This window comes from Columba livia, chromosome 10, assembly GCF_036013475.1.
Source record: "Columba livia isolate bColLiv1 breed racing homer chromosome 10, bColLiv1.pat.W.v2, whole genome shotgun sequence".
NCBI classification, from domain to species: Eukaryota; Metazoa; Chordata; class Aves; order Columbiformes; family Columbidae; genus Columba; species Columba livia.
The window spans coordinates 2,804,264-2,926,159 of NC_088611.1; the positions used below are offsets into that span (position 1 = coordinate 2,804,264).

Genomic DNA, 121,896 nt, shown 5'->3' on the forward strand with positions numbered 1-121,896 from the left:
GTGTCAGGGTAGCCTAATGTATTTTTCTCTACTTGTGTGCAGCATCACGTAAACATAGCCATCCAAATATTTGTGCAAATGCTTTTGCATTTATGCATTTGTGCATTTGCTTTCCAGCCTGTCCACGTTTCCACCTGGCAGGGCAGCGAAAGGCTGATCCTTTCTCATAGGTTGCCCAGGCAATCGGTGCTTATGCAAAGAAATAAAACCAGTAGCATTTGTTTTTTGTTTTTTTTTCCTTGTATATTCGATCAGGACAGGACTAGAGCCTGCAGTGCCCTGTGGCTGTAAATAAATAGTGGTATTGACAGCAATTCCTTGTCATGAGCAGAAGGTGGAGAACAGAGTTTGTGGTTCTCTGCAGCCTTTCCACAGCAACCAAAATACTTGTTTAACATTCGGAGATTTTGAAAACTTACTCTTTAGCTCCTTGCGTACGACACACCACTGAAATGTAATATTCATTAAACAATCTTCACAAATTCTACTGACAAAAGCAGGATCTACAAATCCTGTATTCATAGCGGCTTATCACTACAGAGTGATTAGTCGACTTCGACACTTTCTATGTTGTATAAGAATAAATAGGCTGGGTTGGAGCTTAACCCCGATCCTGTATTTCCCTACAAGCTCACTTATTTCTTTTGAGGGCTAGATAATACCTTCCATTTTTTAACTTGTGTGCCTCTGTTGTTTTTCATTTATGGCTTGACATGATACTTGAGCAAAAACGGACTGCAAGAAAGCAATGAATTCAGATACACTGTGGCTTTATTGTGTGATTAAACAAGAAATGGAAAGCTCAACAGCATAAAAGGTTTGAATTCCCCCCGCCCCAATAAGTTAATACCAAAAAATACTCATTTTCAGTAATGCGGTCCGTCCTTCTCTGAGGGGCCACCCATGGCATTTTAGTTGTAAAATTACTTTCTTCTGATAACAAGAATATAGTTTAGAATTTTAAGGTGGGCAACTGATGCTTAAAGCAGAACTACTCCAACCACACTGCGGGGTATCGGGGATCAGGTTCGGCTCTGGAAACCTGGGGGGAAAGGACTCTGCGGCTTTTCTTAGGGCTGTGTGAAGGTGTCAGAGCGCACAACTATGTCACCGGCGTTTTCTGTCTTTTCAGACTTGTGTAACTTTTATTGCAGTCTTAAATCAGCGTAAACTGATTGCTGTTCTCATAAGTAATTCTGACGTACAATTTAATGTATGGATTGAGGCAGAGAACATAAAGAACAGGTGATAAAATATTACGCCAGCACTGAGAACATTAAAATGCTGACGTTTTGAACAGCTGGCTTAGCCCTTTTTTCTCAGCTGGAATAAGGAGTAATATTAAAGGATTAGCATAACCAACAGCAAGTGTTGAATGACTTGATTTCATTCAAGGCAGTAAGAATATTTAGGAACCAGAATTTTGAGCAGCAGAATTTAATTCTTCCAAATATAGTTTTAATAACATTGTCTAGATATGGATATTTTAATTAAGTTTACACAAATTTGATATTTAATTTGGAAACGTCTGGAATATGTATTCTCGAGGAATTTAAAATTAGTTTAGAATTGTTTTTGTGTGCTGTTATTACAAGACTATATCCTAGTGTTGGTTTATCATTATTAAATATTAATAGAAATGGCAGCATCAAGATCAGGCAAGGGGTAAAAATGGATCCAATCTTTTTAATACATATTTGATATCTCAAAATACATTTCAGAGGAGTGAAACTTAAGAAATCGGATGCACAAAATTAGAAAGTTTTGTGGTGGTGTTGTCCCTAAAATGAGAGAGATCACGGGGCAGCTGGAAAATACATTAAAGCCTGAATATCAATTATACGGTATTTGGTGTTATACTCACAAGCGTGTCAGTGCAGGCTTTTGGAGAGAGGATTTTCCTCACTGCTCCTTCTAGAACTTTCCAGAATGCAACTGGTGGAGGGGACCGGCCTTTGCCTCAAGGCTTTTCCTCGGATGTCCTGAAGCCAAGAGGAGAGAATGGGAAATTAAACTGATAACTCAGGGCTTTGACACATCCGAGTTTGATTTCTCACCAAAGTGAGGGTGCCTAGTGCAATTCTTGCCGTGTACAGTGTGTGTGATTGCAAATGTTTATAATGTTTTTCATTAATAAATCTCTGGATTTCAAGTAAGAGAATGAGGAATGCTGTTTGCCATTTTTTGGCAAATGGCACCATTTTTGTGATTTGATTTTCTTTCCTGAAGTGTTTCAGGAGTTGAATTTTGATGGCAGCTTAATTGTTAGGGTCCCTGAGTAAATCAGCCAGCCCGTTGATTTTTCCTTAATGACTCTCCAAAGCTCCATGAAGACATTCCAGTCATCAAACCATACTTGTGCTTTTTCTTTCTTTGAAGGTTTCAGCAGGGACCTTCCTGCAGTCAGACTCTGGTCTGTGTGTGTTCCCATGACACCAGTTCAGAACTTAGTAGGTTTGACAACCTCGCTCTGCAAACAGGTGGTGGCATCATGAGGTGACTCGATGCCCCAAGTTTAAATCCGTATGTGACACCATTTTCCTCCACCCCACAGGTACAGGGCAGCTGATCGACTGCGATATAGCAGTTGCGTATGGAAATGCGTGTTTGGAACATGGCACAAAAGCACTTGTCATCCTCCAGCTTCATCGCTGGGGAAGTGACTTTTGCCCAGTTCAGCAAACTAGGGCTGGTGTCTCTCCCACAGCCTTAGGTGTTTCAAACAATATGCTCACTCCATCTGCAGGTTTATTAAAAACAAATACATTGAAAATAACAGCTAAACTCAGAAAAGCAGGTCATTCCCTCTGAGGCAACTCCAGGTTATCTGTGGATGCAAAGATGCAGATAAATAAGATTGTTTGGCAAATAAATATTCAAAGTGGGAGGAAAAGTTCTGATTTAGTCATGGATGCTGCGACTACTTGGTCCATCTCCCAGGCAGCAGCGATGATGCAGATGCAGAGGTGATGGTGGAGTTGCTCAGGCATTCCGTTAAGTACCTGCATAATGTTTTGCTAGCTGGCAAGCAGAATGACAGACTCCAGTCTTATGACAGTGTTTTCAGCCTCTAGTTTTTCATTATTTCTGGGTTTTCACTTTATGAGGCAGAAATGATCTATAAAATATGTCAGCTCTCCTTCCCTAGGAAATAATCCATAGTAGCTTTTCTTGCACTGCTTTAGGTACATTCATAATATTATTAGTCCTGAACACTTCTTAAAACAGTTATATCACTGAGACATCAAATTGTTTCCTACACGTTTCTTTCAATGGCAGTTTACTTTCATTTTGAGGGCAACAGGCATGTTGTCCCATCATACCAATTTCTTTTATGATATCTTTAACATGGTACTCGATTTTTGTTTACCCCTCCCTTACCCAAAAGGCTGTTGTTACCCACAAAATTTGACAGTTTTTCAAACACTGAAATGAGTTTCAAAGCGAATTTGTTTCCTGGCAACAGACCTGTGTTCCACAACCCTCAGATGATGGTCATGATGGTCAATGCGTGACCTAAAGATCCCAGTTGCCAAATCTTGCTCCCATGAATGTTAGCTCTGTCACTTATCATCATAGTGGAAAACAGAAAAACTGTTACAGTGAATTAATAAAAAAGAAGAAATTGTGTGAAAATTTAACTCAATGCTTTGGTCACCATAATGACATGAAAGGTCAGATTGACAGGAAACTCCCAAAGGTTTACAGATTGCAGTTAGAAAACTGTATTGAATAGTAACAATTCACTGAAGCTCAGAACTCCGTGTTTAATCAGAGGTGTGCAAAATATTTTTTGATAAACACAAAACCTTCAAAATGCAAATATTTCTCTTACTTGTGCTTTTTATTCAGAATTTCAGGGGAAAACAAATCCTGTTTTGTGGGATATCTTGGTTGCTGCACATCTCTTTCAGCAAAAAATGAATTTATTTTCCTAAGGACTTTAAGTTTAAATTATAATTTCTCAGCATTTAGAAGCACTTGGAAAAAAATGTGGAATTTGAGAGAATGTGAAATCACTAATTAAAAAAGAGATAATGTTCACTTCATGAAAGATAAACCCATGAAGGTCACCGAGTGACACCTTCGTCACAGTCCTAGTGACCCGAGAGAGAAATTGCACTGGTTCGTGTATTGACTGTGTTTTATCACAGGTGTGGTGTCCCCAAGCAGCCCCAGGATAAGGGTATCATTGTTAAAATAATTTGGTTAAGTTAAAAGATGTTCCTCGTTAAAAACCAAAAACCCAAAACCCTCCAAAACCCCCCACAAACAACAACAAAACCCCCACAACGCTCACCGCCCATGAATTTTTATTGGAATTTCACTGTATCCCATTTTGTGAACATTTACCTTTACGCTATATAGTACAAAAGGGCAGAGAGTGTGTAGCTGTTGAGACATATGTCCCGTTTCCGTTAAGTGTAATGCCTTTATTGTTTGTGTGTCAAGATATAAAGACTTCTTGTTCACATAATGGATCCAGCTGGTTGGGTGGGGGCAGGGAAGTTCTTATAATAAAAAGGCATTTGATTGCTGCTGGGATCCTTGTCAGTAAAATACTCAAAGATGGTTAATTGGACATTAATGTGTCAGATTTTCAACAAAATAACAAGAAATTTGCCAAAAATAAAACCCGAAGGAAACATGCCTCCAAATTTTACAACAAAGCTTTGTTTAAAATAGGAGTTAAAGCAGCTAAGATTTATGACATGTTGACATAACTGATGGTAAAGGAGTTGGCTGAAGCTACGGGTGTGAAGGTCCAAATGAGAACATCTGCATTAAGAAGCTAATTCTCTTAAACATACTGATCAAAATATTAATGCTACGTGTAAACACAAGTGCTTTATCTGACAGTGATTTACATTTGGAACGACCTAATCCAGCTATGCACTGCATCTTTATTCATTACCAGCAGCCTTTACTTAACACTTCATGCCCGCTTGCACAGGTGGACAATCTACTCAGAGTGACTATTGTGTTTATGTTATTTTTTCATAAGCAGGGTTTGAAATTTGTCAAACTGCATCATTGTTTAACTATGTGCCAGTCAAAGGGAAATTGCCAGATGGAGCGGCTTTCCCCTAACCTTGCTCCAGGCAATGAAATTACACATAGGCCACAGTCTTATGTCAAGTCTTTAAAAAAAAAGAGTCAAGCCATGAATAGGTATGACTATGTGCATTCACAAAACCTGGCTTTCTTATGCCACTAATTTTATATGAAGGCTCATGCCAATGGTAAATAAAACTTCATGTCCGTCATGTCACTCATTAACTAGGTGCTCATAATTTATGTATTTAAGGCTTGCTTGTCCGCCAAGCAATCAAACAGTAAACCATGTTTTATAGGTGTTAGTGTTTATAGAAACTGTAAATAAATGTCAAACAAAAAAAATCAGGTTTCAGAAAAATGATCAGGGTTAAGTCATTTATCATTGTTCCAACTGGAAAAATCTGAGAACCTGCCAGTGCCAAAGCAAATGTTTCCCTGGCTTTTTCTAACATGCAGCTTAAACTACCAGATTGTAGAATTCTATTAGCAGGATTTGATGAAATGGAAAATTTGCGGATCGTGTGTTTTAGCTGAACCTCTCACTCGAAGGATGGGGCAAGCCGGCTCTTCTTTAGGTGGTGGCCTTTCCTTGTTGTGACTCTTTGCTTTTTTTCTCTTTGTGCTTAATACCAATGAACAGTTGAGGTGACTTGGGCAGAAGCTGCCCCAGACTGTGGGCAGAGGTTCTATGCAAGCGAAGGAACGCTGGTGTGAACCTCTGCTCCGTCAGCCAGCTGTGCTGGGCACCGCTGGTTTGCCGGGCCCAGTTTGGGACTGTTCCCTCCCATACTGGGTACACGAGGAGGGAAGGACACACAGACACCTACTGCTTGGTGTTGTCACATTGCTGCTCTCCATTCCAGTTCATTCTCACTTAAGACCCACGCTTATGGACCGCTGGGTAACAGCATATTAGAGCTGGTTGAACCTCTGTCTCTGGAGTTGCATATTGTATGTGTTAGCCATGTGTATTTTGGCTAGGAGGTTTGAAAATGAGGAGATTTTGGTATTCCGAGGCTTTTTCTGCTGTACATTTGTACTGCAGACCAGATGTTACTGTGATTGCCACTAGGTCCCGAGTCGAGTGCAGGACCCATTGTGCAACAGAGAAACACATTTTCAGTTTTCAGTGCAAACCATCTGTTTGGTGGTTCTAAAAAAATATATGTAATTCTAACCTTTTCTAGGTTGATTTGTCTATAGACTTGCACTTAGAAGGAGCTCCTTGACTACTTAGAAGTTCATGGAGAATCACCTCATAACATGGAGCAGGGATGCTGTTTCCCAGAGGAGGCAAAGTGAACAGCAACCATAAAAAGGGAGGAAATGAAGTTCAAAAATCAGTACAGTGCTGTATCCTACAGGAAAAAAGAGCCAAGTGATCAAAGTGTAAGTGAAGATAGTCATATACCTGTTTCCGTTTTAAAAAAATAGTTTAAAAATTAGTACAGAAATGCTGGTGACCATGAATGTGAGGGAGGTAATTTGTGCTTTGAGAGTGACTGTCAAACAGCCTACACACGGGCTTGTGTTGAGTGTTGCACAGATTTTTAAATTAACCTTACTATCACAGCCATATTTGCATCTCCACGGGTGGAGGCATTCACTGTGAAACTAAAATAATCAGTCAGATAAGTCCGTGCCTCTAGATCCCTGCTGAATAGCTCCTGATGTTTGTAAAGGGGTTCCTGGAGATGTGTGGGGCAGGTGACCCTGATCTGCTGTGGCTTGAGTTGGCAGCCGACCCTGGTGGCGCCCGGTGTCGGGGTTTCTGGAATATTGCACTGCTCACGGTCCTGTGCCTCATGTTCCCCCATTCCTTGTGTTAACTGGGAGGGAAAGAACTTCTTATCAAGTCTATCCATAGTGTAGAATTTCTATATTTTTAACAGCCAAGGAAATAAGATAATACATCTATACCTTTGTCCTGAGCCAGAAGATTCATGCTGTAAATTGTCTTGGCTCCATTGATGCTGGTGGGGTGGAATGTGTTGATGAAAACCAAAGGTACTGAGGAGCTGTTTGATGTATTAAAGGCTAAGAACTGCGCTACAAGGTGATGACTGTGAAAAGTATAAATAATCTGTGATTGTTAAATTGAATTCGAGACATTGGTTATGTTTATGCAGTCAGTCTGTCATATACTTGAGCTCAAACTAGCCTCTAGTTGCATACTATTGATAAATAACAATTGTATTTCATGTTATCCTTTCTAATTTTGTCTTCTCCCTGTATATTAAAATAAACTCATTCGGAGCCTAAATTATTTTTTTAAATTGTCACTTCAATTTTTGTTGGTTTTGCACAAGCTTTGGAAAACATTGACTGAGAAAACGTGCCTTGGCACATCCAGCACAGGCCCCTCGGCTGCATTTACGAGTCCTGTTTCAACAGCCACGGTGAAGGGCGTGTGACACACCAGCCTCAGTATTTCCTTTGTGTCGTTCTGCCTGCTACAGATTACTTTAGTTCCAAGTTATTTGAAAACTCATCCAAATTAAACAAATAGACTCTCAACTTTTTGAGCATGGTAATGTGTGGTATCCAATTTCATGGTATTTCTAGTGAATTTTTAAAGCTGTGTTATTTCCGCCTCTTTGGCCAACTTCCGAGGCCTTCACTGAGGGCTCCCTTGCAAACTTTCTGAGCCGTACTGTGCACCTGTATCAGAGACCAGCCCCGAGGTTTCCACTTCATTCTTACTCAGCAAAACTCCCATCAACTCTGCTTGGATTTGTGGCTCGTTAAAGCCTGCAGGGAAGGTCCCGTGGTTGGAAAGACTCCGGCGTGCTCTGCAGTTATTGTTCAGTGTGCATAAATGGGACAATTTGAATGTTATATTGTGGCTCAAATTAATTTACTGATTTATGAATGGCATTTTAAAATATATAGTAAGGTACATATAGCAATTGGACAACTTTCTCAGACACACGGTATGAACTGCAGGGTTGTCCTGTGCAGGAACAAGAGTTGGACTTGATGGTCCTTGTGGGTCCCTTCCAACTCAGGACATTCTCTGATATCTACTCCATGTTTTCTTGCTTTTTGAAGATAGTCTTTGATTCTATAGGTTTAAAAAAACATAGGCAACAAATATGTTCAAACAGCTCAGGACATAATTCATGCCTTGTAATGCATGTTTTGAAAAATCAGACCTTTTTCTGGCTCATTACCCAGCCTGTAGACTTGATTTTTTAATTAATGTAAGAACACTTTCTTTATGGCATGTTCGTGTTTACCCAAAAGTCACATCATTTTTCAAATTATACAAGGTGTCAGTGCCGAGGGTAATGATCTTTATTGCTCACATTCCAAAAGGACCACTGCTTCATTTACTTATTTATTTATTTTCCCTAAATCTGTCTAGGAAAAGGAAGAATCAGAAATGGTTTTCCCCTAGTAGCTTTTGTGTGTTAGAGAGCGCTAGACATAAAAGTCGCACAGAAAAGCCAATAGGTCTGCGTTTATGGTTGTTGGGAATAGTTGGGCTCCACCGAGTGACCCGCAGCCGATGCCCACGTGTTGTGGTTGGGACTCCGGCCCCATCCCGACGTGGTGGGATGTTTGTGTTTCTGGCGACAGCTCCTGCTGGATAAGTGGAATTCTTATTTGCTCATAGTGGAGCACATACAATGGACTAAAGACAGTCTAAGCATAAGCAGACACTGTTCCTGGTGACTTTCATGTGTCTGAAAACCTGGTTGCTTCCATTACGTATTCCTGATTTTTCGCTTTATTAGGTGAGATCATACTGTGGTGAAGAGTGGTGTACAGAACTAGTTAAGGGTTCATCGTGTTAATTTATTCTGATGATTACAAGAAACTCTGGAGTTTTGATAATCTTACAGAAGTCAGAAAAAAATGAATCTTTTTTTTTATTGCTGGAAGTAGGGATTGGGGCTGAGGTTGTGTTATGAATAAATGCTAACAGAGCGACCTGTGCTTCTGTGTAGGTGAGTTGCCTGATCCAGGACTGGGACACATCAGTGCTGCCCTAACAGAAACACAACAGGATTGCGAGAAGAAAATGTATTAATAAGTACTTTGCAGCAAGACTTTAGAAGAATCAGCTGCAATTTTTTCTTGAAAGCATCTGATTTTATTAACTCTGATTATTTTCAGAGTATGAAAGCTCTTGGATTAGAGATCCTGTTAACCTTTATTGTCCTAAACACCCAACAGCTTTCATACATTTGTAATTTTGGTTCAGCTTACATAATACTTGCTGTTACAGTCAAGTCTGAAAGTACGAACACTCCTCCTTGCACTGTTTTGCTAAGGCACACAGTTGTGAAAATCAAAAAGGAGGGCAGGGGAGTTGGGTGTCGCTTTGGCAATCTTTTATCAGTGCTTACTTAGGTCTGCCTTTGATGCTGTCAGTGTTTCCTAAGTCATCAGCATCAGCAACATGTATGTTTGTTGGTGAAGAACTCAGCCCATGGTTGTGTTTTGCAGCTGTCTTGGCACGAATCCTCACTTCTGTTTGTTCCTCCAGTGATGTTAAAGCTGCATTGAAATGGAAGCATTTGGCTCTCACCCCACCGCAGGATGATCCTTTGGTGATGTGGAGCTGATGTGGATTCTCCTGACAACACTTAACACCCGTGATAGTCCTGCCTGCCCTCCAGCCCTGTTCCTCAAGCCAAGGCAATGGGCCATGCTGCACCTCAGGAACGCTCCACTGTCATTAATTTAATTATCATCAGAACTTGGCAGCCCCAAGAATGGAGAAATGCAAGTGATTCTTGGCTCCTAAATAATATTTTTGCAGAGCAGGATCATTGCCCTTGTGTTTGATGAGGAATGCCTTTGTAGATTTTCTGTACTTGTGAAGGCTCAGTGAATTTCTAAGTTAAAACCTATTAATCAGCTGGTGAGGGGCTGGAGCACAAGTGTGATGGGAGCGGCTGAGGGATCTGGGGGGTTCAGCTGGAGAACAGGAGCTGAGGGGAGACCTTATCACTGTCTACAACTGCCTGAAAGGAGGTTGGAGTATGGAGGGTATTGATCTCTTCTCCCAATTAGGACAAGAGGAAATGGCCTCAAGTTGCGCCAGTGGAGGTTGAGGTTGGATCTGGGGAACAATTTCTTCCTCAAAGGGCTGTGGGGCATTGGAACAGGCTGCCCAGGGCAGTGCTGCAGTCACCAGCCCTGGAGGGGTTTAAAAGGCATTTAGACGAGGTTCCTAGGGTCATGGTTTAGTGCTAGAGTTGGGTTGTGGTTGGACTCGATGATCCTGAGGGTCTCTTCCAACCAAAATGATTCTTTGATTCTAATCTTGTTTCTTGATGATTTACTGACTCAGTTTCCTCCTCCAGCAGAGAACAGCTCTTTTACTGGTTTGAAAAAGTGGAATAAGACTGAGTTCCAGGTGTCCATGTTGTTGAAACAATACACAAGAGTCTTTCTTAACTGTAGGGGATGATTATTTTCAGTGCATCATCTGTAACTGGATTTAGATTCTGGATTATATGAGTAAATTTTTACTGGTTATTTTCAGTCACTTTCAGAGCTTGTGCAGACTTTTACATGTTTGTGTGTGCTTGGTATGGAAACAACCTTCATACCCCAACAGCAACCATGATCTTAGTGGACTGTTATGGAATGGTGAAGCCCATGCCACGGCCATGAATTAATGTCTAATTAAAATGTAAAAAAGCATCACCTTTTTAGCCAGAAAGTGTGATTCTCCATGTTTCTCTTGTTATGAAAACTGATGAGTAATCATACCCTGTCCAGCTTCTCTCTAGTCTCTCTAAAGTATGTCTCAATACTGAGGCACACAAAGTACTACCAAAGCTGAAGCTGGGATTCTATATTTCCACTTTCCTGTTTATTTCTTCTTGCTGAGAACTTTCTACCTTGTGGTGGAGCATCACCGTACTTATCAGCTTGTTCCTTTTAGCGTTGTTCGTTGTTGTGATTCTTTTAAAACTCCCATTAGGCATTTCGACTTGATCTGTGGAGTGTGACATTCATTTCAACAATGAGAGAACTTGATACTGATGAGGAAGTTTATAATCAGAGGGTACTGCTAATGGAACAAGAATTTCAGGTCTTTAGGATTGCTTGTGATTTTTTTTTCAGTGGAAATACTCTGAAATTCCTTCATCAAGCCCAGCTAATGTGGTTTCACTATGTTGGGACTGGAGGCTCAAGGTTTTGAGTGTTTTTGAAAAAAATAAGTGATTTTTTTGGTTGTTTTGCCAAACTTGTCTCTTAGCTTGCCGATGAACGATTTCACAGTGAACTATAAGAAATGCTGGAATTTTGTGGTGTGTAGGTGCTGTTTGCATGCAGTAAAGCAAGAACAGACAGAGGAACGGGGAGGGGACATATCCAAATCTCCTTCAGCATCCAATCTAGAGGTGGAGTCCTTGAGGTGACAAAGTTTCTTGTACATCAGTAGTGAAGAGACTGAGGAACATAATTACTGAGGCTAATTATTCTTCATGGATTGGGGATGTTGTAGCCACTGCTCAGCAGTTTCACCCTTAAAAGGCTGAAATAAAGCATCAAATAAAAATATGTCATGAGGCAACTTTATGGTCAGATATAAAAGTGTCTGCTTGAAAATGTTCTTGTTACTAAGCGGGGAAGAAATATCCAAAACTACTTCCTTTTGATAAAAATTGGTTCATCTGGGGGCTGGTTTGCCTTGCTTACCAGTTTTTCATCAGAGGGAGGGAAAACAGAGAATTATTTCTCACAATCCTGGTATTCAGAGATGTACGACTACTTTAAATTGCTGGCACGACTAATGATGCTTATTTTCAAGAACTGTGATTAACACATGAATTAAAATGTTTATTTTTATGCAGTCCTACATTATTATCAAGCTCTGTTTAAATAAACAAAAAACAAGCTTGCATTTAAGAACTTTTGTCAAATCTCAGAAGGTATTATTACTCCTAATGATATTTCTAAGATTCACATATTGTTTTCACTTAGAAACCTTCTCATGTGGAGTAATCAAATTCTTAGATATTTCTAATGAAAGTAGAAATACGTTTGCCCTCAGGAAGTATTTATATTCTAAGGTTGTTGTGTTTAAATAAGTTTTTCTTTTGAGTTATCTAACTCCAGTTTTCTAAAACACTGCACGTGGTTTAGGTTTCACAGAATTTGTCAGCTCTCTGTTCATTTGAAATCAAGTTGGAAACATGATATTCTTTCCCCTCCCAACTTATTTAGCTAAGCAGGGAGTGAGTTGGATCATCCTCTTCCCAGGATGGCCACGGTTTTGCTTGAAATCCCTTCTACTGTGTTTCTTGTGTAGTACAGCTCGAGGCAGCACCAGCAGCAGGGGCATCACTGGGGGACAGGACCCGCAAACAGGTGGAGAATTGACCTCTGTCTGTGGGAAGGAGATGAGGGAGGGGGAGCCAATGTCTTTACAGAACCCCAGCTGGTTGGGTTGCAGGACGTCTGTAGATCCCCAGTGCAACCCCTGCTCACGCAGGGTCACCGAGCAGATCACACAGGTGGGTCCAGGCGGTTTGAATGTCTCAGAGCAGGAGACTCCACACCCGCTCTGGGCAGCCTGGGCCAGGCTCTGGCACCTCCCAGAAAACAAGTTTCTGCTCATGTTCAGATGGAACCTCCTGCGTTTCAGTCTGTGCCCGTTGCCCCTCACCCTGGCGTTGGGCACCACTGAACAGAGTCTGGTCCATCCTCCGACACCCACCCTGAGATACTGATCATGTTGATCAGATCCCTCTCAGCTTCTCTTCTCCAGCTCAACAGCCCCAGCTCTCTCAGTCTCCTCATCACAAAGATGCTCCAGACCCCTCAGCATCTTTGTGTCCCTCCACTGGACTCCCTCCAGTAATTCCTTGTCCTTCTTAAACTGGGGAGCCCAGAACTGGTCCCAGTTCTGCAGATGTGGCCTCACCAGGGCCGGGCAGAGGGGAGGAACAACCTCCCTGATCTGATGGGGTTATTACTGATTCATGTGACAGCTTCTGAATTAAACTAATAGTGCATTGAATATTTTTATCATTGTCATGATGACCTTGATAGTAGTGCAAATTTTGGCAGATGGCATTAAATTTGTTAAGAAACTAGCCTTTTTTTTTTGCATTCTCCTCTCTCCAGAAAACACTGTGAATGGTATTTATAGCATGTATAGTTTGCTTTTTTTCTGTAGCTAATAGTTGCTTTTTGCATGTCACAGAGGCCAACTAAATAGCCATTTTATTTTTAGTTGTGCAAAGGATTGTATCCAAACATTAGCACGAGCTTGAACTGCTTAGAGCTTAAATTTTTAGTGACAGCTCTTTAGCACTGTTGACCTTGAGAGCATTCTGGTGTTTCGGGGGATAGAATGCCATTTTTCTCTTCACACGTAATGAGCAGTGAACTCCTTGATTGTTGTTGTCTGTTCCCTCTATTGAGAGACCACTGCAGCCAACAAATCCAGTGTTTCGGGCTGCAATCTAAACAGAGTGATGCATTGCAGGTGCTTTCCTCGTCTCCTCACACCTCTCAAAAACATTAGGAGGGATTTTCAACTTCCTATTCAACTTTTAAATGGAGAGTCAGGTCAGTCTTTGGATTAGAAAACTAATAAATCTTCTGACTTCGCTTATTGTACAAGTATCCAGCTAATATCTACTGTTATCGTGGTTTGCAGTCCTGTGCCACATTGACCTTGCTCCAGGCTGTTAGAATGATAGCTTAATGAATATGCCTAAAGACCCATCATAAATTGCAGGCAAAGAAAATGTCACTTCTCTGATGTTTGTGTATAAAAATTGGACCTTAAATTGCTTTCTCTCTTAATCATTCTTTGTTTGAGTTACCCTGTAGGTGGCCGTTTCCAAAGATGGGAGCTCCGGTGCTGTAAATAAAGTCCAGCAGGATGCAAGGTGCTGAAAAGAGTGACTTCACTAGCTCTGCTGCTCCACTGCTGCAGTGAAATGAATGATTGTTGATTTGTATTTAATGCTCAATTTCCTCTCCATTACTACAAACCATGCAAGGCAGACCTCGTTTCAGGCTATTCAGATGAGAGCTCAATCTATCCGGTTTCACATCTGCTAAAAGCCCCCATGTCATGCTAATTACAGTCTTTCCCTGGAAAGAATTCAGGTTTTAAGACCAAAGAAAGATATTCCTATTTATAGCTAATGCTCTGATCTGTACGATTTGTTTTTTTGTAAGCTAGAATAACATTTTTGCAGTTGTATATACATTCAAAATGCAGGAGGGATACAAAACCACAGAAAACAAGTGTAATGGTTTGGCCTTTTCTAAGCACTTTCCAGCGACAAGTGTCACGAAACCCACAGTGTCCCTGCTTTAATTTTTGTGCCATAGCAATTACTTCTCCTTGGCCCTTGGTCTGTGCTCCACCGTGGAGCACAAGGTAATGTCTGTGCTCCCTCTAAATCAAATAGGTCTGGACAAATAAGCCAGATTAGCAGCGTAAGTCTTGAAAGGATCTTCTACCTTGTTGTGCCCAATCCTATGTTTCTACAGGAAACTGTGACACGTGATCTCTTTTACAATCAACCTCAATCTTAAAGATAGTTTATTCCCCTCTTTCTACCAAAAGCTTATTCTAGTCGTTGCTCAAGGGTTTTGGGAATGTTTGTCTAAATTTTAAGCTAAAATTATTTTAATAATTTTTTATCCATGTGTTTTTCTGTGTCGTTATACTATAGCTTGTGCTTTTCTTCTTTGGCGTTTACTTTGAATGTAAATGCTCTGGAAGTGAATTGGATGGACTAGAGCTAGTAATTTAGCTGGGCAGAGGAACCAGGAGAGATTCCCCATGTCTTCCAGTCTCCACCCAGACAAGCTACATGGGAAGTTCTGGAGCACAGGTACAACAGGCCATCACTACTGGGATGCTACATTCAACTTTGCATTCTGTTTTTTAAGTGGTCAATAGCAGATTCTTAAGCTAGGCACAGCAACCTGTCAGGCATGAAATGATATTCCTGAATAGCAGCAGTCTGCAGTCCAGGGACTTTCTGAGTCAGAAGTGGTTTCTTGTTGCATAATAGCACTTGATGATTATTTGCTCCACGAGTTTGAAAAGCCACTTTTGAATCCAGGCAAGCTTTTGGCGGTCAGCATCACAGGGTCAGCTCTTCTGCAGCTTAACGCATGAAGACCTGCTGCCTTCTGTTTGTTTTGAACCTGCTTCTTATTAATTTCATATGATGCCTTGTACTTTTTCCTATTATGGGAGACAGGGAACAGTGGCTTACTACTCTCTGCCACAATTTGCTAAGTTTCTTTCCCTTCAGTTGTCTTTTGCAGTTTTCTTGCTGTTACTATAAAACATGAAGCTCTGCTATATTCCTCTGTCTTCAGTCTTTATCACGATCAGCTTTTGTTTATGTTGCGTTTTATTCTGCTTCCATCTACCTTCATAACTTGTCCTGGAATCAAGAATGCTGTCGCAGCCAGTGACACGTTGCTGTCCACTGAATAGCTGATATCACTTTCAATGCAAAAAAACCACCGAACAACTTAAAACCACTACTGTTGGCTGATGTTCCTTGAGACCTGATTGGGAACAGTTTGGTTCCCCTCAGCCTGAATTTTTTTTCAGGTTTATGGGGCTTATCCCCCATTTGGTGGAGTTCTCTTTCCCATAGCCTGATGCTGATTAAGCATCCTGCTTCATGTTCAACATCATTATCCTGATTGACAGCCGAGATAAACGTTCCTTCGTTCACCGTGTTTTCCCTGGATTGCCTACAGTACTTGCCTTCTGTCTGTTCTAAAGTGGCTTCGCTTTACCTTGTAACGCGTCTTGCACTTATGATAGAAATTGCAGCCCTTTGTCTCATTATCATTTGCAAGCTGATGCTCCTCATTTGCAAGTCTCATTGCCTTCCGACGCTTCTGGGTATCTTCGCTCTTGGGTCATTCATTCATCTCTTACATTTTATTTTCTTTTCTTGCTTGCAATAGGCTTTTGCAGTCAGACTTTGTCTCCCTAAAGCAGAAACCTTCTCTGGAATGTTTTGTTTATCCATGTTGTGCAAGTTAAGCACATCTGAGCAGTAAGAAGTTCCAAGTTTTCTCTGCATTCAGGACACAATTACAGCTGTTTTATGTTGTCCATATATTGTTTACCTCCACTACATTCACCAGGGTTTTGGGTTCCGCCAATTCATTAACTGGACCCTTTGTCACGATTCAAAACTATCAATGTTTTCCAGTACGGTTTTGGAAATTGAAAAGCCAGTCAGAATAGTAAGGGCGTAATGTTTTTTAGTATCCTAAACGACCTTTTTCCCCCTGACTCAATGTGGGGATTTACATGCTTGTTTAAAGTGTTGTTCTGTAATCTAGTAATGCTTTTCCTTTAAAAAAAATAATAAAAAAAAGAAAATTATCTGGCTTTCTGGCTTGTAAGTCAGAAGGATGAAGTCAAGGATTTGCTCCTTCAGGCTTTATTCTCACAATTAGAGCAACATAAAAACAGTGAATCTACCTTAATTGGTTCCGTGGGATATTAGAAATGAAAGTTCTTATATTAAACAAGACCTATAGATGAAGTGGAAGTTTCAGTTTTTCTGAGTGTGCACTTGAATGTTGAATAGATGACCAACTCTTCATGCTGTGAACATAATCAGTAATTTCCCACTTCTTTTTGGCTGGATTTGCCCTTGAAATGGGAAGAAAAGGCTGTCTTATTCTAACTCAGGAAACAAGACATGTCAGGAGCAGATTTTTTTTGTTTTATATTTAAAATAAATGTCAGAAAAATATTGCAGAAAATAACCAATTGCATTAAAAAAATGAGATTTTTCTATTGAAAATTGCCTGTTGGAATTTGGGAACTTTCAAAGGCACTTGTATTGCAGGTGTCTTAGGCCAGATTCTAAGTACCCAAAAGAATCCGATTTTAAATACCATATAATGTTACGTGATGCATCGTTTCTTTGTGCATGCTTCAACTACAGTAAATTATTAAATACATAAGAGCCTTTCTTCTTAAAAAAGAAAATTTACTCCCACATGGTCACTTGCCTGTGAAATACACATTAAGTTTAGTGCTTGTTTATATTACAGTGAAGTGACCCCTGTAGATGGTCCAACTAACAGCCTCATAATACCTGGGAAAAGAATAGAGAAATATTTAACTCCTTCACAAGCTGTAAATGGTGGAGGGCAACTTGTTGCTAATGGGAGAAGAGAAAACACAACAACAATAACGAAGAAAAATCAATGAGAGAGGAAGCCTAACAGAACCTAAATGGTATTCAGTCTTCTAGATGTGATGAATGGGATTATTTGTGTCTGATCGATTATGTCATTGTCATTTTGGTTGCCAGGTCATGCAGATTTTATGCTCTTGGAGAGGGTGTTTTTCATACTGTTGAGATATGTTTTCAGGATGATGTGCATTGCACACAAAGATGCTTCCACACCTTCTATGTGAAGTGTGGTTAAGCACTTTTTCTTTTTGCCTTCCCCCCGACCCAGGAAATCACAGTCTAGTCTGTAAAATACTACAGATTTACTCCTATCACACAGTTGTGACAGGAAACGATAACCTGAAGCTACCCAAGAAGTTTGAAACAAGCTGTTAAAACCAGTTTGCTCTGGTTTTGGCTTTTGGGGAAATGTAAAATACTGTTGGCAGAGAATATCCAATAAGAAAACATTTCTGTAATGTAATGTGGTCAGACACGGTCAACTTGGAGTGTTGTGGCTCATTATAAGAGAAAAACAAACGTATACACTTTAAATCAAAGCCTTTGTCCTTGAGACAATATGGGCAGTTCAGTATCATTCAAATTCAGTATTATAAATATTAATTAGCAGGCTAAGGAGAACCTGGCAGCGTCAGCTGAAGTTCCTGGCCAGGTGTCCTGGGTTCATCACTGATTTCCTTTTGTATAAGAATCGTGTTTGCTGTGATCAACACATTGCACCTAGATGTAAAGAAAGAACATCTTATATAGAGAGATACGAACACATTGTAAGTCACACGTCATCTACAACTTCTTGATACTAAGTGCTTATGGTTTGTGAGTCAGAGCTGTTGAAAAGCTTATTATGAAAAAAAGGATAACTTAGAAATGGCTGCAGAAGTATGAGCTTTGGTTTGTTATTATTTATTTTTAAAATACGACAGAGTTTTGATCCTCAAATTAATTGCATTCACTCAGTTACAGCAATTGTATGAACTCAGCAGGAAATACATGCATAGATATATGTTTCCTCTGATTTATATTTCTGTCCTTTTTACATACGTGCTTACACTGATGTGCATTACAAATGTTATTCCAAAGGCGTTTTATCCTACATGGAGTGAGATTTTATTCACTTTCCTGTATTTGCTCTTCAGTGCAGAGATCCAGTTTTAATATCAATCTCAGAGACTCTGAAGATTTGCCAATATTCTGTTGTTTGTTTGAAGTAAGCTCTTCACATGTATTAGCAGCTCTGTGCTTCACCTTTCAGTAACGCTTCATTACGTTAAGAACACCTGAATTCTGTGTGTTTGCAAAACCTTCAGTAAGAATCCGTAAAAACAGTTCAAATTTAATCATATAGCTAAAAGACTTTCATCTGAGCGAAGGAAGTCAATATTGCTGGCACTGCTTTGGATTTGGGTGGCTCTGTGTGGGAGGAGGACAGAGGTGGTGCTGGATGATGTGGTGTTGGCCACCGACCCTATACCATCAGTGATGTAAAGAAATATGGAATTGTTGAGGTCTAAGGATTTTCTTCTGAAGAGAAACAGGGGCTCCTTGTGTTCTGGAAACTGTTTAAATGTTGATGTCTGTCTGTCAGTCAAAATATGCCCTGGATTTCCTTTCCTGTTTCATTCCTTTATACCCACCTATCACTGGCATTTCTGCGATCCTCGTTTATCTAATATGCGTATACTTCACATTCTTTGATGTGTTTATCTTCTCATCAATCTGGGGAAGTATAAAAGCGTTACTATTCTCATTCCTTTTTCTGGATGGGAAATTTAAGCAAAGAAACGGTGTGGGGAGTTTTCTCATGCCTACGTAAGAGATCTGTGAGAAACTGCCCACTGGGAAGCGGATTCTCCTCTTGTGTTTCAATGCTGAACCATCCAGCTCTCTGAGAGCACATGATTAACTTGGTGTCCAGTGGTAAGATGGACATGTTTTCAAGAAATCTACAGGGCCTAAACTAGCTGTCTGAAAACAACAAAAAAAAGGCTTTGATAGAGGGGAAAAAGTGATCCCATATGTAATTTTGCAAAACCCACCATGTGCATATAAAGTCAGTTCTGTTCTTTAAAAATACTGGGAAAACTTGCCAAGGCTTTCTTGACCTCTCTACAGTCTTGTAAGGAGTAAATTCCTTCTTGTGAAAAAGATTTTGCTGTTTCAGAGAGGGGGTTCCTGTGACTCCACTTCCCCAAATGTGGCCTGCCTCAGCTCTGTGGTTTCTTCATAGGAAATAATTGTGGAATTGCAGTCTGAAATAAGTGACAGAGCTTTTCCTGTTCTTTCTTTCCCTCTAGATAAGAGGTTCCCACCATTCCCCTTGTACAGAAGCTCTGGTTTGGGTCCCAGCATGTGAGCAACATTTCCCACAAGAAACTTGTGGCTGGGGAGAAAAGCAGAGAAAACTGGTACTAGGGCTTAGCTGGTGAAGGGGTCAAACTTTATAGGAATGCTGGCGACAGCGAAAAATCTTGAGCTGTAGTGGGTTGTGGCCTTTGCAGCCGCCATAAGCAGCAAATGTTTGTGGCAACAGGACAGTTTTTATCAATGCACAGTATTTTATGATCTTAGGTTAGATACAGAGGCAGAGCTACAAAAAATAAAGCTGGAAATATTTCCTTCTCGTAAAAAGTCACCAATATACTTTATTTTGAGTGAATAGTCATGAGTGAGTTGTTTTTTTTTTCTTAAATCTCATGATTTCCCTTGGCTTGTCCTTAGACATGACTGCCCAGTGCTTTGTCTTGCACCAGATTATCCTGGTAATTTGTTGATGGTTTCTTTCATATTGAAGGTGTATAGGCTGTATGATCAAAAATAATAATTTTTTTTCCTCCCAGTCAGAGTTTAATCCCATCCATTCTAGAGCCTCCAAATACACCAGCAGGCAAGTAACTGTGCTATATATTTCAGAGCAATGATACACTGAATTTTACAGACTCCAAGGAGTAGCATCTGCGGTTTTGGATTTCAAGCTGTGGTTCAAGGCTGCTACCCTGTACTTAGTTTGCTTCTGCTTTCTGAAAATAGATTTTCTGACTTTCCTAAATTTGCTTGTTCTTGTGCTGAGTAAGATGTTTGTCATTTCATTGGAAAGCCACCTACTCTGATGGGACATGCCTGTGTGCGCAAATTAAATATAACAAGATTGTGTATGATAGCAGTAGTCAAGATAGAACAAGACTCATGCAAAAAGCTTAATGTAGTCTCACGCAAAATTGGGTTGCTGTGAGCAACCTTTGCAACTGTCCTGTGCAAGTACCATTCTGGAGCTTTTGTGTAGGGCATTGGCCTAGGAGTCTTGGGGATCCCAACTTGCTCCACTTTGTAATGAAACAATAGAGAACTCTTCCTAATCTGCTGAAGGTGTGGTTTATTTCTAGCACTGACAGAGCAAGAAGGACTAGAAGTTCCCTAAGGATCCCTCTCCTGAAAGGTAATGGCTGAATACGGGAGTTTGCAAATGACACCAGCTTGGGTGGCAGTGTTGATGTGCTGGAGGGTGGGAAGGCCATACAGAGGGATCTGGACTGGCTGGATCAATGGGCTGAGGCCAGTTGTCTGAGGGTCAACAAGGGCAAGTGACGGGTCCTGCACTTGGGTCACAACAACCCCATGAACGCTCCAGGCTTTCCTGATCAGAGGCTTTCAGAAAAGGAAACAATCTTCTTTCTTTATTTACCATCCCATGTGATGCTGTTTCAATGGACTTGCTGTAGTTCATTCCTTCTTGTGGTGGACAAAAGAAAAAGAAATGTTGAAACTGAAAACAGTCATGTTGTTTGCATCTGTGTTTTCTTGCTATAGCCAGCGAATGCCCAACAGGCGTTATAATGTATGGGTGTCGCTCTACAAAGAAGTCCTTGGTTGGCTTATGCTTTTAAATGTTTTAGCTTTCCATGGGACTTTGAGTCTGAAGTGATTTTCTGACTGTCCCACAAAAATGGAACAACTCTTGCATGGGAAATAGGTTCAGGTGGTCTTGGCAAGTGATCCAGAGTTTGTCCTATGATGCCGACATTTGCAACCTTCTTGTCTTCCAGACAATAAATAATTAAAATGTATGTTTTCTACAGTGTCACCTTTGTTGGCATTAATTTGTACTGAACACTGAAAACATGCTATTTTGAAGTATGTGTACTCATTGTATTTGACCTAGGCAGATAAGGGGAGTGGCTGTGTTCCCTAATGAGTTTTCTTCATACCACATTCTTTAGTGTGATACCTCCGTGGCAATTAAATGAAGAAACTTGCTTTGTAACTGCTGGTTTTTTTTTGTCATTGTAGCTCTGAGGATAGAGTAGGCATCAGGAGCTGCCTCTTTTCAAAAGGGTAAATTGAATTATGAACTTTTAGGCATAATTATTTCTCCTGTACCGAGCCTAAGCACCAATTCTTGCGTACTTATGGAGTTGGCTTAGCAAACCCTTTGACTCCCTCTATATGCTTCTGCATGACATACAATCACTTTGATTTTTATCCTCAGTCCGAATTTAATATTGGGCCATCCAGCTGTGGCAATGACCGTGTCTTGAGAGACCTTCTTCGGTCCTGGGGACTGGATAGCCCAGGCTATAGAAAGTCGCAGGAGCAAACCAACAGTGCTAAAAGAGATGATTATCTCATTCCCATGTTTGTTCCAGTGTAAAAGACCCTCCTACAGCCTCCTCATGGCCTCAGACACTACAAAACAGATATTGTTGGTAGGGATTATGAATTCCAGTGCTCTTTACTGTGTGTATCTACTTTTCTATCTGTATATGTTGAAATAAAACAACACGCACAAGGTTATAAAAATAGCCTGGAAGTGATTGACATGCTAATAATGCTCAATCAAGTCAATAATGCTCGTGTAACAAGCTCCTGAGAAAATAATATTTTTGGTCAATAATACACCTTTTAAAAATGAACTGTTTGTTTTTAATTAACCTCATATTAAGCCATTTAGTCATGCCATGTCCATCAAGCACAGTGGAGAAAAACACGTGCTGTCTTGAAACGCTGTGTTGTTGCCTTAAACCTTCATCTCTTCCTCCTTGGCTTTCTCTTCTGCATTCCACCTTAGCATGTTTTGGAGGATTGAGGCAAATCATGGCTTGTCATGTTACATCCAATTCAGTGCTTTTCCTTTGTAAGACGGGTGTTAGGTGATTCATCTGTGACAGAACATCCCATTATGTTGTGACAGGCCATCAAGGTGAACCTGCTGTAAGTACTTAGCAACAATATAGTACTTCTAATGTGTCACTACTTGGCGCTTTTTTCTTTTATTTTTCTTTTCTTCCCTCCCCCTTTTTTTTTTTGGCTAAAGGCTGATGGATGTTAATCCATTAAGTGATCCAAAAAAACAGCGTTTGGGTTGTGTAATGCTCAGTAAAATTGAGCAGGACAGACAGTGCCCACAAATTCCTGACAGAGAGGAAATAGGTCCTGTGGTCTTCAGGCTCTTCACATCACATGATGTTAAGTAGTATGTTGTGGGGTTTGGTTTTTATCTTTTAAGGGGAAAATTATATGCTATCAGGGGAGGAATTTTTAAACAGTAAATGGGTTCACATTCTGGTTATGAAGGAGATGTGAAGTCAGTTAAACAGTTTTGAGTTGACTTTCCGATACATAATTCCTTGAGTTGTTTTCTTCTTGGTGACAACCCATGATAGGACAAGGGGCAGTGGGTACAAACTCCAATGCAGGAGGTTCCACTCAAATTTGAGGAGAAACTTGTTCCTGGTGAGGGTGGCAGAGCCTGGCCCAAGCTGCCCAGGGAGGTTGTGGAGTCTCCTTCTGTGCAGACATTCCAACCCACCTGGACACCTTCCTGTGTAACCTCATCTGGGTGTTCCTGCTCCATGGGGGGATTGCACTGGATGAGCTTTCCAGGGCCCTTCCAACCCCTGACACTCTGGGATTCTGTGATTCAGGTAAGGCAGGCTGGAGCTCAGCAGTTCCCTGGTCGACATTCTGCCTCCTGGCAGCTCCACGGGTTTTGCAGTAGTGCCTTATCCCTTGCACAGGCCTTGTGATTAATTACAGCATCCTTCCAACCCCTCATTAAACAAAATTGTTGGCCCTATTGGTGCGATCAGATTGTGTGTGACTGAATTCTTATTAAAAATAGGAGCATAAAGTTGAACTTCAGACGATTCAGGGACTGCTGGCTGCTGAGTGCTTTTGTAAACAAGGAGTCTTAATTAGGTGCCTAAATGTTATGTTAGGAGCCTGTCATTAAATAACGATTGTTTTGACAGTTGCTGTGTGCCCCTGTGCTCACATCTGCTCTCACCAAGGTGACAGTGCCCACAGGAACCTTTACTTTCCCTTGATGCCAAATTCACCTGTCTTCCCCAAAGTCAGTTGTAAATTGACGACTTACAAAAAAGTCTGGTTCACGTTTTTGAGCAAAACTACAGTAGATGTCATCAACGTGAGATTATTGAGCAATGCGTTTGAAATAAGGCAAATACTAAAGGCTAAAGGGAAGGCAGAGAAGGGGAATCTGATGTGGTTTTAATGCAAAAATGAGACCTGCTTAATACTTTGGTATTTCCCTGTTTTTAAGTACTTTTTCCATCCTGATGAGAAGTGAAACTTACAGGTAGTACTGCATGAGATAAAGGTTGCAGGACTTGAATTCCATGTAATCTTAGTTTGGTTGATTTTGCATGGCAGGTGGAGTAGTACCCACTTTTATGTAATGTTGATGGCTGCTCAACAGCATTTGATTACGCTTCCTGATATTTTGATTAAAAAAAAAAACCCTCAAGTTTTGAAGTGGAGAAGTGGTGACACCATAACAATATCCCGCTATTTGAAACTTGTCAATGAACTTATTTCCTGCCTGCCCTTTTATTCTTTATCACAGGTCCCTGTGCTATGCTACTAACATTGGCAACTAACAGCTGAGCTAAGAGCTTGAATGTCTTCTGTATCTGTCTTCTTTGAACAAAGATCAGGCTGTTTTTGTTCCGTCGTTTGTTTTTAGCTCATCAGAGTTGAGGAGAAGGTAGTCGTGGCAGGGCCTGACATTTGCATCCTGATGGCTGTGCTGTTCAGGAAAGGATAAATCCATCCCCAGAGACTGAGAGGTGGGTCAAGGGGATGGTTGCTGCAGGTCTCGATTCACAAATGTATTTTCTTCTGGTTTTTGCTGCAGTCAAGATATGTTAAGACAATGTTTTTCCATCCTTGGCTGAAATAAAGCCTTAGAAAAATTGTTTCAGACTAATTTCATAGCAAACAAATGAAACTGGAGGTGAAATTAGGTCAAAAAGTTTGTAAAATAAATAATGGGTAAGTATGCAATTTTTCGGTTCTTTTTAAGGCAATGGCACACAAATTGCATTATGCTAAATGAGGCAAGACCAGGATGGAAGTATTAGTCAGGAAAGAACAGTAGAAAAATGCTTTATCTTGTTAACAAATAGGGTCTTACTTTAAAGAAAGCAAAAGAAAGATTTCAATAAAAATATAATCTCAGTTGCCTGCGCTGTTATGAAATTAAGAAATTCAGATTTTGGGTTTGTTCTCTCCATCTATATACCTGTGCTTGCTTTGGTCTGTGGTGCTTTTGCTTCTGAATTTTTTTAACTTGGGGATGAACCTTTGATAATATTACTGAAAACTATTGGATATTTATTTTGAACAGACATAAAATGCCTTTCTTTCTAAAAAGGTGCAATATCCATTAGTGAAGAGAATCCAGTTTTACAGAAAACACATTTTTATGTGTTCTGTTTCTTGCTGATGTTTGTAAGCGCAGAATGAAGTGGAAGAGTGACAGTGTCAGATACCCAAGGAGCATGTCTGTGGTTGCTTTATTTGTATTATACTTAGTTTTCTGAGTCAAGCAGGATGTCTCTTCTACTTTTTTTCAGAAACAGAGGAATTATTATGGTATTTTATCCTTCCATCACAAGCATTTGCTTGTTGTACTGTTACTGTAATCTGCTTTGTTGTTGTTGTTGCTGTTTTGGTCTGACACTACCTTGCTGGTTTTAGTTTCACTGATTTGTACATCTGAACACTTGTCTTCTGTGTAAACTATAAGTACAAGTCATATGCAATAACTTTTCCAAGGGAAAAAGAGACTGAGGTTGCAGTAGTATCCAGTGGGCTGAATTCCCATCTGAAACATCCCTAATGAAATCTCTGATCAGATCATTTACCTTAAACATAATTCTGTGTAGAACAAACGTGACTTTTTAGAACAGGGTGACCACTGAATAGGAATATTTTTGGATAATTTTGTTTTGCTCTCTCCATCTAATCTCTCCATCTATATACATGTGCTTGCTTTGGCCTTTGTGGTCCTGTTTTTGTATCATTTGGCAATCTGGTGCTCTAAGTAGTTATTATATTTGATCTAAGCTCTTTGTCTTTAGAGTAGGACTTCAGTTTGTATTCTTAACCCCCGAATTTCCATTTATAGAAGAAATAAAAAATATAGATTTGTCACATCAAAAGGGGAATGAAAGAATATGGAAAAAAATCCAAAACCCAAACCAAAAAACCATGATGCAGAGAAAATATCTTAAGAAAATGCTGAGCAGCGGCAATTAGCATTGACTTGAAGTTGAATAAAGCCAGCAAAAGACTGGAAAATATCTTTAAGTTGTCTCCACGATGTAGTGTCTTTCCTCTTTGAAAACACTGAATTAAAAACCAATTCCAGTCAACAAGACTTTGGATAGTATTGGACTTCAAGGTTTGCAGAAGCAGGACAGCTTGTATTTGGTCTGTGTTTTGTTTTGTTTTGCCATTTTTTAAATAAAAAAGAATCGTTAAAACCCATCTCTTTCCAAAGTCTCTGCAAGAACGAGCTGACAATCAATTATGGACATTGTGAGAAATCAGCCTCTGCTTTGCGTGTCCAAATCATGGAAGGCTTCAGAAGGCCAACTGAACTCTGCTGGTTTGGTATCAGATGACGATCTGGCCACAGGTGCCCTTAATTTCTAAACAAAGCTGCTGAAAGTATGGTAGAACAAGCTGATTTTCAAGGTATTTAATTTGAACTAGGCTTTTAGGTTTGGTTCCTTACTTACTAAATGTGAAAATAAATGGTCCCAGGCTGTGCCTGTCTGGACTTTGATGGGGACAAGAGTTGCTGAGAGGGCAAGGAAATAGGACAGGTCTGTGTAGGGACATGCAGACATTCAGCCCAGAACATCTCCACAGCTGCATGTGCTTTTGCAGCCTTTCTTCAGTGTTCCTCCAGGCTTATTGACTGATCCTTAGCTGTCTGAGCAAGCTGTCTTCTCAGGAAGAGTGCAACCCGTGTGCTGGCTTCATGTGAAATATCATTCTGCGTGTGACCAGGAATGGCTGAGCAGGATGTCCACATAGTCAGAGGGGCTGAAGTGTCTCCTCAAACGTGTCTGCTTGTCCCACACTGTGGACAAAGGATGGAGAGCCTTTGGCTGTGTGTCAGAATCACAGGATGGCTGGGTTGCAGGAGCTCTGTAGATCCCCAGTCCAACCCCTGCTCACACAGGGTCACCGAGCAGATCACACAGGTGGGTCCAGGTGGGTTTGAATGTCTCAGAGCAGGAGACCCCACACTTGCTCTGGGCAGCCTCTCAGCAAACAAGTTTCTCCTCATGTTTAGATGGAGCCTCCTGTGTTTCAGTCTGTGCCCGTTGCCCCTCATTCTGCCATTGGGCACTACTGAACAGAGTCTGGTCCATCCTCTGACACCCACCCTGAGATATTGATCCCGTTGGTCTGATCCCTCTCAGCTTCTCTTGTGCAGCTCAACAGCCCCAGCTCCCCCAGTGTCTCCTCCTCAGAAAGATGCTCCAGACCCCCCGAGAATCTTTGTACGTCTCTGCTGGACTCTCTCCAGTAATTCCTTGTCCTTCTTAAACTGGGGAGCTCAGAACTGGTCCCAGAACTCCAGATGGGGCCTCACCAGGGCAGAATAAGGGAGAAGATTCACCTCCCTTGACCTGCTGGTCACACTTTTCCTAATGCACCCCGGGTACCGTTGGCCTTCTTGGCCACAGGGCACATGGCTGGCTCATGGTCAACCTCTTGTCAACCAGAACTCCCAGCTGCAAAGCCACTTTCTGGCAGGTCAACCCTTCACTTCCACTGGTGCATGAGGTGCACAGGTAGAGGGGAATGGTGACTAAACAATACTGATGATCCACAGCTTATTTCCCTCACAGCTCTTATTTTTGTATTTTTATTTTATTTTTTGGGAACTATTTAGATTTTGCTTACAAATGCAAAAAAAAGTGTCCTTAAAGAATATGAGATGCAGAGAGAAGGACTAAAATTTGTTAGCTTCTACTGAAGACTGACTAAAAACATCCAATGTGAATTCTGCAAGCAAATTGACTGTGACACTTCTGTAAATTTAGAAAAGCTCCTGCCATATTCAAGAAATTTTAAAAAACATTGTGTTTTAGTAAACTCTATTTAACTGCCATGTTCATATTTCTGAATTTACTTCCTATCACTACTGATTATCCAGATTTTTGTGCCTGAACTAGAGCTTTCTCATTGGTCTGCTCCAATTATTCATTTTACTATATCTTGTAACAGCATCTTCAGCTCTGGACAATAGATTTTCTGTTGAAGTCAGCGGAAAACTGACATACATTACATTAAACAGAAGCAGCAGGTTCATTCTGGGGTGGAGCCAACAGACAGGAAAAGCTATAGAATAGAAGCACATGACAGTAATTTGTAGAGACTGCTAAAATGTAGCTTTTTGCATGATGGGAGGCTCTGCCAAGCTGTGAGTAAATTGTCCTAGTACAGGCTAATGATTGTAGATTGTTTAATTTTGCTTATTACTATTTTTGTGTTAATGCTGGAGAAGCATATATTTTTCATATGTGCCTGTGTGAGCTAATGGAGTCAAGTTTTCCTCCTGGAACTCAATTAAAAGGAATAGTATGCCTTGGGTATATTATGAAAATATTTTGGCCCATAGCATTAAGACTTCAAAATGTGTAGGTCTTGATGAATTCCCTTTTGGTTTGTGCAAAAATGGGCTATGGGGCCACACTGTGTTGAGCATATAGATGATTCCTGACCTGGACACAGCAGCGTGGTAAATGTGTTTTATTTGAAATCTTGTCCAAAACCTCAGTTTTAATAAAAGGAACCACCACTATTAATAAAAAGCTTCCTTTGAGTTCAGTGGGTTTGGATCAAACTATGGTGACTTCTATATAACGAAATATTTGTGCGTTGATATAGCATCCAGTGACTTTGATCATCTGTGATGTTGGCAGATGTTCCACGCTGAGTTTGTGTTTTCAGAGTGCTATGGAAAGTTCTGTGTTAGCAAAATGTCCAATTCTTGAGTCAAGATGGAACAACACTATTTTAAAATAACCACAGATTTTAAATAAATGGAAATTCATTTGCCTATATGACAATGGAGTGGATGAATACATTGGGGTTTTGCATTTTGTGAATGTTTTTGCATCACAAATTGCAAAAATCTCAATTTTTTTTATCCCTGTGTAACCCAAGATGAATATTTACTCAAATCTTATTCTAAGGGTTTTTCTTTGTTTTGAGATAAGCTACTTCATTCAGATTTAATGCCACAAGTTTCAAACTTCCATTCTGAGTAAGTCATTTGATTCTTTTGTAATTCCAAGGATTTTATATATAACCCTATATCTTTTTAACAGTAGATTGCAGTGACAACAAAAACAAGGAATTCTTTTACATTTGGTACTTGTTTTAGGAATTCACATTACATAATAGCTCTACTATGAAATAAAATCTAGCTGTTTTCTCTACCTGGAACTTAGAGTATCTACTTAGGGAAGACCTTAATGATTAAAGAAAAAATAATGTGGAAATAAGTTTTGGTCAGTAGTACAGTCAATTTTTAGTGCAGCCAGACATGAGATCACAGACTTTTTGGGAGATACCGAAGTGATGCAGCTACAATACTCTCAGATTTCAATGGGTCTGACGTAGCAGAGTGTTTGGAAGGGTGTAAAGGAGAGTCAGGATCCTCCTTTCCATTGTCACAACATTCTGTGAGCAGGAGCCCAATCGTTCGGTGTTACGGATAGACAGACTGACTAACAAAAATGAATTCTGCAGTTCACTGTGGTTTCCAACAGTTTGTAACATAAAAAAAAGGCAGGAAAGGAAAAAGCTGTAGTGGAGGTCATGGAAAGTTCTTCAGGGTCCGTCTGCCTAATTATGTCTTTTTACCGTGTCTTAACTGTGGTTGAAGCTCGGGGAATTTCATTCCTTTGAGCTGCTGCGTTTGTGAAATTTGGAACTGTTCAAATCGTGGATAGTTTGATTAATTTTGACTACCAGACTAAGTAACAAGCCTTCCTCATGTTGAAATGCTGGTTTTATTTTGTAAACTGGATTAACTGAACCTTTTAGAGAAATTCCGTAGAACCTGAAGGTAGCTTGCCAGCTCCTGTGGGGAGAGGTACCAACACAGGAGATGTTAAATGCCCAGTGTTAGGGTTTCACCTTATTTTGCTAGCTGGGGACTTGACTATTTGAGTGGGACTAAGGGTGGACTATTAGGCCTCATACAGAAAAGGGTGACTAAAGCATAGGGGCTTCCTAAGAATAATAGAAATTCTCCATTTTTAAGACTAATGGTCACAGTCTTCTGCCATGACGAGGTGCCCGCACTGTCCTCAGCCTTCATCGTGATTCCTCTCTTGCGGGATTCAGTCCAACCCACTGCTTCCCAAACCTAATGCTGGAGGTGAAAGAGCAGTGTTGCAAACCACAGAGGCCACCCTGCATGCTCGGACCTCGTTGTGTGCTACCGGCCTCTTGAGTTCTTTTCTCTCACGGTAAGAAAGCCTTGGCCATTTCTCAGGAGCCCTCCAGCAGCACTTCTGGACCCAGTCTTAACCACTACCACCCTAAAGGCCTTCCTGCTTATTCACACTACCCTTTCCTAGATTCTCTTAGATGATTTCGCTCTTAAATCTTTATTCAAAAGCCTAATGAACAAGGCCAAGTCTCTGAAGCCTTATCTGCTCTTGGGATCTAGCAGAACAGCAAGTCCTGTCCTCATCTCTTTTCCATGTCAGGATATCTCTGCTTTTTCACTCGTAGTGTTTTTCCGATGCTCGTAGCACCTTGTCCCATGGATAACTGCAAGGACAGGGGTTAGATTTCTTTTCTGTGTGGTCCTTTGCTGAGGCTTTGAATAAATGCAGAACTTTTATTGTGTCTTGTTTTCTATCATATACAAAGCACACAAGTAATTCAGCGTTTTGGGCATTTGTATTTCACTAAGATTCATCCATATACCATGGAGTACTATAAAAGGAACAAATACTTGGGTTTTTATTTTATTGGATAAAATTTCTAGTAAAATATTAGTGAAAAGAATTATGTACATTTTAATACAGGGGTAAATTTATTGGAGACTTTGAAGATGCCCTGATATAAAGCAGGTGGGAGTGAAAAGCTAATCAGTTTTCTGTCAGTATTCCTGAGATCTTTCCTTTTTACCCGCATGCTACAGCAGGTTGATTCTACTATATTGTCAAACTAACGCAGTATTTGTATTCACACTGTAGTAGTTGTCTACCGTTGTTGTGGTTAACCCAGCCAGCAGCTCAGCACCACAAAGGAAACTTTAAGGAAAACATTTTAATCTTTTACCTATGTGTACACACACAAAATCTTCACTAACCAGCTTTGGCAAGATGAGAAACCTATCTCCAGACTTCAGTTTTTAATGTCCGCTAGTGGAGGTTTTTACTAGGCTGCTTAAATCCTCTCTAGAATGTCAAGCAGAAAAGTAAATAAACCTCAAATAAAGTTTTTCATCCGTGTGTGAAAAGGAAAACCTGAAAAGTATGTTTTTCTGTTTCCTATTTGATTGCTAGGGGTGTTCTTTTTTGGCTCATCTCTGAATTGCTCATAATCCTGTTTTATAACTGCTTCCTTTTAAGAAAATGGAACTTTCCTCTCTTGGATTTCCTTGAAGAATTCTCTCCTCATTGCAATACTGACGTATGCTACCTTGTGCACACTTCAGCTGAAGTGTTATTCAGAGCACTGCCAAATTAATCTCTGTCTCTGTTTTATGCAACAGCTTGATGATTAGCAAGTTCCGTAAACAGTTTGGAAAGGTGTAAAGTGGTGTTGGTTTCTTACAAGAGGCATGTTTTGCATGAAAATGGACAGAGGAATGAGTATTTTCGCATCTTTGGGACCTGAGAAGGCAACGTAATGCACTAACGTGATCTCAGTGGTGTAAGTTAGATTTAATAGGGCTTGGAATGTTGAAATGCTGTTATACTCTGGTGTGGGATCCTAGGAATAGGCTGCAGAGTCATGGACGTCCACAGTCTCTCTTGATCAGAAGCAACAATGCAAGCCAAGTAAAGCATGAATGATTCAAGCACCCTGGATCTTGTACTGGAGCTTAGGCCAGTGCCAAATGGGGAGGAGCTACAATGGTGTCTTTTAACAAATTAAATTATGTATTTTTTTGGAAAAGAATAGACTAGCTTTGGGGAACTCAAGCTTCTCTTCACATCTGAGTTGGATGAAGTAAACCCCAAGCCCAGTGCAGTTTCTGAGTTCAGCTGTGCATCCAGCTGTGTTGAGTAGTTTTCAGTTCTTGCCTACATCATGTATTTATTGCAGAGAACATTTTAACAAACTGTTTTTGAACCTAGAGGTGATGTCATCTGTCTTGACTTCAGTATGGCTCTGGAGATAATTTCACATGGTATATACGCAAGCCATTAAAAGACAGTAGTTAGAAAATTTTCTAGCAGGGGTGCAAACTTTTTGGAAACCCAGTTTCATAGAGTAGCTATTATTAATTCCCTACTGGAGTGGGAGGACGTATTGAGTGGGCTGTGTGAAATTCATTTATTCTTCACAATATTGTTTGGAAATAAAAGGGATTTGGAAAAAAAAAAAAAAAAAAAAGGAGATCTGCAAGTATGTTGGAGGACAAGCTCAGAATTTGAAATTATCTTGGTAAATAGGAGGTGGGGTTTGGTTACTTATTTTGTCTCAAATGAATAGAGAAAATGTTGTCAAATGCCTCATGGCAATCTGTGGGCTGAACCATGGTCTGCAAATGTGAATTAGCAATGTCTCACTGTTGTGAAAATACAAACATGACAATAAAATGTATCAGCAGAATTAAAGAATGATAGATATGCAATATCACCTTTCCTCTCTACCTGGTTGTTGGAAGGCAAAGACTTTAATGGGAATATCAACCAGTTTTGAACACCAAGCCTCAATACAAGTGTCGAGTCTAAAGGGCATGAGTGGAAGTGATTACAAATTTGAAGTTAAAGGAGAGAGCAGATGTTGCTTGATAAAAAGTACTTGAGGGAAAACGGTAATATGAAACATCTAGGAGGCTGCTGCAAGGAAGGAGAAAATGACATTTTTCCACATCTGTAACAGATATGATGTGCTATAGTGGTCTTGTGTTGCTGGGGAAAAGAAGGTTCATGCTCCCTAAATAGTGTGGTTGTTGAAATCATAAAGATTGTTTGGATGGGCTGGGAATCTCTGCTATTAGAGGAGTTTTATTGGGAGTTAGACATGCACCACTCGTGAGTGACGCAGGAAGGATGATCCTATTAAGACTCACAATAGATATGCCCAGGTATCTCTTGCCATATGATTCTGGGACTTTTATACCAATGTCATATCTGGAGATCTTTTAATGCTAAGTTAATACTTATAGTCCTGCAACTTCATCTTGGTCAGGGTTGCATTTGCTATAATTCATTATGAAAAAAATATCGCTGAACAGTATCATGCAGTAGACATCACATCTGCAGCGCACACAGCACAGTGTTGATGTATTTACTTGGTTTCACATGAAGCAAAACTTCTGTCTTTATATGCGTATATTCCTTTCCCCTTCAGCAAGTGTTAGAATAGATGAGAAAAATTATATTAAGCACCTCAACTAAAATAAATGCTATAATGTGAATATGAACGTGCTGCCTGGTTAGCACCAGGGAACCCAGACAGGAAAGAGCTTGTCTGCAGACATTACCTCCAGTGTTTGTGAAACAACCACGTGTTTTCTTTAGAAGTGTTTAGTGTGGATGGGAGTTCTTTATTACAGAAAAATATGAGCATTACTAATGAATTTATTGGATATTTTAATCTCAGTAGTAATAAGTTTAATCTTCTGTGCAGATACACACACGGTTCTCGAGAAAGTCAATCCTGAAAGCTTTTAGAGATTAGAAAATTTGTAAAAATCCATTAAGTGTGCTTGGTCTTTTTAACCTTTATTTTGGAAAACAGGCTATCAGATGACTAAAATCTTCCTCTTCAGCCATTCGCTCTTACTGTTTCTTGAATGCTCCAGTAACAACTTGTTAGGAATTTAACATCATCATTGTTACTTAATGTACGTGTGGGTAATGAGGCGATTTAAACTGACATGGGAAAGTTTTCACTTACTCAGATTCCAGTTCAGTGAGGGGAAGGCACCTCAGACAGTGTTAAACATCTAATCGGTGTTTGCAGCAAGGCAGTCAACTGTGTAAGACACTTGCGATTACAGGCATTCCGTGATGTCCGTCACTGTGAGTTGCGGTGGCCCCAACAAACATGAGTAATGTGGAAACATTAATGCTGAGGCCAAGTGGGCTAAACGACCTGTCCAAGAGCTACAGAGTCAGGAACCCAAATCTGCTTTTTAACCAAAAGGAGCCTCTGCTGGCACTGCCTGGCATTTAGAGGGCAGGAGCATCTTGCTTGTCCAACACTGCGGGTGTTTGGTGAATTCCCGAAGGCGTTTTGGACAACACTGGAAGCTCTTGTGTTGACAACAAAGAACACAGATGAGATGAAGCACTTTGTCACGAGAGCACCTGCTTGCTATCTCGTGGCCTGAGTTATCCTCTCTGTGAAGTGGATTGATGCTGAAGTGGGTGGGAAAAGCTTGTCAGATCTTAACATGACACCGGTGCTGGCAGCTGGGATTGTGCTGCGTTTGATCCCCCTTCCAACAACGGGGTGCAAAAGCCCGGGGACCCATCTCCGATATGCTCTGCATTTCAGTAGTCTGTCTATGTGTGTACATCTCTGATCTCTCAAGTTTACAATATTTATTTTGGTTTTATTATAATCTTACTTTTACTTCTGCTTATATAGTGACATAAACAGGGAACTGGAAATAGTAAGAGCTGCAGTTTAGAGTATGTGTGTTTAAAATACATAAGGAGTATTGAGTCTCCATTTTCTATATGTTATGTCAAATGCAAGTGAGGAACATTTGCATCTTTGCTGTGGGTATTTGTTACGCCGTACCTTTCAACTCGGCTATACTTTAAGCATGCAGCAGACTCTACAGATATATTGCGGTTATACTTGTCCAGTTAGAACAACACTTGGGGCACCAATATCAAGAAGATCCTTATCTGACTATTGCTCTCTGTTCCTCCAAGGTGCTACTTGCAGTCCTTTGTTAGACTCGGTCAGGACCAACTTGCTTTCTGTGTGTCAGAGCCAGGACTTGTCTCACCAACCTTCTCCTCCTGAATAAGGAGCCGGAGCGCAGTCACAACTGCTGACAGCACCACCGTGGTTCTGGGTGAGCTCAGCCTCCTTTGCTCCAAGGTAAACACTGTTTCTTGCTGAAGAGCTGGGGCTCCTCAGGGTGACGTTCCCTTTGGCTCCCCCAAGGCACGTCCTTCAGCGCCGACCCAGTGGCTGGTGCAGACCCAGTGCTGGCTGGTTGTTCTGCTGCCCCAGGATTCCTCCAGCACTGGTCCTAGAAATAGAGATGAAAGGGCTTCATTCAGCATGTTCATCATATTATAGATGGGGCAAACAGTGAACTGCAGTTGTCTCCAGAATGACAGAGGGAAATCTGTAAATAATATTTACTCAGTGGATTTTTCTTAAGGGAACTCCTGCCTACTGCTTCCTTTCTGAGAATATTCCAGCCAGCGAGGTGTGAAAATTCAACAAAATAGGAAACTTCAATAAAATAATTCAACTTTTTGTTTCTGTGAAAATTTTGAGCCTATTGTTTTTAGCGTGATCAAAGAAACAATTCCAAGGATTATGCACATCTGACTAATGTATTTTGGATGTGAAAGCTTTCAAGAAACTGCTCTAGAAGTTATTTGACAGTATGTAATGTGTTCATAGACAGTTTTGAAATGGAAAGAAGTCCTAAATGCATGGAATAGATTATTCATTAGCCATTACTCACCTACTCCTATTAGGTGACTGCCGGCCATTCCCGTTAAAGCTCTGGATTTCTCTGGCAGGCCTGGCAAGCTTCCTTGCCGTACGTAGTAAATGAAGCTAATTGCATTGCCTGGTCCCTGGTTTGTTTTCCAGAGTGCATAAATGCCTTTGGTTTTAAAGGCAATATTGAGGTAAACATTTGTGCTGCTGTTAAATACCATTGTGGCACCAGAGAAATACTTCACACTTTAGCACCGGCCGTCTGTGGACTTGAGGTTTTCTTTTATTTTTTATTGATAGATTATGTTGTAGTGCATAGACTTGCTGAGTGACAACTCTTGAAATAAGTACATCTGCATCATGGCTGGGTTGAGCCTGCTCTTCTCCATACACACAATCCTGGTGAGGTTTCGGTTTTCTTTTTTTTTGGTCCAAATAACTGTTCAGCATCTGGGCAGATACCCATAGTGGAGCTGGGCTCTCTGTCCCCTGAGTTTTTTCCTAGTGCAACTTCTAGAAGGCAGAGGGTTTGGGGATGGGGAATCACAGAGGTGGGGTTGAACTCAACTGAGGATGGTTCAGAGAAGCCAGTACCATTATCCAACAGTCGCAGGCACTGCTATGCAGCCGAGATACTGTGGCTAAATGCAGGGGGAGAAGATAAAATCAGGTTCATACCTGTGGATGCACTTATCTTGTAGCAGCTTCATTATGTCTGGTTTTGGCTTGAGAGCTGTCTAGTGCGGGCAGCTCAAACTGAAACACAAAGACCAGCTCTTCAGCAAATGGTTGTATTGGTTCTCAGCAACTACCAGAAGCTCAGCAGGCTGGTGCTGACAGGTTAATATTCAGGGTTTTGTCACAGAGCTGTTCAGTGGTGACCCTGCTTTAGCAGGTAGGTTGGACTGGATGATCTCCAGAGGTCCCTTCCAGCCTCAACCATCCTGTGATGACAGGTAGGTCACAAACCTTAAGATACTTTTTTTGTGATTCTTAAACTGTATCAATGCTATTCATGGGTCCATAGAGATGTCTTTTCATCATGCTTCAAGACCTGGTTGAACATTGTAGGTTCAGTCATGTTGCCTTGGAGGGGCATGATGTCTTAAGAGCCTTCATAGTCCACCTGTTTCGGGAAGCAGTCCATGGGCTTTCATGGCTCCTCACTGAGGCAGTGATGCGACCTCTACTGATGTTCTTAGGTGATCTTTTTTTACAATCTGCTTTTCTGCCTAAACGAACTATTTACAGGACTTTCAGTTTGGAGGATTAGCTTATTTACAGCTGCTCAGTAACAGGTAAATGTGCACATTAAGAGCACTAAAGAGTGGAAAAAATTCTCATGAAGGGTCTGGGGAGTGCAGGGCAATCTTAATTTAATATCTTCCTGTGAGGGAAAGGTCTCTTTATTCATCAGTGATGGACAGAAGATAGAAGAACAGAGGCTGAGAGCATAATAGTAGCCAAAAAACCCCACTTTGTAGACCATGTCAAATTGGGCATCAGGAAAGCATCATGAAAACACAGCTTGCTCTTTGAGATTATAAGCTGCAGTCTTCAAAAGTGATTTTTGTTATTCATTACATCTTTGTTTAGATTTCATGTGGTGGCTTTTTGAAAGGATATTTTATTGTATTTATGAGGCAGATGTAATTATAAGAAAACTGGTTTTCTTGTGTCAAAAATGTCAGTGAAAATGACTGAATGGAAGGCAAGTGCTTGCATCATTACCAGGGTTTGTGGGCAAGCATGTGTGGCTTTTTTTTTTTTCTTTTGAAATACATAACAGTGAGCGAAAAAAGACATTAACTAGAGTTGTCAGGTGAAGGGGTGTGTGTATCGGAGCACTGGAGGTGCTAATGTCGTGGTTTCCTTGGCTCCTTTGGCATGGTCAGCAAGTCCACTGGCTTTTGTTTTATTGTTCATTTAAAAAAACCCAAGAAAATGTTGAGGAAGATTTTTGCAGGGCAACGTTTGACACAGTCTGAGCATAGTAGTGTAGAGGCCTCAAAAATAAATAGGTGACTCAGCCTGATGGGAAGCACTGGGATTTGGGATAACCTTCAGAGGAAGAGAAAGGGCTGTGGTGAGGTGACACCACCATGTGAAGCCATCTTTCTTAATTGAAGGAGCTTAATCCACCTTGAAAGCAAATTATCTTATAATATTATATTTCTTCTCTTTATGGATGCGATTCTCTTGGCCAACTGTTTTAGATAACCCCAGTAAATAACACCAGAGCTGCAAAATTGAGATGAGCCTAAAAGAGCTCAGTATCAGAAGATGCTGAAGGTCCTTAAGTCCCACTACAGTTATCCCGTGACTTCACGTCACCATAAAAGCGTATTTGCTCATTAGGATTAAAAGCAAAAAATCCCACTGCATTTCTGGTTAATGGGATATATTTCTTTGGTGCCTCATACCATCCACAAGGACATGCCATTAAGGCAGCAGAGAGACCTGTAGTGGCTGTACCTTGATTAAAACTCCTGGCATCAATAACGGCACAAGCCTGTGGGATTTATTACGGTCTGTGTGGATCCTGTTTGTTTTTTCCTATGGAAATCCAAGTTTATACAAGGGCCATCAGATGGAACCTGCACGCCTTTATTATTACTAATAGTGGCGAGGAGTGCAGCTCCAAATGATGCATAACATTTTTTTAAAAGTAAACCATAAGCCAAGTTAAATGAACTTTAAAAGTGAACATGATTCATAACAGATACCATTTTAAAACTGACCAGACACAGCAAATGTAAATTCTGTCCTTTTAACTGTAAAATGTTTAAGCTTATTTGCAAAGGAGTTTGAAAAATTAAAACCATACCTTCCCTGTATTTCTCCAGCTACGAAGAAACATCAGAGTCTGCATTTAAAAGGATGGCAATACAAACTGTATAGACAGACTAGATGTCTACTTGAATTATCTTGCTTGTTGAGGGGAAGTCTTAAACTGATGATCACATATAATCTGTAATGTATTAAAAGCATATTCTTTATTGGAGTCCCCATATTACATTTCAAATACATTTCCATGGAATGTTTCAAAATGTCACTTAAAATTATTGCTTTTTTCATTGAAATGGCATGTGTCCCCTCAACACTCATCTAGAACTTTATTATTATGATTCTTTGGACAGTTTAAAGACATGAGATCACTTCTTGTGGTTTTGTGTGCCTCACACCACCCCTGGTCCCGCTTTAGCGCTAATGCCAGCGTCACGTTCCCCCCAACCGTTTAGCTCCAGCTCCTTGGCCTGTGTAGGTTTTGTTTCAGTTGATTAGAGGTTTGGCTAACTTAAATATTTAGGAAATATATAATAACTATATCTCAAACAAACACTTATTATAATGATCACTTGCAGTGTTTGCTATTGTTAAGAAACAGAGTTCCAGCTTCCATTCTAGCCCCTCTGTGTTTTTGTGGGTTTTGTTTCGTTTTGTTTTGCTTGATGGTTGTTGTTGTTGTTTTCCACACACACAGCATGATTTCTGTCACCTGGGTGGTGATTTTGCAATAAGAGAGATTTTGAAGAAATTGCTTCTTGAAAAGCTAGAAGTCAACAATGGACTAAGTGTGCGTGAGTGCAACTAAATAAGAATCTTAAATATGTTATAGAATTATCCTGGGTGTTTATAGCCTGGCAGCAAAACGGGGCTCAACATATACACCAATAACAGTTTGTGAGAAAAAGTGCATTTTCAGCACTGAAGTTAAGGCAGGAGCAGGGGCTGGACCAGCACTTCTTGGAGTCACTGGGCTTGCAAGATGTCATGAAAGCACTTAAAATATGGCTTCAAGAAACCATCACCTCAGCCGATTAAGATCAGCTTATACTGTTAAACCGTTGTGCTAACTTGAGCCTACTTTTGTTGACTTGGATGTGCTGTGTCTAGTAAAAGCAGCCGAGTTTGGGACAGGCTTCAGCTGACTTCCTGGAGGTGGGACACCCACAAGCATGTGCTCCGAGGCCGTGGGGCTGTTACCTGAGCTTGTTTTTCTCCACAGTGGAATTTAATGAAAATATCCCATGTATTTAACTGACAAAGAAAAGCAGCTGAGAACACATTTTAGTAGAATTCTAACCATTAATAGGTTTTAAAACAATGCTCTCTTTTCGGTGATTACTTTCTCTGGGGTTGCCTGGAGGTTGTCTTCACTTACACCCAACTCTAACAAGTTCTGTTGAGTGCTGTGATTCAAGCAGTACCTTGTGGAGATGTGAGTGTTTAAACCTTGTATTTTGTTAACAACTGATGGCTTTGGTTGAGTTCTAAAAGTTATTTTTTTCATAACTGATGGATCCTCAGCTGCTTCTGCTTTCCAAGGATGGAAAAACCTCATCTTGAACAGCTCACCAAAACACTGCATTTTCCGATCTAAAAAGAACAACAGGTATGTGGATCTTGCTGTCTGTTGGCTCCAAAAAAACATCTGCGGCTTCGGGGATGTGTGAGTGCTGAACTCCCAGTATGTAAACTGACCCCAAACTGGGAAATAAGAGTTCCTCGTCCTTCTGTGACGGTGAGCCTTGTTGCATGGCTTTCCCCATAAAAAAACCTCCCACGCCATTCTTCTCAATGAATAATATGAAGGTTACCTTTGGGTTTTTTGTGTGTGTTTATTTATGAGAGAGAGAGATAATGTTTGAAGTTGTTGGTTTTGTCTCCACTCCCTGTGGTGTAACATCCATCCAAGGTGACAAAGCTGGAAACGCTTCGGGCTTGCTGAGATTTCTGCACGTGTTAAATAGTCAATACATCTCGGGCTTCTGAGACCTTCCACTTTTCATTAAGTCGGCTTGTATTTCTTGTATTTCAGCATGCCATCTCAGGTGTTTTTTTCCCAAGAAACCTTTGTTCCAGATCATCTGACTGTTTCAGGAGCATTTGAACAAGAAGAAAAACATGGCAGTCAATTAAAAACCAATTTTTTTGCTCTGGTATCATTAATCAAATGCACAAGCAGTCCCAGCACTGACACCTGGCAGGGTTAATGTTTAAGACCTGTGGCAATTATAGCTCCCCTGAAAATCGCTTGGCCAGCAAGTCACATAAAAGCCTGTGATTATGAAGGAAATGGGAATTAGCAGAAAAAAATTAGAGACACCAGTTGAAATCCATTGGTAGCAAGGAAGGCAGAGAAAAATCTGACTGATTGGAGCTCCCCTGGGGAGAAGAAACAGGGTCTGGGGGTCACTCCTTCACTGAATTAGTGGTGTCTGTCATGTGAAACCAAAATAAAGCAGGAACAGAAGTAAAAGATTTTCTGTCGAGAAATTGGACTCTGTTCTCTTGCACCTACGTCTCAGGGAGGCCAAGTGCAATTAGTGGGCTGATTTTTTACTGATCCTAATTCAGCCGTAATTCTTTTCTCTCAAATATCTGTTTCTTGGTAAAGAATATGATGCCCAGAGATGTGACACACTGATATTTTTAGCAATGAACAATTCGAAGATTACAGGCAGCCATTGTTTCCATGGTCTCCTTGTCTAGTACATCCTCTGTTTTGCATCTTTGCACTCCACAAAAGTTACTCGGTTAAAGTAAACACAACTTTAATGAAAACTAAGCCTCTTGTGGTCAGAGCGGACCATAGTGCATGTGCTTTTCCAAACTGAAGAACATTAGCTGGATGCTTTTTATGCCAGATGCAATCGTACCTGCAGAAAAAAATCTGGTGAGTAAAGAGCAGCTTAAACAAAGAACGATGACGATTTGGAGCCAAGTTTTTAACATCAACTGCTGAAAAAGGCATTAGCTTGGAACTACTGAAAAAATCTCTTCATGCCAAGCATGATGCCATCATCTTTGTTTTATGAGCTTAATTTGGTCTCAGGAAAATCTAGGGAGATAATGAGTGACCAGAGATCTGTGTCACCGGGAAGAGTTTCCCTGCATACTCCAAAGAGCAAGTAATTAATTTCCAATTGTGGGACCAGTTCAGCAGTGGTGGAGGAAACAACTGATGGAAATGCCAAGCCACGTTAGGTGAACCACTGGAAAAGCTCTGAGGCAGAGACAAATTACTGGGAAAATTCGGGGGTTTAGGTCCAAACCGCTGTCGTGCAGCTTCAACACTGCAGCTTCAGTGCTGCAGGACAAAGTCACTTTGAGTAGCACAAACAGCAGTAGAGGAGAAATTACCAGAAACCTCAAAAGACATCCCAGGTATTCGAAAAAGCAACAAAGTAAAAGATTTACGATTGGTTTGGGGTCTTTCTTTTTTGCTCTTCCCTAGTTTTTTTCACTATTACGTTGTGTTTCATGACTACTAACTGCCTTATAGTTCAAATTGAGTTTTACTATAAAAATGCCAATACGGAAAGCTATGGTTATTGCCATTTATTTCTAGTTAAAAAGATATTTTTTTAAAAAAAATAGTCAACCTTTACTGTAAGTTAATATTTATTACTTATTTATAAAAGTTAATGGTTGTTCTTTTAATAAGACAGCTACAAATCAATCTTTATAGAGTACAACATGGTAATAATAATAATGCTTGTTAACTTTATATAATACAATCCATCAAGTTCTTCATAGCTTTACAGCATGCTAGAAACATCTAAACATAACCGTGTATTCTTGTTTATTAATTATATATAGTTAGTTAAACCACCTACAGTATTATTTTGGTTATTTTGCTTCTTATTGCCATGTCTACAAACTCAGCCAAAATTACGGTCAGTCTGAAATCTTTTGCATCACTGATAATTAATCTTTTAGCTCCAGGTTTCATTAATACCTGTGTTGGTTGAAATTGCATGTTCTGAGTGTGCCAGTTGCTGCATTACTCACTAGTAATACTGATACTATTAGTAATACTGAAACTAATGACTCATTAGTAATACTGATCAGGGTTTTTAAAAGGTGGTAAACTGTTAAATGAAGAGGCACCTCTTTGTATTAACATTGTCCAGTATAGAACTGTACTTTAAATTTGGACACTGCTGAAAGAAGAGTGATTATTGAAGAAACGGCTCCTTTGACTCCATGTAATACACAATAATTAAGATGGAAAGAAAAGATGGTTGTGCAGTCTAAATGAAAATATATTTGACATTTTCGGTTTCCCAAATGAAAATGGCTATTACTATTCTTTGTAATAACTAAAATAGAACCCGCTTCATTTCATTGTAAAGTTGGTTTTAGTAAAGCTCAGGATCACTGAGATAACAGGATAGGGAAGGGAGCATTGCTGGAACACGTGTATGGGTAGAAAATCCACATGGAGAAGAGGATGTGACTGTGGTGACAGACCTGGTTTTGTGGTCTCTATGTCTTTATGGCGTAACTATAAGGTCCCAATTCTGCAAAACTCACAGTCTGTACCCAGCATTGTGTTCTTTGAGGTCAGTGGGATCACTGGCTTGCTTGAGATCAGCATGTTCCTTATAACTATATAAAGTTACTTTTAAATGATCAAGAGAAAAGCAGTATAGTTTTAAGTAGTGGAATGGTGCAGGCAGTCCAAAGGAACTTCTCTGTGGTTTTAAATATGCCTATGAAATAAATACTGCTTTCAGAACAAGGGCTAGTACAGAGGGAGGAAGATGAAGGTCTGTCTGTATTTATGCGACTGGCTTTGTCGGGTCCTGAATGAGAAAGGACCAGGTAACGTCCTTAGGACTCTCAGAAGGAAAGAGTCCATCCCACGAGGTGGGGAACTGGACAAGGAACAAGGAATGGACAAGGAACGGACCCTCCAGCAACCGGGACAATCGAGGGAGGAAAAGGTAAAGAAGTCACTGAGAAATGTGTCTGGGAAGCGGCAGTGGTGTTAAGGGGATTTTCTGGCTTTTCAAAATGGTTAATAGATTCAAACCAGTGCCCTGGTAATGCAATTGGTACTAAAATCATCATGCTCCAACTGCACAAATATGCGGATGTTTATATACTAAGAAAATATGTTATATTATGCATTATGAAAAATGTGAATCAATGTAAAAAGACATTTAAATTAACCCCAAACTGGCTATTTTCTTATATATTTAAAACATCTGGTATAGAACAGTGCCATATTCTGCATTTTGTGTATCTTGAAATGTGGACTGTTTTTCACATTTTGACTGAATATCTTTCCGGTAAGCACAGTTCACTCTGGAAAGGGGTTGTTTGGTTTTTTTTCCCCTGCTTATAATATTGCTAAAATTATATGCGGAGACATAACAGGTAAATACTGACAAAACATAGTAAAAGTAAACTAGTTTAATCAAGGTCTTTTTTTCTTAATCTTTCATGTTTCAGAACCAATGTGTCAACTGCTTTCATGTATCACTTTATTAGACAAAATATACACAGCAAACTGATAATGACAATGAAATAAAAATAACAAATCCTTTTTATTAACTGCATTGAGGCCTCAGTACTTAAGTATTGCTGCCAGTCTTTTATTTCTGTGATATTTCTGCTGGGATCTTGTTTGCTTTTCAAATGCATTGTTGAGCTTTCTGTTGATATCTATTCCAGATGTTTTCAAGTTCTGGTAATTTGTTTTCCATATGATACCTACTTAGAGAACCATTTTGCTTGTAGTTATTGCAATTGTATCTGCTAGCTGCATTCCCTTCTGGATGTAACATTTTTCTTCCATCAGGATAGGTTTTCCCACTGCTTCTGCTATTTATTTCAGTATTTCCACAGTAATGTCCAGGTGCATTTAAAGTCTGGCTCATGTGCCCGCAAGAGTTTACAGGTTGAGATTTGGAACTTGCAAGTTGGCTGGTGCGTGAGTCTGTATGAATAGTTTGTTGATTTTAGAAACCTAAATTGAAATTAGATGTCAGTTTTAGAAATAGAATAACATAGGATTTGGTTGTAGCAATCACGCCTAATCTCATCCATAATGCAACAAAGGATTTTAACGTTATCGTAAATTCTATATGCAGTTAATAGGATTTAACCATGCACTTACACACTTTGTTGTACTGTACCCACAGTGTTTTATGTGGTTGTAAAAAATATCTGACTCTCTCCTGATATATTATAAAAAGGAAAATTAGAAAATAGAACTACAATTTGTGTCCAGATCAAAGCACTTCTGTATTCTGAAACATTTTTATCATTCAAATCTGGATCTGAATTCCAGTTTTGCAGTATGAGAACGTCTTCAGTGTCTGCTAATACATTTTTCTTGCTTTCTGGGTCTATGTCTAGTTATTTGCAGCTTCTTCAGTCTCTCATTTTGTGCTTCTTTTTGCTCTGAACTTTGCTTTTTTTTCTTTAGTATGCTGCTTTGTTAGCAGAGCTTCAGTTGCTAGAAAAGTCATTCAAGCATCAGTTCAACCCAATTGTTCTTGGCTATTCTGGCATCTTGCAGAAGGTATTTTCAATGACAGGGTCCACATGAGGCATCTGGCCGTTTATTGAGTAACCAAATTCTGAAAGTGCAGAGCACATTACAGCTTTGAAAATTGGGCAGCATGGCCCTGAATTTATAGGCGCACCTAGCTGCATTTGTAGATGTTTTCCAAACGGATAAATATCAGCTTCGTTGAGGGGCTCTACCTGAAAAACTTGAAGCAGATTTTATATGTGATAGTAATAGAATTTGCATTTGAGGACCTGGTCCCTTGTAGTGCTGGGCCAGGCTTTACTTGGTGAGCCAGGCCATAGTAACTGGTTTAAGAGAAAGCCCAGTGATGAGAGCGAACAAAAACCCAAGAAGCTTTGTGAGATCAGGAGCTCCCGGCATTACTCATGATCTACTGTGTCTACTCATTCTAGGAATTCTGAGTGTGTGAAATTTTTTAATAGCAAAACCAACAAAGACACCGTGTGAGCTGAGTGAGGCCTAGTGAATTCTTTAATTAATTCAGACCCTCCTAGTCTGAAAGTGAAGGGTTTTGGGCAATACTAAAGCATAGCTCTTCAGTTTGCTTTATTCTGCTTTGTTGTAGGTTTGGTGAACGCTTAGAGACAGCCTGTACCATTATTCTTTCAAGAAAAACTGCATGAAAAATTGGAGACAAAAACTTTTCCTCACCACTTGAAGGGAATTTGAGAACTATACATGTAACGCACAGACGGTGATAATTTGTTGTGTTACAGCTGCAGTCATGAGGATTAATAAGATAGAACAGAATATTTTAGATTTTTAATACTATCTAGTATTTAATAAAAACCGTTTTATTCATTTTTTTTTACTTGATAGGAGTGGCTTAGTCATTTTTGCCCTTTTACCAAGCAGAGGAGTTGGTCTGTATGAGGCTTATTAGTAGGTGAGAGTCAAGGTCAAGGGGACTACAGTGGCAGATACAGGAGATGGTGAAATTGTGCTTCGTGTCTTCTAGTGTAAGACAGGTTTTAAAATCATTCCGTTTAAACATTTTGTCTTTGTGTTCATTACTATAGAAGTAATGACAATTGTTTTTTTGAATTAGTGGTACATGATGATACATGATATAAGATTCTGAGTAATACGTCGAAAAATGACATCTTTGGTGTTTCTCCTAATAACCAGAACTTTTAACAGCAGTAAACTCCCCATTGTGAAAACTGGGAAAGGAAACGCTCAAAATCCAGTCCCTTCCTTGCAGAGATTTTAAAATTCTAACCACATGACAAGGTAGAAAAATACATTTCTGATTTTCAGATTCAGTAGTGCAGTAAAGAAGGTGCCAAGTAAAAAAAGATGAGAAAACCTATAGAATCTGAGCAGTGAAGGCTGTAGTGAGGAGAAAAGCAGAGGGAGAAGACCTGAGGCAGCCCCTGCCCTGTCGCTGTCGGGCAGAGGTAGGGGACAGAAAAGATGACGAGGGTTGGAAGTAGGTTCTAGTTCGGGGCCGTGGGCAACCCCCTTCCCTACCTGCTTTGCTTCCCCAGGTGCCCCTCCGTAATAGGTCTGAGGCCCTGGATCTTGAAGAGGAGGTAGATGAGGATGTGGTGCAAGGCCCACCTACTGCTGAGGCCCCAGAGGAAGGCAGGACAATGGAGGAGTTTGCCTCGGTTGATGAGGACTGGGTTAGGTAGCGGTTAGGCAATCTGGACATCCATAAATCCATGGGTCCAGATGGGATGCACCCGCAGGCGCTGAGAGAGCTGGCTGAGGTCATTGCTGGACTGCTCTCCATCATCTTTGCCAAGTCTTGGGAAACAGGAGAGGTGCCTGAGGACTGGAGGAAAGCAAATGTCACTCCAGTCTTCAAAAAGGGCAAGAACGAGGACCCGGGTAACTATGCAATACACCATGTCGCAACAGGGATGAACTGGGACAACAGCAAGGCTCTACACTATCTATGTAGCCATGATTTGGCCAAAAATTAGTCAAAAAATACTTTTTTTTTTTGGTGATATGTCAAGTTCATTAAAACCTGTCATGCTCTTTGGCAGGGTTTATTTAACTTGTACTTCAGAAAGCGGGGTTTGGACTTGTCTGACAATTATTTTGTATTAGTGGTCATCCCTGGTAGTTGTGGACTTTTGTAATCAAACGTGCCAAAAATGATAAAATTATCAAATGGCACATGGCTCTCCCACAAGCAGGTGACACCTGTGCCTGCCTGGTTTTGGTTTCAGGTTCCGACCCTGAGCAGAAAATCTATGGAAGCATCTCGAGGTTGGTTTGGAAGGCTTTGCGGGTTTGAACCAGTTTAGAAGAAAAAGATGTTTTCACCAAACATATTGATGTTATCCATTTTAAAATAAAATTAATTCCATTATCTAGCAAAGATTTATACAGATTCCTATAGATTCTGAAAGTTATTTTTTTTTTTAAATAAGTCCTTTCTTCACACATCCAATTCCCAAAACTTCATCAGGCAGAAATAAATTAGGTGTTATACATTTTTTCAAGTAGAAAAGTTGTGCATTGAGAATGAAGGCAAACTTGCATTTAATTTTGAAAATAATCTAGATATTTAACTTTTTAAATATGTAACACTATTTTTCTTATATGTAAATAATTGTACAGTGTTTGTAGAACAAACAAGATATCAGGTACTGATCAGTTTTTGTAACCACTAAAGAAAACAGTTCATTTCAAGGATTGCAAAACAACCATAAATGGGCTGGATATAGTCAGAAATTGCTTTTCATCTGTGATCAGTCTCCCCTAATGAATTTGGACTTCCTGAAACTCCTCAAATTGAATTTGTATTTGTAACGTTTCTATGAACCTCTCAAACGCTCACAAATAATTGCACTTGGCAATGGATCCTTTGAAAAGGGATTATATTACCTGTTAGAAAAACTTGGCTTGAACTATGCAAAGTTATTGGTGAAATAAGTAATGGTCCTACAGAAGATTTTGTTTTTCAAGAATCTTGGCCTTTTCCTATTTGATCTTGTGATGTTGGTTTTCACTTTTGGCACTTCTCTGCAGCTAATCTTTGTGAAATTAATGGCATCTTCTTGATTAACAGAAGCTTATAAATCACAAAGAAAGTTCTATCCCCACCTTTCAAATTCTTTATTAAATACTGCTTTTAGTTGAGTTGTGCTATATGGTACTGCAAAAAATAACTCATTATCAGCCCTTTTTCTGTTTTAAAGACTGGATGCCTTGTTTCATATTTACCTCACTGCTCTCAAAATAATATATTTGTGCACTGCGATGTGTCAGATTATTTTGCTCCAGGTCTCTGCTTTTTGTAACTCATTATGTGAATAAAACTAAAAGCAGTGAAACAACAGAATGGAGTAAATATACCCACTGTTACTGTGCCATCTTTTAGGACAGGCTGGTGTGGTAGTGGAGGGTTTGAGAAGACTGTCTTTCTTACCACCGGTGAGGACGAAAACTGTTTGCGAGGCATATTCCCCTAATAGATTGGCTTAAAATATACTAGATTAAGTGTTAAAGAAGTTAGTATTAAATCCTTGCAGTATATTTGCCATATTGAAGGCCATATTTTCATCTCTGGGGATTAACAAATTCCATGGCTTAAGCTAAAGGTATTTTGTAAATACACCCCATAAACTACTCAGGGGTTTTTGAGGATGATCCAGCCCGGCCTGTGGGATGCAGAGCCAGTTAGTGATGGCCAACGTGTGGCTTTTCCGTCGCCCGCGGATCCCGGGAGCTCTCTCAGGTACGTGTCTGAGGCCGCAGCTCTGTCATTCTGTGGGCCTGTAGAGACCTGGGCGCCATCCGAAATCCTTCTTCTTCTGCTTTTTCAGTTCGTGTAACTTTCTTTTTTACCACAGTACCATAGCAAAGGTAAAATCTTTCTTCCTTACTGTGAATTCTGAGCGTGCATTTCTTCATCTGGCCCACCTTGATTCTCTGCTGCCAATAGCTTGGTGTGTCTTTTCTCCGCTGAGTTGCATCACCAAGCACTGTGTCCTTAGCAAGGATATTCAGGAATTAAGACACGATTTTTAATATTAAATTGAGAAAGCCTGCACTAATAAAGCAGCATGATGTTTTTTTCCCCCTCGCCTTTCTAATATAACTAAATTCGAATTAATGCTTTCAACTTACTGTATGTTGGCATAACTTACATCATGGATAAATCTCGTATTTCATTCAGTGTTGTGATCTGATATACATCGCCACATGCATGTGCTACACATTATGAATAAAGCTCTAAAAAGCCCCCTTTTATAGCTGTTTATGTTATGTGATTGAGTTCTTGTAGAGAGAAAATTTGCCAGGACTAAAGGTTATTACTGCCTGTTCTGCAACTAATAGTGCCCAGAACTAAAGCAATTAGACCTGACAAAATATGAAGTGCTTAAAAAAAAATGCACTTCTGAAAGTTGGCCTTGTAATGGAACTTGATTTAATACATGCTACTGACATGAAGATTTTAATTAAAAGAAAGAGAGAAAAATAACTGCTCTGCTAAGATGGGAAGTGAAAAGAAATTGTTCTGCAGGTGACCAGAATGGTGGTCATTTTGTAGTGAAATGCAAAAAAAAACCACCCGAGGGGACGGGCTGGATGACAGAGCATGGATGTATTCCGAATTGAACAGTAATGATTAACATCCAATTTTGAAAAATAACCTGTTTTGCCATTGTATTGTTGCCTCCTAGGACACCAGAAATGTTTTTTTCAGTGGATTACCTTGATTACATATAGCGAACCCTGGAGGTTTTGGCCATGAATGGTGGCCATACATCAAGAAGCACTAATTTCTGTGCTTTATTATGTACTTGTCAAAAGGAGAAGGTGAAAAAAATGCTGTAGGATTGTCCAGAAAATTCTCACTCATCGTTCTGCAAGTGAGCCTTAACTCAGACCTTTTAGCCTACACCAGCTGTATCTAAAATACAGATGTGTGAACACCTCATTCTTTTAATTTCTCTGGCCAAGCCCAAAAAGTTTGGGCTGGGTTGGATCATTCTGAGACACTATAAAAGGAAATCTGTTTTGTTTTCTCAGCAAAGTGAAAAACAAAACAAAACAAACCCCTGAAACAAACCAATCCAGAATGCTTAGCTCTGAAAATAACACAGTGAGATTATTTTGCAAGTTTGATTTTTAAATTTTAATTTAAATAAGCTTAATATTAAGATGTTGTATTGAAACAAAAAATAGTATTGAATAAGAATATGTTGGTTAAGGCATTTGACACAGTGTCCCACAGCATCCTCACAGCTAAACTGAGGGAGTGCAGTCTGGACGATCAGGTAGTGAGATGGACTGTGAACCAGCTGAAGGGAAGAAGCCAGAGAGTCGTGGTCAATGGGGCAGAGTCCAGTTGAGGCCTGTATCTAGTGCAGTGCCTCAGGGGGCAGTGCTGGGGCCGGTATTATTCAATATATTAATCAATGATTTGGACGAGGGAATAGAGTGACTGTCAGCAAGTTCGCTGATGAAACCAAGCTGGGAGGAGTGGCTGACACTGGAAGCTGTGCTGCCATCCAGAGACCTGGACAGGCTGGAGAGCTGGGTGGGGAAAAATGTAATGAAATAGAACAAGGACAAGTGTAGAGTCTTGAATCTAGGCAGGAACAACCCCAGGTTCCAGTATAAGTTGGGGAATGACCTGTTGGAGAGCAGTGTAGGGGAAAGGGACCTGGGGGTCCTGGGGACAGCAGGGTGACCATGAGCCAGCACTGGGCCCTTGTGGCCAGGAAGGCAAATGGTACCTGGGGTGGGTTAGAAGGGGGTGGTCAGTAGGTCAGAGAGGTTCTCCTGCCCCTCTGCTCTGCCCTGGGGAGACCACACCTGGAATATTGTGTCCAGTTGTGGCCCCTCAGTTCCAGCAGGACAGGGAACTGCTGGAGAGAGTCCAGCGCAGCCACCAAGATGCTGAAGGGAGTGGAGCATCTCCCGTGTGAGGAAAGGCTGAGGGAGCTGGGGCTCTGGAGCTGGACAAGAGGAGACTGAGGGGGGACTCATTCATGGGGATCAATATGGAAAGGGGGAGTGTCAGGAGGATGGAGCCAGGCTCTTCTGGGTGACAACCAGTGACAGGACAAGGGGAAATGGGTGCAAACTGGAACACAGGAGTTTCCATCTAAAGATGAGAAGAAACTTGTTCCTGGTGAGGGTGGCAGAGCCTGGCCCAGGCTGCCCAGGGAGGTTGTGGAGTCTCCTTCTGTGCAGACATTCCAACCCGCCTGGACACCTTCCTGTGTAACCTCATCTGGGTGTTCCTGCTCCATGGGGGGATTGCACTGCATGAGCTTTCCAGGGCCCTTCCAACCCCTGACATTCTGGGATTCTGTGATTCTGTGTTGGATGTTTGTTGTTGTTGTTTTCTGACAGGATAGAATTCTGGAGGCTTTTAATTTTATTTTTGGCCCAAAGTCTTGCTTGAATTTGGTTATCCTTCTATCCTGCTAAAGATTTGAAAGGATTTTGCGAGCTCCATCTACAATACCAGGAGGATATTCCCCCACTAAAGTGTTCCGTATTGATGTTGGTATTTTTTTAAATTATATTTTACCAGTGCTATTGTTTCATGTGATTCAGTCCTCTGGGATTCAATTTCCAGTCATGAGTCACTGACAAACTGGGGCAGATGCAATATTTCTAATTCTCTGTTTTTTTTCTGTACTGTGAATGAACCAAATGTCTTAGAAATAAATATTAGGCTAAGTCCTTTGCGTTTTACATTCTTCATTAGATGGAAATTTAGCTCAGCTGCATTAAATACAGATGCCGGATAGTTGTACTTATCTACGTAGAAGTCTATTTATTAATTTGCGGATCAAAAGGTTTGTGTGGAAGTGGGATTTTTATGTATCCAGTGAGACACAATTCTATAATTGATTACTGACATTTCAGAAAAAAAACCTCAGGTACTGAATATTTGTGATTGGTCTGTGCATCTTTGAGTCTTTATTGGAAAAAGGACATGGAACTTAATGATAGAAGATTAACCTTATGGTTAATAAATGCTAATAAAGCTATATATGTATACAGTAATACATGCATTACTGAATACTGACCTGGGGATGAAAGTAATGGGCAAAAAAAGCAACTAAAAATGTATGTAGCACTGATGAAAATTTAAAGGAGAGGCAGAAGTCTTAAGAGAAACTGTAAAATGTCCAAATGATTCTTGCAGAAGCTTCTCAAAATGTTCTGTTTTGATGCATTTTGGGATGTTTGGATTTCAGGGTTCTCAGTCAAATATAGCCGTTTAACAACAATTCTAAAGTCACGTATATGCTGTTAAATAATATCGCTGTGAGATGTTACTAGAAAAAGCTTTGTTTACAATACCTGTCACAATTTCCTATGAAGGTTGCCTATGGAATGATGAAAAATCTGGTTTACTGGAAGTGTTTTAAAGTGTTTGATAGACACTTCCAAGTTGTTGGAAGACAGAAAATGATGTGAATTACTTCCCAGGAAGAAGGCCATAGAAAGCCTCAAGGTTTTTTAAATTTAGAATTTTAGCGAAGCATAAAGAGTATAATTATTTTTATTTTGCTGCCTTTTCTAAACTGCATAATACAGTCATTCTTCTAGATCTTAAAGTTGTCATTTTACAGTACAGTACAGGACTGCAGTGGTAACATATTTTCCAAAGGTCAGTTTTCCAATTATAATCCAAAATTTGACATTAATATTTTTTCTTATAGCCATGTTGTAACCGCATTCTGTTAATTTCATAAAGATACCATTTAGCTGAGGTAGGTGGTATTCTGGGCATACGAACAGTCACCTAATGTCAACAGGCAGCAGTAACTGTAACTGTTGACTTCCCATCATTTGCAAGAAAATATTTTCCCCAAAATTATAGCATGTAGAACTAGACAGCATCCAAGTCTCTCACTGGGAAATGACAGAGATTTTTTTATTGCTTTAGACACTCCAGATTACTTTTAAGCCTCATTAGATTTTACAGGCAGCCCCTCGTGCTCTTCAGTTAATATCTGAGATAAGCTTGTTTGCTGAAAGTCCTAAAAATTGAAGCTAGTGGCAATTGTTTCATATTTTTATCTATTTTCTTCACATCTTCCTCACCTAAAACATACCTTCAGATAGAGTCAAAATAGCTAATGTAAATATTGGAATTGGACTAAAATATAGTATTTTACTTCTTTACTCAGTGCCATTTTTCAGATTCCTGTATTTTCTTTACATTGTTTGCAAGAAACTCATTATTTGTGCACTTTGCTATATTTAAATATAAGCTTCTCCGCTAAATGCTCACAACCACCAAGATGCAACATTAGGCACCATAAAAAAAACCCAGAACTGGCTTTGGGGTAAGGAAAGATACCAAAAGCTTTCTTGTTCTCCTTGGCTTATATTTGGGTTTAAAGCACAAGCTATAAGATCCTGCTCATTCACCTTCCCCTAAAGCCAGTGCCCAGGACCTGAACTCAGGTAGGGGCAGTTTTGTTTGGTGATCAAACCAGCAAAACCCACTCGACATCTCTGTGGTCTAGACAAGAGGAGAGTTGATTTTAGACCAGTCAAATATGCACCACATTGCCCTCGCTATAAATATACCAGCAGTTTCTGAAGCCACCACTGAAACGCATTCCAGCTTTGCTTTCTTGCAAGTTTGGGGGGAGTCATTCGAAATTTCAATTTATAATATAGTTCTTAATAAATGACTATAAATTTAGATTTATTATTATAAATTCAAATGAATGAATATTTGCAGCAACAAATATTGAGGAGGGGAGGAGGCGGGTGAGAGCAGCCACCTCTCTCCTCGATGGACATTCCTCGTGTCCTGCTGTCAGTGGCTGAAGAAAATCACCCAAGAGCCTTTCAGTGCTTGGCTTATTTTTCCAGTTTTGAACCACTCTGATATCGGGGAGAAAGAACCAAGAATGGTGAAGGGTGGAGAAAACCTTAGGAATTTCGTCGTTTGGGTCACTCGCAGGTTATTTTGTAAATGTACCACGGAGCCTGCAGGAGAATTTAAGTGTATTTGTTCTCCAAGGAAGACAAATGCCCCCCTGGCCCCTCCACACTCTGTGTCTGAGGGCAGAATTTTAAAAAATGAAATATTTCAAAAGAATTCAGTGCTGTCCTTTTATTTAAATTTTATGTAATTTCTTTTAATAATTTCAATAGATTCCTGAATTCCAGGAGAAATAATTACTTTCTGGTAATTTCACCTGGTACCACCTGATATTTCAGATGTAACTAGTGTGTGACAAGGAAGAAAAACGTCTTTAATCTTGTCCAGTATTTAAGTTGGGTACTAGGATTTTTAAAGAAATATATTTTCAATAGGTATATAACTTAGTGTCTTTACAGTATTTGTTATTTTTAATACATACTCTGACTGTTTTTTTAAACCCTTTTTAAATGAAAAATGACCCGTTTCTCGTTTCCTCATTATATCTTGTATCAATTTGGAGTAATAAAGACTCTGTGTTGAAAATCTGGCCAAACAAAATTACTCCAATGAAATCCTGAGCTCATTGAAATAGATGAAAAAGCTCCAAGTGGAATCACTGCAGTGAGAGCTTCACCTTTTTATCTTTTACATTGTAAAGATTCCTTTTCAAAGCTATACTGAAAACCCAGAGCATTTCAGCTGCCAAAATATTGCTAAAATGTTCTGAAAGCAAGCAGAATCTTACAAAAAAAGCAAACCCTCTTCTGTGTTTCACCTGTAAAAGGCTGGTTTCTTTTCTTGCTAATTAGCAGGGCAGATTGGCGGTGCGATGGATGAGCTGCCGCCTCGCAGCTCCTCTGTCCGGGGCAGGAAGGCTCAGCGGAGCAGGCGTGTGCCGAATGACGCGGTGCTTTTGTAGCATACGGACAAATGTGTTTTGCTTCAAGACCACCAAACTCATTTTCACTTGTGACTTGAACTGCGTTTCAACCCAGGCCTCCCGAAGGAAAGGAGAAAATTAACCCCCTCAGCCCCTGCTCTGCGTCGCGTCAACCACAAACGTACAGATATCGTACGTCTGCCACGAGCAATGAGGTACTCAATACAATACTTAAAGTGAAAAATTGTAGTAAACCCTAAAGTAATGAAATGTCACTTTAACTTTTTATTTTTTCTTCTCAAATAGTTTAATTTCTCGTTTTAAACCTGTGGGTAAGTGCACTTTTTTTTCAAGAAGTACTTAGACAAATAATTACACATTGAAATGTTAAATTCTTGCTACCGATATGCACTTAACAAACTGCTTCTTACTTGTTAACACCTTCTGTGTTGTATTTGGTAATTAAATACGTGATTCAGCAGGCCAAAATCTATTTTCCACCCTAAAGTGCTTTCATTTATCCTACAGCAAAATGAACGTAAGGAAGTAACTAACCTGAAATAGTAATTATTGGAACCAAGTACATCTGGTACAGGAAAGGAGTGTGGAATTCTTTATTCTGTGCAGTGCAAGATAAATCACACACAGAAAAGCAGAAATCATAGATAAATAGATGACTTATTTTAAGAAATAAACAGTGCATTTCATAGTGAAATATTGAATATTACACTTAAAAGCATTTCAGAAAAATAAATTTGAATCAATGCGTGGTGGTTAGAGAAATTTTTAAAGGTAGAAGTCAGTCCTTCTGAACTTTTCACAGTCATGTCATGATTTCATTTAATTTCTGCTAGATATTCAGCTATGGCTTCCAAAAAAATGTTAAGAAAATTTTTACAAAATAAATTACCAAGTGCTTTCTGCATCATTGATTTTCAGTCTTCCGTGGCTGTTAAATGCAGTCCTGGGTAAATAAAGTTGAATAAAGGGGAGGTTTCTTAAGGACCTAATTTTACACTTTCATGCTCATGATTCTATAAGTTTATCTGTGGATCACGACTGAAAAGTTGGCACCTGCATTTTAATTTCAGTTACTTTGTTCATATGATGTTATCTCAGCAGCTGTTACCAGGCGGCTCTGCTGCCTGAGATAATGTAACCATAGCAGCGTTCTAGAGCTGGATTGCTGAAATGCTTTCCATTGCAAGAATTTGTGTGTAACACAGAGTTTATGTGATTCAGTATTTATTGCACACAGGAATTACCTTTTTATCCACTAGGAACAGTGTGGGAGGAAGTAATTACTGCTGTCTTTACATGGGCAGCTTAATGGCTCTAAGCTAAATGAGATCCACATCTTCCTTGATGTCACAAGAAAAGAAAATTGTCCTGGTAGAAGTTCTTGTTCAGTGCTTGCAATTTGACAGTGCTGTTTTTTGTTTGTTAGTTTTAGGTTATAGATACATAACTGTGCATCTGATACCAGTGCTGGCGGTTCTGTGCCCTGATTTCATACTGAGCTGGGATTAAGCAGGCAAGTAAAGGTGGTGGATGTCTGCTGGTGGGAGTGGTGAGCCCTCCTTCGCTATCAAATAAAATCTGGCTGAAAAGAACAGAAATAACAAAAGAGATGCATACGTCTTTTCAACCCTCATCACTTACGCTCTCAAGTTCTTTCACCCATCAGCCCAGCTTATGGTTGCTCTCTGCCCTCGCCATTAACCCTGTAGCCTGGTGGACACTTCTGATGTGACTGTCTCTGTGCTGGGCACTGGTGAGCCTGCATCTCGAATCCTGGGGGCAGTTTTGGGCCCCGCATGCCAAAAGAGGCCTTGAGGTGCCGGAGCGAGTTGAGAGAAGGGAACGGAGCTGGTGAGGGGCTGGAGCACAAGTGTGATGGGAGCGGCTGAGGGACCTGGGGGGTTCAGCTGGAGAACAGGAGCTGAGGGGAGACCTTCTGATCTCTGAACTGCCTGAAAGGAGCTTGGAGCCAGGGGGGTCGGGCTCTGCTCCCCAGGAACAAGCGCCAGGAACAGAGGAAACGGCCTCAAGTTGTGCCAGGGGAGGTTGAGGTTGGATGTGGGGAACAATTTCTTCCCCAAAGGGCTGTGGGGCATTAGAACAGGCTGCCCAGGGCAGTGCTGGAGTCACCAGCCCTGGAGGGTTGGACAGATGGGGAGATGAGGTTCTCATAGACATGGGGTAGTGCCAAACTTTGGTTATGGTTGGACTTGATGATCATGAGGGTCTCTTCCAACCACAATGGTTCTACGGTGTCCCCTCTGTCCTCCGTGTAGACACCATCCATTCAGAAGCCCACTCTGTCCTGCTAGGCAGGGCTCACCTCCTGCTGAGCAAACTTGCCATCCATCTCTGCCACCTTCAAGAGCAATGAGCAATTCCCTGTGATATTAGTCCTGAAAAAGCTTCGTGGTTTCACTGAAAAATTTGGTATGGTGGTGGATTTCAAATTCCTGGCATAAGGCATTGTGGTATCCAGTGCAAAGCATTTGTGGTGAAAATTATCTGAGCATAACTACACATGGAAAGCTAAATATGAGGATAATTTTTTTTCCCCCTCCTCGAAGTTACTGATTTTAAAGATTTGCTATTAGCTCAAAAACGATGCATTGGGGCCTGCAATATTCAGTCACTGCTAAGTGCCAGTGAGCTTACATGGCCCAGAAATTTCCATTGAAAAATGATTTCTCAGGTTCATGAAGATGAAGAATAAGAGAAATTCCTGAGGATGACTTGGTGAGTACTGGTAAAGAGAAATTTCATCATGAAGGTATACTCAGACTAAAGCTTCCAAGAACATTTTTTAGGTCTAACTGTTTATTGAACAGCAGAAAGTAATAATATGGTAAAGACTGGTTTGTTTGAATTTTTTAAGTTCGCTAACTAAAAAGAAAATTACAACATGTTCTGATAGGCTTTGTGAAATCAAGTAATCCACCACCATCAATAATGCTTTTTTAAATGGCAAGGAAACTTAATTTCTCTTCGGGTTTTTCGGTAGACAAGCAAACATCTTCAGGCCATACTCACATGAGTCCAATCTAGAATATTCCTGACCAGCTCAGCACTGCTGCTATAAATGTGACTTCACATTAGCCAGTGTCAGTCTATTAGTTGCTAATTAATCAAACACATACAGTTATTGCCAATCAGGTTGGTTTGCAGCTAGTCACTGCCAAACCAGTTTGTGTGTGTAGCACATTTATGGAAGGATAATAAGCAGAATAATTAAAACAGACAAGGAGACTCTAAAGCAAAATTGCTTATTGGTGGCTGTTGTTCGTTCATGCTGCTTTACCGTACATCATATCACTCGTGAGTTATACAAGGACACTTGTATTTGTATATGCGTTCATGTCTGTAAATTGGTCCCAAATGAAACAACTCTTAAATAGTTATTTTTGTAGTGTTCATTTTTTGGCAAATGTAACAGACATAGCTAAATATTTCCCACGTGTCAGATAATTAGATGTTGTCAGATACTTAGAAAATTTGACTTACAATATTATAATAAATATTATAATAGGTAATATAAATAATACAACAAATTATATTCAAGGTATATAAATATAATAAGAAATAATAAGAAATATATTAGGTAGAGAGATCTTCAATAAATTTAGTTATGAGAGTTAAAACTAATCAAATAATGGAATCTGAAAATGTGAACAGTATGTTTTACTCTTGTACATGGGAAACTTAAAGTTTAGCAACTAATCTAATAAAACCAATTGAAGAAATTGGACACTTCAGCTCATCCCCAAGACCTTCTTTGGGTTATTTCCCCCTGTGTTCTGTTGTGTTCTGCTTGCTAACCTGCAAAGCTAAAGGCAAAGCTTCTGAGCAGGTTCCTGGTGAAGGCTGGAGCACACGATGGTGTCAGTGCAGGGGGGGAAATGCCGATGCTGCGTTGAAAGACGGCTGGAAACTCTGTGTCTTGCTCGCAGGGTGACTTTGGCAGAGACAATGTGGCCAAAGCAGCTGCGCTTTGGTTTGCTTTGTTGGCCTTACAGAGGTTCTGTTAATGGGTTTTGGGCAGATGGTGACACCCGTCACAGGCTGGAGTGTCTGTCACAGCTCCGCTGACAGGTGGGAATCCATGAGCAAACACAGGTGGAAATCACAAACACATTTCTTTGGCTTATTTCTTTCATAATGGTCATTATTTCTATAAAAGCCAAATTACGGACATTCCTTTGGCATTATCTGCTAATAAAGAGTTATTTGGCTGTTCCAAAACACATGATATGTAGTTTGAGGTAAGGGCTGCTGACCTCCTCCCAGAACAGTTCAGGAGAGCAGGTGTCTCTGCAGATTTCAATAGATTTAAATTTTAATCCTTGAATAATGACCCTGCATTTCTTTTAAGTGTTACTACAAATAAGCGTTGTATTGTGTTTCTCCTAGGTGTATGAAAACACATTGAACAGTTTGAAGCAATTTATAACCTGCACTAAATTGAGGATACCTGTGTACCTGTATATAAGAAAGAAAAGATCCTGCAAGGTGAGCATGGGGCACAAGTATGTCTGTAAAAGCATGTTTGTAGTCCATTTATTTCATACTAAATGACATAGCGCATTTAATATAGTTAAATTAATGATGAATATATGATTGCATTGTAATAATTACTAATGAATTAATGAAATTAGTCCCATTGGAAAATAAGAAATACTAAATATTAACAAATAAATAGTAATTATTCCAGTAGCCACAAATTTTAATTGAATGTGTCCATTGAAGGAAATTTTTTCTAGGTGACCGAAACTTTGGTTTTGACTGCTGGGCAAGTTTCTGTTAACTTTGCCAAGAACAGCTAAGCAAATTACTGCCAATGACTTTCTTTGTCGAACAGCAACTTGCAAAGGAGCTTTCAAAGCCTTACTCAAACATTTTCTTCATCCGTTGGCTTGACACTAACAGACGGGAGGATGTCTGTAAGTAATAATTCCCTCACTTGGAAATACATCAGGTTCCACAGACATAAATTTGTGCCCGTTGTTAAAGAGTAAATCATTTGGATTTCCTTCGTGCCTGAAATTGAGCCCTCGATTCCTGTTCTGGAAGTAACCTGGGACGTGGGGGCTGCTCCAGCCGTTCCTGGAGTCACCAGCCACGAGAACAGCACAATCGCAGCCGCTGGGAGCTTTTCAGGGGCTTCACTCAGGTCCTGTCCATCCCCATCTGTTGAAGTCCTGTGAACATCACTAAGCTGCAAAACAGAAATATAAGCCTTGCCATTGCAGGTAGAATTGATTTTATATGTCTAACAATTTCTTCACAAGATATAACAATAATAGACCCAAGTGTCTGGAGTGAGTGTGCATTGTTCAGTGTCATCCTGTGCATTCAGGATGTCCACTTAATTTCAAAGCAAGGAGTTTTAGGTTTCATCAGTGACTTGGATAGTCACTGGTGTCTTTACTGAAGTCAGTTTTCCATGCACTGACATACTCACCAGGTGGTTTCATAGTCTGTAAAATTTCTTCTCCGTGTTCCCTGAGAAATCATGGACTGTTTTGGTGGAAGAGAGGGATCCATTTGGACATGGGAAATCACCTGCCATATCCACCAACATGGTCTGGTGAGCCGACCATAGAATCACCTCAGTTGGAAGAGACCCTCAGGATCATTGAGTCCAACCATAACCTAACTCTGCCACTAAACCATGGCCCTAAGAACCTCATCTAAACACCTTTTAAACCCCTCCAGGGACGGTGACTCCAGCACTGCCCTGGGCAGCCTGTTCCAGTGCCCAACAGCCCTTTCTGGGAAGAATTTTTTCCTAATATCTGATCTAAATGTCCCCTGGTGCAACATGAGGCCATTTCCTCTTGTCCTATCACTTGCTGCTTGGGAGAAGAGACCAACGCCCTCCATGCTCCAGCCTCCTTTCAGGTAGTTGTAGATCTGAAGGAAGCTCAGCGAACTCTGCAGAGCTGCAGTGGTGAGAAAATGGTTTAATCTTACAAAATCATCCCATGAGAATGATTTTCTGGATCTACCAGCTGCTGATAGATTGGGCATTGTGACTTAAAGCTGAAAACATCTGCATTTTACTATTAATTGTTTCAGTCTTTGGAAACCTTGGTGTTTATTTGTTTGTTTTAACTGGGAGAATTATAGGAGTGATTTGTTCTAGTAGCATTTGAAGATGGTTAAACATATTAAATCAGGAATAATTTCTCAATTGATTTAGCGGTAGTCATTCCATTTATCCATAAGACTGTTGCAGAGCAATGGAAATACCACAAAATATATGGCCACTATATGTGTGTCACAGTGTTGAGTAAACCTTATGCGTAGTTTACTTCCAATGAAGATATTTCAAAAATAGCATACAAAGATTAAATCATTTTTTGAAGTTACAAACTTTAGCTGGAATGGTAAATCCTTGACTTGAAAACTCAACAACACCAAAACGCTCCAGTAATCTCCAAGGGAGAGCTAATTACTGCTGAAAATACGTTCTATAAGCAGTGGGGTGAAATGGGTTCATTCTTGGTTTTCATAATCAAGAACAAACAATGAATTGCAGCCAAGTCCCATGGAGCCCAACAGCCTGTGGTGCCTGCAAGCAACCCAAAAATCTTACCTGGAACCCAGAAAGAGCTCCCATGATTGTGTGTTATATTCTGGGACCTACTTCCAGGTCTAAAATATGAAACATCATTTCCACACTCAGAGGGTAAAGACCAGATATCTATATAGAGAAGGTTTTTGAGACAGAGATGGGAGAGAAAAATTGTCCCAGAAGCCAGAGAGTCGTGGTCAATGGGGCAGAGTCCAGTTGAGGCCTGTGTCCAGTGCAGTGCCTCAGGGGGCAGTGCTGGGGCCAGTATTATTCAATATATTCATCAGTGATTTGGATGAGGGAACAAAGTGACTGTCAGCAAGTTTGCTGATGACACCAAGTTGGGAGGAGTGGCTGACACTGGAAGCTGTGCTGCCATCCAGAGACCTGGACAGGCTGGAGAGCTGGGCAGGGAAAAATTTAATGAAATATAACAAGGGCAAGTGTAGAGTCTTGAATCTGGGCAGGAACAGCCCCAGGTTCCAGTATAAGTTGGGGAATGAGCTATTAGAGAGCAGTGTAGGGGAAAGGGACCTGGGGGTCCTGGGGACAGCAGGGTGACCATGAGCCAGCACTGTGCCCTTGTGGCCAGGAAGGCCAATGGTACCTGGGGTGGGTTAGAAGGGGGTGGTCAGTAGGTCAGAGAGGTTCTCCTGCCCCTCTTCTCTGCCCTGGGGAGACCACACCTGGAATATTGTGTCCAGCTGTGGCCCCTCAGTTCCAGCAGGACAGGGAACTGCTGGAGAGAGTCCAGCGCAGCCACCAAGATGCTGAAGGGAGTGGAGCATCTCCCGTGTGAGGAAAGGCTGAGGGAGCTGGGGCTCTGGAGCTGGACAAGAGGACACTGAGGGGTGACTCATTCATGGGGATCAATATGGAAAAGGGGAGTGTCAGGAGGATGGAGCCAGGCTCTTCTCGGTGACAACCAGTGATAGGACAAGGGGTAATGGGTGCAGACTGGAACACAGGAGGTTCCACTGAAATTTGAGAAGAAACTTGTTCGTGGTGAGGGTGTCAGAGCCTGGCCCAGGCTGCCCAGGGAGGTTGTGGAGTCTCCTTCTGTGCAGACATTCCAACCCGCCTGGACACCTTCCTGTGTAACCTCATCTGGGTGTTCCTGCTCCATGGGGGGATTGCACTGGGTGAGCTTTCCAGGTCCCTTCCAACCCCTGACATTCTGAGATTCTGTGATTCTGTGAAGTTACGACAACTTTTATATTTGGAGTTAATATAATCTATGCCTATATTAACATCAGGACTACTTTAGTTAAGCCAGTGAAAATACATACATTTAATTAAAAAAAAAAAAAAAAAAAAAGTTATGAGTGTTATAGGTTTTTGGTAGCTTTTTTAAAAACAAATAAAAAGTCCTTCATCACCCATGCAGCACAGAAAAGACATCGAGGATTGTTTGATTGGCTTTTAGTCACCACCATATGCTTTTTTCCTTAGCAAAGGGCAGTAGGAAATTATTGCATTACACAAGTGGAATTTAAAATGTTGCTGATGTACTTAAGGATGCTCTTTCCTGAGAAGAATCATTATGTATGACCATGCTCTTTAAAAATGTGATTACAACAGTTGAGCAGATGGTAGACACTTGGGGTCAGCTCTAAGGAGATCTATATTTACAGTGTATTAATAATGGTTTAAACTTTCTCATAAATAGATGTTGATTAATTTTAAATCCATTTGTAGAAAACTAGCATTGCCAGACTATTTCCTGAAACCACAATACAAAGTATGATAAACACCATCCGTTAATCCAGACTAATGTACTCCACACGTTAAAAAAATTCACTAAAAGGATTAATGTAATTTTTCAAACATGAAAAAAAACAGATTGTATATTTCGTATGCACTTTATGTGTTGAATTTTTGACAGTCATCTCTTTTCGTTGATAAAATTATGCGTTTTTATCCTTCTCTGTAACATACTTCCAAATAATTTATATTTAATTTTATATTCTGTTTGGGATTTCTTTTGCACTTTGTCACACAGTTATTTCATACCATTGAGTGGAAAACAGATTAATCCAGGCAGGTGAAACAGCGGGAGGAAAATTTAGGAAAAACCCTATGTTAAAGTCAGGCTGACATAATTTTGCTGGAATTAAATAGCATTAAGCAGTGATTCTTAACCTGTGGCACGTTTTGACCCTGTATTTTGGTTTTGGACTGTATAATAGTACAGGGCCTTTCTACAATCCTGACACCTGCTTGGAAGCCCTTAAAAGTTGGGCTGAAATCTTGATCAGTTCATGTCAATAGGAATTTCTTCACCCTTTCAAGGGAGTGAGGCATAGTGTTCATAGGTATCTAAAATATCTAAATATCTAAAATATCTATGCCCATGCACACATAGATACTTAGATTGTTTGTATATGGTATTTAAGTACACATTATGCAGGAGCATGTGCTCAGTGACTTTAAATAACTTTCTGAAATTTAAGAGCAATTAGATTACAAATTCAGCTGACAGCTGATAGCACTTCACAATCCACAAAAAGATCAAAACCAAATTTAGGTTTACAACAGGGTCATTTTATTTTCTTCATAGAAGCTTACTTAAGAGAGATACTTCTCACCATAGCAAATGTTAAGTACTAGAGAATGTATAGGCCCAAAAGAAATCTTTTGATTTTCAACTGATTTTCAATTACTATGAGTTAGTTGTCACAGTCTTGAAATTTTAGAAAGTGACATGTTTTAATATTGGAGCCAGAGGGTGAAGAATTGGTGTTGAGCTTTCAGCTTGACTTGCATCTACAAACTTTTGTGCATTTTTTTTGCATTAAGATGAGGAATTGCAGTAACTCTTTCTTATAGAGTTGCTTTCCTTTTCATTGTGTATCTGTTTTAGAAAGATAAAGTTCAGAAATTGTCCTTAGAGCGGTAAATGTAGGAACAACACATTTTGGCCCGATCTGTTTTGTCGAGGGCCGTAGCATTGAGGCATCTTTACCGAGATCATTTAAGCAGCGAGAAAATTATTCTTATCATGTTTGTTTGAAATCTTGTTTATTGTGGACTGGATTTAATGCTCCAAACTCACATGTGAAGTTTTACCCTATATATGTCGTTCTGCAGAAATAAATAAAACCTAAGAATGAGGGAAAGCTCAGAAAGTATGTAAATCTCATGACATGGTCCAAACAAAGCAGCCACAGGTGCCAAAAAATTCTAAGGCAGACAGAAATATTGAACCTTGTCATTGTGAAGCTATTGCTTTTACTCTGTAAAACATATTAATCCTGATCAACAAAGCACTTAAAGCACATTTTAAAATCCCGTTGAATTTAAGAACACGCTTAATCCAAATTGGGTGGACTTCAGACTATGTTATGTCCTCTTGCTGCACCAGGACAAAGGAGGGATTATGATATTCTTGTGAGGTGACTTCATCTTTCTGCCCATGTCCAGTCTGGTTTTCAGCTCAGCGTGCTTTGACTTTCTACTCTCATCTTTGTCTTCAGTTTCTATGTACTTATGCATGCTCTTTTTTTTTTGGATGGCTGATGTAACTCCTCTGAATTTGGATGCTTTGAAGAAATTGCCATTCTGATGTCCATAACTCCTACTTTTGAAATTCTTTACAAACTGAACAAAATTCTGGCAATCTTCTGGCCGACATACCTCGTAATGTAGTTGTACTTTCTGAAGCATGGTTGTGTAAGCTCTACAAAAGATGTACAATGCCGCAGTATTCAGTCTTATATCTCAAAAGGATTTTTCTCAAACTATCGTCTTTCAGTGTCATTAAGGACGTGTCAGTGCCTTACTCACATGTTGCTGGTGTAATAGCCCTTTCCCTGTACATCTGTTCGTGATCCAGTTGTCCTTTCTCAAAATGTTTTCCTACATCGTTGCCGAAAATTTCCTTCTGGTTTCTGGCCATTGCTCTTTGTCTGCTTTATCTTCTGTGTCTATAACGGAGAATCTTCCAGCTGACCAGCTTCTGGGTCCATGACATCAGAGCAAAAACAAGGACTTCCTGCGTCAGGAAGCTGTTTGGGACAGGCAAAGACGGGTGGTCAGCACTTTCGAGGTACATTTAAGGTCTTCAGAATCCCTTTTGAATCGGGAAGATTTAAATCCTCCTGTCTCACTGTCACGAGACTTGTTCTTTGTATTCAGTCTTTGAAGATTTTCTCTTTATTGGGAGCTAGAAGTGTGAATCGCCTTGCACATCCAGTAAATGCCTTTTGCAATGCCAGCTTTATATATCTCATACATATGAGTTCTTTGTGATATATGCAAGAGAAGGACTGCTTTGGTTGCATTCCCAGTCATGACGTGTGTAAATATGGAGAGTTCCTATTTACCAAATACGTTATTTCCTAATACTCCCAACTTCACTTTTTTCCTTAAGTCTGTGCTTATTTAGCACTGTACATTTTCTTTTCTCTTTTGTTTTTTAAACCCTTGTACGTATAAGTCGCTGGTATAATAATTTTAGGTTACATCTGGGTAAATAAGTTGGAAGTTGATTTTTCAGTCCTTAGGAAACCTAAATGTATTTTACACTTTGTGAGCATATTCATATCCTCTCAAATATTTTCTGAAATATTTAGAACAGTATTAGCAGTTCTTTAAATGCCTTATTTTGAACACTTTCTGAATGCTTTGCATTAAGTGATTCTATTCCTTTTTTTCCCAAACAATTACTAATGACAATGCCGGCCTTTCTGTTTGATTTATCAACTGACACGCTAAAACACATTCCAATACTTTAATTTCCCTGGAATGTTTTGCTGCTCTGTACAGTATCTTCATTACTGCTTGATATTCCTAAGTTCATTACTACATAAACCAGCTATGTTAAAACACTGTGGTTGTATTTTTGGAAGCAAAGAAAATGAGTGTAAGTACATTAGTGAAATACTTCATAATGACCTCTGTTACACTTCTTTCGGATCCATTAAAACTGTTTGGGCACATAAGTGCCGTAATCATAGAATAATAGGCAGCCTGTGGTAGCCCGGGATACACTTGATGCTGAAGAAATTAATTTGCAGGTGCCCTTGAATCTTGATTGCTCATTGCTGATGGTTCTGAGAAGTCCTTGAGTGAAGTATCCATCTGCTGTTCACGTCTGTAACGTAGATGTTTTAGCAGCGCTTAGTACTTGCTCTTGCTCTCTTAATGCAAGATGGTAGCAAGAGCGTGAGAAGTTTCAGCAGTTCGCATCTGCTGCAGTAAAAAGGAAATGCTTGACTTTCTGCCCAGCATTGCTAAATACAGAAACTTGGAAAACAGGAATGTAAAAATACCCTTTCCCTTGAAAATGCTCTGTGATGCTGTTTCCCAGGATACATGGGTTGATTTTTGTTTTTAATAACATGGAGATGAGATTTTTAATTTTTTTTTTTTTTTGTGCTAAAATACCTAAGTGTTAGAATTAATTGTTTAATTTAGTGAGATGTAAATTGTAACTAGAAAGTGTGAAGACTTGGGTAACATCACAGAGATGCAACAATTAAAGAGTGATACAGAGGTGCTTTGATCTTAGCTTGTGTTCCCTAATTTTTTACCTCACAAAAATTTGGTGAACATGTCTTTTAAAAGCTGAATATTATAGATATCCTCAGTCATACCTTATGCTGTTTAATACAGTAAGCAAAAATTGCATTTCCATGGTCTTAGGCCTCATTTCAGCAAAACCCTTCAGTTCCTATTTAATGTAACTTGCATGATAAAATCCTCAGTATATCGAATGAAGAGTAAATTTGAGGGAATGCACAGAGACTTCACTGCATGTCTGGCTCAACTCTGCATTTCAGCTGAAGTTATTAAACTTTACTAGAATATTTCAGTAAAGTTATTGAAATAATTTAATTAATGTTGAACATTTGCGAGTCACACTGTAATTGCAATGTCATGCCACTGGGTAAAGGACAATTGAGAATAACTTGGAACAGTCCGTGAGTGATCCATTCCTGTCTGTGCACCGTTTCTTTGTGGGTTTTGTTTCTTAATCCTGTTTGGAATTATGAGTGTTCTCTAGGTATCTATAGCTTTTTAGAGTTAAACTGCTCAGTCTGCTCTAGAGCTATTGAATATATGTGAGAAATGCATGACTGGACACTGAGTTTGGGGATGGGGTTAGGACAATGGCACAAAGTTGGCACTGGGTTACATAGGGTATTTTTTTTTCCTATATTTGAGTCCCCAAACTAAGTCAGGAAACTTAAAGCATTTAAGCTTTTCTTATTTCTGAAGACCCGAGCTTATATTTTGAACATAAGCTTGTATTTCTGAAGACCTGAGCAAAATATTTTGGTTTGGTTCCTGTTCGTTGTGGGTGTGCTAGAAAACGTCCGATTTTGGTAGAAAGGATCATCTTTGTTGTGAAGGTCTGTAGACAGGAATAGTAACAGTGCGGGGCTGGTAAACCCACAGAGCGTGAGTAGCAGCTCTCCTTGTCTAACGCCTGGCTGTTTGGTGCTACCTTTGTCTTTTGTAGCAAATAACCTTTGGCAGACGAAGTTGGTGGCTACGTGGTCGTATACACACATACTATATATAGCACGGTTCTTTTAGTTGCTCATTAGTAATTTCCTGCATGGTGGATGCAGCATTCGGACAAAACTAAGGCACATAAATCTGCCTCTGGTCACTCGCTTTATTAGGATAGGAAAAATCCTGAGTATGTTGCAGCAGAAATTCAGCCTAATGCAAGTAACAGCTGAAAGTGTTCTTTAAAATCCATGGAGATTTGGCTTTTAGGACAGTTTTGGGGGGAACAGAGCACTGCGCAGTCTGAAAGCAAAGGCAAAGCATATGAGTACCTTCATTGTTGGCCCAGATGGCATGACTTAATTAAATAAAATATCTGTGCTGCTTATGTGTTGATGTCTGACACTAGCCCTGGGCCAGGCTTGCAAATAACTGTGGTTTGCTAACGTGTGGCTTTTCAAACAAAATCTGTATTAGCGCTCATGAAGCGTGAGCAGTAATGTGGCCTGGGCTTGAGGCACAAGTCGGGTACTGAGCGATGAACAGAGAAGGCTTGAAGGAGGAATTCTGCAGCCTTGCAGAGACAGTGCGTTCGGGATGGAATGTACTTACCCTGAAATCCTAGAAACCAGCCTGGTGAAACAAAATTGAGCATCTTTGGTAATTATTTTTAATTTCAGGTACACTAAGACCTTGGTTGCCAGCTGCTCTGTTGCAGTGGGAAGCAGAGGACCCGAAGGAGAAGGGTGGGAAGAAGCTGACCTTGTCTTTCAGCAGCCCCAGAACCAAGGTGGGTGCGTGGGGAGAGTGCAAAGGTGGCACCAATGCACCTTTCACCTCCAGGTTCTCCTCAGACTCCTGATTTTCACTGTGCTGCCACAGGTCCCGGCAGGACATGGCTGTCACGCAGGGAGAACATTCCGACCTCCTTCGTTTCTGCTGTTGAGAGCGATTGCTGAGGAAATTCCTCCCTTCTACAGCAATAAGATCTCTTCTTCCCTGCTGTGGCATCCCTCAGTCGTGACCACTGCTGTCAGTGGCCCCTGTTCGCCACCAGAATTTTGGTTAAAGGATACCCAGGGACGCAGTGATTGGGGCTGCCAAAGTGATGGTGTGTTTTCCTCCATTCCCCCAATGGTAAATATCAAGGTTCCACTTTCAGCTATAATGTGTGAAGTTACTGTGAAAAGATGCTGTCTGAGGAGCAAAAACAGACAGCGCATTCATGTCTAGACTAAAGCATGTACAAGTTTCCAGGTTGGAAAAATGGTCCAAAGAGAAGTGCTGAAAGAAGCCGAAGTACAAGTCGCCCTTGTCACCTGCAGCTGATTGAGAATGTGGATGATGTAGCTGGAGCAGGGGGGGGTGGGAAGAAGTCCATGGTGGACATGTAGAAGAATGGGAGGTGAAGACGGCCAGCACAGACAAGAACTGCGATCCAGCTGTGATTGCTGGAGACATTTGTATTTCTGTGGAATGATCATATCTGTTTTTCTTAGAGCAAATAATTTTAGGTAATAAACGGGGTTGTAATGTTGAATTAGTAGAGATACCTTGGCTGTTACTTGACCAGCTTTTGGTTTCGCAGATGAATCTTGTATCAGGCACACATCTTTGCAATCAAATAGCTATGGAATAAAGCCCTTTACATTCAGTTTGGGTTTTTTTCATGTTTTGGTTTCCTACATAAGAAGCCCAAGAAAGGCTTTATCTTTCAATTCAGCCTGCAGAACCGAAACTTGCCGCATCAGTGCTTGTAGGTGTCTCCTTGCAAACCAAAGGACAAGCACACTTGTGGTTCAGAGTGGATCTTCTTGTTAATGGATCCGACTGAAATACTTCCAGCATTTCCTAGGTGGTTTTCCATACCTCTTGGGGAATATGCAGATACCAATCCTATCCAAACTGAGTCAAAAGTCTAAAAACTCCCTATCATTGGAAATAATCTAGCATAAAGTGCTGGTGCATGCTTCAATGACATCCGTAAGAGATGCCTCTGAACTTCATTTCCTAGTTAAAAGTTGGGTATATCTTGCATTAATCAGAGATGTTTGCCATCATGCCATATGGAAATCGAGACATTGTTCTTTGGTACTCTCTATGTAATTCGTAAGGAATATTGGAAAATCTAGATGATTTCGTGCTGCAGTACATTTCCTGTTTAACTACTAATGCTCTTTTATTCAGGCAAAGAGATTAGTATCTAGTCACATTTAGTAGCTGATAAAAAATAAGAAAGCAAATCTTCATCTGGGAGAGAAAACACAATTTGTGATGGGTTTTCCTGGTCTCTTACCAGCTTTGCCCATTCTCACTGAGGGGAACTTGGATTTCAGTCTCTCATCCAGTAAAGCCTGGGAACACGTACCTAGCTTAACATGTTTGCCTAAGTTGCATTTACTCAAATATAATTTACCCCTAGATTTAAAGGACTATTATAGGGGTTTTTTAACAATATACTTCTACACTTAGAATCAATTAAGGAAGAAACGGGTTATGCTTCAGTGCTCAAACTATGTGGATTAAAAAGAAATAGAGGAAAGCACACAAGTGAAGGCTACCCTGAGGCAACCTTAATGTAAAAGCTGACAAGTCCACGCATACTTTCTTGCTTACTAACTTACTTTTTTCAACAAAAAGGTGAACTGATCATGGCAACTCCCTCATCACGCAGCACACATGGATAATCTTGCGAATAAAGTAAGATATGCCTTGCCCTCCTGCACTTTTTCCCAACTCTGGTCCTTGAAAAAATGAGTAATGAAATATTTTATAGTGGTGCATGTCTCCTCGTTGTCAGTTCATGGCAGTAAAATGAAATCTAGTTTAGCAACATTGAAAAGGTAATGCAAATATCCTGTAGTGATTGGTGTTGTATATAAGAACATACTATACTACAGATGTGATAGTAACAGCTCTAAATACCTGTAAATAATTACAAAATGGTCTGTGCATACAAAGTTTACCCTTTTTCCCATCTCAGTAAGTTTACTTTCCTCTCTACAAACTCTGTCCCTGTCATTCTTCTCTGACAGTGCAGCTACCAGCATCCACTATTCTGTTCTAGTCTAAATAATATTTAAAGTTGGTAAAAGAAGGAGAACACCGGTGGGGTTTTATGCAGATTGGTAGGCACTTATTCTTCTACATAACTATGTAGAGAATATGACTCTGATCATTTCAAAAGTTAAAGAAAAAATAAATAGCTGAAATAATAAAAGTAGGATGTTAGCAAATAAAGCCCCTGCACTTTACATTTTATATTATTGAATTTGTAATGTAATAGTGCATAATTCAGCTGAGCCAGAAGAATACCTTGTTTCTGCCATGCAGCTTTGACTGTAACTGTAACATTATCATATTTCTTGATATCTTTTCTGCCTAATGATGAATGAGGCTGTTCTGGGCATTTTTTGCAGGGAAAGAACCTGCCGGCATCGGATACAGAGCATCAGGGTACCAGGAGGCACGCGTCTGTTTCTTCAGAAGGCCACAGAATTTCTAAAACGATTCTCACCATTCTGGAAACCCAGTCGCTGAACAAATAAACAGGTTTTATTTTTCCCCTGGAGATACCAAGGTAATATGGCACAATTCTTTTTCTTTAGGTACTGAGGGATGGAGACTAGCTGTCAAAATCACTGAACTGCCATTTCATGCGCAGTAATCTCCAGAATTTTGGCCAAAGATGGTAGATGTCATCATACTTCTGAAGCCTGTTGCCCATGACACTGAGCTACAAAGGTCTTCAATTATTCAGCAAGTGAGGGTAGGTGTTAACATCGCATGTAACTAGTAGTGAACCAATTCTGTCAAGTCTGGGAAGTGGTAGAGGTTTGGTTGGTTGGGTTTTTTTTTTTCGCCTGGTCACCTTTGATATTTAGTAAGAAATATTGAAATAAGGCCCAACATTAACTAGAAGATTATTGTAGAAGAGTAGCAATGAGAAACAGAAGCTGCATGAAAAGCAAAGGAGAAATAGAAGTACTGAACCCAGAACTATTTTTCTCTTTTGTTAGACTAAATCACTAATGAAAATATTTACAATTTAGTTACTAGGATAGTAACGCAGCCCAGGATCCGCTGTAGAGTGTGAAGCTCATTGTAGCTCGTCTGTCCCAGCCTGGGTACTTGTGTCCCCAGGGCAGCGTTGCTATGGGAGCTCAGGGTTTGCTGTGGGTGCACAAACACCAGTGGGTCCCTGGGTGACTAACTTGTGTGTGTGGCTGCACTGACACTGCTGCGGATGGTAGAATTAGGAAAACGAAAGTTGGTTTGGACTTACTCAAAGCAAGCTTGGAGCTGTTGCGGTTGCACTATTTATTTCAGGGTGGACATGGAAAACTTTACTTTTCAGGCTGGCTGGTTCAGCCAGCTCTGAGATGACTTATCAGCTTGGGAGCAGCTTGTGGTAGTCTTCCATTTTATGAAACTTCAGAAAGGCTTTATTGACTTTGATGGATCTTTTGGCCCTCTTCAGAGTAAATAGGGCTATCTGAGCTAGACCTGTACCCACAGAAGTTATTAAAGCCCTTCTAAAACTTTAATATCCCTGGTAGGGATTCTTCCTGTTTTCTTTTTAGCTGCCAGCTTCACCCTGGCAATGACATTTTAATCACATCTACCCACCAATGCCACCACCTTGTTTAGCCAGACCAAGAGTCTACAGCTCTGGTCATTATATGCATTGCTCTTCACAATAAAACATTTGTACCGAAGCTGTCAGTAAATGTTTCTATTTAACTAGTGATTTAGTGTCCTGGATTATGCTGAAAATACTTTGAACTGATGGTTTTCTTAAAAGGCCAAACCGCTTCTTATATTGCATCCAGTATTGCTTTAAATACACTGGGAAGACTTACCCAGTGCTAAATGTTTCTGCAGACTTCTAATAATATGTCGGGAACAAATTCTGAGAATGAAAAATTGCTTTGAAAGTTCTCTAAGTTCTCACATTTGAGGGAAGATGAAGTAGATTTTATTGTCCTTCCCCAGGATTAACAGTGCCCTTAATACCAATGGATTTTCCTACGTAAAAGCGGGGAGAGTCTGCCCCTTAGCAGGTATCTACTTGCTTCTGAGGAAACACTTTCCAGGTGATTTGGGGAGTTTTCACAATATGCTTTCCATTAGTCCTGGGATGAGTGCTGTGCAAATCCCTAGTCAGCACTTGGAATATCTACCAATTATTTTTTGAAAGCACAGAATTCTTAGTAACTAGAGCTGTACTACCTGGTACAAAATCACTTACTTTTCTTCACAACTGGGGTAAATATTGATTGTCAGAAAACCAATCCCAAAATATTTCTACAAAATAGTATTTTATCACTGTTAACCAATTCTTCCCCTGCCCCTTATATATTAGGGAAAACATATATATTTACACATTCCTATCTCTTTTAAAAGTGTATGGGTAAGGTGAGCATCTAGCTCTGGAAGTACCTTTTCCTAAAAATAATGCACTATATTTAAAGTCCTCAGAGGTCTATACTACCACTCACTGCAGTCTACTCATGGTCATTTGTTCTTTATAAAAATATACAGATTTGTCCAAATTTGAAGGCTCAGTAGCTGAAGATTATATATTCTTATTGTTGATATTCTTTAGAGGCAAATATTCTACAGATCATTAAATGTTTTGAATAGGAACTGTTGTCTTTAGCAAGCTAATGCTGGCAGCCAGATTTTCTGACTGTGAAGATGCCATTAAAATGAAGATGCTGGTGCATCTTGAAAATACCAGGAAGTCCCATTTTTTGATGTGTGAGAGAATAAATCCAAACCGAGTGTCCTAGGCAATGACTGCGTTTGACCAGATATCAATAAATTCAGTTAAGCAATGAAAGTATTTAGGCATTCCTGAAAAATCCTGATTTACCTCAGCCTACAACTTTAGTTATAGTTGCATTGTTTAGCCCCAAATACTCTCAAAATCTTCCACTTGAGGCCTCCATTTTGCGATCTTCTATAGAAATCTAGTCTACATATTAATAACGTATCAAGCTTGTCTTTCATTTCAGACGGCTGAAAACAAGAGCTAATTAGATAAGCGGAGTAGCTGATTATAGTTTCTGGGTATGTGCACTTGGTAACAACTCAAAGGTTATTTGAAATTGGTGAGTCTTTGTGTTGAGCTTGCTGTGCTTTAGATCCAGGTCTTAATCTCTCCATAATGAAGTGCTGCTCCGGTTCCAAAGTGGTATTTAAAAAGACTTTAAAATGCTGTTATGTATGTTGTTGCTTCAAGGCTGTTCAGAAGACTGAAGATACATGCCCTGAAGCAGTATTATACACTGCTAAAGAACTAACTCCCTCAGGCTGAGATTCCTGGCACTATCTGGAAAAAAATATCATAATAAAAGATATTTCAAATACAAATGATCCTAAAAAAATCCCCTTTAGGGAAACGTTAGTGAATTTGACATGCTTCTTTATTCCCCCGAATGGTTTTAGAAATGTGGGTTTAGTTTAAAATATGTTATTTTGGCGTGTTTGCACGTGTAGCTGTAATCCCAAGGAAATTTTCAGCAGTAGTAAAAATGAAAATAGAAGTAACCTGAGTACTAATACTAACTATAAAATAGAAAACATCTAAAGGCTAATTGTATAACAGTGTAAGCATTTTATTAGTATTTCCTTTATATCACTTGTTGCAAACCTTTGGATGTAAATTAATTGGTTGTTCATAGTATAGACTGTACTGATTAAAAAAAAAAAAAAAATCACAAAATTTGGAATTTTGATAAATGTGAAACATATGCTCCGCTACTTAAAACCTGTTCTTGTGGTCTGCAGATGATACCAGGGCTTCTAATAATAATAACAGAACTGCACAGAAATCACAGAATTATTTGTTTTAAGCTGTTTCACGAAGACAAAATCTACCAAATAGCTAACAGGTTCTGCTGTGAGCGTTTTACTGCTCCTTCTCCCTGGATACTTGCACTTAAGTAATTTATTTAGTTCCCAAATTACAATAAATCCTTACCGTAGCATGAAACAGTATTTGTGAGTCCTTCTGTAAGAAATGCGCGGAGCGCGGCAGAAGGAAAGCTCTCGGTGCTGTTACAAAGAACGCTTCACCGACACAGGGTGTGCAAAATCAAATGTATTTCTTTTTCATTATGCATTGCCATCTAGTGGTGTGCGGCCCCCGCGTGTCTCACCATGGAACCAGGGAACTCACGCCCGTCATTTGTTCATCGTGTTTTCACTGATTATTATCTTTACAGAGAATAGAGGCTCTGCTGCAAGGATCTGCTGACTGCATTGGCCGTCATGTCTGTATGCTCTAACATTTCCTTTCACTTTGTTTTGAATAAAGATTCACAGGGGAAAAAGGGAAGAGGCAGGGGTGAGGAATGGTCTTTGACTTTCACTTGGTTGCCCACTTAGCTCAGTCAGTGAAAATCACAGAATCACAGAATGTCAGGGGTTGAAGGGCCCTGTAAAGCTCACCCAGTGCAATCCCCCCATGGAGCAGGAACACCCAGATGAGGTTACACAGGAAGGTGTCCAGGCGGGTTGGAATGTCTGCAGAGAAGGAGACTCCACAACCCCCCTGAGAATAAAATGGTGCCAGGTTTGCATGTTGGCTTGATTTCCTTCCAAGAACAGTAGAAGGTGGTCAAGAATTGGATCATAATTCTTGGGCAGAATTCTTTCTCCAGAAAGGTGAGATGACTCCATGACTCAACTGCCTGAAAGGATCTTGGAGCCAGGGCGGGTCGGGCTCTGCTCCCCAGGAACAAGCGCCAGGAGCAGAGGAAACGGCCTCAAGTTGCGCCAGGGGAGGTTGAGGTTGGATGTGGGAACAATTTCTTCCCCAAAGGGCTGTGGGGCATTGGAACAGGCTGCCCAGGGCAGTGCTGGAGTCACCATCCTGGAGGGGTTGAACAGATGGAGATGAGGTTCTCAAGGATATGGGACAGTGCCAGACTTAGGTTGTGATTGGACTTGATGATCCTGAGGGTCTCTTCCAATCCAAATGATTCTGTGATGACTCAGTCGGCATTAATGCTGGTTGAATGATCCCTGTGAGCCATGGGGCAGCGACAGCCAGTTTGTACCTGGAGCAATTCTTTCTGTTAACACGGGCCAAAAAGAGCTTTCTTGCACTGATAGAAATGCAGAACAACCTCACCAACCTCCAGGAAACTCCCCTGCGTTTTTATTGGTATCACCAAGAACTGGTCATTTGTTTAACTTCCACCATGTCTTCTTTGTACCCAAATTTTCATACCTTCCAATAAAGTGAAGTTAAATTAACAGCAGCTGTAGTTGTGCTCCAGGGGGGTGTCCGTTCATCAGAGATCAGGCAACTGGAGTATTGTCTGCCAATTACATGGGAATCCGGAAAGATTTTTTCGATACTCTCCACCATTTACTTCAATTCATGTCAGCAATGAAATCCTTCAGTCATTTATAAAGTCATTATACCAAATTATTTCCCACAAAGCTTCGTTTGGGCTAATGGATATATTTAATTTTTACACACATATCTGTGGGAAAGAAAAAGCCACTGAAGCGCGTTGAATGAATTGCAGCAAAGTGCAGTTTTTCTTAAGCTCGGCAAAAATAACTGCGACACTGTTCAGAAATATTTCTGAAACAGTTTTTCTTAAAAAATGAGTGACATGTGCTTGTCTTACCTTTCCACTGCTACCAAACCTGTTGTAAAAAAAAAAGCTTGTTATTTTCTTATACTGAAATAACAGTGCTGAAATCCTCTTTGTGCTGTGCCCTTCTGTCATTATATCATACGCTTCATGACTTGCCAAATGCCTTGTGAGAAAGAAGAACTGATGCTGTTCCTCTCCATAGTGTTTTCCATGTCCCCAGCAGGATTTCGGTGCAGGTTATCAACGCGAAGGTAGGAGAAAATGCAGCCTTACCAGTATAAAGTAGCAAAACTCGGGTAATTTTAGAGCTCCACATTATAGTGAGTTCTTATAGTAAGGTGTGTGTATACAGAGGAATATGAAGGAAGAACACTGTATATTTAAAACAAATATAAGAAAGTAGGAAAAACATTAACAGGAGGTAAATTTATAACAGGCAACCCCAAATCTCATTTCTAGCTATGTTACTATTAATTTTAAGTGTTTTTTGGTCTTGTATGCAGCTTTATTTCATTTCAAAAGAAAAAAAAATATACAAAAAGAGATGTGAAGAATTTGGTAATAAACTATACCTGTCCATATAGAATCACACGTTGGCAGTGAATATACGGAAGTTGTTTCAAACAAAAACCATTAGAAACAGAAAAAGTACTTTTTTGCCAGCAAAACGAAATCCTGTGACCTGATTCTTAGCTGTAGATCAACATGTATTTGTACTGACTGAAGGTTTTACTTTCTGGTTAACCAAAGAAAATATTTATAATCAATATTCTGCAAGTTTTGTATTGATCGAGTAAGTACTGAGGATATGAGACTAATAGAAGAAAACTCCAACAGTTGGAAATCAGTCTTGGAGAGGCTGTTGTTATCGAGTAATGGATTCTCTGACTTATATAAGTTTTAAGTAGGTTTTTTACATTAGCTGCTGAAATTGCTGTAACTAGAGGGTTTCATATTAAACATTTTTCTTTTCAGAGATGTTTTAAAGGATTGAGATAATTTTCTGCTCACCTAAAGTTGGACATCGTGTTATCAGCAGAGGCAGAAACCTGAGTATTTAGGGGCTGAGCTATGTTTTGGATATGTGAGAGCGGAAAGCTGATGAAACATCTGTCATTTAAAAGGCACTTTTGTCCTTATACATTTCAATCAGATTTTTGTAGAAAGTATCACTGAAGTTACTACTTTATAACAGTAGTATGTAGTAAACTTCCTACTTTAAAGTAAACCAGTCAGTAGATGAGCTCTGACTTCTTTAAAATACAATTACTTGCTTAACCAATCAGTCAGGCAAACTAAAGCACCACAACTTTATCATTTCAATGTATATATGTTACATATTTCTGGGCGTTGTACTCATGAAGTAACGTGTCTATTTGTGTTAACAGCGGCTTGTGGTAACAGTTGGTGTAGTTCAAATAGATGATGTTGTAGATCTGTTTGCACAGCAGGATATAAACTGGGCTAATCTTGTTTAAGGTTCATAATGTTTTGTTGCTTTTGTCCGGGACTTGTTCAGCGCTGCTCACGTATGTAAAGATCGTGGCTCTTGGAGAATAAATTTGATTGTGCTCTACACCTGCTTGCACTTAGGAAAAGAAACATTTGTCACTCTTATTTATGTAATTGCTTAAATTGCATTTTAATTTTAACAGCTTAAGGATGTTTTCTGAATGAAAGTTTGATCAAATGCCCAGGGAGCCAGTGTGAGTCTTTCCATTGACTCAAGAGATTTTGTTTCAGGAATTTTACTTAAACAATACTCCTCTTAACTGTACCTGTGTAAAGTTATGTGCTTTTCATTTAAAAAAAAAAAAAAAGAACAAAAATATTTCAAACAGTAATACTTGATATGCTGCTTTAAGGAATAATACTGAATATTTAATCTTTCCATTTTATATTTTTGATGCAATTGAAAATATAAAGAAACCTGCATTTAGTTCTTAAAAAAGCACTATATCTGCTTGAGTATTCCAAAATTCAATTTCTTCTTGCTAAAATGGAAATTGGATTAGATTCTGTTGGAGTAAACTCAACAATTGCTTAACTTCTTTTGTGTTATTCTTCGTTCCCATTAATAGGAATAACACGATACCTATACTCAGCAATTCCCATCACTGTGGCCTCCTAAATAAACATTAGGAAATATTAGTCTGGAAGTTAAAGGCTCCATTTAGCACATTGCCCGGCTACGCTTTTTATGTTTGCAAGTAGGAATGGCAGCCCAGATTTTTCTGACTGCTCATGACACTAATGCTCGCAGGCTTTCCTGGCAGAGCTCGTCACACGGCCGAGCAGGTTCAAAATGTATCAGGAGGCCTTATCACTCACAGTAGACATTCAAAGCATATTTCCCCTTTGCTGAAAGATTTACATTAGTTCCCTACTAGAGAGCGTATTAATTACAGCGCTGCCTTTCCGACGAGTCACAGGGACGAGCTCCCTGTTTTCTGTTGCCCTGACCCAAGTTTAAAGTACAGATGCTATAAAAAGAGGATCTGGCTGCATTTATTTAACGAAAGTCTTCTGAAGGATGCAGGGGAAACCTTGACGTGCTGAGATCCAGGCGTTGATGCCCTCGGTTGTGCCAAATGGCACCAAATACCAGGAGCTTTTCCGTCAGTGCTGTGGTGTAAACAGCACTTAATGCGCCCGATAACGTTGAGCTGCCTCGTCTGTCCCTGAGATACGTGATCCTGAGCTAATCTGAGCAATAATTAATCTGATAGGTTTAGTGATAAGCGACGTTTTGGATAATTGATTCTTCAAAGGGTGGGATTCAGCAGCGATTCCCCCGCTGTGTGTGTCGGTGAGAATCGTGTCGCAGCTCCGGGACGTAGTGGCGACCCCGGCATGAGCAGAATCACAGAATCCCAGAATTTCGGGGGTTGGAAGGGACCTGGAAACTCATCCACTGCAGTCCCTGCATGGAGCAGGAACACCCAGATGAGGTTACACAGGAAGGTGTCCAGGCGGGTTGGAATGTCTGCACAGAAGGAGACTCCACAACCTCCCTGGGCAGCCTGGGCCAGTGTTCTGATACCCTTACTGAGAAGAAGTTTCAGTTGTATTTCACTTATAGCAACCACGACTTCATCTGCGTGGGAACAGGGATGATCTTTGCAGGAATGCTCTGCTTTACATGTGACACAGCTTTAGATCTGTGCGACATTGAACTTAACATCTTTCTCCAATGCATACTGGATAAATTCACATCGCCTAGCTGAACGCATATTGTTGGGGATTTCTAGTGATGTTAGATAAGATCACAATTTTTGGTGCGTGGGACATTTTTTGGTTAGTTTTGTAGGTTAAGAAAAAAAAAAAAGAAACTAAAAGACAAATACAGCAACTAAAAGACAAAAAAAAAGTTACCGTTAACATGAAGTTACCATCGTTCTGTATTTGTATTCCATACTCCCCAGGAAAGCTTTCCCTTTTGCCACATCTATTTATAAACCTTGACATAATGTGATTTTATTCAGAGAAGTTGTAACAGGAACCAGATTAACCTAGACATCATGAAAAATAAGAGAGAATTAGGAAGGAGAAAACAGAGCAGGCTGAGAAAATGCTGCTCAGGGAGTTGTCCTAAGGAACGGAGAATTGCGGATCTTGCTTAGTAAGGGGCTCGGTTTATTTCCTTTGTCTAAGATGGGATTTTCTCCAAAGTGACTACTGGAAATAACCATTGCCTGGATAGAGAGATAGAGAGAGAACTCTTCATTTGAAATCACTGTATGAAGACCGCATGTTTTTCTGAAAGATTTGTTATAGATGAACAAAAATTGTGTTCGGGCTATGAAAGTGCTAGTTAAAGTTCTATATTAGAAGTTCTATATAAGAATTAAGAAGGAAATTCAAATAGGTCATTGTAATGGTCCTTTCTTGTTCCAGTGTCTGTGGCTCTGTTAAAGTTCTTCTTGTTTTCTTCTTGTAATTTGCTTCAGGGGTACTAAAATAAGCACTTTTAATTACTATATAGATGAAAAAAAGTGAGACAGTTATATAGAAATATATATCTACAAAAGTCCCAGTGCAAATTGCTGATTGTTGTATGTTTTACAGAGTTGAAAACTAAGGAACAAACCAACCAAAGCAAGCAGGTCATGTGAACCTCTCTGAGAGGAACTGAAGGAGACAAAGTGTATGTCTGAATTTAAAAATTAGAGGGTTAAAGGTTTACAGTAATTCATTTACTGAGAGGTTGTCTTTTTTTCCCCACCCTCAGAGCTGTTTCCAAGTCTTGAAAAAAACCTGAACGGTTTTGCTTGGAATGTAAAATAGAAAATGGCTCTGAAAGTTCAGCCCTGAGCTTCTGAGTTTTTATGGGTGTAAGAATCAGCTGACTGTGTGAAATGAAGTGTTGCGTTTTAGTTTTCATTAATGTTATATGATCAGGAATTTTGTCCCACCGCCTGTCCTCATGGCCACAAAGTAGTTCCCACCAACCAAAGGCTGTGACTGTCTTCTCCCAAGTCCAATTCCACATGGAATAACATTTTTTCTGGCTTTAAATCTATTCCAACTATGAATGGAGACTTCTGCCTATTCAGCAAATGGAGAATTTCTGTATTCTGTGTCTTAGAGGTTCCTGCTTTGATGACTTTTACAATCCTCCTTCTCTGTACTAAGCTGAATTCTGTCACATTTTGAAGAGCTGCAGTTTAAAATTTCAGTCAGTTGATTTTTGACGTGATGTTTTTGCTGCAAAATTCCAGAATATATCTACTAACCATACTTTATCAAATAAATGCTCGCTGGGCACTTCAAACCTAATCATTTTGATCTACCTTAATCAAAATTTCTGTCTAATCTGTCCAGTTCTTTGGCAAATGCTGCAGCCAGCTATACCGATATGTTAATATATATCTTGCTCTGCTGTATGTGATGCTGTCGTAGTTTAGGATCCTCAAGAAAAATCCGGGAAATAAGCTGTATAGTCTGACTTGTGTCCATATTTTACCTCTGTTATCTTCACTGGGGTTCTCGCCGGGGTAAAATAACAGCATTTGTGCAAGGGTGAGGGGTGGCATAACACAAAATAGCACTTGTACAAAGCTGGGTGACAGAACATTCCCCTGTGAAGTGTTCATACGGGGAAGAAATATGCCTAATGCTCACTCTCGGTTGTTCAAAAAGGCTGTAGGGAAGACACTTTTGTAGGGATTTTGCCACTTTTACAAAAGTCTAGTGATATTTCGGAACCAGAAAATAAAAAAGGGTAAACATAGAAAGGAATGGTATGGTTACATAGCAGGAAACATGTGCAATATTCACTCAGCTTGTAACAGAAACCCTGTGGACCAACATGCTATGTACTTGCCCAAAGTGATTTTGCTTTCCATAATGTAACTCTTATATATGGCTGGTTTATTAACTACATGCAAAACTGAAAAGATTTCAGTGTGGTTTTTTTTTGGTTGGTTTGGTTTGTTTTTTTATTTGGCCAATGGTATCCTGTCCTATATCCAAAACAGCGTGGTCAGCAGGACAAGGGAAGTGATCTTTCCCCTGTACTCTGCATTGGGGAGGCCACACCTGGAGTGTTGTGTTCAGTTCTGGGCCCCTCAGGTCAGGAAAGAGATTGAAGTGCTGGAGCGGGTCCAGAGAAGAGCAACAAGACTGGGGAAGGGACTGGAACACAAGCCCTATGGGGAGAGGCTGAGGGAGCTGGGCTTGGTTAGTCTGGAGACAAGAAGGCTTAGAGGTGAGCTCAGCACTCTCTAGAACTACCTGAAGGGCAGTTCTAGCCAGGTGGGGATTGGTCTCTTCTCCCAGGCAGTCAGCAATAGGACAAGGGGCCATGGGCTTCAACTCTGCCAGGGGAAATTTAGGCTGGAGATTAGAAAGCAATTCTTTGCAGAGAGAGTGGTCAGGCATTGGAATGGCTGCCCAGGGAGGTGCTGGACTCACCGGCCCTGGAGGTTTTTAAACTGAGATTGGACATGGCACTTAGTGCCATGATCTAGTCAATGGACTGGAGTTGGACCAAGGGTTGGACTGGATGATCTCTGAGGGCTTTTCCAACCCAGTCGATTCTGTGATTATTTTATTTTTTTCCTTAAATGAGAACAGGTGCTTTTATATTAAATTCTGGATTAAATGTGAATCTTAGTCCAGTATTTCCCCTTTTGCTAAATAATGATGTGACAGTGTAGCGTCTGCAGTAGTCGTATATCAGGTGTCAACTGAGCATTCATGGAATCAACCCAAGTTTGGGGCTGAATTAATTTTTCATGTTGATAGCTATCTGCCACTTGAAAATATTGGTGTTGTAATAATGTGGCTTTAGGAAAATGTGAGTTAATAAAACTACAGCATGACAGTTTTGTTAAAAGAATGGTTGTAAAAATATTTATTTTCCATTTAGCTCTTGTGACACCAGACCCTGGGTTTAGAAGCAAAACCTCTAATTTTAAAAAGAGCAGGATTTTATCCTTGCAAAGATACTTCGTCTTTCAGTAAGCGCAGTTTGAAGATCACCTCATCCTGCTGCTTTCCTTTATTGTTATTCATCATGTTTCTAAGGTGGGTGAGTCATTTAGCCTGGTCTCTCAGAAGGCATTGCAGAAATTGGAAGTATTTTCTTCCAGTGGAGGTAGTTTGTAGTAAAATTGTATTTAATTCATGCTAGGCTGATTTATGGCAAGTTGTTTGTTGTTCTTGTTGTTGTATCCCATTCTTGATTTTGATTTTACTAGTGTTTTTGTGTTGGTTGGTTTGTTTTCTTGTACAGCAGCAGTGACCTTTAAGTTGAAGCTGAGGGCAGATCTTTTTACAAGAATAACATAATTTGTATTCCAAACATATATAAGTACTTCTGTCAGGTGGCACACGGTTAGAATTCCATTTACAAAAGCCATATTATGTAGTATTGGTCATTCCTATACTGTAAACATATTTCTTCCAGGCAATGGGAGATTGAATGTGTTGCCTGCTCGATGTAATTGTGAGCTTCAGATCTCGGAGCAGTAGCTTTGCCAGCAATGCTTAGAAAGAGATGCTGGTAAAGAGAATATAAAGAGAACGTTTGAGTTTCCAGCTTCCTGGTTGTATGGCAAAAATGTACACTCTGAACAGGGCAACAAAGATGCTGAAAGGAGTGGAGCATCTCCCGTGTGAGGAAAGGCTGAGGGAGCTGGGGCTCTGGAGCTGGACAAGAGGAGACTGAGGGGGGACTCATTCATGGGGATCAATATGGAAAGGGGGAGTGTCAGGAGGATGGAGCCAGGCTCTTCTGGTGACAACCAGTGATAGGACAAGGGGCAATGGGTGCAAAATGGAACACAGGAGGTTCCACTGAAAGATGAGAAGAAACTTGTTCCTGGTGAGGGTGGCAGAGCCTGGCCCAGGCTGCCCAGGGGGGTTGTGGAGTCTCCTTCTGTGCAGCCATTCCAACCCGCCTGGACACCTTCCTGTGTAACCTCATCTGGGTGTTCCTGCTCCATGGGGGACTGTACTGGATGAGCTTTCCAGGGCCCTTCCAACCCCTGGGATTCTGGGATTCTGTGAAAGTAAAATCCAGCCTTTAGAAGCACGGCATGAAAAGAGCTCCACAGGCATGAGGCAGAGTCCTGCTAAACACAGTTTGGCTATTTCATTACGTGTAAACCATAGAATATGCTTTTTTTATTTAAAAAATGCTCTGCCAAAGTCTGTTCCTTCCCCACTGCTGAGGAGTGGGTGGAAATGATTCCATGAGATATGAAAAATTTTATTTATTGTTTAATTTATCATCCTATATGTACATACACATGTATATATGGTTTTGCATAGTTGCTCAAAGAATCAGGCTGCATTGAACAGTAATATTTCTGGAGGTTCACATGTTCATGTAATGCAGCCTCATAAAGAGATGCTTGCATTTTGTCAGGTACTAAACCGCTCTCCTATTTCCATCCCTGTTGTTTCACCCACCGTGCAGTTCTGTGCAGCCCGTGCTTGCAGTGTGAAAGTTCACGTAAAAAAAAGGCAAATTTGCTTGTGCCTTTCCAGAGTCTGAAAACTGCTCCCATGAGCAGCAAGAAAAAAGAACAATGCTGATATTCTCTTTGCAGTAAATGCTGGGAGAAACTTCAAAACGTGAATTTAGATTAAACAATCAAAACTTGTATAACTTGCTTATGTTTTCTGTCATAGCATGAAGGCCAGATATATCTGTGCTTTAGCGGCTTTGAATGCAGAACTAGGGATATATTTGGTCCAGTGACTGCATAAATGAAAAATCATGGATATGCAAGTTTTTCCTTTAATTCCTCATTCAAACTTGTCCTTAAACTTTTTATAGTACATGTCAGCCAGTAAAGCAGTAACATAATACATTAAAGCAAAAGAATCTGGTCAGTACGTTGGGCTGGAACTGGCTTGTGTTAGATTTCCCAGACTAAGGGGAAGGTTGCATTCTTATTACTGAAGGTTTTGCATGCGATAAGCCAAATTTTGCTTGTCTTAATCAAGTCGTCATCCTGCAGATTTCAGTTAGTCAGCTCCCCTGATGAAGCCTGGCTAGTTTTTGGCACAAAGAAGACTTTTCTGGTTATCAAAAGCAACAGCCTTAATATGACACAGCATTGGGCTCCAGTTCACAGAGGAGGGGAAGAAATGGGCGCAATAATACTTGGGTGTCTCAGCAATGCTATTAATAAGTGTTTAAAGATGTGAAAGTGGGAACTTGGAAACCAGGCCACCGCATACTCAAATATAGACGTGGATTTAATACAGCTCATTTATAACTGGTGATTGCTTGGAGGCATCATAGGCAAAATCCTTAATGTAAGAGGAAAAAGTGTAGGCTGTCACTTTGAGTTCCAGACTTTAATTTCAATTGTATGAGCAGGAGCAGCTGCATGTTGCTATCAGGCGTATGAAGTCTTTAGTGCTAAAAAGGCAGCTGGACTGGAAATACCCCAGAAGTACAGATCCATTTGTCTGGTTAACTTCAGCACTTAGACCATCAATCAGGTCAGCCTAAAGAAAAATGAATGACATCAGTCAAAACAATAGGATAACTCTGTGCAGTGATTAGCTCCGTGTAGTACAAAAACTTAAATAATTTGTTCTTTGAAAATGTGGTGATTGATTGGCTTCCATTAGGCTTGGATTTTAAAACATTCCATGAACTCTCAGATAAAATGGCACTAAAATGTTATTGCAATAACCAAATAAATCATATTAGACCATAGTGTATATAAGTACTTTAAAACATTATAGATACTAGAATTCTGTGTATAATAAAAAGGTGAAGAATGTAATCCATGTGGTTTTTTTAATGCTCTCATCTCACACCAGCATTATCCTGGGCTGTTTTCAAGGGTAATGTTATTAAGGATATGCATTTTTGGTCTTGTTTTAATTTATTGTATATACATACGTAAAAGTTGCACAGTTCTGGATGTTTGGTCAAAGGGAGGTATTTTAAAGCTATCACAGCACAGGATGTCTCTGAGCCTTTGATACTGATGCTGGCCATTTTAGTTCGATCTCAGCCTTGCAATCAGCTCGCAGCTGAGAAACGGGCAGTTACCATCCAAACCTGGTGCATTTTTCAGTATCAGCTTCGTGGTTCCATTCACGGTCCTGTAGTTCTGGCCAGAGAATCTCTGACATATAATAATGTTTAGCCTTGAATCTCATGTGGAGGAATAAAACAAACTCTTGCCCTGATATCTAGAGTGACAGTATGCTTAACAAATTTAATTTATGATGGTTCTCCTAATATTTCACTTTTGCCCAATGACCCAGGCTCTGCAGGCAAACAATCCTGTGAATCATCTCTTACTTCAAAACAAACTCTAGGCCCAACGCATGCAAGTTTGCCTAAATATCCTAAGCCCTATGGATCATAAATCAGAAGGCAAGGAAAATAATCCCATCAAAAATGTTTTATTTCCTTATTTTAGGATTTTACTCATGCATTTGAAGCACTGGTGTTGAGATTAAGTAACTGGTGACATTGTAAATCTTCCGAGTCAATTGGGAGTGTGTGGCTTTTATACTGTTGTCCAATGCTATTCTGTAATTTGTCTTCTAATGAGAGAAAATTGAGTGTATCGAGAAGGTCCAGATATCTTTCTGACAACTCTTCTTTGAAGGGTTTAGTTATTTGATTACATTTAGTGTTGTCTAAACAACAATACCCATGATGTAGGATATTGCTTCATAAGTAACCTCAGCATTATACGGTAAAGTGTTTTATTCTGAAGTTTGAAAGGACTAGATAAAATGTTAGCTCTGGTTTAGGGTACCAGTTTGGTGACAAATCCACGTATTATAAAAGCTAGAGGCTTTGGGGGTTTTTAGGTTTGGATTTTTTCTTTCAGTCTTTTAGGGTTTGGGTTTTTTTTTTTTTAAATGAAGTAGTGTATGTGGAAAAATATTTAAATTCCTAAAAGTTGGTAAGATCAAAGCTCGAGCTGGGCTGTGTTGAATTTCCTGATGGTATCTGCTGATAATATCTATCATTGCTGGCTTACTTTTTAGATCTTTTTTTTTTTCTTGGAAGATTATTTAGAATTGGGTGCTTTGAAGGGAAACAAGGAATTTGCTTGTGTATTTATCCAGTGCCCCACTCAATGAGGCTGCAGTGTCACCGGCTGGGTTCCAGCACACTTGCTGGCTGCTGCCGCCAATGGATCTCACTGCCTGCGGCTTAGGCGAAGACTAGACTTTGGCTCCTGCCTGGAATGAGGCGGGGGAATCTCTCCTGCATTTCACAACGAATTCTCAACTCCCTTTACTTTACAGCAAACTTCCACTCGGCACGTCTTACTTACAGCACAGTCAGAAATGTGTTTATAAAGCAGTGCTCGTTCTTAAAAGCAACAATAAAAACCTTGTAGGTAATCACATTTGAAGCATATTTGTTAGGGAAATTCTTCCTAGATGAATTTGCATCTCTATTTAGGCCCCAGCCTGAAGTTTACTGTCAGGACTACAGTCCATCTTGTTATTTATCTGCACATCGCATCTTAGCGGTTGGACCAGGAGGTCAGGGAGCATCACCTGTGGACACAGTACATCCCTGGAAAGGTGCCCAGACATGGGGCCTCCAGGGCAGAGGACTCTCCATGCAGCAGTTACCATGTGTCTTTGGCTGCTTCTCCACACAGAATCACACAGCAGTTTGGGTTGGATGGGATGTTAAACATCACCTAGTCCAACCCCCTGCCATGGGCAGGGACACTTCATTTAGGTTTAAGCCATTCTGGTGTGAAGTAAATAGGCTTGTGTTAAGTGCTGACTTTCTGGTGATGTTCCTTATCTCACAAACACAAGTGTAGAGTTGAGAGTCAGCTGAAGAATCCACTCTCTGTAGCTATTTCCTTTCTGCTAGGGCCATGCGATAAATGACCTTTCACTCTAAAGCACAATGAAGCTGGTTTAACCTAATATGTTTTATTGTGCATTGGAATAGAGGAGGGTTGCTCATCTTAAGATTACTGTGCATCTGCAAAGAGGGATTAGCCACCCTGTTTCCTTGAAAATAAGCCCTACCCCAAAAATAAGCCCTAGCATGATTTTTCAGGATTTTTGAGGATGCTCAAAATATAAGCCCTAGTCCAAAAATAAGCCCTAGTTACAGTTCATAAAGTCAACTTAAATAGTGTCCAGGCAACTATATCTGTAAAAAAGTAGTAAGTTTTGCATCAAAAAATAATATAAGACCCTGTCTTGTTTTCAGGGAAACAGGGTAGTATCTGAAAGCCAAAACCATCCTAAGCTCGATCTCTTTTACAGAGCTGATCTTGCTGAGGTATAAGCCTAACAAATTCTTTGCTGTAGAATTGCTGCTGCAGGATGTAGCTGGTGCTGGCAGGTAGGTCCCTGTTGAGCTCCAACCTCATGGACCATTGTGCTGCCAGGTGGGACCAGCTGCCACACCAGGGGATGGCAGAGCTGCCTCAAGCTGGCCAGAGGCTGTGGGGGAACTGGTGGATCTTCCCAGGCTTACTGGTGGTCCAGGAGCACCTTGAAGGGGCTCTGAGCATCACTTCTTCTGAGGGCAACCAGGTGGGTTTCTGTGCAGAGGGGACTTACTTCTTTGGAACATATGTAGGACTACGCTTGGTAAATCTCGGTTCTCAAATGAGAAAAGTAAAGCTTTCAAGCAGTTTGATAGAAAAAAAAAAGGGGGGGGGACACAATTGATTTTGATTACAGCCTGTCAATATAGAACACAGAAAATCACCAAAACCTACAGTAGTATTTTAAAATATATGTTAAATGTTTAGTTACAAGTCTTGCCGGTAACATCTTTGATTGTAGTTTAGTGCATTTCCAACGAGTGAGACATGCTGTTGGGTTGGTCACAAAAATATCATTGCTTATCCAGAAGAGATGTTGGTTTGCATCTGTTGCACAAGAAAAAAATATCATCTGAGACAGAATAAATTTGTTTTTATTTAATTGTATTGGACCATCTTAATATTTATTTATTTTATATTTATAATTATATTCCAGGATTCATCTCCATGCTAAGTTTGTCACTGAAAACTTGTATTTTCCTCTGGCCCCCTCCTGGCAACTCTTTTAACTTACATTTTTCCCTGTGTGTTAGGGAAAGATGGTTGTACCTAGTGATGTATATTGGACTAGACAGAAATATGACTCTGAATCTTTCTTATTAATCAAGCTTTTTTATTTCTAAAGTTATAGCAATGCAGAAAAATTGGCCAAGAGGTTTGTAGCAAGTCACAAGAACAATAAAGAAAAGCAAGCAAGTGTATATTAATTTTCTTCTGCTCAGTGCATTTTCTGCTTGTCCTTTCCAGTGTTGGCTCCATCAGTGTGTTTAATAGAAAGCATTTTGGTGATGCGATCTTCCTGAGTGAAATCTGGTATTACTTAAAAGAGCAATTTGTTCTTTCATCCCTTATGTATCCCCACGTGGGTGCCACAAGCAAGGCTCCTATCTGGAGTCCTACTTTGTAGTATAATCTCACTTTTGTTCCGGCCCTTGCTCTTCAGCATGTTGAGGCTGACAGTCCTCCCACCTCTGGGCTGGAAGAAAATATCAAGTGAAACATTTTTCCATTTCAGTGCTTTGAGTTAGTCACAGCTGAAATGTGTATGTGCTTCCAGGTGTGCTTTTGTTACCTCATTGACTTCAACAGCTCTTGAGATCAGCCTTGCACTGTCTTACCTGTTGAGATAAAGGTCCAACTTTTAGAAAGTGACTCCAGGACCACCTTGTGCAGTGCTCTCAGCGCACAGCTGGGACGCAAGAGCAGGATTTCAGTACATCGCACTTGCACATCAGGGCAAAGTCCTGAGAGATAATTAGTTATGTATATACGTGGCTGCTCATAGTTTTTCTTTACCACCTAATGGTTTTCTTTTTCTTCTGTGACACTCTTTGTTGCTTGGTCTGGATCTGCTAATCCTGATTTGTGCTTATTCAAACCAATGAATAACACCCAAATTTGACTGTTCCACAGAAAGGAGAGCACTGAAATAAGATGTAAGGCAGGATATGGTTCTCTGCAGTAACATGAGCGTTTGGCTAACGTTTATTTCATGAAAGCCCCTCTCTACACATTTACAGTACATCATCTGTTGCTGTGTGCTGTTTGAATCCCGTTGGCTGCACAGAAGCTGTTAAAGGCTTATGCAAGTTTTAAGTGGCTTTTACATAAGGTAGTTAGATCCTGGTGGATGTCTAAATCCACTTCACTTTAAATCAAAATGCTACCTTGACTTTCTACTGTGACATAAAAACTATTTTGGGTTTATCATATGGTTTTCTTCACTTACCAGGTTAATGTCTTATAGATATTGCAAACAGAGCATGAGAAGTTGGTTCTGTGACTTGTCTACCTAAGTTTCCTGTACTAGACTCCAAAATCGTCTAAGTCATTTAGCTGTTCCTGGAAGTTTTACAGCAGCATCAGCTTAGCTGCATCGCCAACAGGTGGTTTCTGTGCCTTCTGAAATAGTTGAAATTGCCAATGAATGAGCGCAAGTTCTGGGTATTGTTGTGTTGCAAAGGCACAGGGTCAAGGCCAGTCCTTTGCATGAAATCTCAAAATCTTTATTTGCCTCCAGTGACAAAATAGCAAAGCAGCAAAGCTGGAACAAACTCCAGAGCTGCCTATCAAAATATTTCCCCAAATCTTCAGGTGGAGGATGAAGGCGTAAGAAACATGAAGGATTTTTTTGCATTTTACGTTTGTGTATCTAAACCCATGTCTGAGGTTATAGAGGTGCTCAGAATTTCAGCACAAAACAGTATTATATTTGTCAGTAGTTAGTATTTAGCAGAACAGTTGGAAATGTTTTTTTTCACACTAATGATCCTGTTGCCCTTCAAAGACAAGTGTTTTATTTTCTATAACAACCACAGACTTCCAAGACTTACTTATATACTCTTTGTGTAAGGACAGCAATGCCATCCAGTGAGTTTGTTGGCCCTGACCTGGTTAATCTGGGTAGAGAACCATGCATGAGCGTCAGAATGGCTTTCCACCTCTGGTTTCCTTATTTCACATAGGAGGGGAATTTAACTAATCCCAAGGTAAAGCTGGAACCTATTGAAGTACTGGGTAGGCTGTTTTGCCCAGGAAAATAGGAGCTCTTTTACAAAACAGACAAGGAAAGGTGATAATAGTGATTACACATTTCCTCAAAAACATCACATTCTGCTATGGCTTTGTTTAGGTTACAACAAAGTATCTGCTGTGATAATTTTGAAGAATAAAAAAGCAAAATACTGGCCAAGCTGTTGGGGAGGCAGAAATCAAAGAAACAAGATAGTCTTGGGCAAGCTCTATTGCATGCCTTCACATAAGAGAATTCACCCGGTACATCCACTGACACTGATCTGTTCAGTATCAGTCCTACAATAATCCCTTCTAAGGCGTTTCTTCTAGTAAAAGCAACTTCACCAAACATAAGAACTTGGCTTTATTGTGGGTTCTTTCCTGCTGGAGGGGAGAGATCCAGTTTTTATGTAAAGCAGCACATCAGCATACTTCCTCACAACCTTGGGAAGAGTGTTACAGGGGAGTAGGTAGCACAAGTACTACATGAATATGTTATACATGATAATATAAGGCAGATAATAATATTCAGTGGATTATTACTTGAAAGGAAGAACTGTCTATAAAAAAAAGAAAAAAGAGTGACGGAAACAACATCGCCTCTTAATACTTCGTGGTTTTCCTTTCAGGATCTGTGTTTCTGTTTCAAATGATATGTGAGTACTCCCCATTACTGTCTATCTGATGGAGGCTGTGTCCTACAGCTAAGTAATATACCACTTCTGCTTGGAATTAGCCAAATCTGTTCATAACAGATTACCATCAATGGCTTTTATAGAGGTCATTATCAATTCCAATTGTCTGCCAAGTGGCATTAGGTTTAGTGTTTCCATCCGCCCAGTCATTAAGCACATGTCAAACACAAAGTAACTGGTAATTTCTGCAATTAAGGCCACCATTATTGTTTCCTTTACTTAAACAGGGAGTCCAAATTACATGGTTAAATATAACCACCAGTTGTTCCCACACACACTTAGGGTCTGTGCTGCAGAATAATGTTAATCCTCTGAGAATACACAATTAATAAGATAACTGTAGATTAAGTTTACTACTGTCAGCTCAAAACTTAAACGATGACATCCTCTTGAAGGCATCTAATTGGAGCAAAATCCCAGAGAGCAGTCAAAGAACTGATGTGGAATCTTGAGGACACATAAATATGAGTTTAAAGCTGTTGTTTAAAGCCGTGTGTGTGCTCTAGATACAGAAATAGGACAAAATAGTCAGATACAGCCAGATCAAACCCTTTTTTTTCTAGCTGTTGATACTAGGAACTCAATTTCTTATTTGGAAAAATTAAGAAGGATTTACTAACATGCTCTATGGGGAAGAAGAAGAGCTGATGAAAGGCTTTACAGGATGCTGCTGAATGGGAACAAGACAAAACCCTGAGAATTCCTTGATCAGTTCTTACTTACAGGACCTGGTTCAAAGTCCATTTGCCATCTGCAAAAGGATTTCCTACTTCCTTCAGAAGCCTGGATTTTATTTCAGGTCCTTAATTGTCACATTTCTGAGCACGGATGGTAAATGAAACCTATCGCTATAAAGGTTTTCATTTGAAGTGACCCAGTTCCTCCATCATATTGCCAGTGAGTGAGGATGGACGTTAATGGGATAACAAATACTCCATTTACCACCGGCCCGTTATTTAGGATGAATATTAATATTTGCACATGATCATTTACCTCAGAGACTGATAACTGTTTAATAACTTGTAAAATAAGCTTCCATCTTGTTTAACATCTCCAAACATGGAAGTCTAATACAATAAACAATTACGTGGTGCTCAGAGCCAAGTGTTAGAAATCTAAAGCCACAGAGACTCCCAAAGTAAAACTGGCAAAGTGTTTCTGTTTAACAGTAGTGCCCTTCTTTTTATTAAATAGGACCAGGGAGGAAGGTGGTATTGGTCTCTCTCTGCAGCCTATTCTGCTTGTTGGTACAAGCCCAGCTATAATATTATTTAAATGCTGGTTTCTGGGTTTGATTGAATGTGCCTTTATTGAGAGAAGAAATGTTCTTATAGGAATGTGACACAGTTTCTTTTTTCCAAGGGAAAACAAACCTAGTCAAGTCACTTAAATAAATGTGTAAAAGCTACAGTGAACTTAATTTAATCTGAGTGGATGTTTAATCACCTTTAAGGCACTTGAGGGATTTTGTTGATTCATGTATTTATTAACGGGAGTTCTTTTAGATCCTGCTTCATGAATGTACAGCCCCTTCAAATTAAAAGTAATGTGTTGGGTCTATTCTTTTTGTCACATCTAGTAACTCCTGGAACACGCCATGCAGCGTATGTAAACTGTTGAAGGCCCCATACCCTGCAGAGACAGAAAACCACCAGGTAAGTAAAAATGGGTCAAAAAATGGGAGGTGAAGTGTTTTCACTTGGCTGGAGCAGAGCCTTCTTAAAAGAAGGATGAGTGGCTTATTCTCGTTAGCCCCTGCCAATTTAGACCTTGCACTCTGCTTTCCTTCCATCTTGAGGCACCTCTTTCCCCCAGGAGTACTTGTCATTGCTCCTTCCAGTGATGTTACGGAGTTAGAAATGTAAGCAATGCTGCCTCCAACTGGGTGGACATTTTTTGAAGGACATAGATAATGTTTTCAGCTGAATCTAGGCAATGTTGCTTATTTCACTCAGATACGGGTACATACATTTCAGCTTCCTGTTCATAAGGAAAAAAAACCTAAACAGGCTGTCCAGGGCAGTGGTGGAATCACCATCCTGGAAGGGTTTAAAAGACATATAGATGAAGCTCTTAGAAACATCTTTTAAAAGTGGACTTGACAGTGCTGAGTTAACAGCTGGACTTGATGATCTTGAAGGTCTTTTCCAATCAGAATTATTCTATGATTGATTCTATGATACACCTAAACCATTCACATAGCCATTGTTAATGGACTTCATGGGCCTAAGGTGGTCCTGTGAATGTCCAGCATCTCCAATCCTGTGCAGGTTTAACCAAATATAACTTTTTTATCCTTTAATTTTATTTTGCTGTTAACCTTCCCTGGTTCCCTGCATCCATCAGCAGTGTCAAGACATAAAAGAGGCTGTCGGGCTCCAGGTGAAGTGTACAGGTGTTATAGTTGAATTAGTTTTTGTGAGCTGTATCTAGGATGCTGTATCTGGGATGCTGAATCTAAGATGCTCTATCCAGGGTTTTCACCAAGTTTGGGAAAACATTAAGGTAGCAACCAACCTTGTAACCATAGAATCTTTGTATAAGCAGACCTTGTAACCACAGGATTCTTGTATTTAGTAACCAAACCCTATTCTTAAAATTGACATAGATTTATGATATATTCTTTTAAAACAGGTAACTTAGAAATAACTGATAAACATGCGAATGTTACTTAGCATCACTTACATAGACAGCTTGTGTTAGAATAGGTGTGGGATATGTTAATGCTTGTCAAGAATTGTAATGAATATGTATGTGACCAAATTGTATAAATATGGTGTATTCTGAGTCAGTTGTTAGAAACCAGCTTTGAGGTGCGAACCCCTGGTTTCCCAGCGTTGAAATAAAAGCACCGCATACAACTACGTGTGTGGTTATGTGTCTTGTTTGCCAACATAGGGACGTCATTAAAGGTAGATGGAGTAAAGCTGCTCCCACCAAAATAGAGTTGTTCTTGCAGTGAGTTTGGGAAAACTGTCATTGGATAGAGGAGGTATAAATTGCAGTTCCCATAGCTTTGTGTAAAATACCCTTCCTCAGAGTCATGAGTTTGTCTGATGTGGTCAGATGAGATATCAGTCCCTGTGAAAGGAAACTCCAAGCCCAGAACTGAGCTCATGCTACATGCTCCCCTCCCTCCCCACCACCACAGAGTCTAATTTCTCCCTGAAAGCACTGTCACATCTCTTTATCACAAGGATAAATACTGATAAAGTTGCTGTGTCAAGTAGAGTCGTGTAAGTGAGCGGGAGCAGGAGGGGGTGGTGGGAGAGCCATCCAGGCCCCTGACAAAGCCCAGACATGGCGGCCCACTCAGGCACTTGTTACAAGCACATAAACACTTGCTGTTTCAAGATATGGGAGAAGGGCAGCAGCTGAAAACAAGCTAAATCAGAGGGTCTGTGTGACTCTGCTATTTATCAACTCCTAATTAACTGTTAATTTGCTGGTCTTTAGGTTCAAGCACTGCCCTAATTCATCACAGGCAGCAATGACAGTGTCAGGGCTGGGGGAAGGTGCTCGGCACAGCACTTCAGCACTCTTCTCATTAACAAGAAAACATGACGTGAAGCTATTCATACTGCTGTCTGCAGTGGAGATAAGGCTGGGTGCAAAACACAGAGCTATTCGGAGGCAGCTGGCACAGGCCTGAGGCGTGGGTGAGATGGCTGCACAGGGGCAGGGGCCTCTGCTCTGTGGGACTTGTCCTTGCAGCAGTGCAGGATGAGGAGGAACAGGCTGGGAGGTCTCCTGGCAATTTTAAACTGCCGTTTCTGGTTGTACCAGGCATTAGGAACTAAAGCTGATCCCAAGAATTGCTATAAAACATCATAGGGACATGCCTGCAATCTTGTCACATCATCTTCAATCTTCAACACATTATCTCTGCAACAAAATTCTCTTTCCAATGTGTTACCTCAAATAAACAAGCAACCAACCACCACCAACAAAACAACAACAAAAAAAAAACAAACCAAAACCCACAACTTCCTTTTACTTTCCACCTTTTCTTTCCAGAAATGTGATACATATAATATAATATAATATAATCTCATACATCTCCATAGCAGAGGATTGCAATGCATTGCAATGCATTGCATTTCTCCGTTGGTACCTGCCTAATGCAGTGTTTAGTACAGCAATTACCTCCGTTTGGGCGATGGGTCCAAGGCTCGCTGGATTGGGCTCACAGCCCCCCAGCTCTACAGGCATTAATCTGTGGGAATAGTCCCACGGGTTTACCAAGTGCATAAAGTTAAGAACAAGCCTAAACATGAGGCTGTAAATGCTGGTGGTAGGAAACAGGGTTTATGTTGTATCTGAAACACTTGTGGCACTCTGTAAACAGCTTTTAATAGCAATACATGTTTGCTTTTGGTTATCATGCAATGTACTCCCTCTTCCTCCTCAGTGCTGCGATCTGTGCTGCCATTCCCACAAACCTACCAGCATACCCGCCACTGAAATTATCATTTTCACTCTCACTATCAAAATATTTTAAAGGGAGCAGCAGCAGAAGGAAAATATTTTACCCAGAGGAGCTAAGATGAGGAAGACTTTTAACATAGAGGTTTCGTAGCAAGCTCGTGACATTTACACACTTTGTGCCACTTCATATCCCCTTGTTATAACACCTAGTTAAATTTTTCCCTTTATGGTCTTTCAGGCATAGAACACCTTATTAATGTCAGGCCTCGGGCTCGCCCCAGCCAGGCTGGGCTGCTGCCTGCTTAAATGAGCCCGGCCTTCCAGGGGATAATGATTTTGGGGGGTGCCTTGAATTAAAGTTAAGGGGTGAGTTATACTAGTCAAGGGTGTTTTTCATGCTCTGATAACAGAAAATGCTTTATTGTTTACACTGAAATTTGGCAGGATGCTCAAGTATTTATTACGGTCTTGGGAGCTGGGGTGTTGCTTGGCAAAACCAGCTGCTTTATTAACACTTGAAAATCGCCTCCTGCACAACAGTAGCTTTTCATTGGGATTTCAATAAACTCATCTGCATTGAGAGGTGACCTGCACACCCAACACCTCCCTTTGCTCTCTGCTGACTCTTGGATTTGGGAAAAATTGCTCCAAGTCTAAATGGTGTAGCTTATGCTCAAATTTGCAGTTGGGCTGGTTGAGATCAAATACAACGGATCAAAAAGGTTTTTACTTCTGGTTCAAGAGACTCAAAGGCAAAATGGCTTGTTTCATGTAGGATTAATTGATGGGGTTAATTTAGAAGGAAGGGGAGTGAGGGGTGGTGATTCACAAATGCAAGCAGACAAATTTAGGATGATTTTGTGATTTACTGAATTGCTTTGAATTATCCATCTCATCTCTTAGAGTTCTTGCTTCTGAAGGATGGATGAATTGCATGGAAGGAGCCCAGAGGTGCTGAAGTTTTACAGCCTTGTGTGCATAGCCAGTTATTGATTGTATGCTGGACTGATTAGCATAGTAGTTACGTTTATCGATTTCCTTAGACTTCTGTTGAATTATTGGTTTTGCACATCATGTTGTTTTTCTAGATCAGGGCAACCTGTAAAGTCTAGTAGGTTGCATTCACTTTGAAAGCCAGAATGTGAAATGAATTTCATATACGCAACCACATTCAGGAGCTGCAGACAGGTCTGAAGGCTGCAAAACACTGGTGCAATGCTTCAGAATTTTCTCTGCACCACTCCACAGCATCCACGTTGCACTGTGGAACTGTCCTGGGCACTGTGAAGGATGAGGTGGCACTGGGCTCTTGTCACTGTGTCATGCACACAAACTTAGGGGTAATAGATGGGCAAGGGCTGTAGGACTGAGACTAAGAGAGAAAAATCCTGTCCTTTTGGGTATCATTTCCATACGGTGGTGTTGGTGAGCTCAGCCACAATTTACTGAACAACGAAACTGCGCTAAGAGATGGACCAATTTAGTAAGAAAAATTAGGAGGGCAGTGTTGGCTTATTTTTGTGATAGCATATGAGATTTATCTACTCAAGCCTTGTTACAGATTTGTCTTCAAATCTCTGCAGAGGAGGTCAGAATGATTGAGCTGTCCAACTTTCTATACAGGGAATTTGCATTCTCAACAGGCAGCTTGTTGGATTAAGAAAATATGTGGGTGTTTTGTACTCTTATGAAAACGATGAACAGCTTTGCACTTTCAGAGGAAGGAAATGTACTGCCCTTGTGGGACCACAGTCCTACAGCAAATTGCCACTGAGCTGTGAAGGTGAATACTCGTCCCCCGAGCCTGCAGACAGCACACGATCTGCTCTTTGCCACTTCTGGGTGCTGTGGTGATTTACACTGATACAGTCAGTGAGGGTCAGCATTTTGGGGTCAAAATGAACAAAAATACATATTAATCTAATAGGCATTTACCCCTCTTACCCGTTTCTTGCTGGTGAGGTATCTATGCGCTACTGTTTCTTTACCGCAGAAAACTGGCTATACCTGCATAAAATAAATACCCTCATGTATAAACCACCTTTTTCTCTGTTGCATTTTAAAACAGTCATTATTGAAGCTTTAAAAATAACTTTAAAATATACAAATATTTCTTGTAAGTAGACACTTTTCATGTGATCTTTCTGTGTACTTGGGCACCTAGAAGCCTGATTCAAGCCAGCACAGGACAGCAGAGAATTTCCTAGTAAATAAGCAGATTTTTTGTACAGTTTCCTTGGTTTCAGTCCGTCATGGGAGGCAGGTAGCAGATGGCAGTATAAGGTGTAATAGTGGAGGGAGGAGGGAAGGACACCTGGACCCCGATAACCCGTCCCCTTCATTGCTGTTCCTTGTGTGCGGTCACTATTGCACATCTCCCTTCTTGTGGCCTTGGGAACAGCAGCAAGGATTTCTTGTGCTTGTGAATGCTGGAGAAGGTCCTTTGACAGTGTTTCACCAATAAACTGTGGGATTTGCATATTTCTCCAGGCTATACTGTAGACCACTCACAGCAAAGACAGCTATGGTATTGGAGAGGTGTGGTATAGACCGACATCTGATTTATTTGTCTTTTTTCCATTCTCCAGAAGTGGTGTGAGAAAAATCATGTCTGTTCATATTTGTGTTTTATTATGGCCATGTATTGGCGTTCTAGGTGAATTAGGATTTGTGACTGTTTTAAAGTGAAGTTTAAAGTGGAGACACATGTGTTTGCAGTCCCAAGTACATTGTTTATTGCTTGTTAATTATCCAACTTTGCAGATGTGGTGTTATCTCATAGCTATTAATCGTGCTTTCCAAATAATCTCTAGTTAAGATTTAGGATGACAACTGGTCTTCAGTAGTGGGTTATATACCAAAAAAAAAAAAGTCTCTTAAATGACTGTAAAAACTCAGAGTGTTGCCTTATGAAGAGGAAAAACAATCTACATACTTTGTGTTGTTATGCGCTAGTGCCCTCTTTTCCCAGCCTACTTTTCATTAGCGTGCCAGACAGACAGTGAATTGCCAGCAGAATATAAAATCCAGCTATGGCCAAATATGCCTCTAATTCATTTTGATGACAGCTTCCATCCTCGAAACGGGTGCAGCCCACTTAATGCAGCTGTTGACAGCCAACCATTATGAGAAGTATAGGAACAACATGACTTCTGTATCTTCTCAAGTTCTAGGAGATAAATCCTTCATTCTTCCTCTCTCCTCCCAAATGGTACATATGCAGGCATGCTTCCCTGAAATAAATATTTGCATGAAGGCAAAAAAAAACAATGAATTCCTACTTAATGAGTTCCAAGTGAAATGTTATGTTTTTTTTCTACACAGTGGTACCTCAGCTGTGTGTGTATACCCTGAGGAGTACTCACTCCTGAAAAGGTATATACTAAAAGGAGTTTTTCTTCCCCTATGTTCCCCTGTGTCTTGTATCTCTCTGATTTATGTCAGAAGATGTGAAATTGAAACTGCAAATAGAAGAGCGTGATGTATTCTCTTCATTGCCTTTATTTCAATTATTAGAGATGGAGACTGGCCCAAAAGGGGACTCTGGAGACTGGATTCAGCTCTGGCGTGGGACTGGTTTGCTTCCCTGCAGCATCCCAGATGTTCCTCTTGGTCCTGCACCGCACGGTGGTGATTCTGAAGGAGCATCTCTGCTCTCCTCCTGCCTCTCAGAGATCCAGCTTCTGCCTTTCAATCCCCTAAGTGTCTCAGACACATACCACAGAGCACTCACATGGAGTATCCGTGTGTTTAATGCCCACCATACCTCAGCCGGGGACTTTGGGTGCCACCGTAATGCTGACTCCAGTGTCACTGTTGTAACTGGATCATATTCTGGTGCTGGAATACACGTGTCAAGCTCTGTTCTGTGACAGAGACCAGGGAAGGACTTTGCTTCCCTTGGCAGGGCCACCGGAGTCCCCACAGCTGTTTGTAGTTTCCTGGTTTAGCAACATGTAACCCTGTTCTGCCTTTGGAAAATAAAATGCTTTTGATGAGACTCCTCTGTGAGACAGATGAAATCACAAAACTGGATAAATAACTTGGCTAAACAACAGCTCTGTCACTTAAATGAACAACATAAAAAGACCCTTTAAAAGCTATGAAAGTTTTGTGCTGAAAAAACTACGTATCCAACCAACCAACTGCATTCCCAAATTCGCCTGATTATTTTGACTGATACTTTGTTTTCTCTCTACATCTCTAGATCTTCTTTAGAGTGACATTAAATACATCACAATGATTTAAGACCTACTTCATCATCACATTATCCCTTCTCTTTGACCAGAGCTGGAGCCTCCACTGCCAATTCATTGTCTGCTGCAAGAGAGGAAGAGTCCCTTAAGCTTTCTTATCTTTCCTTTCAAGTTGTCCTGAGCCTAATCTAGGCTTCCCAAAGGCCTGATTTGTAAATATGCACTCTGCTCTGCGATGGGCATGGATTGTGAGCTGCTGAACACTGTGATTAGCAGACTCAGTTAGCAGTGGTTTGAAGATGTTCAGCATCTTTACAGGATTGATCACTAAGACTGGCAACAGAAAGGTGGCTTCTCCTGAATCACAAAATGCCTGTTTGCTTTGACTGGAGATAAATTCAGGCATTTTCATCTGTGTTTTGAACAGCAATCATTGAGAGGCTGTTAGTTATGACATGAGGTGTAGTTCCATGACCTAGGATCAATTGCTCTTCTACCCTGTTTCTTTTCATGCTTGATTTTTTTTCTCTGTCAAGGTTAGAAGTCTTTGCTTTCTTTATCAAACTATATTCTGTATTGCTGGCAGGTGAGAAAATGGGTATGATACGATCATTTTACTCTGGAATTTGAACCAATATGTGAGAGTGTGCAAATCAGCATGTCCTAAATCCAAGCAAGGTCGGGGACCCCTTGACTTTCAAGAACTAAGGAGCAAATACTGCTACATTCGTAGCAGGGGTGGACACCACTTTCATTTGCGAGTTTTCATCAGCAAGAATGGGAAACAAAATCAATGGTAACAGGGTCTTAATCAGTATCCCCCTGGGCACAGACCTGGTGTTCAGGCAGGCTGGGACAACTGATGCCACTGCCTGTTTCACATGCCAGCCAGAGCCACTGGCATAAAGTTGACCTGGGAATCCTGGGCCAGATCTGTGCTTTGGTTTTGCTTTGTGGATGTGCTCTGAGGGCCACTTGTAAGGGGAGGAGAAGTGACCTGATGGAGTTTATACAGAAGAAAGACTGAGGAACCTGTAGACTTAGGGTCCATAAGCATAAGTTTCTAGAACCATTCTTGTCAGGTGTCCTGAGGGTGCCTCAGAGGGGCCCACAGCTCCAGGTCTGTGTTGCTGTATCAGGGTTCCTCCAGCTCAGAAGAAATTAAGAGCTGCACCCATGGGTGACCCATGTGTGTCCTGAAGGAACTTCATCTGCAAAAGGCCAGGTCCAATGAGGAGGACATAATCCAGCACTGTGTCTCTTTGTTTTCTCTTGTTTCTGTAGGCTTTTGAGAGGAGAAAGGCTAGGAAATATTATATATAAAAGGACTGAGCCTTGAACAAAGGTACTACGGACATATCTTGCCTGACTTAGGGGATGTTGGTTTGACTGATATCTGATCTGTGTCCTCCCTCTGTGGCAGTCCATAAAGTCCAGACCCGAGAGAAGGAGAGATATTGATCTTAATTTCTTAGCTACGTCCTCCCCAAACCCAAGACAGTCCTCTTAAATCTGTACCTCATGGGAAAACTGAAGGAGAAAATAGAATTTTCACCTGCCCTCCCCCCAAACCAGCAAACCTTTGGTGTGAAGGTACCACACACCACACAACACATCTGCAGAACTCTTCTTCCATCTCCGTACCATGACAACTGTGAACCTGGGACGCTCTGCTGCACAGCTCAGCTTGAAAAAGGGCATCGTGTCTGCATATGTGAAATGTATTTAAAAACTGTTGTTAGCAGGAGCAGATTAGCAGTAATTTAATTTTAATGGGGATGTTTATGCTGAAACATCTACAAGTACAAAGAGCCACAAATCATATCTGCCTTTAATTAATTCTCTTGATAAATCAGTTTCTCAGACTGCACCAAATTACCTTAATGAGGAAAAATCCTTGTTTATATCAACAACATTTAGCCAAATGTGGAATGTTTATAGCAATAATTCAACAATGTCCTTCAAGGAGCACAAACAACGATGATGAATGTTCAGGTTGTGCCGCTCTTTCTGTTCTCTTCCCTCCCATCAAATAAATAATGTGTTGGTTTAAAAATAAATGGAGATGTTTGGGGTAAACAGTAGTATTGCTGAAGGGGAAACGGGCAAAATTATAGCACTAAATTATTTGCTCAGGTAGTTGAAGGTCCCACCTACTTAGAAACAGACTGTGCACAGACCCTTTGTAAACCAGACTCACCCTGGGGCTTGGCTTTGTTTTAGGGACAATTTGGTTAGTTTGTTACTTCAAGAACAAAGTAAACTTTAAGTAAAGCTTGATGGGTCTGAGAAATTCCTTCTCTGTTCCTGCACCCCTGAAGTGACCTGTTCCCTGCTGGATGCACCTGCTGGCACCGGGAAGCGGGTTGCCCACCCAGGCCCCTCGCACTGACACAGGGCCCTGGAGGGATTCGGAAATGTCTGGCAGATTTAGCTTGAGTTTTAGTGTGCACAACGGCCTCTCCGTCCATGTCCTCAGCCCTAGCAAGGTTTGAAGAGCGTGTTGGGGACATCCCGTACAGAAGTGTCCAGGTGGGTGTGATCTTGGCTCTGCTGGTGGCTGTTGCTGGTGTCCTGGCTTTCTGAGGGATGAACACGCTGTCAAGAGTGTACAGGTGCTGTTGGTCAAGATGTAACATTCCTGACGTTGAACAGTGCATCTGCAGGCACAGAATTTGCCAAGTTCAATGACAATTCAGGCTAGGAGCAGAGGAGGAAGATGCATATGAAGAAGAAGGAAAGGCTGAGGGAGCTGGGACTCTTGAGCTTGGAGAAGAGGAGACTGAGGGGTGACTCATTCATGGGGATCAATATGGAAAGGGGGAGTGTCAGGAGGATGGAGCCAGGCTCTTTTCGGTGACAACGAGTAATAGGACAAGTGGTAATGGCTGCAAACTGGAACACAGGAGGTTCCACTGAAAGAGGAGAAGAAACTTGTTCGTGGTGAGGGTGGCAGAGCCTGGCCCAGGCTGCCCAGGGAGGTTGTGGAGTCTCCTTCTGTGCAGCCATTCCAACCCGCCTGGACACCTTCCTGTGTAACCTCATCTGGGTGTTCCTGCTCCATGGGGGGATTGCACTGGATGAGCTTTCCAGGGCCCTTCCCACCCATGACATTCTGGGATTCTGTATGATTCTGTGATATAAAGATAATTGGTGTGGAATAGAGACATGTTCAGCTTTTGGTTTTATTGCGAGGAGAACAAAGTCCTTCCTGCTGGTGTAAGCTTGGAGCCACAGCGTTAACCCTTGTGGAGATTTTTACTTCTTTGCTTCATCTCTCGTTTCTTCTTTTTAATTAGAGCAAGAGCTACACATGGATCTGTGCGTGAGTAGGGCCAAGCAAGATGTTCTCGGCAAACAGGTTTTTTCCTAATGATTTTTCTGTTTTTCTCTGAATTTTTGAAATTGCTCTTTTCAACAAAATTGGTTGAAATCTCCACTTAAATTCTTTCCACTGCCTATTTGTGAGCACACTTTAGAAAGAGTCCACTGTATTTTGGTTAATTGGAAATCAGATAGTCAGGGTTTTTACACAAGTTATGTCTCTTTTCTTTTTCTCTTGTTTGAGACAGCATCCTGCTGAAGTCTTCATGAGTATTTGCCTGTATTTACGAATTCAGTGTTTTCTTTCTGCAAATATTTTCCCAGAATTCACTTTCAAGAGACTTTTTGCCCATCATGGAGTTTGTCCCAACAGTTTCTTGAGAATGCCAATATAAAAAGGATGCAAATGCATATTAGATGATTAGGTTTCAAAAAATCAAATAGATGCACTAAAGAAATACCTTTATTTCAGCCTTGTTCATCATATCACAGAATCACAGAATTGACTGGGTTGGAAAAGACCTCAGAGATCATCAAGTCCAACCCTTGGTCCAACTTCAGTCCATTGACTAGAATAATACTGATTATCATACTCAGAATGCCAATAGGACTCCTTTAGCTGTCGTTTCAGTCCTTTTAATTGTACAGCACAGTAGATTGGGTTTATCTTTGCACGTATTTCTGCACAGATGTGAAGAAAAATCGTTTTAATCTTAGTGAACCACAGGTATCTCACAGCAAAAACTCCATGCTTGGGATGAGCATCAGAATCTTGTATGGCCTAGTTGAAATATTCTAGGTTGCAGAGGGGAAAAAATGCCCTTGTAAGAGCAGCAATGAGAATTATCTTTATCCTTTCATTTCTGTTTGATATCCCTTTTGCTTTCCAAAGCTACTTAAATCATTCCTGGGGAAAAAAAAAAACAGGGGGGGACTTTTTTTATTTAATAAATCAAAATAGAATATAAATAACACTTCGCAATTATGAGTGTTTAAATTCCAAATTTTTTAGGCTAATCACTTTCAGAAACAAACAAGAGATTGAATTTATATCGCCTGCAGTTGTTATTGGAAAGGTATGCCTCGAGATTGCTAAATGAAGTCAGTCCCAGTGCAATTATGATCACTCAAGCATGCTTTCAACATATCGTGCCAAATTAGGTAGATTTGAGCAATTTGACTTCCTGTAACAAATCTCTAGGGCACTTTTGAGAAAGCACAGACTGTTTACAAACACTCTCGGGTTTCACGGGACCCGCGGCGCGAGGGCAGCCGAGCCGCGCACAGGCACACACCTGTCAAACTCTGACAGCACCCGCCTCGCACGCCACATGTGCTGGAGAAAGACCTCACTCTCTCGGTTTTGTTATCCTTTATTTGCAATTTAAAAACTGAAAGGCCACCAAAGTTTTAATTACCTTGGACTCAGGCTTTTGAAAAGCAAAATGCTGCAATCTGTTAAATGTAAATATTGTCGGCCTTCTGCATTACATTTTTTCTTTGAATTATTTTTTCGTTGCCAGAGTTGAACTTTTTTCCCCCTGTAGCACAAAGCAGAGATTTAGTATCTGGGCAACATAGGCTGGAGGTATAACAGTCTAATAGTCTAAAGAACTGCTGTTGTCCTATTCCCGATCCGATCCAGACGGCTGGTACTTCTGAAAGCACAAGTTTCAGCAGATCCTCAGCTGGCAGCAGAGGTCTCAAAACCCACACAGCCATTTTAAGCCATATGTTTCCAGCTAAAAACTGGCAAAACATCCTAAAAAGATAAAACTGCATCTTGCAGAATGAACTGATATTGCTCTAATATAATGATTACCAGCTCTGTAGAGTCCTGTTCTTCCAAAGACAGTGATCAAGCTGCTGTAATGCACTTAGTGAAGAGCACATTTTTTTCCTGTTCAAGAAAATAATGTAAAGACAATAATTGTAATTAATTAACAGCAATGACAATAGCTTCTGATTCAGGGCGTTGGGCCCGATTCTGTACCTGTGCCCAAACAGTGCTTGCTCCAGCAGTCAGTGTTTGTGGGCTTGAAGGCACAGGGTTACTCTCTGAGTAAGGACGTGTCAAAGTGCTTGCCTGCGTCACAGCCAATGTGCCCAGCACCTCGAAAGACTGAGCTCTGAAGAGGTGTTAAAGTGCTTATTCTTCCCCTAAGCACTTTAATGTCAAAACCGAAGTATTTTTGCTAACACTGTTTTCAGCACAGCACCGATGCAGACCCACCAGCATAACCACGCTGAGCTTCTGCTGTCATGTTCGTCACCAAGCTGCAGTAAAAGGTGAGAGTTCTGTAAAAATAAAGTCAGAAGGCACTGCTTTGAAAAGTGCTTGTTTTGGAGGGGAGGAGGAGGGAGGGTGGGCAGGTGGGCTAAGAGCAGCCAAAAAGAGCACAATGTTTTTAAGGCTTTTCAAGCTGCTGCACACGTTTTCACTCACATGGGTCTGCCGTGGGAGCAGGGTCCCATTGGGCTTTAGCACTTTGCAATAGTTGTTTTTCCATGGGCCGCTGTAAAAAATACCCATTGGTCCTGTGTGTGACGTTACAGGCTGGCGGTGGCACCGCCGTGCAGCGTGGTGACGTTTTACCGCAGCACCAAAGCCCGTTAGACCGGTCACTTCTGCGCCTCTCCTGCGCTTCTCATGGCGTGTGTAGAGAAAAAGAGGAGTGAGAGAATTGCCACAGTTGTCCCCTCATGGGAACTCATTGTTCATCAGCTTATAATACCTGTTAGAAATGAGAACTGAAGTCTCATTGAAATGCCCTGGCAGCTGTTTTTTTTCCTCAGTTCTGTTTAACAGCTGTAACAGCTTGGGCTGGCGGAGAAAATGAGGTTTCCTCATTTCTATACTTCTCTGTCTTGGCCTTTCTTGGATCAATCTCTTTTCTCTTTTGCAATTTGTTTGTGTCGTTGGGTTTCGTGCGGTGCAGGTTTCTCTCCATCGCACCCGTCCGTCCCATGGGATACGGAGCCCTCGCTCTGGATCCGTGGTCCTGCTGCTGGCCTCTGTGCTTTGCGCCAGCTTTTCTCTTCCCACTTCAAGGCAGACGACCAGCTGTTCCTCAAGAGAATGTAAACCAAAGAAAATACCTTTGGCCTCTGCTCTGGGGTGCTGGGCCACAGATGTGCAGTTTGTTGAGGTGTCGTTGTGGACCAGTTAAGTTGAGTATGTGGAGCTGAAGAAATGCACACACCCTGGGAAAGGATTCATGTCCTGTTTTCCAGTCTGATAGTGTGCTTATAGGATCAGAAAGACATATTCTTTTAAATTGTCTAGCTTATAGTTGATGGTTATTTGCAGCTTGTTGGGGTTTTTTTTCAGACTCTGGTTCACCTTCTGTAACGCACCGGGACAGTGTGCAGCATCTTTGCCCTGTGCACATGGGCATCTGCGTTTTCATCGAGCTATTGCATTAATTAACATTTTCCCATCCCTAATGAGTGTGTGGTCCTGAGTGAGCTGTGCTAGAGGGCTGGTGCGCCTCAGTTTATTGATCGATTAAAAGCTGATTATACAATCAAAGGTTTTTCATTCTGAAAGGTGGCTGAGGCTGGTTTAATGACTGACATTTTAGAGTTGCAGACCAAAACAAGCTCCTTCAAGTTGGCTTCAAGGAAGGGCTGGCCAAGTACTGCCAAAGCAGCACATTTCCCACCTGATTCAGCTGGGAATCCAAGTGCCAGGGCAGTGGTGGAGTCACCATCCCTGGAGGGGTATAAAAGGTGTTTAGATGAGGTTCCTAGGGACATGGTTTAGTGCTAGAGTTGGGTTATGGTTGGACTTGATGATCCTGAGGGTCTCTTCCAACTGAAATGACCCTATGAAGAGCCAGAGCCAGGTTATATGTAGGTGCAGCAGCAGCTGTATCTCCCAGCTGCACGTCCAGTGGCCAACAGATATTTGTTGTACATTAACGTGGGGTGGCCCTTGAGATCAAACTGGATGTGCCACAGGTCACAATCTGAGGTTGAACAGCAGCGGACGGTAAAATTTTGCTTGCCGTATTTTAAGCTTTGCAGCAAATTGGCAAGAAAGAACAAACTTTATCGAATTCTTAAATATTAATACATGGGATTATGGCTCCTGCACTGTGCAAGATGGTGATGAGAAGACCTAAGAGAAAGGGACCGTAAAACAAAGGATATGCCAAGGTGATTTTTTCATTACATTGCAGACAATGCCAGAGCAGGCAGGCAGGACTATTTTGTTCCTGTTTGAAGCGCAAAACCACCTTATTGTTTAGATCTCTAATATTTTATTTGTGAATTTCCTCATTATAAAGAAGAAAATACAACTTAGCATGTTATGGAAAGGTATTCATTGTATAGCACAAACACTAGTTAATGTTTTGCAAGGTAATTGCTATGCATCGGATTGGGTCTGTATAAGCATTTAATTTGCAGTGTCAATGCTCACTTGCACTGTTTGGTCCTGTGATAGGAAACAATATGTTTTAGCAACAATAGAGTAGGTTTTCTGCAAGAGTTGGTGAAGTGTCATTATTGTTTTCCTTTTCTTAATATATGAGGATTTTACAAGAGCCACCACTCAAAGAGTAGCCTGACTGTCCTGAATAATGATCGCTAATGATCACTGTGATAGTTTTCTACTGGTAGCTTGTGGCTTTGCCCCCTCACATCTTATATCTCTTTGGAGCTACTAAGCTTCAGCTCAAGTTTAGTGTGCTGTGTATGGTAAATAAGCACTAACAGATAACATCTCGAGTTATTTCCAACTTTGAACGTTTTTCCCAGAAATACAAAGGTCAAGTGGAGTGAAATTGTTTTTAAAAACGAAGAGGCCAGCAAAGAAAAGAATTAATTACAGGTTTGAAATAACACGATGACGTAGGAAAACAGCAAACTGGATTTGTAGCTTGAAACCTTATTTCAAATGATTTATGTTTGTCATATTTCTGCTTGTAAACAGAGATTAGAGAATAAACTTAATAAATCTCCCACTAAGGCACAGCAAAGCACATGTGCGTTGCTAATGTTTTAAAGGTTCCAGTTAAAGCTCTAGATTTCACTAACAAGCAGGCACATTTTTTGTAACGAAAGACGAGTAGAAAATACTTTCCTGTGAATTAATGAGCTAATTTTTGGATTACACTCACAGCTGTTACTACACGGGCTGGCTTCGGTCATTGTAATACGTTCTGATAGTCCCCCTAGTAACAAGCAAAGCGCTCTCACAAACCAGGAACGGTTCAAAGCTTTTGATTTTGCGCCAGTCCTTGGAGCCGCCAGTCCCTGCTCGGCCGCTGCGTGCTCTCCATCTGCCCCGGCATCCGCATGACAGCAGCGCAGAGAAAGAGCAATGCGTTCAAGATGTCAGCAATCAGCTAAGAGCAGATATTAAGAGCAACGATTACAGCCCTTGCCATCCAGGTTTTGGAGATTTCTGTGTTCCTTCAGGAATGATCAAACTTAATCTCAGTAATACAGAGCACAGCCTCTCCCAAAGATCCAGGCTTGTCATATGTCACACTGTTTTCTCAAGCCAAAAATAAATATATATATATTTTTTTCTTCTATGTTTTGTCTGTTGAAGCATTTGAAATAGAACATGCACACCAAACACAGCGATGGTGAACCCACCTTGCTGCCTTCACTCAGGCGAGGCTTTACATTAGAATCGTCTCCAAGAAAGGCCCAAAGCATGGGCCTGGTGTTACATTAACCTCACCAACGGGCAGAATTTGTCTTTCTGTTCCAAACTTTACTTCTATGAGCCCTCAGGTCCCCCTTATGCCTTGTGCGTTATACACTTTCCATTAACAGATGCCACATGTTAACAGCTTTAATAGAACTTATTAGGTTTAATGGGACGGTGGTAGGGAAGTAGCGAGCAGAATGATGGATAGTTGCAATTCATCCATTAAGAAAGCTTACTTTAAAAGTCTTTGTCGGTGTTTTACCTGTGTTTAAAGCATCTCTAAAGTGATCAATTAGCCAAGAACTTTTAAACAAAATTTAAACCTCAGAGCTGACTTGCAGCCTAACAGAAAGTACGAAAGATAAATGACTTTCGTAGCACCCCAGCATTTAAACTAATGTATGTGTGGAGGGTAATTGCATCAGTTTATAGGCTTTCATTTACATAAAAAGGAAATCAGTGCTTGACATGTAACGAATTTATGTGAGAAATAACCACAATTTGCTGTACTGCACACTAATAAAATTCTGTTTGTTTAAAATGGTCTGCTCATGAGATGGTTGTTTTCACAAACTGATAATATAAGCAAAGGAAAATACTTTATGATCTGTTTTTTCCCTTGTTCACTCCGAATGCTGTGTATGCTGCAGTGATTATTATAGTAAAATAATCTGGGCTTATACATTTCATAAATAAAATAAAAATAAAGTGGCTAGTAATCTACCTTGCAACCAGCTTTCTTCACTGTGAAATTATAGAGAAAACGATCTTATTGCTGTGTTTGAATGTACAGCACCCTTCGTTCTTTTCTTGGAACCGTGCGACTGCTTATCAAATTAAACTCTTCCTTTGTATTTCAGGGTTTTTAAATGACATTTTTAAAACATTTGCCAGGGTTCTTTCTGGCGTTATTTTGAGCTATTGCTGGAGATGGGTAAATGTGCAATCATTCAGCTGCCTCTTGTCTGGTGAACTGGAATAGTCATGAGCTACTCCCATTACAGGCAGAAGCCCAAGAGGCGAAGTAGAAAACGTCCTTGCTATTGCCATAGCACCGAGCTGCAGTGCCAGCTGACAGGGTCTGTAAGGAAATTATTTCAGGGAGTGTCCACGATCCCCACTCCTTGTTCTGCTTTCTTGATTTGAAGCTAAAAGCTGTTGTTTTGGGCAAATGTGTGTCGGTGTTTCCATGCACCGTGTGCTTCTTGCATTCTGCAAGAGGAAAACCAATCTTAGTGAGTGGCAATGCTAGTGCATATTTAGGCAATACATGATTTGGCCACTTTGATGAAAAAGTACCTTTACGTAGAGCATCAAAAGCAGAAATGACCTGAGCTTGCATTTCACCCATCCAATTCCGCCTTTTCCTAAAATGTTGGGCACGTCCGGAGGAGTTTTGAACTGAGTTGCATTCCACTTAAGTGGTTTCAGCACACTGACAGCAAAAGCACTGGTGCATCTAAGTTTAAGACTAATTCCTCAGATTTCTTCTTGAAAATAATTTTTATTTCTTATATATCTGAAAAGGTGCAATTTTAACTCTGGGTAAGAAGGATTCTGTTATTTACATCACAGAATATGAGTAAGGGTTTATTTATATTCAGTCAGCTCCTTAAATGGGAAACAATGCACTGGTGTTTGTTCTAATGCATTATTAATTTCAGTCTGCTGGATTTCTGTTCTTCTAGGGTATGAACCTATTGTCAAGAAACAGCAGAATTTTGTATACATTTAAATATATACAGATTCCCGAAGTTTGAAATGATATGATTTGTGCTCTTCGCAATATATTTACTCAGAAAGGTTTGGCTCAGATGGAGCATCTGGTTGTCAGCGTGTTTCTAGTTTTAAACTCAGTTTTGGTTTTGACGTAAGAAGACCAAGTGACAGAAGGTCACATATTGAGCCTCTGACTCAGCTGGAATGGAGAACCAAGAGTTTTCTGTGTCCCTGCCTTTTGCTGGTCATGCTGCAGAGCAGCTCGAGTGCCCATGGAGGAGATGGTGCTTGTGCGTGGACATCAGCAGGACAATTTATGGTGGGAACAGGTCACCAGCAACCACAAGCCCAAATTGGAGAATAGCACTCCAGGTGTCTTTTGGGGTGGAAAGTAGCAATAACTCTGTTTATAACCCAGATCCTCACCAGTCTCAGGTGGGATGTAGGCATGACATTCATTTCACTTTGTATTATAAGAAATGCAAAAGTTCTGGTGGCTCCTGGTGGACAGACAACAGGAAGCGAGTGATAGAGACATGCTGGTCTTTGTGACGTTCCTCACAATTCCTCACATTCCATATATTGATAGTTAAAAAAAGCATTGAGAGCTTCTAGGAGGTTTTTAGAGTGAATTGCTTGTATCCTTATGAGTATGGTGCAGGGAGAGGGAAGACTTGTTCACATGTCTAGTCTGTTGTCTGTAACTGGATCTGAGGGGCTGCCCATGTGGTCATGATAAAATCTAAGTCCAAGTGATTGAATCAAATGTGGTAACTGCTGTTTTATTTCGGTTTTAAAGGGGAGACCAGCACACTGGGACAGCTCTTCAGCTCTGTCTGTGCAGCTTGCCTTCGCATGAATGCAAATATACAGATTTAAGCAAGTTTGGGCTCTGAGCATTTATTTTTTAGCTACATTTCAGCTAGAAATATGTAAAGTAAAATCACACTACTTTTCCAAAGCAAGCCATCTATGCCATATCTGCAAACAATTAGTCAAAAATGGTACTTATTTGAACTGTAATCATCTTAATCTTCCTATAGTAGAAAATTCCTAAACCTTGAGCCAATATTGTGACAGTTTATTATTTGATAACACAGGCATTCTGTATAACAACATTGCTCTGGATGTGGAGTGTCCTTTAATCAAGTGCAGGACTGGAAACAAATCGTAGATGCATCAGTCTTGTAAGTGATAGGAAGTCATTAGCACTGATTTGCTCTGCAGAAAGCATGTAGTCAATGAAAAGTGTCTCTTTTTCCCCCTCTAGAAACTACCCAGAGTGCCCACACCAGCTCTCGGAGGAGCTTGTCCTTGCTCTGCTGCTTTCTCCCTACCTTTCCCTGGCTGTACAGGAGCAGATTTCCACAGTGCCTGATTAAGGTAAGCTTTACATTTACTTTAAGAATTACTAGAAGCAGAGATGGTCCTTTAGCAAATACACACGTGGACCCAACAGTTGAGTGTTAATTTTTGGTGCAGACTGCAGAATAAATTTGGCATGACCCTAAAATAAAGCACCATCATTGGACCAATTAGCTGTTTCTGTCTTCCCTAAAATTTGTTCTTACCTCTCAGCCACTGAGGAGTTTCAGGTAGATGCTGTTTCTTGACGATGATACAGATGATGCTCATTTCTCGGCTAACAGCTTTGCTCCACCTAAAAATGGAAACGTTGCAAGAGTGATGACCTGTTCCACTGTAATGAAGTGGGAAACTCACACACCTCAGAGCCTGCCCATCTGAGCCAAAAATTGGCTGCAGTGTGAATGAGCTTCAGCTTTTGCAGTCGCTGACAGCTTTGTAAGTTTGCTGAAATTGCTGTAACCTTGCTTTTCTTCTTTTCTTTTTTTTAAAAAAAAAAACAACCCCACAGTAAGTATTTCAAATTAATGCAAATTAATGTTGGTGTAAATTCTACCAAGGTCATGTAACACATGCAATGCTGTCCTCGAATGATACCTTATGGTGTGTGATATGTTTGGCATTTATTGGGAATGGCTTTCCTGAATTTGTCAACACCCCATCTCCAGGGTTCGCAGTGCGGGGCGCTGTGGTGACCACTCTTGGGGAAGGAGGGGAACCAAGGCCTGAAGGAAAGCAGCACGGCTTCCACGGGGCTCGGCTGTGACAACGCTCCTGACAGGTTCTCAGCTTCTCATCAGGAAGGTGAGGGGCTCTGACCGGTGTTTCTCATCAGCTGATGGAGCCAGCAGCGATGCTGAGTGTGTCCATTCTTTTGCCATGTTCTTCCTTTTCATTTTCCAGCTCTTGTCCCTTTTGGGTGAGCACATCCAGCTGTTTTTTGCAGAGAAGCTGGCCCTTTGGTGCCCAGGAGCTGTGCTGGGTAGGACTGTGCTGAACTGGGGTGGGTGGGAGGGTTTGGAGACCCCAGCTCATCACTGGCCAGGTCAGGGGATGGTGGCTTCTGGTTCAAGCTATGTCTGAAATGGTCTTGAGCTTTGTCAGAAGTGCTCAGGCTGTGGTTGAGTGTGCAAGCCATCCCACTGGGTTTTGGGGGACCTATTCAGGTTGTAAAATGAAACACTTACTGACTTTTTTTTGTTGTTTTCCTCGAAGTCCTTAGGGTTACCACAATTCAGCAAACAAGTGCTAAGAGAAAAGAACAACACTTTTAGTGCTAAACATGCTTTCTTGAAGCCTGGTGTCAAATCTGGTACTGCAACCAATCCAGCGTGCTGGAAATCCATACATGTTGTATACGAACACTGATGGTCCAAAGAAGCATCATCAGCCCTAACGTTTGCAGCCTTTGGGGTGCGTGCAGCACTTCTGCACATCCAGAGCTTGGTTCACATGGAGGAAGTGGGATCTGCGCCCGGTGATTCCAGGTGGCACAGTACTGTACTGGCATGGAAATTGTTAATTTGCTTGTTACAGACCTGGAAATCCCAGAGACCCATTCTCTAATAACTGGCAACTAACACACAGTATTTTATTCTCTTTCGGAAACCGATATTCTGTAACTTTCACAGCAGTGTCTGAAAAAAAATATTCTCTGCTGAGATCCCTCATAAATTGCTGTAGCACATTTATGTTTCATATCTGCATTTAATTTAGGTTTAATAAGACATTATAGTATAACTAAGTACTAGATGATTATTAAAACCTTCATAACTTGTGCTGGAGATACCTACATCAGCTATACTACTGAGCTGGGCTGAGACCCCAAACCAGCACTTACCCTCCCAAAAGGGGGTCCCTGTACCATGCACATAATGTCCCTTTCTGCCCCAGACCAGAAGAGTCGATGTGACAACCGACTTCCACTGCAGCAATGTGGGTTTTACCACTCAGCTGCAGGGTGCCCAGATTTTGTCCCCCGAATGTCTTCATTTTTCAAGGCACGTTACAAGATTGTTTTAATTTTAAAGGAAACAGCCCTGACTGGTGCTATAACACTGATATGATTGTAACTGATAGTCATTTAAGAAACACGTTCTGTGTTTTATACCCCATCAGGTCTGGAGGATGGGCAGAACGGGACAGAAATATCAGGGATCATGTGGACCTCTGGCCTGCAGCATGGTCTCTGTGGTGAGAGCTTGCCGGGAAGCTTACAGCCACCTCTCCAGGGGTTACATATGCTGTTACATATATAAGATAATACTGGAAATCTGTTAAATTATGTAGGATACACCTGTAACTGTTCCAAATCAATAACCCATTCTGTTCTTTGTTTCTCCTCATGCTTGGTGAGCAACTCTTGGGTTTGATTTGCTTCTGTCAGAGGGTGCTCAAGGGTCTGGAATGGCCTCAGTACTTTAAGACAAGCAAAATTATTACAGGTATATTACATGGATGTGGCATGTCAGGCATGGAGACAGGGTCTTGTGTCCGTGGGTGTTAAGAGGATGGACCAGACTCTGTTCAGTGGTGCCCAGCGGGCACAGACTGAAACACAGGAGGTTCCATCTGAACATGAGGAGAAACTTGTTTTCTGGGAGGTGCCAGAGCCTGGCCCAGGCTGCCCAGAGCGGGTGTGGAGTCTCCTGCTCTGGGACACTCAAACCCCCTGGACCCACCTGTGTGATCTGCTCGGTGACCCTGCGTGAGCAGGGGTTGGACTGGGGATCTACAGAGGTCCTGCAACCCCATCCTGTGATTCTGTAAGCAGGATCAATACAGGGCAGTGCTGGACTTGCCCAGGAAGGGTGACCACCCCAGTACGTGAACATGTTTCTCCTTGATAACAAGGGGATGCATATGGCCTGTCCCTTCAGCCCTTTAATAATCTTTATAGTCTTTAACTGAAATGTTTACGACACAGCCAGGCTGAGCTGGTTCTCCCAGCTGAAGGTCAGTAGGCACAACTGCTGGGTCAGCATCAACGCTGTGGATGGAATTTGCACATTTGGTGTTAAAACGTCACTTTTTAAGGTTTTTCACTGAAATGTGAGAATATTTTACTAAGTTGGAGTAGATTTCTTCAACCCACAAGTATTGTCTAATAGAAAAATTAAGTGGACAGTACGTTTTTGCCTATGCATTTTGCACACTGCTGCATCAGCTGCACTCCTGTTTTAACCAATCTGCAATACAATAGACAAAACATCAGAAGTATTAGTCAAAATAACAGGGGGAAAACTTAAATTTCCTTGTCAAAATATCTATTTATCCAAGCCTTACAACATGTCCTGGCATGTGGCATGAAAAATTGAGATTATTTCTCTGGGCGCTGAAGAGGCGACAGTGGGTCAGTCCATCAGATCTGCCCGGACACGCTGAACGCTGCCTCACAGCCCGATAACATCAGCTCATGTAATCCTGCAAAATACCTGCTAACAAGTCAGCAACAGGAAGCTGTTGAAGTGTAGAAGACAGAGCCACAACATCATCTCACACTGTTCATAAAATCGGCACCAGGTAGCATTTCCCTGGCCAAGCTGGAAGAGAAGCCTTTGTTTAACAACTGGGAAAGTGCTTAAATTACTCATAAAATATCACCCAGGTTTGACAAGCTTATCTAGAAGTACTGTTGATAACCTCAGTGAAGGTGTTTCTGCAGTGAAAAGAGAGCATTTGATATGCGGGTGGATGTACAGTGTTTGAAAGCATTAACAGCAGCTCGATGTGATTCTCCCCTGCTGTCAGCCCTGAACTCTTCACCACATCCGTGGATTTGCTGTGGTACCGAAGCCTCTGTCCTGCCCGGGGGTGCAGGTTGTGCTGTGTGAGCCAGACACATGTTGACGAGGTTGTAGCTTGGCTGGGATGAACCCCAGAGCAGAGGGACGGGCTGTGCCTGCATCCACAGGCTGGGGCCACACAGGCCATGTGGTGGGCACAGGGATCTGGGAGGGACAGGGGTCACAGCTTTTGGGTACAATCAGCATCCCTGCAGGGTACTCAACCAGCTTGTCTTTGGCCTGTCCGTGTCTTCCTTAAAGCTGTCCAAGTGTCTGATACTTGTTGTGATCCAGGGAAGTTGGCAGCATCGAATGAGCACCACGTAGGTGCTGAGGACTACAAAGACACTGAGGGGTCTGGAGCATCTTTCTTATGAGGAAAGACGGAGAGAGCTGTGGCTTTTCAGCCTGGAGCAGAGAAGCTGAGAGGGATCTTACCAATGCTTATAAATAGTTCAAGGATGGGTGTCAAGAGGGTGGACCAGATTGTTTTCAATGGTGCCCAATGCCAGGTTGAGGGGCAACGGGCACAGACTAAGCACAGGGGGTTCCATCTGAACATGAGAAACTTGTTTGCTGGGAGGTGCCAGAGCCTGGCCCAGGCTGCCCAGAGCGGGTGTGGAGTCTCCTGCTCTGAGACATTCAAACCTGCCTGGGATCCTGTGTGATCTGCTCTGTGATGCTGCGTGAGCAGGGGTTGGGCTGGGGATCTACAGAGCTCCTGCAACCCAACCAGCTGGGGTTCTGTGATTGACCTCCCACCTTAGCCACGGACTCCTGCAATGAACTTACCTAGGCATTTAGCTGTCCTGTCCTTTACTGGTATGTCCATAAAGCTGCACTTTTTTGTAATGGTTTTATGGGGATATTGTGGTGTAAAGGATCATGCTTAAAGCTAAAAATAACTGGAAACCAAAAGCCAGACAGTGCCATACTGGAGCAGGCTCAGTGAATCTGTGTGCAGGAACCCACAGTGTTTGGTCCTTGCCCAACTGAATGCTTAATTTAAATGCTAAACAGGCAATTAAAATAATACTGTTGGCAGATACACAGCTACTGGTAACAAAGTGGGTACCAGAGAGCAAAATTTGGGGTGCAAGCCCAGGACAGATGGATGATGACTCTGCTGCTGACAGGCTGAAGCAGAGCAGCAGGTTTTGGTTCTCCTGCCTGCTTTATAGCTGGGTTGACACACAAAACATAAATATTGTCTCCTATAATTACAGTTCAAAGTTGCACCCACAAAGAAATTGTGTATTTCCATTTCAAACCAGTGGAAATACCCTGATCACCTGTAGCTAAAGCCTGAGGTCCCTTCCCAGGGCAGTGAATGTGAATAATTCAATTGATTCATCACATTGAGCTTGGGCGAAGAACTAATATTAAAGAAATTATTTTGTTATCAAGTCTTTCTAGTCCATCAGGATTTATTCAGACATTCAACTCTCATTACTGTCTATGGTTTCTGAAATTTCATTGTTGGATTTTCTGTCAACCGTTCTTGAACCCCTGGACAGGGAGGGAAGGCGACGAGGAGGCATTTTTTACCCTGATGATTTTTTTATTCTCCTTTAGAGAAGGAGAGAATTACCATTGTGTAATATGCCCGAACGAGGAAGTCTGGGGGCTCAGGCCACGCCGGTTCAGCCAGTTAACAACAGATTGCTTTCATTGCTTCAGCATGTCAGTGATTACCCTAATGCTGAGCTCTCGAGGGGGCTGGATGATGATGGTGAGTGCCTGAAAACTGGCCCCCAATTCATTATTCTCAGCAAGCGCAAAGGTCAAGCGCCCACGCCCCGGTGATTGGGCACCTTACGCAAAGTGCACGTCCTGGGAGGAGCCCCTGACATCTTTGATTTTTCCCACACACAAACTGTTGGTACAAGATGTAATCTGGGAATGAAAGGGCCATGGACAGGATGACTGGGGACAGCTGCTCCCCAGAGGCTTCCAACAGCAGAGCCTGAGCACTAAATACCCTCTGCTTTCCATGGCCTTGGGACAGGAGAGGTGTCAGGCTACAAAGAGGCACAGATGGAAGTGAATAGGATTAAGCGGTGCTGATTAACCGTAAGTATTTTTTCAGTAAGGTAATGGCACTTAAAGAAAAAAAGGCAGAGCGGGAGGCATGGATAAAACAAGGAGGATATGGCCTCACTAACTACTTCCATTCATTGTCCAAGGATGACCAAGGCTGAGATGGGTCACCCATCTCTGTGGGCTCATCCCCACTGAATCGTCACTTGGCTTCGAAGAAAATCAGTCTTGAAGCAAACCCCTGTACCCTGCTGCTGCTACTTTAATGGTTAACAGAAAAAGACATGGTCCTTTGTACAGAGAGATCTCAAATCCACTTGAGTCAGTAGCAATGCCTCCAATAGGTTTTGTGTCAAGTCGATGCAGTGCAAGAGCTCCATTTTTTTTAACTAAAGTGCATGGGATTTTTTTTGTTTCTTCTGCAGGTAGATGTGATTCCAGCAGGTGTTCATGGCTTTCCTGCTAGACCTCCTCTGGTGGTAAAGGCCATATGGGGATAAATCCTGCTGGCCTTTAAGTGGAAAGACTCTTTGTTCATCACACAAGGTTCTCCCAGTTTAATTTCTCTTATAAAATCTTAGATACAACAAACACAGCTTTTGCTCGATTCCTTTCTCATCTAAATGGATGACGTTAATTTTTTTTATAATCAGTTACTTTGATGGTATAAGATCAGCTCTTGAACCTGAGGAGGCAGAAAGGCGCTTCTGAAAGAACTGTATGTAGAATCCATACTGTTGTGATCAGAGACCTATGGAAGAGATTCCTGATGTGCAGAATAACTGAGCTAGTTTCTGATGTTTTGATCAACCTGTGTCATATAATGGACTTTGGCTCAGACGGACAGATAGTTTTAATTAATCTAGAATGCATGTTTTCTACTGGCATTTCTATGTGGTTTATCTCTCCTCTCAACAGCTTCCTTTGTGTTTGTGAGGTTCTGAAACACTCTAGCTGACAGCAAAATGATGTCAAAGTGGTATTGCCTTATCTTGTTGAAATTCTACTGTTTATATCAATGCTCCCCACCCCCTTAAATAACCAGTTAGGTCAGAATCAGCCTACAAGTGTTTTAATTTTCCTCTCAGTTTACAAAGGCAACTGTACAGGGCAGCCTTGTGCTTCTGCACCCACAGTAACTGGGAGCTCTGGGATCACTGCAGCTGCTGGTGACCCCCATACGCCACCCAGCTGCCATCCAAGCCTTCCTCACCCTTGTCCACAACCTCCAATGCTGCACAAAGAAGGCTGAGCTAATCCAAAAGAGGAGGAATTTCCAACTCCATTAACTTTACTGTAACCTGAGAAAACTCTTCTCAGATTATTTGCAGGCAAATTGCTCTCGCTGCTGGCTGGAGTGGAGCTGGCAATGCTGCCTTTCCTACTGACACCAACTGCCCGCTCATTCACAAGCAGCCCTTGCTTTGCAGCCCTTATTTTTTCTAATTGCATGATCAAAAGGAGCCAGAGTAGTGTTGCTAGTGAGATATTTAAACTCCTGCAAGAAATGGCTTGGCTTTAATGGGCGTTTTCTCTTATGAATGCAGTGTTCCTGTTTCCTGGATGGTGAAGAGCTACTTACCAATTGGATAATTGTAGTCTGATAAAACGTAGTTTGCTTAAAAAAAATCATTCCAAAACACTGCAAACACACAGGTGCTGTCATCCCAGCAGTGCCGCTGAAATACCAATGAACTGTTCTCTCAGCTGTTTTTCCAGCAGTACGTGTGCTGATGATTTTAGGGATGAAGTATCTAGGTAATGGGGACTAGGTTATGCGTACATTTATCCCACCCTCACTAGCAAATAGACATCACGCAGAAATGACAGCCCCTCTGTGCAAGAACATGGGATGCACTGAGCTGCATCCCCAGCAACGCGCTGGGTGCTGCTGGGGCACAAGTGGAGGAGCAGCATTGGCTGATCTGCTCCTTCTGCTGCGCTTTGCTGATCGTGGCTTAATCTGTGCCTCGTGGTCCAAGAAGGTGAGACTTACCTATTGCTTCCCAAATATTTTGTTTTTTAATTATTAATTTTGTGTTGATAAGGAAAGTACAATTTTGCAACCAAGTGACCAACGTGGGGTTTGGTTTGGTTTTGTGTGTACAGAAGCGGATAATCAAGTAAAACTGCAGTATTTTAACTAAGTACATGTTCATGTGTATCGTACAGTTCTACTGCCTGGGACGCAGAGCTGGCCGCGCTGGCTCTCTGTGAAGGATGACAGTGGTGTGAACCTCTGGTCTCTGTTTCCCAGACTGATATCCTAGCACAGGTGATGTTTCATTATTCTCATTTCACAGTAATATTATGGTTTTCAAAGAAAATGCTTACACAGAAAACAAGTTGCTCCATAGGGGAGGTGAATTACAGAGAAACTCTAAAGAGGAGGAGCAGAGTGTTGTGTTTGTGAACTCAATTGTTGCACTTGTGGGCATGTAGTGGAGGCTGGTTTGATTCTGTATTTGTACATGAAGTTGGAAAGAACTGAGTTTTCACCCTGAAACTGTTCAGCCACCGCAGGAACTTGGTTTCCCACAGGTTGTGCTTTGTTAGGTGCTGGGGAGTAACACTCTGCTCCTGTAATGCTGAAAAACAAGCACAGAAAATCTCAGCTGGCATAATTACCATCAAAGTCCTGGGTATCTGGCTGAGCTGCATTCCAGCTGGAGGGAGGTAAAATTGGGGAGTTTTGTTTAAAATAGACGTCACGGATGTAGCATGGAGGGAACGTGCCTGAACAGAACCTGGGAGGAAAACAACTCGCGCACACGTCTTCTGGGGAGGCTGAGCGGTGGATTCAGCCTTCAAGGCAGTAACTTTGATCCCATTCCATAAATAAATGTGACAAACTCAGCGAGGCATCAAGCCCGTGGACCAAAGACCATTGCAGTTACTTCTAAAATCATATAAATGTGGTGGCAGGACCTCTGTCACCAAGTACATTGCTGTCCAAAGCAGCCCAAATGGTTGGGGTATCAAAGCTGCAGGAGAAATGATCAAGCAGATTATTTTGATGTGGGCTGGATTTTGAAAAGGCAACAGTCCAGTCACTGGATCCACACAACATCTGGGTAGGAGTCAGAGCAATTTAGGAGGCTTAATAGCATGATTATTTTTGTATCATATTACATAATGCATATTTATTTATAAGCAATTTAAGTTCATGAAGTCATGTTTAATACAAAATCTGCTACTTCAGCTCTACAAAAATACATCCTTTATTTACATGGGTATATATGGTGGACACATGGATGCCCTATTCCGGGGAAAGAAAACCTCCCACCACGTCTAATTTGTGATAAAGCATTCAACAGTTCATTAACATGTTTGATTTCTCAGTTTAGAAAACAAAATGTCCCTAATCAGACAGTTCAGGGACTGTTTGGGGCACAATACTGTAACGACCACCGTTATTTCCCTTGTGGATACTGTAAGATCAGTGGACAAAGACACATGGAAAAACATCTTTTAGGAGTGGATTTCAGTGAAATATCACTTCATCTAGCTACATGAACTCTCAAATTCTGACTTCTCTTTGTTGAAAGGTATTGTAGCCAGATCAAACCATCACAGAAGTATAATTGCCAAGTTTTGAGTAAGGTGTGAGTAAGCTTTCAGGAGTTTGAGGACTTTTCTGTACCATCTTCAAGCTTTTTAAAGCTGAAAGATTTTTCTTGAGCAAGTATTTTTATAACATATCAGCAGTTATGACGATAACAATCAGCATGAACAGCCTTTCTCATAACAATTTAATTCGGCTGATAGTTACTTTGGATAGAATTTTTAGATAAAGCTGGATTTAAAACAGTCTCCATCACCATCTATTTTTGATAATTACACCTACAGAAAAATTCTGTTTGAATCCCCAAATCTACCATGGCTGTGGCTATTTGCTAAGTTTTAGACTGTTGTAGACTAGAGTGGAAAATTGTTGCCCCCAGCATTAAGTCCTGACTTTGTTTCTGCA

The 121,896-nt window shown here is 40.8% G+C and overlaps 1 long non-coding RNA gene across 5 annotated transcripts; it reads left to right on the forward strand.

Annotated features, from left to right (window-relative positions):
• Positions 1 to 54,310: 54,310 nt before the first annotated feature.
• LOC110355718 (uncharacterized) lies at positions 54,311 to 113,088 on the forward strand. Of its 5 annotated transcripts, none has more exons than XR_010474999.1 (10): positions 54,311 to 54,706; positions 55,939 to 56,025; positions 58,920 to 59,018; positions 68,226 to 68,335; positions 68,428 to 68,682; positions 71,154 to 76,417; positions 92,981 to 93,056; positions 105,561 to 105,638; positions 112,007 to 112,119; positions 112,770 to 113,088. It is a non-coding gene; the product is annotated as an uncharacterized LOC110355718 (long non-coding RNA). The 5 variants fall into 5 exon arrangements; XR_010475000.1 differs by having other exon boundaries at positions 71,154 to 71,314; XR_010475002.1 differs by lacking the exon at positions 105,561 to 105,638.
• The last annotated feature ends 8,808 nt before the right edge of the window (positions 113,089 to 121,896 follow it).